The sequence below is a fragment of the Azolla caroliniana genome, unplaced genomic scaffold (assembly GCF_043228905.1).
Source record: "Azolla caroliniana isolate FFs.n. ecotype wild unplaced genomic scaffold, voAzoCaro1.0.p SCAF_6, whole genome shotgun sequence".
Taxonomy (NCBI): Eukaryota; Viridiplantae; Streptophyta; class Polypodiopsida; order Salviniales; family Salviniaceae; genus Azolla; species Azolla caroliniana.
This window is the reverse complement of record NW_028230441.1, coordinates 2666703-2810881: the sequence shown is the minus strand read 5'-3', so window position 1 is coordinate 2810881 and position 144179 is coordinate 2666703. Positions and strand designations below refer to the sequence as shown.

General features: G+C 37.5%; 13 protein-coding genes, 2 long non-coding RNA genes and 2 pseudogenes across 22 annotated transcripts; 6 read left to right on the top strand and 11 right to left on the bottom strand.

Moving 5' to 3' along the window:
- The first annotated feature begins 14355 nt into the window (after window positions 1-14355).
- On the top strand, window positions 14356-19547 carry LOC147862583 (putative alkaline/neutral invertase F). Its single transcript, XM_087320666.1, has 4 exons — window positions 14356-14910; window positions 17311-17745; window positions 17867-18425; window positions 18960-19547. Exons 1-4 carry the CDS (start codon window positions 14371-14373, stop codon window positions 19253-19255), a joined length of 1830 nt encoding a protein of 609 aa, XP_087176792.1. The 5' UTR covers window positions 14356-14370; the 3' UTR covers window positions 19256-19547.
- A 4950-nt stretch (window positions 19548-24497) lies between these two features.
- On the top strand, window positions 24498-32696 carry LOC147862582 (DNA photolyase). 2 transcript variants are annotated; one of them, XM_087321282.1, is made up of 14 exons: window positions 24498-24933; window positions 27620-27753; window positions 27960-28100; window positions 28187-28295; window positions 28372-28744; window positions 28843-29062; window positions 29229-29324; window positions 29598-29850; window positions 31205-31317; window positions 31619-31717; window positions 31853-31900; window positions 32013-32123; window positions 32209-32299; window positions 32427-32696. In XM_087321282.1, the coding sequence occupies exons 1-14, from the start codon at window positions 24513-24515 to the stop codon at window positions 32555-32557; spliced, it is 2340 nt and encodes a 779-aa protein (XP_087177408.1). In that variant the 5' UTR covers window positions 24498-24512; the 3' UTR covers window positions 32558-32696. The 2 variants fall into 2 exon arrangements, with proteins under 2 accessions (XP_087177408.1, XP_087177409.1); XM_087321283.1 differs by having other exon boundaries at window positions 24797-24933; window positions 27606-27753.
- Window positions 32697-42297: 9601 nt separating this feature from the next.
- Window positions 42298-44092, top strand: LOC147862581 (mitochondrial uncoupling protein 5-like). Its single transcript, XM_087321902.1, has 2 exons — window positions 42298-42866; window positions 43330-44092. The coding sequence occupies exons 1-2, from the start codon at window positions 42408-42410 to the stop codon at window positions 43819-43821; spliced, it is 951 nt and encodes a 316-aa protein (XP_087178028.1). The 5' UTR covers window positions 42298-42407; the 3' UTR covers window positions 43822-44092.
- Window positions 44093-45842: 1750 nt separating this feature from the next.
- LOC147862580 (dynein axonemal assembly factor 19 homolog) lies at window positions 45843-47494 on the top strand. Its single transcript, XM_087321606.1, has 2 exons — window positions 45843-46020; window positions 46598-47494. The coding sequence occupies exons 1-2, from the start codon at window positions 45868-45870 to the stop codon at window positions 47405-47407; spliced, it is 963 nt and encodes a 320-aa protein (XP_087177732.1). The 5' UTR covers window positions 45843-45867; the 3' UTR covers window positions 47408-47494.
- A 530-nt stretch (window positions 47495-48024) lies between these two features.
- Window positions 48025-50461, bottom strand: LOC147862579 (presenilin-like protein At2g29900). Of its 2 annotated transcripts, XM_087321479.1 has the most exons (3): window positions 50330-50461; window positions 50136-50220; window positions 48025-49610 (listed from the first exon to the last, which is right to left on the bottom strand). In XM_087321479.1, the coding sequence occupies exon 3, from the start codon at window positions 49528-49530 to the stop codon at window positions 48055-48057; it is 1476 nt and encodes a 491-aa protein (XP_087177605.1). In that variant the 5' UTR covers window positions 49531-49610; window positions 50136-50220; window positions 50330-50461; the 3' UTR covers window positions 48025-48054. The 2 variants fall into 2 exon arrangements, with proteins under 2 accessions (XP_087177605.1, XP_087177606.1); XM_087321480.1 differs by lacking the exon at window positions 50330-50461 and having other exon boundaries at window positions 50136-50320.
- Window positions 50462-51961: 1500 nt separating this feature from the next.
- Window positions 51962-56267, bottom strand: LOC147862578 (E3 ubiquitin-protein ligase AIRP2-like). Of its 2 annotated transcripts, none has more exons than XM_087321607.1 (5): window positions 55670-56267; window positions 53611-53761; window positions 53433-53499; window positions 52905-53139; window positions 51962-52321 (listed from the first exon to the last, which is right to left on the bottom strand). In XM_087321607.1, the coding sequence occupies exons 1-5, from the start codon at window positions 55753-55755 to the stop codon at window positions 52111-52113; spliced, it is 750 nt and encodes a 249-aa protein (XP_087177733.1). In that variant the 5' UTR covers window positions 55756-56267; the 3' UTR covers window positions 51962-52110. The 2 variants fall into 2 exon arrangements, with proteins under 2 accessions (XP_087177733.1, XP_087177734.1); XM_087321608.1 differs by having other exon boundaries at window positions 52905-53109.
- A 5116-nt stretch (window positions 56268-61383) lies between these two features.
- LOC147862577 (multicopper oxidase LPR1 homolog 1-like) lies at window positions 61384-63734 on the bottom strand. The gene is made up of 3 exons (XM_087321604.1): window positions 63472-63734; window positions 63226-63312; window positions 61384-63004 (listed from the first exon to the last, which is right to left on the bottom strand). The coding sequence occupies exons 1-3, from the start codon at window positions 63718-63720 to the stop codon at window positions 61547-61549; spliced, it is 1794 nt and encodes a 597-aa protein (XP_087177730.1). The 5' UTR covers window positions 63721-63734; the 3' UTR covers window positions 61384-61546.
- Window positions 61384-95378, bottom strand: LOC147862572 (multicopper oxidase LPR1-like; annotated as a pseudogene). Its single transcript, XR_015529972.1, has 4 exons — window positions 95122-95378; window positions 93808-93894; window positions 92234-93722; window positions 61384-61518 (listed from the first exon to the last, which is right to left on the bottom strand). The product of XR_015529972.1 is annotated as a multicopper oxidase LPR1-like (transcript).
- Window positions 66888-68441, bottom strand: LOC147862576 (uncharacterized). Its single transcript, XM_087321117.1, has one exon. It carries the CDS (start codon window positions 68439-68441, stop codon window positions 66888-66890), a length of 1554 nt encoding a protein of 517 aa, XP_087177243.1.
- LOC147862575 (uncharacterized) lies at window positions 82828-83381 on the bottom strand. The gene is made up of 2 exons (XR_015529973.1): window positions 83304-83381; window positions 82828-82976 (listed from the first exon to the last, which is right to left on the bottom strand). It is a non-coding gene; the product is annotated as an uncharacterized LOC147862575 (long non-coding RNA).
- On the top strand, window positions 86206-86522 carry LOC147862574 (uncharacterized). Its single transcript, XR_015529981.1, has 2 exons — window positions 86206-86261; window positions 86366-86522. It is a non-coding gene; the product is annotated as an uncharacterized LOC147862574 (long non-coding RNA).
- LOC147862573 (secreted RxLR effector protein 161 pseudogene) lies at window positions 88324-89289 on the top strand (annotated as a pseudogene).
- A 2426-nt stretch (window positions 95379-97804) lies between the features above and the next one.
- Window positions 97805-101387, bottom strand: LOC147862571 (uncharacterized). Of its 2 annotated transcripts, XR_015529916.1 has the most exons (3): window positions 100989-101387; window positions 98573-99963; window positions 97805-98055 (listed from the first exon to the last, which is right to left on the bottom strand). XR_015529916.1 is itself a non-coding variant. In XM_087320832.1 (2 exons), the coding sequence occupies exons 1-2, from the start codon at window positions 101208-101210 to the stop codon at window positions 98758-98760; spliced, it is 1428 nt and encodes a 475-aa protein (XP_087176958.1). In that variant the 5' UTR covers window positions 101211-101387; the 3' UTR covers window positions 97805-98757. The 2 variants fall into 2 exon arrangements, 1 of the variants encoding a protein (XP_087176958.1); XM_087320832.1 differs by having other exon boundaries at window positions 97805-99963.
- Window positions 101388-103625: 2238 nt separating this feature from the next.
- LOC147862570 (protein phosphatase 2C 51-like) lies at window positions 103626-107199 on the bottom strand. 2 transcript variants are annotated; one of them, XM_087320798.1, is made up of 4 exons: window positions 105378-107199; window positions 104637-105011; window positions 104385-104490; window positions 103626-104265 (listed from the first exon to the last, which is right to left on the bottom strand). In XM_087320798.1, exons 1-4 carry the CDS (start codon window positions 106173-106175, stop codon window positions 103991-103993), a joined length of 1554 nt encoding a protein of 517 aa, XP_087176924.1. In that variant the 5' UTR covers window positions 106176-107199; the 3' UTR covers window positions 103626-103990. The 2 variants fall into 2 exon arrangements, with proteins under 2 accessions (XP_087176924.1, XP_087176923.1); XM_087320797.1 differs by having other exon boundaries at window positions 103626-104304; window positions 105378-107198.
- A 6085-nt stretch (window positions 107200-113284) lies between these two features.
- LOC147862569 (Biotin/lipoate A/B protein ligase family) lies at window positions 113285-116558 on the bottom strand. Its single transcript, XM_087320639.1, has 4 exons — window positions 116353-116558; window positions 115606-115844; window positions 114392-114540; window positions 113285-113726 (listed from the first exon to the last, which is right to left on the bottom strand). The coding sequence occupies exons 1-4, from the start codon at window positions 116523-116525 to the stop codon at window positions 113514-113516; spliced, it is 774 nt and encodes a 257-aa protein (XP_087176765.1). The 5' UTR covers window positions 116526-116558; the 3' UTR covers window positions 113285-113513.
- Window positions 116559-122880: 6322 nt separating this feature from the next.
- LOC147862568 (NAD(P)-binding Rossmann-fold superfamily protein) lies at window positions 122881-126061 on the bottom strand. Its single transcript, XM_087321657.1, has 6 exons — window positions 125765-126061; window positions 124675-124837; window positions 124331-124518; window positions 124113-124236; window positions 123570-123697; window positions 122881-123485 (listed from the first exon to the last, which is right to left on the bottom strand). Exons 1-6 carry the CDS (start codon window positions 125990-125992, stop codon window positions 123363-123365), a joined length of 954 nt encoding a protein of 317 aa, XP_087177783.1. The 5' UTR covers window positions 125993-126061; the 3' UTR covers window positions 122881-123362.
- Window positions 126062-127563: 1502 nt separating this feature from the next.
- On the bottom strand, window positions 127564-132172 carry LOC147862567 (bZIP transcription factor 29-like). Of its 2 annotated transcripts, XM_087320748.1 has the most exons (5): window positions 132121-132172; window positions 128994-130600; window positions 128521-128653; window positions 127970-128054; window positions 127564-127839 (listed from the first exon to the last, which is right to left on the bottom strand). In XM_087320748.1, the coding sequence occupies exons 2-5, from the start codon at window positions 130430-130432 to the stop codon at window positions 127673-127675; spliced, it is 1824 nt and encodes a 607-aa protein (XP_087176874.1). In that variant the 5' UTR covers window positions 130433-130600; window positions 132121-132172; the 3' UTR covers window positions 127564-127672. The 2 variants fall into 2 exon arrangements, with proteins under 2 accessions (XP_087176874.1, XP_087176873.1); XM_087320747.1 differs by lacking the exon at window positions 132121-132172 and having other exon boundaries at window positions 128994-131133.
- Window positions 132173-144179: the final 12007 nt, after the last annotated feature.

Below are 144179 nucleotides of genomic sequence, written 5' to 3'. Positions count from 1 at the left end.
CTCTTGGGAACAAGTGTTCAACCTCTAGAATTATTAGTGCTACAAAGAGTATATAGATGCATTACAAAAGTCAATAATATGCCAAAACCATATATTACCATATCTTGCTTGGAATGTTGCCTGTAAAAAGAATCAAAAGAGCAAAATTCTCTCATCCGGTTGGGTAGTTGAGATCAAAAATGGTTTAAAAGATGGGATGTAGAAGATCTCCTAGAGCTTTCTAGTGATTCTCTAAAATATATAGTTATTGAGGAAAGATTAATGAACCAGCTAAGGAAGAAGTGGAAAGATGCTAAAAGAACAAATTTAGAATATTACATTGCAAACATGAATCCTGAATGTTGGGTTCTTATAAGGCAAGAAGGCCTATTGATCGTATCCAACCTTACGTCATTACTAACACGAGTATTAACTCTCATAGAGCCCTTACTTTCACGTATCCCCTTCATTTCAATGACACATTGTTTTGCCTCTAAGCTACGCTTCAAATCAATAGTTGTTTTCACCTTGGATCCTTTACTTGCCTCTCCACCGAAGTTAGCTCCCTATCATCTTTAAGAATCTATGGCATGCATGCAAAGTTGAATTTTTTTTCTAAGTTGTATGCTTTCTTCATGTTTTCCCATCCTTGATCCTCTCATACCTTCCTCCTAATCTTTAATCAATGGGCTTATTCTAGTATTTAGGGATTTATTTGCTCACTTAGAAGATGAGTTGCAATGCATTTGGTCAATGAAGATTCATTAATGGTTGAAGCTTTTGCAATCCCAATGTCTAACAGATGTAGAGAGATCTAGATGCAAGTGATTCATGCATTATCGACAAGAATATTCATTTACACATGTTTTGACAATATGTTCACTGCAATGCTCAACCTCTTATCACATTTGAGCTTCTTTTCCACATTTTCCCCAACACATTTATCTTTTTCATTAATCACAATGTAAACTCCATTACAACATTCACTTGTGAAATTCATGAACATTGAGATTCACGTATCAATAAACATATCACATGGAAATGTTTCATTTGCTCACATACATTATTTTTTAGGTTGATAATATCATGCATGTACCTATTTCATTTCTCCATTTTTGTATCTCCATCATTTCTTCTTAATCAATGGTTTAGAAGGTTGTTACTTCCCTAGGATAACACGGTGTCGAATACCCAGTCCTTTGGCTATCCGACTCAAGGTATTGTGGTCGGGGATAGTGGAATCGTACTTCGCTACGAGTTGTTCGAAGATTTCGAATAATAGAAGATTACATAGGAATTGAACTGAGGTTGTGCGATTGTGGAGATAAACAAGCCAATTAAAACCGGTTGTAGCCACACGATTACACAGAGTGTGGAAACTCAACACAGTTTTGAACTCAGAGTATCGAAGGCAACAGAAATCTATTATAAGCGCAAAAAGTTACAAGGTGTTCGATTAGCTTTGACATTCTTCCCATGGCCCTTTTTATAGGGCTCATGGACGGTTACAACTGTGCGTGAACCGTTACTCCCTATTCCATAACTTTACTATTTTTCGACTCTCTATTTCCTACTTCTTTATTGCTCGGCCCTAACATCTCCCTAGGTTCCTTATAGTGACACCTAACATCTCAAATTAAGTGATTAATTAATGTGGCTCAGGCACATTAATCAACATACCAACATCTAAGGTAAGCATGGTGTTTCTGTAATGTAGGACAATCGAATTGGCAATTCATATACCTCTAAACCAAGTATTGTGTAGTTTCAATGTAAGAGGATGCAATTGGCACAAGGGTATGCGGAAAATAGAACTTACAAAAGTACCTTTAAACTAAACTAATGGTGTTACAATGCAGTGCATGAGTTACTATGACATAAGGATATTTCAAAGATTTTGTTAAACTAAATGGATGGATAAATATGTGGCTAACATTGTTGAGGTATGTAGTTAGGCTACATAGCAAATTATAAAAATATTGTGTGATATAATGTGAGGCAAAAAAAAATGTGAAACTAAAGGATCCAAAACATTATGTAGCTTTGTAGAACTAGTAGATTTTATTGCTCCAGAGTCCATAGCTTAATGGATTATAGCTCCATCTCTTTCTCAAATATTGTTTTGACATTGTGATATTGATGTCTGTAATCTAGGAATAACTTATGACTATTTCTTTAATAGTTAAACAAATTCATCACAAATATCAAGGAAACTTAGATACACTTCCAAATGACACCTCCTAAATCCTCACGATTATCGTCCATCTGGGCAATGTTAAAGAAAACTCAGTTCACATCATGTACTCTAACTTATAACATGTATTTGTTGGAAGATAGTGATATTTGACAAGTTGGCTCTAGTTGGTTAGACCAAAAGTACACCTTAGAATTTGAGTACCTAGATGGTAAGACCCTAATGGGCCAATGGCTCACTTTCGGGTTTGCTTGGTTCTTTTAGGTGATCCCAATGGTTCATTAATACAAGAAGTCGAGCTGCCATTCCTTGACTAATGTGTCTATCCTTCTAACACCCAATTTAAGAGTTATTAGACGTTTGTCACAACCATATTGCAACCTCTATGTAGGATGATCGAGTTGGAAAATCCTATATGCATTTGGTTCAAGTTTAAGTTCTTTGAGTCTTTATGGTAACCATAATGCATCATCTATGTAAGAGAAATAATTGAAACTAAGGAAGATGTTAGGTAGTGTCAAGTTGTGAAGTTGGTTCAAGTTTGGTTAGACTAAGAGGAATCAATTGCAGGAAGATGTAAGGTGGTGCCAAGTTGTGAGTTTGGTTTAAGTTGGTTAGACCAAGGGGAATGAATCTAGGACATATGAGGAATTGTTTCTCAATATTATTATTGTTTTCGCATGTATTGTGAAAAATATGCTAATGCCATTGGTTTAAACCCTCATGGTATTACCATGATTATCATTTTCTATCAAACCTACACTAATAGGCACACGCCACTTTAATACATACATACATAGGGCCAAAAGCATGCTTGTGAAACACACCAATGTTAAATATTTTGTGTTATTACAATAGCATAAATCTTGACGTGGTTTGAGTTTTGGACCTGACCAACTACAAGTGGCATAGGTGCAAGGCAATGGATTGATTCTTAACATCATGCTTAATTGCTTGATGCGAGGAACAAAGTTTATTGAGCTTTTGGGAGCGTGTGCAACAAAGAGAATTAGAATTTAAAATTTCCTCAAACTAAATGGATTTGATTGAAACGAGGGGGGGGGGGGGGGGGGACCGTGGTGGTTATACAATCTTTTTATGTCAAACTTTTCTATCTATCCCCCTTTTTATGTTAGCAACATTTTCTTTTCTTGATGCAAGGATTTAATGTAAACTTTTCAAATTCAAGACTCTTACCATTGTGTACTTATAGATAAAGGAGATAGTGACCATTACTACCTCAATATGGTGATTAGTATTCACATTATCTCGAACACTTCATACTCATCAATTTCAATCTACCTAATATTGGAAGTCTAAATCACAAGAATGTACTTCTTCTCTATGAGGTCACAAGTCTCATTTGCAATTCTACAATAAATTCATATAACTTATGTTTTAGCAAGAATGCAAATAATTTAGAAACACAATGTGCACTCATTAATGACTTCTACAAAATATCTAGCATAGGCATTATGTTAAAGAATTCACCCCTCATCCTTGGACGGTGATATGTGTGTGCCCTTGATGACTTACAAATGGCATACCACCGAGAATTGTGAATGAAATCTTACAATAGAACCATGCAAATACGATATTAATTTTGCTTGAAGCATCTCAATATCCCCACCCACCCCTCTCCAACATTGCATGGATGAGATCAGCTATGAACCAATTAATTTGATCACTCAAAAGCACAAGTGGTCCACTAAGTTGGTGGCCCTCTACATTGTCATGGTTAGAAAGTGTCTTTCATTTCGATGCAATTTCCACTATGGACAATTATTGCCATACCAAACCATTTTTCCCAGAATATATAATGTTTTGAATGTTGCATACGTTACATTCATAGTCTTCTATACAAGCCTTACCTTTAAATCATCTTCACCAAGACAAAGTAATAGATATGACATACAAGAGAATGTTTCACCTTGAATTTCCTCTGGACATTATATAAGTGTGCTCATATCCAAACTTATACAAACATGAAATCAAAATACATATGTTGTTAATGACAATGTTAATAACATCCTACATTGGATAACATAATGATGAACATCTAAGTTAGTCGTGACTCGTACCTATCAACATGCCCAAAATATATTTTGTCCATTAATGTTTCAACCGCTTCACTATCTTTGAAGGATTAAAGTCATATTTTGTATGGAGCCTACAATTTTTTAAGTTTGTAATTGACCCGATTTATGGAGTTTTTCATTTTATGATATGTGTAATCAATTGCTTGTCACATCCACCCCAAACTTGTGAGATCTACTTTAATGTGAAAACTAAGGTAGTTCAAACATGATAGGTGTACGATGTAATAAACCTTAGGGGTTAATATATATCCCCCATGTGTGTAAGGAAAAAGGTTAGGGCATTCATGAAATATTACAATACATTGGATATTCAAGAGGAGGGTAAGATCATATTGTGTGCAGTTTGTTTTGTTAATGTTTTATGCCAAATATATTGTTGACCTTGGGGTTTTGGCACATCTACTATAGGCCATTAAGTTGCCTTAAAAGCATTAAATTTAGGCTTTTCTATTCAAAACAATCTCTTTGGTTCTTTCTTATGGTTTGTTTTGTGGTTTGATCTCTTTCCATTTTACTTGATCTACTAGCAAGACCTAACACTACAAACCATGCACACAAAAAAAGTATAATTTGCACATCTTGCTTAGGTGGTTGATTGATCATATTAATACAACATAACCAGCATAGATGTCTAAAGATGCATCTGACAAATGGCTAAGGATGCGAGAAAATATGATAATGGACTACTTAAAGATGCAAAAATTTACATCAAATTTTTAGTTTGTTTAAAAATGTGATTTGAATAGTTAATATAATGTCATCGAGGAATACAATGATTTTTAGCAAAATAACAAGATGCAACACATAGATTAGTCAAGAAGTAAAAAAACATTATCTTCTAGGCCCGATGTTGAAGTGTATATGTACATATATATATATATATATATATATATATATATATATATATATATAGAGAGAGAGAGAGAGAGAGAGAGAGAGAGAGAGAGAGAGAACTTTTGACACCAATCTGAGAGAACTTCTTTACATTTTTACTTTAGATCATGCTCATTATAAGTTCCAGGTCATGCACAACATTTATTTGCTTCTAGCTCAATATAAATTTCACTTTACATAGCCCAAGGATTAAAAATTTTAATGTATTATTATTTAGGTTATTACACGCACTATAAGTTTCAAAGTATGTAAAATACTTATTTGTTCTTAAAGATTAAATTTGTAAAATTCACTTTCAACAGCCCCAAGGGTTGTAAACTATAGCATTTGAAATACTTCCTACATTATCATGTTCTTTAGGTTTCATTGTTTGAACATCAATTGTGATGGCAATGCTATGGAAGTATGATGTACCCAGATGGTTGTTTCCCCCTCCCATTAGTTGAACGAGGGGCGTGAAAGACATGGCAAGTGGGATAGTGAAGGTAGGTGATGTATCTGAAAGGATGGCTTGAGTCATATGTAAAAGTGTAAGATAAATAAGTGAGATCTCGTATGTAGGCTAGGATAATCTTGGCACGGCCTACCTGAGAAAGGGATCGTGTTCATGTATATTTTAACTAATGGAGTATATTCTCTTTTGGAAAAAAAATAAAAATTGTGATGGCAATGCGAGCATATGTTATGATCTTTTGAAGTATCTCAACATTCTCATTCAATGTTATGATTGCTACACATTATCATTGTCATAAATAATTTGAAATCACATTGGTTATCAATTGAATTCTCTTGAGTGTATGCACACACTACAACACCTCCTTTGACGACCTTCAACTACATTCAGCACAACCATGATCTTTGTGTGGTATCTTTTGATGAAGCATTGAACTGTTGAATTGGCTCACGCTTTGTCACATGATCTTGCTTGATTTTCAAATCTCTCAATTACATTTTGAGCTTGTCACCAAACCCCATTTGTTATGTTGTAATGTTCTTGCAAGTCTTTGATTTCAATAAACAAAAAATTGACATCATCATAATTGAATAATATTGGGTAGGAATCATGCATTATAATTTTTTTCACTTGGAAGTGTCAAGCATTAGGATTTACATCAAATGCTTGTCTTTGGTGCTTAATGAATTCGTAGTTAAATGGTGATTATTGTTGAGTATAGTCTCTGATGAGGGCATTGAACCACAAGCCCTCTCGTATGGTGTCATTCGTTACCAATTTTGTAAGCCTTTCTTTTATCAATATTGGATTAAACCATACCACATTGTCATTGGTCCCAAGCCTTCACGTACAAACACCTTCTTCCAACTTTATGTACTTAAAAAGTGAAGACTTTAAATCTTCACTTTCCAAATTTACATAAGTTTCATTTCATTGTACACAAACTTTCTCGCATAACCCACAATAGTCATGAGATGTAACTATGTATAGGTGACCCAAGATGAATGTTCCTAAAGGACATCAGCATTGGTCACTAGACAGAGCCACATTAAATTATTAAAGTAATATACATTTATGTGATAGAACCCTATCATCTTTTCCTCTACGGATGAATATGATGGCAATTCTTCTTTGAGATAAATATCGAGTATGGCAATCCAAACAATTAAAGATATTGAATGGCGTGTTTATCGTAATATCCTCCTAATCGTTCTGTGAAATCCAATAGCTACAAGAATTAATATAAAATCTTAGTAGGTTTTCATAAATATAAATACTTTGTTATTACAGAAAGTTAATATTCATCATTACATTGACAAAATAAACAGTATCACAAAACTAGTATTCCATACTTTCGGGTTGTCACATCTTTTAAATGTTCACAACTAGTTAGATAACTTAGCTATTTAAGTTCTTGACATCACTATCTTACTTGATGTTGATTGGTTTAGAATGACATCCTCCTTATCTTGTGGTACTACATGTTAGGCTGCTATTCTTGATAAGAAGTATTCATTCTTCAAGGACAATCCACGATAATTGAGTAAGTCTTGCAAGCATACAATCATACTCTTGCTTTAGTTTGTAAGCATAAATGCATGAAGGATTTATGTTCATAGACTTCCCACACATGCACCCCTTCCTTAGACTTCATGTGTCTTGAAAATCCAAGATGTCAAGTTTTCACTTTTCAAATTTACAAAAAGTCTATGTACTCAACCATAAAATATGGCTAGTCGTCTTGCTTCTTCACTCACACATATTCCTGTAAGTCATAATGTAAGTTTGGGTGACCAAAACTGAATGTTCTTGTGTATTGCTCACATGAATAGGTAAATCCATGGTATGGTAAATGTTTATTTATATACATAGGAACTGATTTTTTTTAGGATTTGATATTTTCTTCCCTATGTAGGTGATTCCGATGGTATCCTCCTCTGATGAAAATCATTAAGGATATCACGAGTTATGATTACCATATACGCATATCTATTTGCAAAAGATTGTCCCAGCCATAATGGTTGCGTGAATTCCAAAAAGGCAATCATTAACAAAAATTAATATGAGCAACTACTCTTTTATCATAAATGTAAATGTTTAGGTGTAATGTACATGAGTTAATATTCGTCATTATAATTACAAGATAAAGAGTATCACAATATGTAGATCCTGTACTTATAGACTAGCACCTTGTTTATATAGTGTACATCTTGCTCGATAACTTGGATATTTAAATGCTTTCCATTGGAATCTTTCGTGTTGAAGGTAATCCAAGTACAATGACACCCTCATTACGTTGTCATGTTCCACATGAGCTGGCTTGATAGATAATTACACATTGTTCATTGACCATCTAATATAATTGTGTAACTTGTGTACCATATAAGCATTTTCTTACATTAGTGTGTGAGCATAAATGGTATGATTGAATCTAGTGGCTAGGATTGAAGGACCAATAAGTATCATCATTGATGTCCCTAATTTGATGTTGAGTTTGTGATTGTATCTAGTCATTGAAGTCACCTGTCAATTGCTTCTTCTCACTCATCCAAGAGCCTTCTTTGATGGCTTAAACCATTCTAATAAGGTTTTGAAGAAGGTTGACAACGTGAAAAAGGTTCTATCATAATGCTTTTATGAACTACACAATTTAATTAAAGTTGTATGCACTACATTTGAGCTTCAGGAAGGTAGTATTGTCCACACATGAAAGAAAGTTACAAGCAATCTCAACTTACTTGCCTTCACATATATGTACCCCACCTATAACTGTATAATCACCATCATATCCCTTTTCTCTATGTAAAAATAAAATTCTTTTATTGATTTGGTCACGTGTCATAAGTTTATTAGTGTACCATGCCCATGTATTATAAGTGCATCCATTTACTCTTTCTTTGTCATATTCGTTGTCTTCGCCATTGTTTTAATCAAAGTTCTTATCTATAACACCATGAAAACAATAAAGCAGACACCATTATAGTATTTGAATACAATTTGGGTTGGTATTACAGTTCAATTCACTTTTATGATGTTTAGCCTAATTTTTTGTCTAGCTTTATGTTGTTGGAATTTTTTTTCTGAATATTCATCATGTCTTATCTAACTTGAATATTCATCTAAATTTATATGTGGTAAAAAGCCCGTTCTTTACATAAAACAACTTTGTCCTTTATGATGTCAAAGCCATTGCAAAGTATAAATCAGCTATTGTTTGGTTTGTCATGATGTATTCTCTTATTAGGGGTATACATTACTTGATTTGTGGTATACAAATGGAGATATTGTAGTAGATACAATGTCTTATGAATTGCAATTAACCTTTATATCATACAAGACATGGTTATTTCACATACCACATGCTCCTCTAAGAACAATTGTACAAATGACTCCTCTAGACATGAGTATCATCATAGTCCAAGTGCATGACATCGTAGCATTTGTATTACCTTTAATTTAGTCAAGAGTTATATCGTTTTTCATGGAAAAGGATATCCAATATTATGTCCTAAAAGACCAAAGGTACAAAGTTTACAATTAATGTTGAATGTTGGAAAGTTGGTGGTATACTAATGTCGCTCAAAATTTCAACTACAAAGTGAGAAACCATGTCCATTGTGAAAATTTTACCGTAAATGCATTGTGGAATTATTGTCAAATGCTTGGCTAGGGTTAGTCGATACTCAATCAACTTTTATCCATTATATGGTTGTATCTAATGTAGGTAAGTGGGCACTGGTATGATTCGAAGTTTCTAGCCATTTTTAGTGTGACGTGTTCTATAAACTTGAGTTAAGTACTCTTAGTTTCAACACTAACACAATGGACATTCTTTTCCTTAACATCTCATTATACTTATTATATTATTCATGGCCAAATTTTATCCTTATGTATGTTGTGATTGGGTTACAACATCCTACTATTGTGAGAAAGTTTATATAAGCAGAAATAGCTTTTAATGCGTTAGTGATGCTTATGGCTAGTAATTCTCATTGAGCATCTTATGGTTGGTATCTCACAAGCTAATAAATATTTTTGAATATTGAAAGGAAAAGAGAACCAGACATTCTTATTATTAGTGATGTAGACTTTCTTTTGTTAGTGAAGCATTAAAAATATGCGTGCATGATTGTTTGGATGACACTACTATATTGTATAGGTGCACTCGTTCTGATATAGGGTTAATGACTTGGAAAATGTGGATACACCTAGTATGTCAACAAGATAACTAAACATCTCTTGGAACCTTCTTTGTGAGTAAGATGTTGTGCACAAAAATATAGACTACAAAGCGAATTATCTAAGTGAACGTGGACATCTTTAGCTCATGGCATGTACACCAAAAAGGAAGACAATTACATAATTGTTCACCCTACATAATCTCCCATTTCATGGACTCCTAGCCGATGCATGGATTGTATTGGGACAACTTCGCGAGATTCTTTCTCCACCTTGAGTTCATAGCCCACACATTACCCCTTTTTCGTGTACCACAAAAACTTACATATTTGACGTTATTGAATTATTGCATGGTTACATCCAAAAGACAACTTATTTTTTTCCTTGAAAGATTTTCATCAATAGTATTAAGAAAAAACGACTGCTACAATTTGAAGTTATCTACCCAGATAGTTACAACGTTTTATGTACAATGGCATACAATTATCCTACGACCAAATATAGAAACATGTAAAGGGTATTGAAATTTGATGATGTACACTACCATGGTGTATTGATATTCAAGAAAGGGTTCATGGAAGTCAATAGTTCCATTGAGGCCCTTAATCTGACACTGCAAAGAGGGGCAACTTTCTCTATAAGTGAAGAAGCTTCTTTCTTCTCTTATTAACATTCTTTGGAGAACCATGCATATTATTTGTCATATTGACCAAGGACTACTACCAACAAATTCTCCCATACCTCGAGTAGTACATTTGAGAGGCCAAGATTTGTTGCATTATAAAGTTGGTTACATCTGCATTTCCATAATGCCCATAACGTTGTCGTAGTCATTGTTTTCTAGACATGGACAGATTGCCCCTGCTTTCGAGGTTGGTGAAAGGTACTAACTTATATCAATCTTTCATTACGTACTAGCATGGCCTCTTGAACATCTTCTAGCTCATACACCATCAAGCTGGAATGTAAAACTCCCCACATTGTCGATCCCCATGAAAACAAACAACCAACATTGATCATTAGGAATAAAGAAAGAACATTATTCCATACTTGCCGAGCCAAAGGAAAAGACCAGAGGACATGCTTGGTAGTCTCTTGAGATGCATAGCAAAAGCCACATTGTCTGAGATTGGGTGCTACATTCCCTTTCAATAAATGACCAATTGGTAATGTCACATGCAGTAATAGCCATCTGAAGAGAATAAATTTAGTTGGTCCCTTGAATTACTAGATCCATCTCCGATAGGTTTTCAAATGCAAAGTTGAGACACCTCAGTTAGTCCAATTTTTCTAAGTTGTTGGTATCGTTACATTCCGAGACATCAGTAATGACATTCCAAGTTTCATTGCATACTAAAAGAAGGGAATCTTTATCGTTTATTCCCCCCAAGGAGTGACTAGAACCAACCCCCGGGATCCTGTATTAATGTTGCTACAAGTTCGTTTGCATACAACCACAACATATCACATGTGAACGATGGAAGGATAAGGATCAAGTAGCCATTTCTTTCCAGTTTTCGCAACCAACGATGAAACATCCAAACCAAAGATGTTCCTACATGGGTTGGAAGTATTGTTGTAGAATACTTAGCATACAATACATGTAGAATACATATGCTAAGTAAGTATTCTAACCTTTTTTTAAAAATATTTAGAATACGTATATTTATAGATAAAATGTGGTAAATACTTAGAATACGTGTAGAATACTAAAAATTGGTAGAATATGTGCAAAACTTTAAATATTTCTTAATTTTTAAAGTTTTTTTCCAAAGAAAATCGTTTTAAATTTTTAAATTTTTTAAAAAAAACTTTTTGAAATGTTAAATACTTGTTAAGTACGTAGAATATGTGAAAAGCTGAAAAACGGTAGTTCTAGAACGTAGAATACGTGTAGAATACTTTAGAGTATTCTAAAATGTATTCTAAATGTAGAATACACTGTTGTAGTGTGATTTGTACACTACCGGCGCCGAAAGGCACAACAACGCATTTTTTAACTACTTTGGTCGGAAGGTTATAAAAAACGAAGAATATGCCACTAAAATGTCAACTGTCATTATCTTTGTGCAAGACGATCTGCTTGTGGCATTTGTTGAAATTGAGCTCAAGTTCTTATAGATGCAGCTGACCCATTATCCAATTTACCCCCAAGCAAGTCTAACCTCACATCATATTGAAACCCCTCAACTAACCTTCCTTGATCCTATTGAAGTTTGGATTATACTTAGGAGGTAATGCCATTTTGTAGGCCACATCTCCCATGTTGGAAGAACAGAAAATTATCCAAAATATTGTATTGTTATTATGAGTTAAGGGAGTCCATGGGAGCAAACCCCTTGCTAGTTAGACCCTTGTGACATAAGCTTTCTATAGCTTTAGCTTTAGCTCTGATCTTTTCATTGAGTATTGCCTTAAGTTTTCAACCCTTTGAAATCAAGATCTTGTCCTCATCCTTTCATCAAACACACTATTCTCATTAATTTAATATTCTTGAATTTCTATTGGAGGTTATTTGTTCACGAACATCATGCACCACCTTGCTTATTCATGTAACAACATTCACCTTGAATATGTAAGAAAGAAAGTGAAAAATGTTTAACTATAACTTTGCGATTAGGATTTATTTTTATTCATGTATTCGTTGATACTCATTACCCATGATACCAAGCCATTTCTCATATGATACTAGCATAACTCCAATCGACAAATGGATGAACATCAATTTCTTTCTTTCTACTTCATACAAGCAATTTGATAAACAACGTCAAAATCTATTTCGTTAAGCTTTGATTCCAAAGTGCATACGAAATAACAATGTCATGAAGAAATTTAATTTCATTAATTGTAGATGCTAAATAGTACCTTAAGTCTTATGATAGGTTCAAGGGGTATGTGTAATCAACCCAAGCTTTGACAAAGTTGAGATTCGTGATTTAAACGACATTGTTTTACATTTGCTTTCAATATCTTTAACATTATAAATCAATAAACCTGCACACACTCCTTAAATAAACACACGTTATAATTCGTGAGCGTTGATTTCAAGGTGAATATGGAATGATTCGAAGAAACCGAAGAAACCTCAATAACAAGGAAGCAAAGAAATTAGACTTAGTGAATTCTATGGATTCCCAAAAAAACAATACCTTAAGTCTTTTGATACGCTCAAGAGGTAGGTGTGATTAACCTCAACTTTCTATAATCCCAAGATTCATGGCATTCTGAAAGACTTCTCGTCTATCTAGTATTGTTATGCTCTAAATACAAAATGTTGCTTTCTAAATCATCTTTATTGTAAATAGGTACTAAATTAAACACACGCACATATGCATGCACACACGTAAGAGGGTGGACAACCTCAAGTCGAGGTCCTCAACGACAAAGATGAGGAGTTTATTAAGAGCCACCAATGAGGCCTATTTAGGTCATTGAGACAAAGATCAAGACAAAAACAAAGCACGTTTTATAGCTTGTTAGCTTGTCCAAGGATAACTGACACTCACGATTCAATGTGTGATTTTATTCATTAAATCTACATAAGTATATATATATATATATATATATATATATATACGATACACGTACGCACGCACACACACACACATACATACATACATACATACAATGTACATGGAGGCAGGCAGACTTACATACATATGTACATACATGCAGCCAAACGTACATACATACATTGGTGCACAGGCATGGATACAAACCGTGAGGTTAAAGAAACATTAGGTGCTGACGTAGCTTGTAATTATTTTTCTATTCTTTACTTTGTTATTATTTTGTTTATTTTCTTGAAACGCAAACAGAAGAAGAAGAAGAAGAAGAAGAAGAAGAAGAAGAAGAGAGAAAGGAGAAGAAAAGTGGGGAGCGTTAAATTTTCCTCTCGGGAGAAAAGAAAAAGGAAAAAGAGGATTATTATCACTTTTTTATTTTTTTTGTTATTTATTTATTATCAATACATAATGGATGATATGTTCTTTTTATAATGAGTTTTTTTTTAAAAAAATTCTTTGCGATGGGCGTCCGGGGGGAGCATAGTATGAACTATACTTACATACGCATTCGCGTATGTTTAAATCATTCGAGTATGGTAAATACTAAATACCATACGTTTGCATTCATTATTTATTATAAGGTTAATTTATAAGAATTTGAGCCCGGGGAAAATGTGGCATTTTTTTCCCTATAAAATAGCCACTCGCAATTCTGGATAATCTCTTCTTTTGTCTCCGTCACTCTCTACTCAGCAAGCAGCCTACTCTCTTCTTCTTCTTCTTCTTTCTCCTCCTTCTTCTATTCTTATGCAGCAGCCGCCTTTCATCTTAATTTGATTCTTATCTCTTCCCTATCCCTTTTTCTTTTTGTAAATCTCCAAACCTTAATTCCCCCCATAATTCTTCATCTAAACCATTCCCACAATTCTAAGTTCTTAACCCTCGAAGCACTCACTAAACTCATTGCGAGCGAATTAATAATTATCCTTCGCATCCTATATATAATTAAGTTACCTTTAAATCCATCTCACTTATATATATATATATATATATATTTCACAAAACATGCCTGCTGCTTCCAAGACCTTCAATCTCGGCCCGCTTGCCGTAGATCTGCATTCCGAGTATCCTTCCCCACCTGCTGCTCGTTTCCCGTCTGCCGCTGACAATGACGGAGACCAGACCAGTGCCGGGAGTGGTGGCGCTACTCTATGGCCACGGGCACCACGTCCAATGGCCGATAATCATAACATTAACAGTAATTCTTCGTTGCCCTCCTCGGACATTAACCATCACGGCCATCATCACAATTACAGTAGCAACAGCACTACCAATAATAGTAATGATCAGCGGTCTTCGTCTCCGAGGCTCGTCCCTGTCAGGAGCTCCGAGAGGCTGGACGGCATGGTCTTCTCTTCCTCCGCCAGTTTCAGATCTTCTGGTGCCGACACCCCCCGATCCGAGGCCTCCCATTTGTGCGATCCCAACCCCATCTTCCACGAGGCATGGGAGCTCCTGCAGAGATCCATCGTCCTGTTCAAAGGCGAGCCAGTCGGTACCATAGCCGCGAATGACCATACCGAGGAAGCTCTGAACTACGACCAGGTCCTCTCTCTGCCTCTTCACTCTCTATTTTTTTTTCTCTAATTTTCCTTTCTTCTCTGTGCTTCTGTTTCTCCGTTCTCCCTGCTTCTGTTCTCTGTGATCTGCGATCTCTGTTCACAGACCTCCACGTCACGCCCTCTCCTCAGTACTTTTCTTTCCCACCCTCCGAACTTCTTCCACTTCTCATATATACATATCTCCATGATCTGGCAGCCGCCTTCTCCACGTCAGCTTCGCCTGTCCACGTCGCGTCCATCTTATATCCTTGCCACGTGGCCCTCGTTCCTAAAGCTTCTTCCCGGTTAACCTTAATTTCGCATTCTATTATTAACAATGAGACGAATCCAGTTCGTTCTTAACGAGATTATCAATTTTATGAACTAAAAGGCTTGGATCACACTAGCTGAGGGTTCAAATCTTTCTTTATGTCCTAAAGCTCCATACCCCCCCCCCCCCAGGGCCAATTCTGTTCTTCTCCGCCTTTGAAGTTGTTTCACACGTCGTTACATCTTTTTATACACGTTAGACACTCTATAGCCCATGAAACCTTACAACTTTTTACACGTTGGACACTCTATCGACCATCTTTGTCGGTCCAATTGTAAAGACACCACGTCCTAATGCACATACATACATTGGTGAGCTGATTTATACACTGCCTCACAAGCTTGAATTTCGTTGATATTGTATGTTTTTTTGTTTTGTTTGGAATTATCAACAAACCATTCATTTATCAATTCTATATTTTATCCCCATAAAGTTTGATGGATTTTTTTAACCACTCCATAGCCATAAATGGCCCTGAAAAGACACAAGAGAAGCATGATATAAAAGTAATGATGTATATTATAATGTATTGTGTTCAACCTTTCCTCGGTTATCATAAAAACAAACGTCCCAAACTTATCCTATCGTTAAATATAATTTAGATCATTCCTTTCCGTCATTTCGATGAAAGCACCCTTAGAAGTTTATCAGGTTGGTTACAATGTCATATCTGAGAAGCTTTAGATTGAAACTTACTTTTTCACCTACCAATGGATATGATGACATGGGTTGAATTTAACAAATATACTTTCACATGTGTTTGTTTGTGTGCATGTTCTATTTATAAGATGTTCAATTTTATGAATTTGCGTGAGTCATGTCCATTCACGACTCTCTCCATTCATACATTCTCTGTTCCATCAACAATAGACGCTTACTATTGCAAAGGAATCATGAGTGGTGATATTTGCAATGCTTTATATGAGGTTGTATTTTTATCTATTTATTCTGCAATTCCCTTGCGGTTGATGTTTCTCTTCAACCTCATGATGTTTAAATGTGAATGCCAAGTAAATAATTTGGGTTGTGCAAGTATGAAAGTGTAAGAATCATCATGAGGGATGTAAAGAGGAAGCATTAATTAGTACACCATAATAACCTCATGTGTGATCATGGTAAAACAATGAATTACCTTAACGATAAAAAAGAAAAAGAAACTAGTAGGCTTCCCACACGAATGACGAGATATTAGTTTTTAACTTTTTGTTTGGCATCGATGGAAGTATATGCTTTATGCATGTTTTATGCCTCTTGACTATTCATAGGGCCTGGGGCAGGTTGTCCCTAGTTCCTATGCATTGAAAATGAATCATTTGAAATTCCGAGGAAAAGTGTCGGGAAGAAGATGGCTTACCTAGATAATCTAGCATGTGCACAGAGATACACACCTACAAAAAAGTGTGAAGTGATATGTTGATGTTTGTGATTTGACTATATGTTCATATGTATAGTTTTGTGTCAAATGCATTGTATTTCATAATAAAAAAGATGCCCCCTTTAAGAACGGTGGAAAATCCCTAGTCAAGAGATTTTAATGGTTTTTTCCTCCTTGAAGAGAGAAGAAAGAGACCTTTCTTGGAGAGAGAAGAAACAAGACAATCAAATCTTGTTTCCCATTAGAGTTGTGTATCACTTTTTGACCCTACCATACGTAAATAGAGTGAGAGAGAGATCAATCATACTTCTCTTATATCTAGAAACATGACTAGACTTTGTTTATATATGTACACCAAATAATAACATTGTATTAAATGTAAACCTTGTCCATTGTGTAGTTTTCCGCACATTAACATTGCCTTCTCACATAGTTATCGGTGGTCACTCCTTGTCTGAGGCCAAAATTTTGTTAATGTCTATGTTATAAGGCTAGTTGTTAAGAGCAAGTTGTTCACATGCATTATGTGATATTGAAATTATGAAGAATTTTATAATGAACACACGAAGCTAACCAATTGCCTAGCCAACACCCTTGAAGATTGCTAAGCATAAGCTTTTACCATACCACTATACCTTCATGTTCGCAAATTCGATATTTTTTCCGGACATAAAACCTTGTGAGCTACTAATAAGCAGGTGTTTGTGCGTGACTTTGTACCAAGCGCTCTTGCATTTCTCATGAACAACGAGGCAGGGATTGTGAAGAACTTCTTGCTAAAAGCCGTGCGTCTCCAGTCTAACTCCGAGAAGAGGATCGACAATTTCACGCTTGGGAAAGGGGCAATGCCCGCGAGCTTCAAGGTTCTCCACGATACAGTGCGAAAGCAAGAGCGGCTAATGGCCGACTTTGGTGAGAGTGCCATTGGACGAGTTGCACCCGTAGATTCGGGTTTCTGGTGGATCATCCTTCTTAGGGCCTATACTAAATCGACGGCTGACCACACCCTTGCTGACATGCCGGATTGCCAGCGTGGCATTCGTCTTGTACTCAACTTGTGCCTCTCGGAAGGATTTGACACATTCCCTACATTGCTTTGTGCGGATGGTTGTTGCATGATCGATCGTCGCATGGTATGTATGCTTCCTAATGTATGTATGTATGTATACCATCATCTTCTATATATCCTAGATGCTTCTGCAATTGTGCATCTAAGGGTAATCAACATTAAGAGTCCTATACACACATTTGCAGGGTATCTATGGTTACCCCATTGAAATCCAAGCCCTCTTCTACATGGCCCTCCGATGTGCCAAGATCATGCTTAAACCCGACGGTGAGGGCAAGGAGCTCCTCGAACGTGTTGACAAACGCTTGCACGCTTTGAGTTTCCACATTAGGTCGTACTTTTGGCTCGATTTCCAACAACTTAATGACGTGTATCGATACAAGACTGAGGAATACTCACACACAGCGGTCAATAAGTTCAATGTTATTCCGGATTCGATCCCAGAATGGGTGTTCGATTTCATGCCTTGTAAGGGTGGCTATTTCATTGGTAATGTGAGCCCTGCAAGGATGGATTTTAGATGGTTTTGCCTAGGAAATTGTGTGGCCATTTTGTCATCATTGGCGACACCAGAACAAGAGGAAGGTATTATGGACCTCCTGGAGGAGAGGTGGCAAGATCTCATCGGAGAGATGCCTCTTAAGATTGCATACCCGGCCTTAGAAGGACATGAGTGGACAATTGTAACGGGATGTGATCCCAAGAACACAAGATGGAGCTACCACAATGGGGGCTCTTGGCCAGGTAAAGACATAACCTTCGTTGGCCTTCCCTAGTAATACTTCTAGCAATGTAGCTCCAACCCTCCTATTTTATCAGTATTTATTTAACATGTTGAGTCGTGTGTGTATCCAACTAGGAGTCGACAATGGCTCGGCTCAAGCCTTAACCGAGCTATTAAACCGTTTTAAATTGTTTGTTTTGGTGGTTTAATAGTATGATTCGGCTAGGCTCGGTTAGGTTTGCGCCTCCTTAACTAGGTTGAGCTCGGTTTGGCAATGCTCAAGCCAAACCGAACCGTTTAGGGCCAAATTTGTTCCTAAACTAGTTAAGGCTTAAATGGTTTGTCAAACCGGTTGCTAAACCTATTTAGCGTTAATCGGTTTGAGAACCGGTTCGGTTTAAGTTTGAAAACTCTCAAACTAGTTAAGGCTTAACTAGTTTGATTTTGACAAGGCCAAATCAGTTAAGTCAAAACTATACCGGTGCCGAGTCCTAGCTCCAACCTTCCTTTTTTATTGATATTTATTTAACATGTTGAGTCGTTCTTGATTACAGTCTTGATTTGGCTACTCACTGCCGCATGCATCAAGACGGGACGGCCTCACATTGCTAGACGAGCTATTGAGCTTTTGGAAAGTAGGCTCTCCAAGGATCATTGGCCTGAGTACTATGACTCGAAGCTTGGTCGGTACATCGGGAAGCAAGCTCGCAAGTTTCAAACATGGTCCATAGCTGGCTATCTTGTGGCGAAGATGATGTTGGAGGACCCTTCACACCTAGGTATGATAGCTCTAGAGGATGATAAAAAGACAAAGTCTGCATCCATGCCAAGGTCTGCATCTTGGACATAGTGTATGTGCTCATTGAAGCACATATACATAATGTTAGTGATTTTATAAAAGTTGACATTAATTGGTTCCACATAGGCGTATTTTGGTAGGTTCTTGTTATGTGCCTAACCATGTAACCATTATGAGAAGCATAAAGTAAAAAAATGAAACAATAAAAAAAGTGAAAACGAAAAAGGAGACGGGAAATGATGACAATATTAAACCACATTATACAATGTTAAATTACCAACTAGTTGGTTGCTCTTTATAGCAAATATGCCATCCATCAATGTCGCATGCTTCATTATCACTATATGTATGTGCGTTCACAATATATTTTAAAAAAATATCACTCTCGTTTTAATTGGTTGGGGTACCAAATTCTTATTGCAATCTTCATTCTTGACAAGGGAGGTGAATTGGATGATGCATAAATGTGTTCTCTATGTTACGAGCAAGTCATTTGCTAGCTTTTCTAATCACTTTGTATATCTGTAGATTTAATCCCTACACATGAAATTTTACTTCCCTTGGTCCCATTCAAGTAAATTGATTTTGAAAGCATTCCACTAATTGAATTGGCACCTTTTTAGGCTTTGAAACAATTATGTTCTTATCTTTTTTAGTTTGTTTTACATTCAAGTTATCTTAACGTTGAACTCAACTCAGGTTCTTCATTGCACATCCCTCTCTCTCTCTCTTTGTGAAAACACAATATATTAATAAATGTGTGTGAAAAACACTGCAATGGACTATGGTCACTAGTACAATGGTAGTGGAATGTGTTGAATTGCCAATAGGCAAGACGAACACTCCACCAAGGAAGATTTTCTACTTCCTCCAATAAAGAGAATTGTCACATTATTACTCCCTTCAACTTTCGTAGATTTTCTTCGACTCCATGCCTACCATCAAATATAAAAGCATTATGCATATCCCAATTATAACGCAATCCCCAATATCGCAAAAATAGAAAAACGATCTCCATCTCTGATTTGGGGTCGAGGTAAATGTAGGGTTCAAAAGATTTCATAACCTTCAAGGTTTTTCACTCACCATATATGGTCTCTCTCCACAAACCTTCATTTCTATCGCCATGGTTAGCATGTCTTCACAAAAGATATTAATGAATTTTACATTATGACATCCATTCATTACCTTAACTTTGCAATTGAACTCAACTTTAGGTGTTTTAAAGGGCAAGCTCATCATTCAATAGCATTAGAACACACTTCAAGAATGTCCATTCAACAATATTTACAAGTAATTACTGATTAGCATGAGAGTATGTCTAAACGTATAAAAGGATTACGGAGACTAGACGACTAACACTTGCATACATGGAGGGGAAGCAAGAGATATAAAACACTTCAAATGTTGCAATGTAATGTCGTTTGTTCAAGGGTCTCACAAATATATGTAATGATTCAAATAATGACATATCAATAATTGCAACAAAGTGTTTTTTTTGTACGACATCACAAATTCCAATATCTTTTTTGGACCCCGAAGAGTTTAATGTTTTATAAGAGAAAAAACTAGGAGCTAAGAAAAATATGGATTAAGATGTAGTAGTCATCATTGCATGCTAGCCTATTATCCATCATGTATGTGTCATACATATTCTATTGAACTCCATAGGGGAACAATATTTGAAATTTCAAATTTACCTTTCCTAACCAAAAACCTAAATCCATTCTTGGTACTTCATATGTGAAAAGATGGGTTAATCTATGTGAACATCTTTGTATGGGTTAATAATCCATATGGTACTACGTCAAGTTTACTTCCTCCTACATGCAATCACTATCCATGACTCTTACATGAATGCATACCAAAAGAGACAATAGACATCTAATCAATATAGTCGAGTAAAAATCATTGTTTGAACTTTGTATCACTTATTAGGCTACTATATCATTGACCTATATATACACCACCTTCCATGAATGCATACCAAAAGAGACAATAGACATCTAATCAATATAGTCGAGTAAAAATCATTGTTTGAACTTTGTATCACTTATTAGGCTACTATATCATTGACCTATATATACACCACCTTCCTTCTACATTTCCAAGTAAGATTTTGGATGTCGTTGTATCTAACCTCTCTATATGGTTCACCAGTGTCACCATATCCTACCAAAATATGTAGACCGAAGATAACATAACAATAATTTAATAGATTGAAAAATAATTCACAACACATAAGTGAAATGAAATGATGAAGTGACAAATATACATTAGATATACTTAAAAGTGACTAGAAAAGCATCCTCATTCAAAATTCCCAAATTGTGATGAAATCCACATAGATTTGATCATTGGACATATATTTTTTTTGTCTTGTTCTTATAATAACTTATTTATGTTGCTACTGTTTCCTCTATCATAGACTCTTGTGACAAAATGGTCCTCCGTGGTGTCTAAACTTTGAACTCGTGGGCAAGATTCAACGATCCTTTATACTAATAGTTGGACCACGAAAGTTCCTCTTGTCTCTTGATATTACACCTTCCTAAGATTCTCCATTTATAAGCATTGCATTAGAGACCACTCATAAGAATACTTGTTGTAGCTTCAAGTAGTACATTAAACTTCACATAATCTACCCTAAACCGCATAAACATGCATTAATTGGAAATAGCCAAGTGTCATTGCACTTGCTAGAAGCACTTCTCCATCAAATCATAATAAGATTCTTTTAATTTGAAATGAAATTATAATCAATATTCATTCATAGATATGTTTCTGATGTTTCTATTAACAAATATAAGCAAAGAAAATATCATATATTACATGCATTTATGTTATTATCCATTATCCATAATGTTTCACACTACAAATGTGAATAAGCGAGCAAGATAATACTAAAAATATATTTGATAAATTTTGGGAAAAGATATCAAAAGAAAAATTTATTTCCAAAACTATGATAAAGTAAAAAAAAGCATCCAATGGATAGAAAACGACGAGAACAAGGAAAGCAAAAAAACCAACATTTTGTTGGTACCTCGTGTATCCCTAGAGACCCACACGTGTAAAACATTATTATAGCTCATTGGAAAGAACCCAAAGTGTAGTTCAAGCTATTGGTATTATAATAGCTCTATGGGATAGGATCAAATGTTATATGCAAAATGATCCCCACCAAAAGTAAATATCAAGCACATGTTCATACTACCTTCGCTCCTTGCTTATATCCATTAGTATTACAATTCCAATTCAATGTCATAATGGTGTTTATTTCTATTATCATTTGGACAAAAAAGTTTGTATACCACTTTGTGTATCTTATCATCCTCCATAATATTTAAAGGACAATCCAACATTTACAACTACAACTAGGTAACTAAATTCATGTGAGGGCACTATTGACAATATTTAGAAATAGTCATAGATACCTATCAACATGCATACCATGGGGTTTGCATTAGACAAACAAGAGATCATTGAAAGTAGAGGTTAAAGTAATCCTAAAACATTCAATGCTAACTTTCTTGAGATGTTATTTCTTCTCCTTATTTGACAATGCCTTTACTTAGTGTAGAATTGACTGGAAAATAATGCCACATCCCTCATCAAGGTAAAGCTCCTCATAGACATATTATACATAAAACCCCAATAGACCAAGTGGCAACACCTTAAAAGGTGGGAATACGTTGTTATAATATCAATATACTACTACTAAAAAACAATATTGTTGTTTAAAAGGCAAAAGGATTGAAACAGTCTAAAAATCTTCATTCTAGCAATGAATTGTATATAATCTATTCATCCATATATAATATCTATTAGAAGGCTTTCTTTCATTCCAACCACAAAGGAATCTCACATCATGAAAATCAGCTTTTGGAACTTCATATTATCCAAAAATTGCACAAATTTATACCCTTGCACTAATAACCTGCCCTTTGGCACATGTTATATATCCATAAGATCTTTCTAGATACATCTTGAATCTTCAAAGATCTTTTCAGTTCATTATTGTAATTGTTAAAGAATATTACACGTAGCATTGAAAATTTGGATAATGATATTAGAGCTAGAACCATCTTATTTTGTTGGGAATATTTTAAAACAAAAGACATGTTCATGTTGTTGTATTGTTTTGAGATGCTAGTTGGAAAAACTAAGTATAAAATCCATAGAATTCCCAGTTGGGAACATACACCTATGGTTTAATAACATGTTAAATAAATAAAAACTCGATGTGAGAGTTAATAGGAAAAAGGGGAAAACTCTGAAATGCTCCTAAGTTTGTTAGTTTTTTATCAAAAAATCCCCTTTATTTTATTTACTCAAATACTGGATAGGCTTGGAACCTTTAAGAGAGATAGATGGATGTAACTCACTTGCTAAGGTTGCCCAACGGAGACCAAAAAGTCATGGGTTAGGTTTCGAACCCAAGTCAAAGTGCTAGTAGTGTAACTCACCACTATTAGGGATCAACAACGGCTTCGTTCAAGCCTAAATCGAGCTATCAAATAGTTTATAAACGGTTCGGTTCGGTTAAGGTTTGAGCTCGGTTTGGCGAGAATCTGGGCCAAACCGGTTTATCCTTAACTAGTTTAGGAATCAGTCTGGTTAGAGTTTGAAAACTTCCAAACTGGTTAAGCCAAAACCGAATTGTTGATGATTCCTAACCACTAAAGTAAGCTAGTTACAATAAAAAGGCAAAGAGAAGGAATAAATCCACTATGGGTTTTTCTTTATTCACAAATCCCCCCGTATTACATGCCCCAAAGAAAGGCCTTTGGTTAGCTCTCTTGAAACACTCAAAAAGAGAGAGGGGAAAAGGGGTAAAAACTCCAAAACACCCCCCACCTGGGGTTTTCTTTATTTCCTCATAATGCCCGTTCATTTTATATACCCCAAAGGCTTGTTTGGTTAGGGTCAGCCCTCCTGGAAGACTCTGAAAAAACAAATGGGGTTGGTATGTGAATCCCATGACATGATATGGAGATGGGCTGGAAAACCTAATACATATGATAGGTTAGAAGGGAGTTATCGTGTCCGATAAGTGTCTTCTCTCATTGAGCAACAAACACATGGCCTTGACAACGAATGAGGTGAACGGGGCTGTATAAATTTGCTGGGGACAGCAACACATGAGAATGTGGTGAGAGAGAAAGTGTGTATGTGTGTGCGCCAGGGGCACCTGGGAAAATAACGAGAAACCTAGGGACATCTCCTTGGAAATAAGGAAAACTTACTCAGAGCCAAAGATTGGGGAAATTATAAACATAGGCCTGTCTGTCTCTCCTCGCTCGAGATGGCAGACAATCGATATAACCTTATCGTCATTGTTTATGTACATATATGTATGTATGCCATGTTGATCGTCTGCAACCGATCAGCATGCAGTCCAAGCTTTCCATGGAAACTCGCTGGACCAATCTTCCCCTTACACAACCCGAGAGCCTCTCCTCACTTATCACATATCCACGAAGATCAATGTCATAGGATTGATCTCCATCTCTATCCCCATCATGAAGCTCGGAGAAGAAATCGATATTTTTCAGCTACAGCTTCTCTCGTTGATGATTCAAGCTCACGGAAACATGAAACTTCTTCTGCTATATTGTGGTTCAAGAAGGATCTCCGTGTAGATGATCATCCTGGACTTCGGTCTGCTTCGGCTAATTTTCAAAGTGTTCTTCCAGTCTACATTTTCGATCCTTACATTCTACGTGGTTAGTACTATTAGATATATCGACTTTCTTTTTCTAACTAAAATTTTGTAATCATCGCTATTATTTACTTCATCTTTGTCACAACTCTCAAATATGTTTGCCCTATAATGGTCATGAGAAAAAGTAAAATTTTGTAGTCTTTGCCATTGATTTATTTTGTAACATGTTTGCCATTACCCAAATATTTTGTTCATCTATACAATGTGGTCCCCTACTTGGATCAAATTCTAAAATTGTTGACAAAGGAACAAGATGCCATGCGCTAAAGCACCACTTGAAGTATTTCTTTCGTACATCGTATAATATCAGACACTTCAGATGTCCCCAACAAATGATTTCTTATAGATTCCTGAGGTTATCTTATCAAAAGTCTAAAATTCAAATGTATACGTAAGATGATGTAGTGGTAAGGGTCATGCTTTGGAATGTGTAGGTTGCGGGTGTAGTTCCGGAACAATGGGTTTTACTTTGACAATATTCATGGCCTCTGCATTTCATCATTTAGTTTTGATAGCCTTCCTCTGTCCTATTTTTTTATCCTTACCTTCACCAATTTACATGCATTAAACAAAGCGTGAACTAGTGCAATTTTGGAGAAAAACGAAAATATTGCTGGTTATTGTATGACATCAGGGTAAAACCATGAATAGTTGGTACACTTTGTTCTACCAATACTAGGTAATGCAATTAATGAAATGGTAGCAAATACTATTTTTGCTAAAATATGTTTGGATATTGTTTACCACGAGGGTTAAAAATGAATTGGTGGTAAACTTTATCTACCAATGCAGGTAGTATAATAAAACAGATGGGAACTAATACTCTCTTTATAGATAAATTAAACATATTGTAGGAATATTGTTGTGTTAGATTCGTCTAATTGATATCTACATAGTTATATATACCACCATAGGTAAATTTCTATTTAATCTACGGGAAAAGGTTATATTTATGATACTATTTATATACTACCACTCATTCTTTGACTCTTTAACTGAATATGTTCATCTATGTCTGTGCTTTCCATCATTGGTTTGTATGATCTGTGGCATTTCTTTTCCTATCAATTGACATTTAGTGATCAGTTTGCAAACACCTCTATGGAAAAGGTCAAGTATCAACTTGTAAAAATCATACGAGAGCATAGGTTTGTTATTGAAAGTTTTGCAGTGTGGTCTCTTAAATGAATTGATTCTGAGCACATGTAATAGCACTCTACACAATGCTCAAAATGTAAAGATATGTTATTATGGGACAAATCCAAAACACACATATTCAAGCATAGAATTGTTTACTACAAATAAGCAGGCAGGGTGGAATGAAAGAAAAGAAAATTTAGAAATTGGGTAATCAAGTCACAAAAGCCAGGCCAAATTCTAAATATTGTGAGAAAAATGAGAAGTATGAGTGAAGAAGAAGAAGGCTGCAGTATGTAGGATGGAGGGAAGAATGAGCACCATGAAACTGCCAACAAAAATGATTAAAAAAAACCAGGGAAAGGAAACTTGCTAGGAGAAGGAGGCAAGCGTGAGGGAGTAGAAGCTGGAAAATCTATGAGAAAACAAACTTTAAAAAAATCCTGTGTTTCCCCATGTGAGCTCCTACTGGGCTGTTGATGTGCAATCCATCTAAATATACCTTCTCTCCCATGGGTGATTGCTCTTGAAGATGATGGTTTGAACATGATCAGCGTCATCTCTTGGAGATGAAGAATCTCGTTTTCTATATTTTCTTGAAGCAGATGATTAAGGCATTTTCTCTTGACTTCTCTTTCCTCACTTTCCATAGAGGCAGTGGAAATGAGCATCTTTGATACATCAATAGTTTCAATTTCCCTTTTCACTCATCTGTCCACTCACTTGTGGTGCCCAAACTTTCCTCTTGGCTCTGCTTTTGTTACTTCAACATTATTTACAATTTCATTGGCATTGCTTTATGATTTTTGATCACTTCTATCCAAGGTTCATTTTTTCTTGATTTTTTTGAGCATTCTCTTCTTATGTTTTTGCAACTTTGACCGTCTCAATCCATGTTTACATTTCCTTTTCTACATTCCTATTATTGTCAAGTATATTTTTTGTTTGACCTCTGTTTAGGTTTGTTTGCATAGTCCGACACATGGAGAATATTGTGGCAGGGTTTCATCACACTTCTATTTTCGTTCCACTTTATCTGTACCTTTTTGGCCTTCCTTTTGGCTGCCTTCATAGCTTTGAGACATGGATTTCAATTTCAGTTCAACTCTTTGAACGAAAGCCAATTAGAAGTTATCACATATTCTGCCAATGATCTTCTTTGTTAGGTTCAGTTTTACAGTATATTATAAATGGTTTTCTATAACAATTATTTTTACTATAATAGTGAGGAACACTTTTATGTCACTTTCTTAACAGACTGAATCCATTGGAATTTGTTTTTTCGTATATCTATCAATTTTTGTAACAAATATTTTGTATCAATGCTAGAAATTCGTATAATCTGATTTTCTCATATGTGGATCCTCAGGGACTTTTTTTTTTTCAAAAACCAGGGACAATTTTATGTCTCTTTCTTAATGGACTGAACCCATTGGATTTTGGTTTTACGTAGATCTATTAATTTTTGTAACAAATATTTTATATCAATGCTAGAAATTTTTGTAACTTGTTTTTCTCGTATTTGGATCCTCACAGTCCCTTAATGACAGGATGGGATGCTAGCTTGCTGGAAGCATTAATTGAAGCTGTGACAGACCTAAAGTTTACATTACAGGGGTTGGGATCAGATCTGATAATAAGGAGTGGGAATATAAAACATGAACTAAGTACATTAGCAAAAGAGGTATGTTAAACTTTCCACATGATGTACCAAATTTCTCATAATTCTAATGTCTGTGGAATTTATTTTATACTAGAATCTTTATAGACTAGCGCATTATTCATACAAACAAACTTTTTGTGTGATCAGAAGGTCATGGCAGAGGTAGCAGACCAATGAAACCCCTAATCATGTAGGTATTAATTGGGAAAATTAACTTTTGCTCTTAGGTACATTCAAGCGTTATAATTGCGGAAGAGGAAGTTGAACATGAATGGATGAAGGCAATGAGCTTTTTAGAGGAAGATGGCTCTGAATCTGATCTACATTGCGAATTAAAGAGATGGAGAGCACCTTTGTACCAGGTTGAGGTAATCATAGCAAATGGAGAAGATTTACATAAATATCTCAAGTTTGAAACTTACTTGCAATGGTTTTGTAAACGTCATTCATTTAGAGGGAGATTCCTTCTTGTTATAAAGAATTTCGAAGTATGCGGTGCCCACCAGAAAAGCCATTGGAAGCCCCTAAATTTTTGCCCAAGTTACCCAATGTCCTAGATAAAGGTTTGTAATGATCGACACGGGAAAGTCTCATGGGCATTGTGTATGTTATGCAGCTAAAGTGTGCTTCGTTATGTAGGATGTATTCCATCCATTTCTGAAATAACAGATAACATCAGGTTCTCCCTTGAGACCAACATTTGGCTTAAAGACATTCAGAGTCAGAATATTGAGAGTATGCTGAAAAGCGAAAAAGAGTTAAAACAGGATGCATTGCTACCGAAAGGTACAGAATCAGGAGGTGGCATCCTCAAAGGGTTCAATTCTTGGAGGAAGAGATATATTTTAGCAAGCCCTTATGAGGCACTAGAAAAAAGGAGAGAGGAGCTTGCAATGGATTCCAAAGACAAAGATGATATTAAGAACAGTGGTGCTGGGACAATAACTTCCATGGCCAACCTAGAGGCATATTTGAGGTTCTTAGAACCCACTTGGAGAAATGACTGGAAAAAGTGAGTTTGTGAAGCTCTTTTTCTCTGTGTATTCTATACTACTTGAACCATGTATATACAAGAAAATGACAGTTCTTTCTTTCATCTTCTTGTATCAGAGTGCATGAAACAGTGATGGATGCAGAGAGCAAAGGACCAAGAGGATCCTCCTTTAGATCGCTTTTTGGATATTCCCTCATGCTAGGTACCATTTCGCGGCGCAGAGTGTATCATGAAGCCTTTGAATATGAGAAGATTCGCAATGGAGGCTTGTCTTCTCCTTTTGGGTTTTCAACATTCACAGCTACAGCTGCTGTCCAGGAAGTGAAGTCAGCTGAAGTATGTATAAGAATTACAGAGGAGTAGAAATGAACTGTGTTACTGAATAATATTTTTTAAGTCTTAATGCATTTTCTATCTGAAGTTGCAAGCTTTTCATCGTTTATCGATGGCCTTTGCTCTAGTTTAATTATTTCTAAGTAAGTTTACCTTGTAAAGTTAACAGTGGTATCGAATGCTGGCAACAGCTACTAAGCGGCATAGGGATGGGAGCAAAGGTTGGGATATTCGAATTTGGTCTTGGAGAGGGTTTTTGATTCAGGTATAACTTTGAACCTTATGAGAAAAATAAATTCTATTTTATTTATAAAGAAAGATAAATAAATAAGTAAATAAATAATTAAATAAATAAAGATGTATTATTAAGCAATTTCTCTAAAATGTATAGTTATATACTAGAGCTAAACTGAAAAGAAAGGGATAAGCACAGTAAGTTTTTTATATAGTGTTTTGCAGTGACATAAATGCCTGTGCATGTAAAAATATGGAATTCTATTTATTCTAAATCTCTATCAACTACCTGTAAATCCGGCAGTACAGTAGAATGGGAGAACAAGGCTTACCTGTACTTTTTGTGCATGGGTTTGGGGCTTCTTGGGAGCATTATCGTGACAACATCAAGAGTCTTGCAGAGGGAAACAGAGTTTGGGCTCTATCACTATTGGGTTTTGGAAGATCAGAGAAACCTGATGTTGTCTATACACAGGACTTGTGGGCTGAACTAATCAGAGACTTCATTGTTGAGGTTATTGGCGAGCCAGTTGTGCTTGTCGGCAATTCAATTGGAGGTACTTTTTGCTTATAGCTTCCTTGATATTTTACTTTCTTGAAAGAAATACTTCTAGAGGTTGCTTTTGGATCTTTTATTAGTCTTCTTATTGATAAATGAGAAAATGGGCAGACAGCATGATTCGTTCAATATGATGTTTTGAAAAGTCAATAACAGTTTGTAAAGTTCTAACTCAACCTGTGGAATTATAAACTCAACCTCCTAAAATAGCCATAAGTTTGACAGGAATTCAACTATATTTATCTATAGAAGTGAGTGGAAAGAAATAGAAATGCACCAGAGATAATGCCAATTCATTCAAAGAGAAAGCAAAAAAGAAAGATTGAGACCTAGTTGGCAAAATAGAAGATTGCTTACTTTAGAAGGCTATGGAGTTTTCAAAGGAGGTTCTGGAGAATAGACAGATTGATTTAGAAAGAATTATAGACTATGGCAAGGCATGAGTAATGACATATCAATGTTCGATTTTTTGGCCTCTGGATTCAGAGTATCAGAATACAGTCAAGATTTAAACACTTTCATGTACATACAAGTGCACAGTAGAATGGACAATGAGTGTAAGAAACTGAAGTACACCAATTGAGATAGGGAGATAGAATGGACATAGACAGTGTATAAAGCAGAACCATGAAGAAGCTTATGAAAGCAGATTAGGTGCTCCTGCTAGGTAACTAATGATTAGATGGATGAGGAATTGTAAACTTGTTGAAATTGAAGTGGAAACAAAATTTCAGTAAAAATGAAAGATAGCTTGTTTTAGATGATGAAAACGGTTTTGAGAAAGCATAAGATTGTCTATATAACCAAACCTCAGAAATAGTAACATAAAACTGTTATAGAGAATAAAGAGGATAGGATCATAGAGGGGGAAGAAAAATCAGAAACATGGAAATAAAATTTGTTGTAGAGAATTATTAAAGGAAGGATGGAGTGATAACGAATCAACCATCATAAATTTGATTCAATTGATTAGCTTCTTACAACTTATCTGGCCTCTTCTGCAATTGAGCTGAGAGAGAACTGCTTGAGTGCAAACATTCTAATTGATAATGTTGTCTAAGATATAAGCACTGTGGTTTGATTACCCTAAATCCAGAAGCGTTACATAATATTTGTTTTAAGGCTTTTGGGTTGCTTGACTTGTATTTGGATTGGTTTTACATTATATGCAGCAAATTTGAATAAAGACATTCTAATTGATAACAATGTCTAAGATAAGCACTGTGCTTTGATTACCCTAAATCTAGAAGCATTTTATATTTCTTTTAAGGTTTTTGGGTTTGTTTGACTTGTATTTGGATTGTTTTTACATTATATGCAGCAAATTTTAATAAAGACAATGCTAAATGTAGGTTATATGGTCAGTATGGTCTCGGGTATCTGGCCTCAGATAGTTAAGAGTTTGATCCTGTTAAATACAGCTGGTGTGATTGTCCCTAATTACTCTTCATCTAGTTACGTGGAGGTATGATCATTTATTTCGTTAGGCATTGATAATGCATGGATTTCAGGCATCAAGAACCTGAAAACTGAGGAAAATTTAAAAAGAGTTGCAGGGCATCATAGAATAATTCTCCTTCAATGAAGAAAAGATTTTGTTATTCTCTAAGTTTCATTGATAAGCTGTGGCTTGCATTTTGCTAAAGGGGAATTTATGCTTTCTTTGTCCACAAGATGCAGTAGAACAGTAGGGTTTGAAACAATAAGGTAAAAACAATATATACTTTTTTGACTAAGTTAACTGATTCATGGTTGTGCACGAGAAGCCAAAAAAGAGAAACGGAATTACGCGGGCAGCATCTCAGCTCTCTCTTATTTATTTGAGAAGCATTACTTCCAAACTTTTGAAAAATTATTACCCAGTGGTAGGTATTCTGATTTATGGGGCAGTAATCTAATATAAATGTATGTACATGTGCATGTATATGCTATATATATGCAGCATACATGTGTATATATCTGGTTGTCATGTGGTGCCTGAGATCAATTTTATTTCTCAGAATCCATCAAGAGTTGATGATTACCTTACTGGTGAGATTATACGAGCAGTATCCTTGGAAGTGTTTCTTTGACACATACTTGAGCTCCTCTTTCCTAGAAAGAAACATATTTCTCTTATTCTTCAATTGGATTTTATTGTCATCCTCAACTTCCTACAAGTCATATGATCCAGGTGCAGCAATTGTAATAGAGGGTGTATTTTGTATAAGTAACCCGTTTCCTATCAATTGGTTTACTGATCGTTACAAAGCCAAGATTTATGTCATTCAAGTAAAGTGGTCTTTCACCTTAACAGATTATTCCATTCCCAACTGATTTGGGATGCCATACTAAAATTCGTTATTGTTTACCACAGGGGATGAAAGACCCATTGAGTAATAACACTGAGAAAGTAAAGCTCTTTAAGGCTTATTGTCACAACATGATTATTGAATTGGTAAATGCAGGTACATATATTCATTGGGGCTCCTCATAATTGGTATTAAGAATTTATGTAGAAAGTTTTTCATGAGAAGGCAAGAATGTCACTCATTCATGTTGCATAGTATTATCTCAATATTTTTTTCTTGTCAGGTCATTGTCCACATGATGAAATACCAGAAGAGATTAATAAATTGATCACAGTGTGGCTGAAGCAACCTCAACTTTCACAAGATGCTCAGTTGTCACTCCTAAAAACTGCTGTACAGAATATGAAGTCGTGATAAAGACATCTGCAAAAGGGAACAAAGAGATTTTGTTCTGATGTGCTCAATTTTTTTAAATTTCATCCCGTGTAACATTATAAGAAGTTTGGATTATATAACTTTTTTATTAATTATATTAATTAATTGTTTAATCTAATCATGATATCACTATTAGATTAAATTATATTATTTATTTATTTAATCTAATCATTATATATATATATTTAGTTTCATCCCAAGTGTAACATTATAAGAAGTTTGGATTATATAACTTTTTTTTATTAATTATATTTATTTATTATTTAATCTAATCATTCATAAGAAAACCCACAAAAAATGATATATGGGCTGGTACAATTGAGACCTAAAATGAGAGACGCATGGTAGTGACAAGTTCATTTAAGCCAGTTTAATAATCTAGAGAAATCTTCCCTTGCTGAAAGAAATAATTTGAATTTGGCATGTAAATTGTCTAAAATAACCTAACCTGATCATAATTGACCGTATAAAGATGATTAAAAATCATATACAATTTGTTTGCTGGAAATGGTTCTAGATGCTTGAAGAAGCAATATACTTCCTGAATGGAAGCCAAATACAATAACATAACTCTAATTCCACCTATTAATAAATCATATAGTTTTATTCCTATCATGAACGTGTTGTTTGAAAGGGGCATCATATATGTAGCATGGCAACCACTGAGTGGCTTTGTAGCTTTGAAATAAATATATGCCTATTATGAACATGCCTTATTAAAAGGGAATGAATGTGGCTTTTCCAAATACCGAGAGAGTGAGTTCGAAGAAGTGTTTAAGGCTATCCAAGATCCAAGGCTCATGGGGGTAGCGAGATGTGATCAGATATGTTATGACATTTTTTTTCTTGTATTGGGGTTTAATATTCCAAATTTTACATTTTAGCATCTTGACACTTCATTCTTAGTGTCTCTAGTAATCTATCCTCAATGATCTCACATACTTCATAGCATCACCTGAGAGCTACAATAGATCTTTTACTCATCGTCTCTTAAACCATTTTATAATGTCTATCACCTAGCCACATGAGAGGATTTTACTAATATTAGTTTTTTGTACCTTGCATTCTATTTTCCAAGCTTGTTTTGGGTTGTCTATGATCATGCATATTATTGACTTTTGTGACATACTTGTATAGTCTTTGCATGACTAGTACGTCAATGGGCCGATCAGTTGTTTCTAATAGCATGGCATGATAGGATGTTGAAGATTTTACCCCTAATTGTCTACGTACAAACATTTTTTGGATTCTATGTATATCATTTCCTGCTCTACGTGAGATAGTGCCACCCCCACACTTCCACTCCATAAAACAACACTTGAGCACCATAGCATTAAATAACATCAATCTCGCGTCCCATCCTTGAGTATTCACTATGGTTGCATTGATTCTAGAACATATAATAACTATTCCAATCCGCTTGAAGTGTAGACTCATGGCATTTGTTGATGGGGCATTAATGCCAAGATATTTGAAGCTTTGCACTAGTTGTATTGATTCTCCCTTGTATGTAATGGTGGGGTAGTGTCTTGGTTGTATTGTCTTTATTGTTTTTATTGTCTTTATTGTCATCATTTTTGTTTTTGCCATGTTAATAGTTATCTTGCTGATTTAACAGAATCTGTCCAATAGATCAAATGTTGCATATCCTCCAAATTATAAGAATAAAACATCATCAACATATAGGAGTATAAAAATAAGCTCATGCATGAGTTTTGGGCCATCCAATCCTTCTTCTATTGTAGCCTTGTTCACTATTTGTTCTAGTTTATCAATGCATAGATAAAAAGTGTGGGAAAGGGTGGGCATTGTTGCTTGCCCCCCATCTGCTCAAAAAGTAAACCAATATCTATTTTCTATTGGTACCTAACTTGCTCATTCAATCGTGCTATAATTGCTCTATACTCTAATGGCATTTCAATCTCTATCATTCTTTTCCAAAGCTCACTCCTTGTTATAGTGTCAAAGGCTGAAAGTCCACAAAACAACAATATAACATTTTCCCTTAAAGTAATCAAATGATTGATAGTTGAATGTTTTGGTGTAAAGCCTACTTGACCGTGGGTGCATCTATGATAATGTTTAGCCCATGAGCTAATCTTGTGTTCCATGAAAATGCTATATAACTTGGCCATAACTGAGCAAACCATGATAGTTTGATAGTTGGCTTCCAAAATTTTATCTCCTCCTTTTGGATTGGTTTAATCCAATTCATGAGCCAATCTTCTAGAAAGTCTCCTTTGATAACTCGATCCATGATAGTTGTGATCCATTGACAAGTTAAAGAGCTCATTTCCTCATTAACATTGTATTTATCGCTTTGCCTATCATACAACATTTTTGCCCCTCAATTAACATCTTCAATAGACATACATGCCTTATATTGTGTTTCAATACTCAATGTCATAGGCATTATCCCATAATACATATAAAGCTATGCACGAATTGCTCCATCTCTTCATATTCCTTTTTTCACTTGAGTTGCCTCCATTCTAGCTTTGGTTGGATCTTAAATATTTCTCTTTTCTTCTTCTCTTGCATTTGATAGTATCGCCTCTTCTTCCTCAATCTTCTTTGATATTGATACAATGTTAAGGTTTTCTCATTTTTATCTTTTGAAAGCTTCAACATTTTGAGATGAACCACCCAATCTTCATCAAAGCAAACATTGCATGGAAAACTAAACATCCAATGTCCACCTACGCATTCACTAAAATTTTGATACCTTTGTAATGACAACTTTCATTTGCTCCCAATTTGTTTTTACATCATTACTAAGGGAGAGGTTCATGATATAACTTAACCTCATTTAGATATGTTAGTTTTTCTATGGCAAGGTCGCATTATGTACCTCTTTCATTTTGTACTCTAATGCATCGGTGAATGTGTGAGTTTTTTGTTGCAATGTGCGAGTATAAAGGCTTGTGGTTGGAATCTGTTGACAATGGGCCAATATTGAATGTATTCCTTATGGATGCATCACATTCTTTCACCAATACCTAGTCAAAGGACACTTCCTCCTCTCGAGGTTGGAAGACATGTCAAAACATTTGTCATTGGAAAGTCCTCCTTCAAATTGACACCATCACATTATTATCGACTTACATATTTTGATAAGTTCCAACTCTAACAATAAAATCTCCGATAACCAACACTTTCCGATATTCTCATATGTAAGAATGTCAACACATATGTCAAAAAAGGATAATCATGATCTAGATCATACAAATTATAATAGTTGGATTCTCTATGAGGAATGTAACAACATCTCATATAAAGTTTATCTAAGTTACAAAATGCTACTTCGACCCACATATATATTTTGTATTCTTCATACTTACCTACTCGTATGTACTTTTCCAAGCCCTCATGATAAATACATGCCACTCTTGCTTGCCCAATATTATTTCTAGTGCATGGTCATATAAATTTTATGACACTACCATTAATATTAGGTATACAATTTAAACCTAAATATAATATCTATATCTTGAGATACATCACTTAATCCCAAGCCATTATTCCAACGATGTACTCTATATTTCCAAAATATAATTTTCAAACTTGAAGCAATTCCATATGTCATGACTCATCACTTGTTATGCATTTTGAGTTCCTTTTCTAGTTGTGCATAGGCTTGCCTTCTTCATTCTTGTTCCTTTGTAGTTTGATCTTTAGATATAATGAAACTTGTACATTTTAGATACACGTTGCTACTATCTAAGATGATACATCTTTTCTTATTGTCTAAGATTGTGCAAACGACTTCAAACCAATTCTAAGTGCTACATATACCATTACATAAGACATAGCAAAGCGATCTTCGAAGAATTGTGTGATATTCTTGGCAAGGGAGAGTACATTCTTTGTTCTTGCTCCTTTCACATTCTTGGATATGGGAAAGGGGTGGTTACGTGTAATATATGGGCATAAGATATAGCAGGACAATGTAGGGAATTGGGTGGGAGTGAAGTAGGTAATTGGTGTGGATCATCAACGACGAGTACAAAGTGGATGTAGAGTTGCCCAAGATTGGCTATATTTGTGATAAAGTAAAATGAAACTTGTATCCACCATAGTCTCACAGGTCAATGAGTTGGTCCTTGATTTAGTTTGTCGTTGATTGATGTGTGTACAATGGGCTTGTCAAGTCCATTGCTCAAGTCTACCAACAAAGCTATTATCCATGTGTGACATGAGGAAACGTAATGTGGTGACAACAACAGTTCTAACCATCCTTAGGATTATCACCTCAATGTTTGGTTACCTCTTTGCCTTGATTGGAAGTATAAATTCAAAGACCCTTCTTTGACAATTATTGCAACTACTATTGGGATCGGACGAAATGCTTTGAAGTAATGAGTGTGGCGATCCACGTGCCATCAATTGTGGTGATTAGAGTAACTATTAAGTTTTGATGTGCCACTGTCCACAATCACAACATTTTGCACAACTGTGATGCAGTTGGAGACTTGTTTGTGATTGGGCAGAACCATGACGTATTTGTGGACTGTTAAAAAGCATTGAACAAGCCAACCTATTGTATGCCAATTAAAACATCCTGGTGGATTAAATGATGGATCGATTTCTTCAGAGCTCCAAAAGACATGTCCTTCACTTGTTTGAGATCTCCATTTGTATCTGTGGTCTTTGGGTGTGATTGAACTTCATCATAAAGGCATTCACTTTGCATGTGCAACTCAAAGAGTTTGGAAATGGATCACCTCCACTAAACTGAAAATGATTCAGATCACTGATTTACGCTGAATCATTTGATTGGCCTTTAATATGCAAAACGTACATGGTTGGGAGTTATATTTTTGCTCCAATGAACAAAAACCAATTTATATCACAAATCATTCTATTGGCCTATAATATGCAAAAAGTTGCTGGTTTCATCACGATTAAAGGGTAAGAAACACCTGGTATATTGATTATAAATTATGTCATGAAGTTTGGCGAATATGACCACAGCGTTTTATATTTCCTTCCAGAAAATATAAGAGGTTTTCAGATCTGCAGTTGACGAAGAGATTGTTAACCGATACGAACTATACTATCATCGAATACTGCAGACCTACAACTAAAGCACAGCTTCAATCACCTGTGTGAAACATTCCTCAAATGAGAATTCTATGTCTAGGAAATACGATGGCACCCATCTGTTTTTCACACTAAAATGAGCACTATTGAATAACAACTCAAAAACAAATACAACCACAGTATCAATAATAATTTGGCTACTATATTACTGAAAAATCAAAACCCAATAGTAATAATAATAAAGAGAAAAATAAAACGTAATTGGAATTGTGCTATGTATTAATGAAAAATCATAATGCAATCTCAAGAATGTTGTGGCATTTGTATATGATGGCCTGCTAGTGCATTTGATATAGTTATTAACAAAAATGAAAGAGTACCTAGTACATTTCTGCAGGAATCACTCCAGCATCCACTTCAATCCAAGGATTAAGACCCAGGCCCACATATTATGAAGTATACATTATTAAATTTTCCATCATAGAAAATATAAAGCGCCAAACTAGTGTTTACTATTCATGGCTCTCACAATGTCTACATAAAAGATCTTGTAAAAACAAGAGGAATATTGCTCTCTTGGCACAAATCCGTCATCAATCTGAAATCTCTCTCAATGAAGCTTTGGCCTCCAAATCCAGGATTCATTGACATGATGAGAACAAAACCCCCCACTGCAAGATCCCATACTTGATGAAATCAACCATTTAATAAAGGGAAAAAAATATGTACATTATTATCTACTCTCTTGTTGTGCCCACCATCAAGAATAATGCAGACAATGGTGTGCCAGGATTGAACACAACACCTGCTTTTGCACCTAAGCGCTTGATCTAATAATCTAGCCTACCGATAACAACCTGCCCATCATATCCACTTTATTCTAGAACATTTTATCATTTGGATTATTTCATATCCCTGGTTCAATTTCCTATGTGGATGATTACCCACAATGCACATTAAAAATGTCAGCAGCAACTTCAATCAAGTCTGGGACATTCTCTGGTCTGGCTCAAAAATCGTTTACATGATATTTTAGATATTAGGAGGGGGTTCTCTAAGAATTCTAAACACCCTTTCACCTAGCTGAGAAAGTTAGTAAAAAGCTTACAAGATGCACATCAAGTGGAAAAATAGTTACTGGCCTCAGAAGCAACCTCCCATCCATCACATCAATATGAACCCAATCGCAGCCTGCTTCTTTGACGGCTTTCACCTGAACTTGATTCATACCATGAGCATCAATGCATGTATGATTTAAAAGCATGTCATTGAAAGCTTATACATATGACCAGATTTAAGTTTACGTATATGTCCTTGTATTAAATAGAAGTGCATCCATGAGTCTAGAATTTCATGTATATGAGTCCTGGAATACATGTGCATTCATGAATCTGCCATTTCATGTGAAGGAGCCATTCAATGCCAAAAGATTACAATGTATATTATTTCTCAGAGGTGAATCTGCTATTTCATTTATATACATAGTCCTTGAACGCCACAAGTGTTCCATGTGCATTCATGAATCTACCATATCCTGTACATCAATAATTGGGTGCTAGTGTATCCAAGAACCTATCCTTGAAAGTTAAGGAAAGAGCACTTCATGTATGATGTTGTGAAGCCCATACCTTGCCCGTACGTTTATGAATCTACTACCATGCCATGTACAGGAGTCTTTAATGGAAAATCTGTAACCAATTCATGTATATTGGTTCTCTGGATGCCACTTTGATTACATGTACATTCATATCAATCCATCAGTTCATGTGTAACACATGTGCCAAGATTACATGAGAATTCAAGAATGAACCCGTTTCTTATGAATGCCGATGCATATCGCATGTGCGCTTCTCACATTATAACCATGAGCAAATTCATTATAACATCATAACGAAACATTCACGTAGCTGCTCTTTCAACCTTGAGAAATTCGCTGACAAAATTGAAGGCGAAACAACGGTATCCTATTCGAGTACTTGTCGACGTGATCTTTGGCTCTGACATTCGGGAGTGTAAACTTCCTGCAATAATACCAAGACAAAAATAAACACCATTACAGAAGAGAAAAATACAGAGAAAGGAAAAACAATACCACAAACACAAAGAAAAAAAGAGAGCTTGAAACGAAACACATTAACCATGAAACTAAAACAGAACATCATATTAACAGAACCTGGAAAATACGGAAACAGAAAAGGAAGGAGGAGAAATTATCTGATCCTTTGCGACCCAAGAACCGGCTACTACCAGTAACAGAGAGAGAAAGAGAGGTAGAAGACAAAGAAGCAGTAATCGCCGTGGTAAAATTAAGTGAAAGTCTGACGGCGCAGAGCAAAAACCCTAACCCTAAAATTCTTTTAGAAAAACGCGTGGTGAGGCAGACAGAGACAAAGACAGCGCCACGTGGATGATTGACCATTCTTATCTGTGCCACGTGGATGCTGACATGGCCTTTCCTTAGCCTTACGTTATTTCTTTTCTCTTAACGTTGGATGCTAGCATAGAGACGATGGCCACCCAATGGTCCCGCGTGGACAACGGGTCCATACCTCGCGATCTCGGGCTCGGGCTCGGGCTCTTCTTATCATTCCTAGAATCTCCTTTGTCCGGCCTCTGGCGGGCTGCTCGAAAACTTGTCCATCCCCACATTGCTTGTGACCCAAATGATTATATCTAACCACGACCAGTTTCGTCTAACACCAATACTACGGACGACAATTTTAGGCCCACACACCTCCCATTTGCCCAGTTGAGGGTAAACATTGCTCATGTGATGAGTTGCAACCTCAATGCTAATCTCTTCGTCGTGACAACTTGTCATGAACATCTCCCTCTTGCTTTTCCAAATGCACGGTTGCCACTTGATGAAAAGTGATTGTGACCCGAATTTTAATATAGGTCAAATAATGGACCCACTCAAGTCAAGACATACTTACATAATATGTAGCGCAAGGTCCTCATTTTGTTTGAGTAGGTCAAGATTTAACTAGACAATGACCCTCTCTCTCATTATATAATGCACGACATATTATGGTTACGGGCATCTAATGTAGTGTATGAGTTAATCTTTAAGTTTTAAGCTGTAGAGTTCAAAACTTTATTATTCACTTTACCATTGATTTGTAATCTAGATCTTCCATTGCATAAAACCCTTCACTACAATTGCTCTCGAGCGCTTTGTAGTAATGCAAATCTTTGTCTTCTCAATTGATTCTATCAATCGAATATTTTGTGCATTCTCTACAATAGAATAATATGGACTTTCCCATGAGTTTGAGGGGTAGGAATGAATGTGCATACTTAGCTCCAATGGTTTGTTGACTTGATAAATGAGTATGAAGGATATAGACATATTCAAAGGATTACCGACCCATTTGTGGCATAAGAGTTTGTATCCCACCCGTTATAGTTGCAAAACACAAGCATTAGCATTCCATCTTGTTTCTATACTGGTAAGGTGGTGAATGTATTAGCAATCACTCATGTGTTCACAATTACGAGGGACATCCAACGTATAACGTTATAGTATTGATAAAAGTTATGGGTTAGCAAAGTGCTTCAACACCATAATGTATTGTTTAGTATGCAGTCATGGAAACTTTGGGTTTGTGGAAAGACAAAGTCAAATATTTCAAATGCCTCTTATGCATTTCCACATATTTGGTTGAAGAAGTTGGCCTTAGAATCAGGGGAACCAATGATTATGGACAAGAAGAAGTGGCCTAGAAATTGTTATACTATTCCATGCTCATGTGATGCACATGGCACAACGCCATCAAAAGATATTTCAGATGCCTCAACTTGAGAGCTACATGGTTCCTCACGTATCTTTGAAGAATCGATGAGGGCCACATAATAATATCTTAGGAGCGGAATGTATATGCACCTTTCGGATGGTGCAAACGAAATTCCTACAAACTACGACCCAATGGGAGTACATTGTTGACAAACATCGGTCCAAAAAAAAGGGATGCACTGCTTCTTGGAAAGAGACGCTCCATCAAATACGAGTCGTCATGCGTCTGATGTGGAGTTCTCGAATATTTGGCCCTTGAGATGGGTGGCTATGGGCATTCTTGAGCTTCTTTTGTTTGAAACCCAAGGCATTGAGGCATACATTCAACAAAAGATCTCGTCGTGTATTGGGACGGGATCATATGAGGAATACGTAGGGGCGGGGGGGTCTTTTTACGGGTCTGAGAGGGACAAGGAGGGGTAGGGGTTGGGTTTTCTTGGGGGCGACAGGTAGTCACGGGGTTGGGCGGGGACGGTCATAGGAGCCGTGGCCCAACAACTAAGAAGGACAAACAACACACTCAAGGGAGGCCAAAGAGAAGAAGAGAGTGAAGTGATGAATGATATGGCCGGCCAAAAGAGAGAGAGAGAAATATCTTATGCGTGTGTGTGGGCATATGCTTCTGCTTGGGGAGCATATTATTTCAACATATTCCGCCCAAAAGCAAAAAGAAAAAACAGAGAAAAGAGAAAGGAACTTAAAAATCCTGATTCCTGATGAACCATTTCTTCTGTCTCGCCATAGCCGCCCCCCATACACAAACACACACACAAACAGACAGAGGAAGAAGAAGCTTCCATTTCAACCTCACAGACTGAAAGAAGAAGAAGAAGAAGAAGAAGAAGAAGAAGAAGAAGAAAAAGAACAGAAGAACAGAAGAACAGAAGAACAGAAGAAGAAGACTAACCAATCTTCCCTTACTTACCTCTCCTGCCACTGAAGACGCTCCTCTGCTTCATCCTCCCCCCTTCAATCTTCCCCTGTGCAACAATGAGCATGCAGAGTCTTCGAGGCTTCCTTGAAGGTGGCCTCGCCTCCATCGTCGCCGGATGCTCCACTCATCCTTTCGATGTCATCAAAGTCCGGATGCAGCTGGAAGCATCCGATTCATCGTCCTCCCTTTCCTTCAATGTCTCAGATCTTAGCAGCAGTAGCTCCGCGTCTTCAGCAGCCATGTGTGTAGGAACAGATCCTTTCTCCGTAGGCCTTCGCCTGGTGCAAGCAGAAGGTCTGCATAGCCTCTTCACTGGGATCTCCGCCACAATTCTGAGGCAGAGCCTGTATTCCACGACGAGGATGGGTCTGTACGAGCTTCTCAAGTATCAATGGCGTGATCCTGCGAGGAAGGGCGGACTCTCCGTGTTCAAGAAGGTTGCCGCCGGACTCATTGCGGGTGGCGTCGGTGCCATCGTTGGAAACCCTGCAGACCTCGCCATGGTTAGAATGCAGGTACGAAATCCATATCCATTCCTGCTATTTTAGGGTTCTCACGTGTGTTTCTCTGTATGATTCGCCACAATCCATTCATATCCTTTCTGTTGAAGCTACATTAAGGCTTGTAGTTATCATTCTGATGTTCTGTTGAAGTGTGGTGATTAGTTTTTGCCATAACAAAATTATATGCATTATAAAACCTTACTGAAGATCATCAGAGCATAAAAGCTTTACACGAAGCACCTAACTGGAAACCCTAAGATTCTCTATTCTTGGACCATAACAAAATTATATGCATTATAAAACCTTACTGATGATCATCAGAGCATAAAAGCCTTTCAAGAAGCACACCTAACTGGGAACCCTAAGATTCTCTATTCTTGGTTGCCCTTTCCGAGCAAATCAACAGATGTTTAATGTATATATATATATACACATCCTCATCAGCTCGATTGGATGGGTTTTTCTTTTTGCTCAGGCAGATGGTCTCCTTCCGCCGAGCGAGCGGAGGAACTACAAGGATGTGATGGATGCACTGACAACAATGGTGAAGCAAGAAGGGCTACTCTCGCTGTGGACGGGCTCCTCGCTGACGGTGCAGAGGGCAATGGTGGTGACGGCGTGCCAGCTGGCGGCGTACGACCACATCAAGGAGAGCTTGTTGAGGAGCCAGTTGTTCGGGGAAGGCGCGGTTTTGTACGTGGCCGCGAGCTTCTTGGCGGGCATGGTGGCGGCTGCGGCGTCCAACCCGATCGATGTCGTGCGGACTCGGATCATGACCATGAAGGTGGAGCCGGGATGCGCCCGGCCTTACACTAGCCCCCTTGATTGCGCCGTGAAAACCGTCCAGCAAGAAGGCAGCCTCGCCCTCTACAAAGGCTTCCTCCCCACCCTCACCCGCCAAGGCCCCTTCACCGTCGTCTTGTTCCTCACCTTGGAGCAAATCCGGAAAGTCTTGAAGAATGTTTAGAGAAAAACTCTGAATGCCACCCCCGCCATGGTTCCTCGATCGATCGTATCGCCACACTTGTTATATCCACAAGGGTAAGAAGAAGAAGAAAACACTTTGGTGGTGTTTTATGTCGTATTTCGGAATGCTCGGAAACCATCGAGCGAAAGCCAAATGTAAAAAGAAAAAATTGTATTGTCAGCGTAATTAACCTTGGTAACATTGCGCGCGAAATTTTGCCCCCAATGTTTTGTATATATCAGAAGCGTTAATTCATTATTAATATTTCAAATGAATTTTTGCTCACCCAATGTTTTGTATAAAATACATAAAGCTACTCATCGCTCTCAAAATTTCCATTGAAGTTCGCTCCTGATCTTCTCTATGGCTCTCAATGTTTGCTCTCACATATATAGAAGATTTCATCGAAACTAACATATGTTGAGCATTCGACATATAACATGATTCTCAGAAATCCTTGGTAAGTCTTTTTGTATTTTACAATTCCTCAATGGCGAAGAACTTGGAAATGACAACTTTTGCCCATAGTGTTAATTCCTGAGCTAATCAAGCTTTTATTAAGACATACTCACTTTTTCTAATTATAGATTCACACTTGACCAATCAGTGCATGCACACTTCTTAATGAGAGAGCATTTGGTAATTAAATCTTGTAATTTAGTGTGGCACACATTTCATAATTGTTGTAAATGATTAATCTTCATGAAGTGTATGAAAACATTAGCTTCAATATGAGTGTGATGTACAATTTTATATTTAATGATTTGAGTGGTAATATTTTCTATTCAAGTCTTCCATGCAAGAAATACAGTTCGTCCTTGATTGTTATTATAGTAATTGAGATGGAAGATTTCCGTATATTGACATTCTCTATGGACTTAAACAAGCACTTCAACGATGAAAGAATAGAGTTTATTTATATTCATGGATCTTCGACTATAGCCAAAAGTTTGAACGTATATGTCGAAACAAGGCCAAGCTTCCCTAACAAATCCTTTTCATTTCTTCGACTTTATGTGTACAACCTTTGTGTGTTTTTGAAGACGGTATGTAATATACATAACATTTCAAAAGAAGATAAACCCTCTCTTTGAGTGGAAGGAGACAAAAAGATTGGAGAATGCAAGATAAGATGAGGCGTATTTTCTTGACACTACCCCTATATTTTACACCATGAATATGTAAATACTATGAATTTAGTCCGATTAGGTGTTTAGTGGTTGGAATGGAAGAAATATGGTTTCACAAATACACAACATGCACCAATAGTGTTGAATGCATTTTCGCATGGGGCCCATTCTTTTCCTCTTGATCTACTTTCTTTTCTTTTCTTTTTGGAAAACAAATCTCACCACGAAAATACAAGAATACAAAAGAGGACATTCTTAAGTTTTCATACTTCCCGAAAGCACCCTCGATCATCAAACCGAGTCTCCAGAAACTAGGTCTACTTAGGAACATAAAAGAGGACGCCTTTTAACTTTCCGTTATTTCCCCACAAAATACCCTTGATCATCAAACTGAGTCTCGAGAAACTAGATGTATATACTTGGGGGAACACAAGAGAGGACGCCCCCAAGTTTCCATTGTTTCCCTACAATAAATACCCTCAAGTTAAACCCGATCTCAAAGGAATCAGATGTATGTGCTGCATTGGTTTGATCGCATGAATTACACACAACGTCATTGCATCCCCTCATTCTGGACCAGATTTTGGTTGACTAGTAATGACACATGGATGCACCAATGCAAGGGCATATAGGTCGGAAATATTGACTAATAATGATCAGATTTTGCTTGACTAATAATGACAGATGGATGCACCAAACGCAAGGGCATATACGTCGGAAATATTTGACTAATAATGACCAGATTTTGCTTGACTAATAATGACAGATGGGTGCACCAATGGAAGGGCATATACGTGGGAAATATTGAAAACCGAGGGGCACGGTTACAAAAATAAGTAGACGGATTACTTATTGCAGGGAGTTAAAGAGTTCTTTTCTGGTTTTTGTCATTGTTTTTCCCTGATTTCTGAGAGCCATGGCGAAGCTTGGTCACGCAGAGGGGGCGGTCTCCAAGCACAGCAAGGAATTGCGAAATGCGGTCCAGGATGAAGCCTGCCGCAGAGAGATCGATGCCGCAAAGAAACGCGCTGCTGCCCAGAACGCTGATTATCCCACATTTGCTGCCCTCGTAAGCCTCTCTTGCTTCTTCTTTCGCCTCGCCTCCTTTGCGCTTTTTCTTTGGATTTCTTTCCTGTTTCATGTTTTTCTTTCCTCTCCGCTTCCATGGAGAAATTCCGTGGATCTGGAAAGAAGAAAACCAGAAAAAGGAGGAAAAGGGCACAAGTCTCATTGCTCGACCCAAATTGGTATGGCCCTTGGATATGTATGCCGCATTATCCTATTGGGTTATCGGTGCCATGTCAACATGCCTTGGTAGACGCTAGGTCAGCAAGGAAACGAATTTCACAATGCCAAGTCCGTCTGTGGAATGGTGCCGGACTGAACTTCAGGTTTCACTGTCCCACCATGTCAAACAGTATCATCTCATCGCCCCTTGTATGTCCAGGCCAATGAGACTGACTGTAGATGACAAATCAATACAAACTCTGAAGGGGGTTGCATCAGTTTTCTAAACATGCTCGGGTTCATATAGAATTGTTTGTTTTGGTTATGTAACCTGTTATATTGCTTGTGTTCTGTCATATTGTGAGCTGCTTTTCTCTTTAAATTATTTTGACCTTATAGACTTTGAATTGATTGTGTAGGTCTCAATGGCACATATAAAGCCATTTGAGCAGAAAAGAGGGCAAGAAGTCATGGTACAACGTATCCCGACGTCACCCGCATGGTCGTTTGATGCAGCTGGGAAGCATTCTGCTTCTCGAGGAACTTTTAATGAACTTAACAACTACAATGCAAGTGGTGGGAAAGAAACAATAGGTTACACTTTTCCTCAAGAAGTGGTCGATACACAAAAGACCCATGGAACCCAAATGTTAGAGGCTGCCTCAGATATACTATCACCTGGCGTCATCACAGTTAAGAAGCCTTTGCTTATGAAGACGTGTGATGCATTCAAAAGAGAATGGAGAAGAGCGACTAATTTTGAAGAGAAGCTTGGATTGTTACTTGCTATGCTTCCTCATGAGCTCTCTCGTACTTTCAAAGTTGAGCTTCCACCTTCTGTTCTGATCAACATAATCGATACTTTGTGTTGGTGGAACCAATGCCCCTCCAAAGAAGAGCCGAATTGTGCTTCAATACCAAACACCCGAAATATGAACATATCATTTGATGCCCATCTTGCAAGTGACATTCTTGACTCTTTGTGCAAATGTGGACGATTCTCGCTAACCTTAAAACTCGTTGGGCCTCAGATACAAGCACGTGTCCTTGATCTCATTGATGATATGATTATTTGTTTAGGGGCAAAGACAAATTGCAATGAAGAGACAAACTACCTTTTGGTTCTCGCTTCAGAAGATAATGAGAGAGTAAGATGTCTACAAACTAAAACAGAGTACATGAATAAGATGAAGGCGTTGAAATTGTTGTATACAGTCTGTGAGACATAATTTCCATTCTCGATAAATGGTTAGACAAGTTGTGAAGTTTATAAGCATAAACAATATGCATGAGTAAGATGGAAGGATTCAGATCAAGGATAAGCAACAAGGTGATAGTGGAGAAACTTTTCTCTGAAAATAGCATGCACTTTTTGAGTAGGACTGACAAGGTTCCATTGAAGTATAAAAAATCTAGCATTAATAACTTCCATTTTACAAGAGCAAATAATAGTGATTGAAGGTTTGCTTTTACCAATTTGTCATATAATAGAATGAATGCATCCTGAACATTCTTTGAAAAAAAAATTTCTCAGCATCCGTACTCCAATTTTGTTTTAATAATGTATTCATGGCACTTGAAATATATCCAGTAGTTTCCCTTAGTGTCGGAAGTTCTACCACTCACTTAAACCATCCAGAGGCATCCCATGACCCCACACACAGAATATTAATCATTTCTAGACAAGTACAGGTTTCTTTCAGACACAATTTTCTTCTTACAGTTTTCCTTCTTTCATGAGGTGGCCAATTCGCAACAAAGGTTTTCTTTCGGGGATGTTTTTTTGTTTATTATTGCCCAACCCACTGGGTACTTGGCACAATAACAAACACCAGAGAAATATGAGTATGCAATGATTACATTTTTGGTAGCCTTGTTAGAAAAACAACAAGTTCATACTACTCTGCATTACAAAAGGTTCCATCAGAAGCCTTGACAAGAAATAAAAGATTATACCTAAAGCAATGGAAATTGGAAGGGCCGGTAGAGCCCGGCGCCACACAGCAAGCAGGCCAAGTGTCGCACCAAGCCCAGTGATGATGGCCAAGTAACAAGCATAGACAGTTGTCATGTCATATAATGCAGCTCTTCCAACCAATACGCTATAAAATATAAAATCTCCCAACCCTAGTTTGATAGCCCCTGATGCACCAAGTCCTATACCTTCGTCATCACCACCATCATCTAAATCATTTACATTCGAACCATTCACGTTACTCAATGAGAGCCTCACATCAGTTCCTGACATCATGGTTTCATTATCCATTTCTTCATGTTCATTAAGCATCCCATCAGTCTCAAAGTTTTGCATGGCTACAAATCTGTTGCTGCTGAAATGATGTTGACCATTGCTTTGCATCTCCTCCTCACCAGGAGATATAGTGGCTGTTTGATTCGCCTGACGTTTACTAAAACATGTACCCGATTTGATATCTAGACTTTGTAGACTTTCGGATGATTCCTCCTGAACTTCTACCTTGCTTAGAAGGGGAACTCGCAGGCTGGAAAGAGCCTGGCCGAAAAGAGAGGAGGCTGTACCATTTGAAGAATCGCTTGTTCTCTTCCACCTTCTCGGAGGTTCATTTTCTTCTGTACTGACTAGGCTATCTGATGTTCTAGTGGTGACATTTGTGGAGATCAATACTTGACCAGAACTACGTTCAGCTGATATTATAGGCCGAGCTTCATATATAAGAGCTGGTATCTCTTCATCTCTAGTCATAGCTAACTTCACAAGAAGATTCAAGGGCCCTCCGGGGGTCAATACAGCAACAATATCATACAAAGATATGGCCACAAGAAGAACCCATGTGGTCCATTCAGGAAGCGATGTAAACCAGAATGCAACTAGCATGCCCACCAATACAAGATAACCTTGAGTGACCAAGATTGGCACGCGGCATAAAAACATAGATAGAACACCAACAATAGCAAAGTTATACAATATGATTGATGCTGTTATCACATCTATAGGTATGGCTAGCTTCTGAATGAGCATGGTAGCCACAGTCCCACCCATATATGCAAGCACTGTGAAGGCTGCCACAGCCATATATCCTCGAAGGAATTTCGTACATCGGAAATAGAAGAGAAGAACTAAAAGGAAAGTGACAACAGTGACGAAGGCCACAAATACTCCAGCATTGATCAAGGCACCCAAGAGTTTTGTCCAATTCGAGTCTGTACTAACTTCACTGTACACTAGAGTCGCCACACTACTCAGAACTGTGTCGGTTACCTCCGTTTGCAGCTCCTTCACTAATAGCACTACCAATAGCATGCAAATTGAGACAGGACATATGATACCAATAATTTCTATCCCAATCACATCTAAAAGCCTTCTTTCCACCATATTTTAAAGTGAAGCAGTTCACACAGTTACTCTCTCGGGAAAAGCAATACCGTCAAGGATCATCAAGAATTTTCTCGTTCCTGTTTTCCATGTCAGCATATAACTTAGGTTAGATCATTGAATATTTTATGTGCATGCCATTTATAACATAGCTACAATTTAGTACAAAACTATAACATGTTTCCTTTGCGGTTTAACTCAAGTTAGTACTGGAGTATAAAATGTTTCCTTCGTGATATATAACATTGCTGGAGATGAATATCATGTTTCATTTCCAGTTTAACAAACATAGCCAATATTAAACTCTATTTCATGTTCCCCTCCTAGTATAACACAGTTATCACGTTTCTTTTGTCATTAAATCATAGTTATTACCAAACAATCTCTCGTCTTCCATTTAAATCCACAGAATACACTGTTCAATTTTGATACAACCCCTCCCGCAATCATTCGATAGACATATAGACACTTCCTCTCTCATTTGAAGGGAAATCTGAGGCATAATTCACAGCATTCTTCATTTTCCCTTAAATTTTCCGAGTTATTTAGCAGAGGAGCGACGTAGAGAAAATAGTTGAGAAAAGAGATCAGATGAGCAGACATACCGTTAGAAAAAACCTTCCTTCGATCATGATTCAAAGAGAAATACACATAGCCATTCTCTCGTTTCTCCCTCAGAAGAAGCAAAATCTGCAAAGAATCATCAAGATTTCACCCATCGTTTCTCGCAAAACAGACGAGCGGATTCCTAGCATAGAAAGATCCGAGCAAGGGTTCAAGAAAGATGGGAAGGGCTTACCACACGACATGTGTCGGAATATTTGGGAGGAAAAAGCCCTAATTTCGCATCAGAAGATCGGAGACAGGCCCTCCGTGTGTTGGACGAGCAGGTGTTAAATAGAAGTGGTGTTTATTGTATGAGATAGCGATTGAGAGGGTTGTGAATATGTATGTATGTGTAGTTGTGGGGGCTTGAGCCTCGGCCATTGAATGGCCGCCCACTTCACAATGCTTATTTTTATCCTTACTTGCCTCCATGGCCACGGCAGGGGGAGCGGAACCACCACTATATTTCACCATAGGCATTGCATAACGCTCATATGTTTGTGTTTGTTGTTCTATTCGTGTTGAGATTGGTTGCAGTCGAGTTTTTCTTTTGGTAGTGGGTGTGAATGTGATATCATGACGAAGTGGGTAGAGTTTCTTTTGTTCATAGCTTATGGGTGATATATAATCATTCTATGTGTAGGCAAGTGTTTGTAGAGACACCTAATCTATCTTTAATGCCAATTGGGACCATCTTCTCTTTCCCTACCAAAAGAGCCACACATTTCTTCACCTTTCTCATAAGATTGTCACCCCCAAGGAATTTTTGCGATGTAATAATTTCAATATTGTTTTAGGTCCCAAGTACATACAAGTGTTGCAATCCCTTTGGATAGGTTTACATGATCTTCCCGTGGACAATTGGAATTGAAAGAAGATAGATGTCAAATAAAAATGGTCATCTTCTTTAAAGAGACAATCCAAACATCTTTTATTGATTGTTCAACATTACAAAATCTCTCCCTACATATATTACATTTTCCATGAGATACCATATACATGTTCATAAAAAAATGTCAATGCTCTGAACATCTCCTGCAGAATTGAAATACAAATCAAGCACAAATACATGCTAAAGAATAAATTCAAGGTCTGAAAGCTTACCTCGTGTACTAGCTAGCTACCATGGACATGTACAAATGATAAAAATGTCATTTAAAGAATTTGTAATAGTAAGTCCATAAACCTTTTAAATCTAAGAATAATATTTAAATGATAGACGATTAAAGAAGTACATGTATTTACCAAATGCATGACATAATAAAAGCTCCAAACAACATAATAAAAGATTAACACTTACTTGAAACATTTATTGATAAGTTCAAGATGCATGTGTGTTTTTTTAGGATCACCTTTTGCTTCGCAACTAATGAGGGCTTATCTAACATCAAAACTTAATCTTAAAATATTCACTACAATTAACTATACTCTCATAAATAGTATGGTAGTGGAATTGATTATGGGCAAAAACACCTAATTAAAAGGTTAGCTATATAATTTTTGCTTAGATTTAAGGCTTGCGTAAAAATGAGGGGACAAGAGGAAGAATTGCAAAGAATAATGACGATGCATTGCTTCACATGCATAACACATTTCTAAAATACCTTCGTACATTTGTTTCTATCACAGCTATCCAATTTCCCGTTAGACATCTTGATTTGTTAAAAAATACAAAACCTAGGTAAACTTCATTCTCATAGATGAGCAACTATGTATCCATATGTGATATTCTACACATTTTAGTTCCCACCCATGTACCCTTATTTTCTACTTTAGAAATCAATCTTCAACCCATTTTAGGGCCCCTGAATACTCCTGTCATGCAGCTATGGAACAACCTTTTGCTTGTGGCTCCAGTAAATAAATACAAATGTACAGCAATGTACAGTGTTCATGGGTTTCTTCTTCTTCAGTGATCCAACCACTTTCTGAGGTTACAATAGTTCCTGTGTTTACTGCTAGGGAGGGTTTTATTTACAGATGCCTCTTTTTCTTGTTGTCATACCCACCCTTAGTGGTTACTACTGGTAAATTCTCTATATACATAAAAAACCTTTCGTCATCATCCTTCATCAAGGTGTCCATGTCCAGAGCATCAGAATGATCTACGTATACCCATAAGTCCCTTGAATTTACATGCTTCAAGCTGACACGGCAGAAAGGGCATGACAAGGACTTGGTGCGCCTGTGAATCATGAACTAAAGTGTTAGATATGAAACATTAACAACAGTAAATGCTACTTATGCATAGAGAACCATGGATTCAAATATATAACAAAGTTGCTGAAGAGCATTAGTAATTGTGCCCATGGTCCCATGGACTACAATCCATAATAAAATTCCTGGACAAATTTGTGAATCTACTTTAAAGCATTGATATTATCCCATGGATTCACTTCCAGAAACAAAATCAATGAGGGCCCTAGTAATTATAGATGCTACTGTTGTGTAGGTCAACTGATCCCACATGGATTAAAATTGATAACAATATGGATGATTACATTTACAAGTACTAGTATGCTACTTTAGATAAGCCACTACGATCCCATGAATTCAAATCCATAGCAAAATGGATGAACACATTTAGGGAGCCTAACAATCATAATGCTACTTTTAGGTAATTTAGGAGCACAATAAACGGATTCTAATCCATAACTAAATTGATGATTACATGGCATGTAATCAAAAAATTAATTCTAAACTGTTTTGGAATCTAAATCATTTCATGATCAACTTCCTGACAATAAATGATCAATGTGAGCTTTTACCAGTCCCTGTAGCACCGCAGACACATCGAATGGTGGCATCCTGGCAATACAACTTTTGATACAATCTCCAGACAGATCCCACATTCTTGTTCTCTTTCTATGTCAATTTGGCTCATATGCCCCTCCATACATGCATTGAACCTCTTCTTATCTTTATCGAGACATCTGCTATGTTGCTGTTGGGCAGTATTCTCAGGAATGCTTCCTAAGACACACAATGATGGAAGTATGAAAGCTGCAAAGGAATTAGAAGGTCTTATGAAAAGCTTCATCCAAACGACATTAAAGCCTCAGAATATAATGTGAAGAAAAGCTACATGAACAGCTTAGGTTTTAGGATTTAGAGTTCTTTAAATCTTAATAAAAACTTCATCCAAACAACATTGAAGCATCAGAATATAATGTGAAGAAAAGCTACAGGACCAATTTAGGATTTAGGATTTAGAGTTCTTTAAGTCTTATTAAAGCTTCATACAATCGACAATAGAGCATCACAATAAAACGTGAAGAAAAGCAACAGGACGTTACCATAGAACTCTCGAAGGCTTGCCTTCCGTTCACTCACTGACATTGAGGTATTCCCATCTTTCATCACCTGAGAGGGTTTAGCAAACATTATGGTACTAGAAAGAGAGAAAAATTTATCAGTGGCATTGATATACCATGATGGTAATGCTAGAAATGCTATGAAAATAATGTAAATTACCTTATAAATAAGGATATGTAGAAGTCCAAGTGTGCCAGCCAATCTACAGTCAGTCCACCTAATAAAGAACATGAGGAAATGTGCAGCAGGGCCATAATTGAGCCTCATTTGGAAACATGCATCTTCCTTTCCACTGGGAGAACACAAAGCCCTGAATTGACAGCAAGAATCATTCATAACTTGCATTTTTTCAGAAAACTGAATCATATACAAAACCCTTGGCTGAATGGGACATATATCCTAGTTAAGTGTGGGTTTCAGTGAGAAGGAACTATGAAAAACTATAGCTCGGACATTCGAGAGCTCAACAACTTTAGCTTAAGATCAATTCTGTCAAGACGTGTTGCACTCCAACATTCAACCAAAGACAACCTATTTTCACAAAATAAGAACTAAAACCTAAAATAGCAACATATAAAGTTACTATCGCATACAATCACAATAGTGATAAGGAAATGGTCATTGTTTCAAAACACAGTTCAAGGAGAAAAAGACTAAAATCCTGAAATAGCTGTACACATAAAAGCTCCTAACAGATACAACCAGAATAATTCACATAGTACAAAAAGCTGAATCAGAATTCCTAAGCGGACAAAAAATCCTACTTGGTCCTCAAAACAATGCAATACACAGTTCCTTTCATTAACGGCCACACTACACTTTCTTGTCACACCTCCGAAAATATCCTTCTACATTTTGAAAGAAAACTAACTCAAAAGTTACTAACAGGTACAGACCTTAAGCATGGATCTTGAGAAAATAGCTCCTTCTGAGATCTGAAAGAACTTTTAATATAACCTAAAGATAATTCTCTTTCAGATATAACCATATCAGGCTCTTCTGAGTACACTTTCGCGAAAAATATTCTTCTGTGGCCTGAAAAGAACGTAAACCAATGATTCTTCCTTGATACAACCATAGTTAGCTGGCATTCCTTCTCCGTATAAGCGAGAAAAGTATTTTTTTTGGCATCCTAAAAGAACCAAATATGGGAATATATCTTCATGAGATATACTTTTGCCCTTGGAGGACATAATTACAGAACCTGAACATCAAGTTCTTTCTAGAATCTAGATACAACCAAATATGACTTTCCTGAGCATATATCCTCAGAAAATATCCTTTTGGATGCTTTAAGGACAAGAACACACTGGTGTTTCTAGATACAACCATATTCAACTTTCAAGAGTTGGAAAAGATTCTTCTATCCTAAACGACAGTGTTCCTCCTGAGAAAATATTCTTGCACATTCCGAAAAAAACATGAAGATAAAGCTCTGTCTAGATACAGACATATAATCAAGCTTGCAAGAGTTCTCATTCTTAGGAAATCATTCCCAAACACATCAGGGAAGTTCAAGTTTTTCAAGGATCAGTATATAAAGCACTTGATGAAAAAGTACACAAGCTATTCCAGAAACAACGACACAAAGCTCTCCATCATAAACAGAATAAAAATGGCATAAAGCTGTCAACCAGAAATACACAGACAAAAAGCAAGATGTTGTTCACGGTGCTCTCCATTACAAACACACGTTTATAAAAATCACCAAGCTTTGGAAGAAAAATGGTATAACAGCTCTGGACTACAAAAATGCAGGCACAAATGTCAGAAACGTTTTCATAAAGAAGAATGCCAGAAATCTCTCTACAAATACACAGGTTTAAAACAATCACCAAAAACATTTCATGAAGATCACCATCACAAATATGTAGGCTTAAAACAATCATCACGCTTTTACAGGAACGATGACATAAACTTATTCATCACAGATATACTGGCTTAAATTGACAATCATCAAGCATTCTTCATAAAAAACCAATGGAAAAGAGGCTCTGGAACATAATTACACAGTTTGAAATCAGACACATGAGGTTTTTGACAATACGAAACAATGGCAGAAAATTAAATATACACGCTTAACTTGACAATCACTGTCAAGCTTTCATCATGAAGAAACAGTATCATAAGATCTCTCTGTCACTATACACAGGGTTAAATAAACAATCATCACGCTTTCTTCACAAAGAAACAATTAACAAGTATATGATGAACTCACAGTGTATTAGCAAGCTGAATATCTGCTTCCAACGTCTTCAGAGACTCTTTGAAAGACCTTCCCTTCCAACTACGCAGCACTATCATGGCTTCTCCTTCTTCTTCCTCCTCCTTTCTCAGCCTTTCTTCTTCCTCCTTTATTATTTCTCCTCCTTCCTTCTTAATTCGATGTCCAATCTCTCTGTCTGCAAAGCTCAGTCATTTCACGGAAAGACGCCACCAGTATACAAGAATGAATCTTTGATCATCTATCATGTGACGTTTTTCCACCATAACTTCTCCTTTTCTGTTATTTATTTATTTATTTTTCTTCAAGGTTGCAAAAGGTCGAGCTTCTTGGTTCTTCTTTCTGTTCTTCGAAGTTGCAAAAGGAGGAGGTTTTTGTTTCTCTGTTGTGCGTGGGGGATGATAGGGCAGGGAAGAGAGCGGCGATTCTTCAAGGATCCATGGGGGGGATGTCTCTCGCCTGCGCCTGAACCTGTGCCCGAGAGAGAGGGAACCCTAATTTCTTGAATACATGTTCATAGCTGACAGATGATCGCAGAAGAAGGGAGGAGAAATCCAAATCAAATCAAAAACCAAAAGGACAAAACACACGAACAAACATACAATTCTGTTAAGTGTCAGTCGACAGAAGGTTAGAGACAATAATAATAATAATAATAATAATAATAACAGCATTTATTTATTTATTTATCTGCACCAACATATATATGTATGTACATACATACATACATGTCTACATACATATGTATTTATATGTTTCCTTACTTTGTGTCTCTCTCTCTCTCGTTTGCGTCCTGGTTTTCTTTTCCTTCCTGCCTTTGTTTTGTCTCTCAACTCATCTTTGGTTTTTGTTTTTTTTAATCTTTTTTTTTTCCTTTATCTTATTGTTTGGACGGGTGTCTCGATTTTTTGGGATGAGAATTTGTGGGGAGTTCCCTTGCCCCATGTAAAGCCTCTCCAATCCCCCTTTTTCCTATTGAGAAAGAAAGAGGTGTCTTTGTCTCCATTCTATGTTCGCTCGTCTGTTCACACAATAGATCCATTTTATTTGCAGCTTGTTTAGTTTTTCCATGGAACTAGAGCTGAGTTTTTTTTCCCCTCTCTTTTATTTATATTTTGGTCTCATTACTATTGCCATTGGTAACATGCCATATGTGTCTCAGAGTGCAATCGATTACAGTGCTATTATTACCTCATAAGAAGGTTGTTAATGCTATGACCAACAACCAAATTACCTCGAATAACAATTCATGTCGTCAACAAAGAAGAGGAAACTAATGTAGCTTTCCACTGCTACACTCAACATCTCAAATCAATCTACGTAACGTCGAGGGCATAGACGACCTATTTTTCTTGATAGTCTTTGATTAAGTGGTCATGTTAACATCTCTTTCAATGGAACTCTTTCATGAGAAAGTCTCCAAACGTATCCCTTGTATTAGGGCCAATATTATGTTTAGTTTGAGAAATGCTACGTGTACATAGCACCAACATAAAACAAGTCATGGAGTTGCCGGCCTCTGTCTTATTTTTTAAGCAAATCATCTCATTGATTTTCACATTCAAAATAGTGTGTATGGCATGCTCTGTCACAACTGCCAAGAGAACATGTGTGATACAACATTATCAAGAAGACTGGATGGACCAATAATATTGTTCATTTGCGATAAATTACACATGATGAGTGGAGAAATAGATGATGCAAATAATCAGCCTTGAGTACGAAAGATTAATGCATCCTCCTCTAGCATTGATAATCTCTATGATGTCTTTTCTAAATTGTATTTAGAAGATATACTCAATTTATTGTTTTTACAATGGAATGTAAAAGCATTGCCTTTATACACCAAACTAAAAACTTTGGATGCTCCATAATTTAGTACATTAGTATTAGAAAAAGATAATGCATTAGTATTTTTTTTCCCAAAATAAAGCTACTTTCCCATTAGTTAGGAAGGATTATTACAAGGAGACTATACAAGGAAGCTTATACACAAAACGGGGAATCTCCCTCAGATCAAGATCAAGAAAATGAGACTACTTACATAGTTTTTCAAACCGACTACCTAAAGTAAGTAGATACCTATATCTAAAAGCAGTGGCCTTTAGTGTCGGCCAGAATGAGCCGACTCCCGGGGCCTACATCGAAGGGAGGGAGGCGTGAAAGAAGGAAATAACCATCGTGGGGGCTGGTAGTTCCACCTCGGTCCACTTTCTCCTAGCGTCACCATAGGCGTGTTCCACCATTTCTGCCAAAAGCGCAGCCGGGTAGTGGCCACGTCATTGGAGTGGTTGCAAACCTCATCTAATTGCCCTCGTAGGCAGCTGATAAGCGCGAACCAGATATCCATGATCACTTCCTCTGGGGGTTGTACCCGATCTTGGAAAACCTTTAAGCATCGTGCTTTCCAGACATACCATAAGGTGAAGCCCGCGATCAACCTCCAAATTTCCAGGAGCCTAGGGGATGCGGACAACAAGTCTCTCTTGAAGCGGATCTTGCCGATTTGGCCTCCCGTGCATACATAGCACCAAGTATCCTCATTAAAGGCGTCCGTCCACCTATCAGTCGAGAGGTCAATCCATGCCGCAGCACTCCACGAGGCTATTCCAACCACTTCACATGCCGCTAGGAGGCGAGTGACTCTGTCCCATACCTTTTGAGCTTGAGGGCAATCCCAAAGACAATGTCTCAAAGACTCAACGGGTGAAGAGCAAAGTGGGCATCCTATCGGGCCGCCCCTTTTACCAAGCCATTCCCCAACAGGAATCACATTGTGACCAATCTGCCACCAAAAGAGCTTGATTTTTTCAGGCATGTGGAGACGCCAAAGACCCTTCCAAAAGGTAATGAGCACCTCGTCAGGGATGCCCAATGTTTGCCATCCATTACGAATGGGACCAGCGAGTTGCAATTGTAAAGTCCGCCTGAATTTAGTGCTATATTCAAAGAAATGGCAGAGTTTGTCACCATGTTTCCACTTGAAATCCCCTGGGTCCCATTCTAGTTCAACGAGGGGATGAGAACCATATACCCATAACTTCCAATGGGGTTCCACCTTAGTAACATCTGGGCCTGTCTTCCAAATGTTATCAACCTCCGCCACCATTCGAACCAGAAGCCAAGTGCCCCTACTTTGCCTCTCCCCAAAAAATGTATCTCTTCCCAATCGACTCACACCCTTCACCAACTTAACCATTCCAGCCTCATCAAAGAGACCGAACCATGCATCTTCTCGCATAGTCCCCAACGGTTAGAAAACGTCATAAGGCTATACATACAAGATATATAACAAATCCCCTTTATTTTTCTAAATTCTAACTATCGGCTTAAATAAATACTTTGGTGCTTAGTAAAACCACTCCACCTTATCAGAAAGCCGTTTAGTTAAAATATACCTATGTCCCAGATGGCATGAAACTCCAAACACTTAAGCTCCGCTTGGATGTTCCATAATCAGTGTGTAAGGTCATACTTAAAGATATAAAGAAAATAAAAAACATAAACAATATGGGAAGATGGTAATGATTGGGCTTTATGACTTCAACTTGTAGGTTTAATTCTTGGATGGCATTGCTTTCATTATAAACACGTCCCTCTACAAATATAGTTTGAGACCATGTGCGTTGACACCACTTCTTAGTAAATGGTGTTACAACATTAACATCATTGTTTTCCCACAATATAAAAAAGTGAAAACAAGACCTAACAAAGTATGCCAAACATACCATGGCATGTGTGATGAGATAGATCTATTGCAATAGTATATACCTCCAAGCAACAAGTAGTGGCCAAATGCCCTAAAGAATGAATTTTCTTTTTCTTTTTTTTTTTTCTTTTTTTTTTTTTAAAACAAAAACTCCTTCCATTATTTATAAAATTTATATATTTGTAAACATTAATTACAAACCATAGAAGGGGCTCAATAGTTCCATCTTACATGGAGACCTATTACTTCAAGAAAGGGAGAGGGCGACCATTGTTGGATGAAGGCTAACAGAATGATTTCTTTTCTTTTTAACTTTAGGAAAATGTTTTGGCAAATATGACGTGTTATAGACTAGTGTCTATTCTTATACTATACAACATCATACATTGTTTGTTCTTCAACATTACGAAATATTAAGAAACAAATCACATCCATTCATTAAACAATTTCTCTCGCACACATACGAGGAAGTTTAGAGAATGTTGTATTTCATAACTCCTTTTTATGGAGAGGTATATAGCTACGAATAGTTGGTTTGAGCTGAAAAGAGTCACAAAACTGTAGCTTGATGTCTTAACTAGTTTGTTTTAGGTTTACAATATTGTAAACAGCCTAGTTGGGGGTTCAAGGTTTCAATTTCAGCCTTTTTTGGCTTAATGTTATAACAACTTAGCAATTTAATGGCTTAATGCATTACGGGGATATTTATGAGATATTTATTAAATATATAAATTAGCTTTATAAATTATGTAAAATGAAATATGATTATCAAGTTTTAAATTTAAGCTATAACCACATAGATTAGTTCACATGTCACATTATACAAAACCCAAGTGAAGGATGATGCATGACTCCCCCTTCAAACTTTAAGTTCCAAGACAAATGGTAATGTGTGGACACTCCATAATCTCTACAAAATCATGATTACAAGAAAAATCGACGGAATCTTCTATGAATAAGCCCACGTGTATGGCGAAAAACACACATACCAACATAAACATTTGTTTCATATCTTCACCGGTAACCCTCCTGAGATTGAAAATAGGTTTGTTCATTTTAAATTCTTCTCTAATAACATTTTCTATGCATAGTTCGAAGATCCACATTCATCATATATTGAATTAGCATACAAATCCTTCCATAACATCTTTACCCACCAATGAATACAATGTTTTTATATAAATCCTTAGTATAGTTTCCACATTACATTAATCTCATCATGGAAGTAACATAAAAGCAATACCCATGTTGTCGAACTCAACAAAAAGTAGTTCAAAGAATAAAAAAAGTGGTTTGGAAACATGTATTGTTATTAAAGAATATCCTATATTACCCCATTGGCGAGTTAATAGGCTTGAAATTAACAATTGGCAACAATTCGGTCCTGAACTGAACAAAACCACAAAACCGTAGCTTAACGGTTAAAACTGTTCGGTTCAACTTCAAGTTTTTTTTAACGGTTTGGTTTCAGGGGCTGAAAGGCTTGGTTTTAATGGTTTGATGTTTTTTTATTTTTAAATTTTTTTTAAAATAAAAATAAAAAATAAAAATTTAATTGTTGCCATCAAGTGCACCATTGCTTCAACCTTGCATCTGTTTACAAATATCTTTCATTTTTATTTAATTGCAAACAATCATTATGAGGTAGTGAGTGTGGTTCATGTGCTTGTGCTTGGGCATGCACATTCTACATAAAGATGTAGCCACGTAGCAAAGGTAAACACCAAAAAGATTGTTGAGTTGTACACAAGTGTGCAAGTGGTACAACTTTACAAGGGAAGGGCATGGGTATTTGTGCATGCATGCACGTCTGATGATTAGTATATAAATGTATCAAAGATATAGAACTTACAATTACTAGATTATCAAAAACCCAATTATATCACGGTTTTATTGTATAGCTCCGTGACTTATTGGTCATTTGGGAAGACATTTTCCAAAAGCCCATGTGATACAAAGTAAAGTTTAGGGTAAGGTTAAGGTTAAGATTATGACCATGTTACTGAAATTTGAAACTAGTTCATTGCATGATGGTTATACATACAAGCAATGGAAATAGTGTCATTACTAATTACCTTATTTATCTAGCCAATAGCCTCTTACAAACACTTAACCCAACACTTCATCACACTATCTATTCAAGTCAACCCACATGAACACTTCTAGGAATAAGAATATGTACTAATATTCCTAACGACCCTAAATGGCCTCATCATCACATTATCCTCATGGTCCACAATGTGGCAATGCCATAGATAGCCAGGACCATCCGTGGGATCAAACTTGAAAGAAGATCCATTCCGTGCGCTAAATCGAATAAGCACTCGTGTTATAAAACTTGGCCATAATATAACTGTATCTTTCCATCCTTTCTGATAGTCATAGGGGTCTACTGGAGCTTCAGTGAAGCAAGATCCTTCCTCAAGGTAAGGCTTGTCGAGGGAGCAAATGCCAGACTCATAATCCGCGTTTGCAAATTCTTGTTGATTCAAGACTTGGAAACTAGTGAGATGAATGTGAAGAGGGTGAGAATTAATCTTAAGGTTCATGAACTCCCACAATTCAGTCACCCCTTCTACAGGTGTCACAACAACCGGGTCCTCCCATGTCTTGTTCTCAAGTGTGAACTGAAGTGGCATGTGATTGGAGTCATCATACTCGACGACACTAAGACTCCGAGTCATGGCTACATTATCTTTGGATAATGGGGCCTCATCTCTTTCAACAAGCAAATCAAGGTTTATGGGAAGATCTACTATCCCATCCGAAATACCATCTTCATCGACAACTATGAACTCCATCACAGCCCGTGTTCCTGGAGGAGCCTGGAACGTGTCTCCGGATGGAAACGGTGTCGCGCCGGAGTTATTGAGCACAACCTTACTACCACTCCCAACCAAGGAGAAGTCTATGATCACGTCAATTCTCTCGGCCGGAGCAATGGTTAGGGTGGTTCGGTTCCATGGTCCATCACGCACAAACCCACCATCGGTGCCAATCTGATAGAAAGACAAGGCCGGCTCGCTCAATGACAACACGAAGAATCGGGCGCTACAACCATTAAGCAAGCGGAAGCGATACGGGCGGGGAAACACCCTGAGGTAAGGCCAAACCACACCATTGACAAGAATTGTGTCGCCGTAATATTCGGGGCACCATTGCGGGTGCGTGTCGGGGAGGACACCGAGGGTAGGGAAATTGATGGACCCATTGGCATAGAATTGGCGGTCTTGTAGGACAAGGGGGAGTCCTAGAGGGAGACCGAGCTGCTTCTCTTGTTGGGAAGTGATGATATACATGCCGGCTAACCCACTAACGACATTGAGGCGGGTCATACCAATGGTGTGGTCGTGGTACCATAGCAGAGCCGGGGGTTGATTGTTAGGATAAGTGTAGTTTTGGCCCAAGTAGGTCGGCCCAGTCTCGCCGGACGGAGTGAACCAAGCCTCAGGATGTCCGTCCGAGGAGCTCTGGACCTCGGCACCATGCAAGTGTGTCACAATGGGCACACCCCCCCACTCCGGGTCTGCCCATTGTAGGGTCTCGTCTACCGTTAAGAAGTGTCGCTTGTCCGGGATATGGTTCTCCCATCGAATATGGGTGGCCATATCCTTTGTGGCCTGTGTCACAAAACCAAAAGCAAACAGAAGATAGCACCCACCTTTAAATTACTGAACATAAATAAGCACATGGATATGTTTAACGCATCCACGTTTAAATTACTGAACATAAAAAAGCACATGCCATGGATGTTTAAAGCATCCACGTTTAAATTACTGGGACATAAAAAAAAGAAGCAAAGGCGTTTATGTTTTATAGCATTATGTGAGAATTGATTCACCACAAGCGTTGGTCCAGGATAAATAGCATCCTCCTCACTGATGCCATAAGCATATAACCCAGTCTCTGGAAGATCGGGGTGCAGCTTCTGTGAATTAAGAAAGCAGAACTCCATGAGTAATTTCAAACAGTCAGCTAATAACAGATTTATAACTGAGAGAATATACATATACATATATATATATATATATATATATGTATGGATCAACAGAACGTTGTGGTGGTTGCTTCAAGATGAAAGTCATACCTGAGTGATTCTGTAAGCTCCAAGAGTGAGTTGATGAAGGTCAGAGAGATGGAGGAGGGGGGGGAAAGTGAGAGGGGCAATGAACTGTTGGAGAGAAGGGCTGGGGTCGAGCATCTGGCAAACAGAAGGCAAGCTGTCGGAGAGAGATGGGGAACCGAAGAAGAAGAAGAAGAAGAAGAAGAAGAAAAAGGGAAGAAGAATCAGCCGCAGCTTCTGATTCATGCGGATATGGAGTGCAGAGAGTAGCATGTTCGGGCCCTCAACCGGCACCCAGATCTCACCACAACTGTTACTACTTCAATCTACTATACTACTCTACATGCATATATATATATATATATATATATATATATATGTATGTATGTATACAGACATATATGTCCATATAGTCCATATACTTACATATATGATATAGACATCTACACGGGCATTGAATGCAGGCATATATCATGCTCATCACATTCACGTTTTTTAGCTCTCCCCAATCTTGGCCTTAGAAGACTGTTGGGCCAATTTTGGTTTTAGAATACGTTAATATATCTTTCTTTCTCGATGAATGGGTAAAATACCCCATTTTTGTTGTAAACTAATTGTTTCATGGGCCAATTTTGGTCTTAGAAGACGTTAATATTTCTTTCTTTCTTTCTCTCTCTATCTCTTCTTTTCCTCCTCCCCTAGCCCAACACTCACTGCATTCATTGCCCATTAATTTGTCAAACAAATGTGCGTGTCTTTTATTTATTTATTACCTCCTATCCCTCTGTCCATACAAAAGTCTGGATCATCACCTTCCCCTTATCCCTTTTCTACCTTTGTCTCTCGTATCAAAGCTTCTAATTGCTCTCCATTTATTATAGCATTTATTATAGCATAATTAATTAAGTACACAAAAAGGTCCATGTAGTATAGTGGTTTGGTAATTTTTAGGATTACTAAATGTATCTCAGATAAAGATCGACTTAAATGTATACCATAAATAGTAATATGTTTTTTCCCATAATAAATTATATGCATCTTTAAGATTTTCCCATTCCTTAGCATAACTAATTAGCCATAGGAAAACTGAATATAATTTAGGTTTGACAATTTTAGGTATCTTAAATAAAGACTGACTTAAGTGTGTACCATAAATTGTAATATTTCCTTCCCCATAATAAATTATATGTATCTTTAAGATTTTCTCACTAAATATTAGCTAAAAAAATAGTTGCTTAACTATGTATGGTCCGTAGTGGACGACGACGACCTCCTGCTTGTAGCCTACACGCCTTTTGACTTCATGTAATCACTACACTGTTTTAATCACTAATTCATTGATCCGTGCTAATCCTCTTTGGCACTCCCAACCTTCAAGTTCTTTGATGATGGTCGTTGATCTCTTCTTCGATAATAACCATTCATATTTTCCCCCAATTTATACGACCAAAAATTAGGTATATTCCGTTGATGATCTTCTTCGATAGTAGCCAATGATATTTTCCCCCAATTTATTTGGCCAAAAATTAGGTCTATGTGGCATGCCCATGACATGCCAAGCTTGGGTTCCAACAATTTATCCCACCAAAATTGCTTGTCAAAGGAAACACTTCTTGAGAGCCAAGAATGTGAAAGATGTATACTTTCCTCTTCTCTAACTATATAATGTAATTGTTGCTTCTTGGGTTAAATCATTGGAGTTTTTTGTATACAATTATTATCCAATAGGAGAACCCCATAGTCATCGTATGATCATAGCATACTCTCTCTTTTATTTCTTTCTTCTTCTTCTTTAATGCAATAATTTTCTTTACCTTTTATGGCTTTCGTTTTTTTGTTTGCTACAATGGATTCATTTTCCTTACCTAACATATTGGATTGATTTGTGGGAGGAAGAGAGGAGGGAGGAAGAGAGATAGGTTCATAGAGACGAGGTCAAGTGAAGAAAGCTCAGATTAAGGTGGCTATGGTGGCAAGGCCGAGGGCAAGTCATGTCCATGTGCTAGCAAGCAAGGTGTATAATTGAAGAAGCATGGGAATTGGCATGCATGTCTCCATAGCCATCATATATTTGTATATGAGATTGTGATGGTGGTTGTGGTTGTGGTGTTGTTGATGATGTTGTTGAGGTTGAGGGGAACAAGAATAATGGTGAGGTGCACAAACCACTTCCCAAACCGATTCACAAACCAGTTTAGGCCAAACCAGTTTAGGCCAAACCAGTTCAGGGATTGGTTTGGTTAGGTTTGAGAACCCTAAAATGGTTTGGTTCAAGCCTAAACCAAACTGTTGTCAATCCCTAGTGGTAAATTTAGCTACATGTTAACTATAATAGTGTTTCCATTCATATGCTTTCACCCCTTTCACTCGCTCTCTCTATGTGTCAATATTGGTTTTTTCTCCCCTTTAACGCCACGTTTTCAAGGTTTACTATTCATCCAATTTTTCATGTTAGTCGTTTGAAAGAACTCTTACGTTCTGACGCTAACACTACATCGGTGTTAAGGATTTGGTTACCCTTGAGGATTTATCTTGTAAACCTTGTGTACTAGAGCACCTTCTTGTGTTCAAAACTAAAAGTCTACATTCTAAATCAATTCAAGAATTCAAGATTAAATGGCTCAAGTGGAACCATGAATCATGATGTGTTTTTTAATAGTAATACTCGGATGATTTTAAAGGTATATTGGGAATTGAGGCGACTCATATAATTTCATGATACATGGCAAGTACATGTGGGGACTTGAGGAACTAAGGTGCAAGTACAAAAGGAGGAGTACCTAACCTCATTGTGGGAGACAAATATCTTCATCGAAACAAGATGAGACATCAATAGTGTGGCAAGTCTCTTTCTAACAATATATCAGTTGGATGTGACACCAATATTGTTTCTTGTTCATCTAAATTCCTTTGTTGGTTGGGATAGAAAGTGCCCTTAATCAATTTTTGTCATTTACTTATATGTTTATTTGGTTAATCATTAGTTGTAGTGTTCTATTTATCCCTTTTATGCTCATTCAGATTGATTTGAGCACAATGTGGTAAATGGCCTATAAAAAGTCAACTTGTGTAAAAGGGTCAAGGCCAGTGTTGGGCAAAGTTTGTAGCCCCTACCGGAAATTTTCCTGCTTCTCATGAACCTAACCGGAATTTTAAAATTTTGGCCGGCCACGTTCCTACCAACAACAATGTCAACCGGAACATGTTGAAATTTTTTTGGCCGCATAACCAAAAAAAAATCTAATGCAATACCAAATCAAATCAATTACAAAATTTTGGAACCCAAAAACTAAAGATATATATTTTCCAAAAAAAATTCTAACTTTATAAACATATTTCACTTTTCAAACCTTTGTAAAGTAGCATTAACAACATATTAGATCAAATTAGATGTAATATATAGAAAGTTCCAAAACAAAATCGATCACATTTATAAAGTTTTAATCTATATCTTCTATGAAGTCCTCGATCTTATCATCATGCTCATGAGAAGTTCCTGTAAAAATATGACGATATGCCTTGCTTTCTCGCCACAACAAAATGCTAGCATTGAAGTCATGTTCTTCTAGTTCAAGTCCTTCAATAGAGATTCGTATCAATGCATCAATCACATTGTTTTTCAACCTATTTCTAAACTTATTTTTTATTAGATTTAGGCGACTAAAGCCTCTCTCACACGCTGCTGTAGAAGAACATTGGATTAAACCTATCAATGCAATCTTTAGAAGTTCGGGTAGCTTTTCTTTCCACACATCATTACAATTTATCATACCCCAAACATCTAAGAAATCTCTTCCAAGCCATTCCGTGGTAGCTTGCCTTTTGAAAATTGCATATTCATCATACAATTTATCATTATCAATTATGGGAGAAAACGCTCTCCCATCTACCATTTTTTGAATGCCATAAAAATTTCCAAGTGTTTTCAACTCATTAAGACCCATAGTTTTTCGTGCTAAAATGCTTGTAGATCCGGCAGACATGTTCATTGGTGATAACATTTTCAATGCGCAAAGAGTTATCGGATCTTGAAGCCTCTTTTTTATTGTCTCTATTAATGCCTTAGAAAACAAAGTTTGGAATTGTATGGCTTCAATCAAGTCCTCACCATCAATACATCTATCCATGAGGATGCTTTTATACATATTACCTTTAATAGCATCTCTTAAAACTGAAAGCATTCCTTTTTCTCTACCATATTCTGGAATAATTGGATAACTATAGCTATCCTTCTCAAAACCATTTAGATCCATCATAACATGATCGAGAAATTGTTCTTCGATCTCCCCAATGGCTATCATAGCCAAACCTTCAATGCATGTCACATCCACATATTCCTTTTGGAATTCCATACTTAACGTTGACATGATCTTAAGTACATCTGCAAGAAAGTGAAGCATATACACTACTTTGAAGTTTCTTAAACTTACGAATACATTGTATGCATCACTTTGTGATTGTAAAGTCTTCATCAAGGGTTCATACACATCACATACCCTCATGATAGCACCATGCCGACTAAGCCATCGTGTTTTCACAATCTCAAGAATATGCAAATGTGTGTATTCTAGTGCATCTTGCATCTTAGTTATTTCACCTTGGCGCAGTGAGCTCCTCGAGAAATGTGCAGCCACCCGATTCACAAGGGCATCTAACTGCTTACATGTTTCTTTGACTTCGATGTTCTTTGAAGCCTCTTGCACACACAAGTTTGTTCGATGTGCACAACAATATAAGGAAGTCATAAATGGGTTATATGACTTCAATCTTGTAGCAACACTTGTAGACATACCTACCATAACAGATGCTCCATCACTTCCGAATCCCATCATTTTTCTAACATCTAAGTTCCACTTTTTTAATAATGCTAAAATGCTTTCTGTTATTGTGTTTGATGTACCATCCTCTACTTCAAGTAACCCCAAATAAGAGGTTCTTACTTGCCTTCCTTCCACAAATGTAGCATAAAGAATCAAGTTCTTGGTTACCCTCATGGTAGATCAAGCCTTATTATCGTTATACATTCGTGGAAGGCCTTCCACACCACATTCTCTTAACAATCGTAAGAGGCTTTCCAATTTTCTAAATGCTAAATCCTCTTTAGCTATAAAATATGCACATTTTAACAATTTTTCAATTGCTACATCCACACTTGCTTTTTTTTTTATGCACATTTTTCAAGACCATTCTTGTCACGTTCTTGTAACAAAATGGCATCTCGATGGGCCACACTTCTTGCATGTTCTTCTAATGCGGAAGTCTTAAAGTTTTTGGCACCTGTTTTGCCAAATGAAGACTTACTATGAGGATCACTCCTACAATAACTACACCATAAAAGACCAGTTTCTAAATCCTCTTGAAGCCACTTAAATTTAGTAAGCCAATCTTCTTGAAATTTTAGTTTGGCCTTACTAATTCTATTCATCTCATGAAGTAATTCTTCGGAGTGTTGATGGTCCTTTATAGGCTCTTCTAGAGACACATCTTCTTTAGATGGCAAGTTTTTCCTAAAGCCGGGCATTGTAAAGAGGCTAATTTGCTTTCCTTTGCCTTTCATATTCTTGTTTTGGGACATACTGTAAGTCTGTAACAATAATGCAGAGAATGTTTGACTAACATAATATATGGATTCTATTTACAAGAAGGCGAAACCTACATACACAATCCATGTTTCCAAAAAGAAAAAACAAATTAAGATACCTAGGATATTTGAAGTTTCCGAGGCAATAAAGGATCAATTTTCCACTATGGACCTTCCAATCTATCAGAAAATAAAGAAGAAAGAGGATGGCTCACATTAACTTACCCACATTAAATAAGCTCTAGTTTAGAACACTGAGATTTTGAGATACACTTTAGAGATCACAAAAACTTAAGATATAAATTAGAATTGATTTACAAATGGGAGTAATGGACAGAAATTGATTTGCAACGGCCAAGAAAGACATCATATTCAACACATAGAATCACATGTTGCTAATGTAAATTTCCAAACAAGAAATATGTCAAAAAGAAGGAAATCATAGCTAAAATCATTTCAAATATGTCAAGAAATTCGTTTTCCCACAAAATGCATCTAGTAGGAAAGATTTTGAGATACACTTTAGAGATCACAAACAAGATGACAATACGAATGCGAGGTAGTAATAGAATGTACGTGCCTCCTTGTGATTTATTCTTGTCTATTCCCATCATCTTTCTATGCTTTTCTTGTGCTAAGATAATTTGTTGTACATAATTCCCTCCCAATTTTCAACCTATTGTCCACTACATGTGTTTGAATTACATGATGATTCTCATCTCAAATTTGTTGGTTCATCTAGTTATATTGTAATAAGTAAATAGTATTTCAGATTCGTTAATTTGTTTATCATAGTAGCCCCTTGATGATGATGATGAAGAAGAGCAAATCTCTTTCCACACCTAGTTCCATTACATCTTCACAAGTTCATGTTCACCCACTAAAAAGAAGCATGAAGATGTAATCCTCTTCTCCAATGCACATACTTTGCAATGATCCCACATCTTTGCCTTACAATGTTCAAGAGACATTTAAAAACTCTTTCCACACCTAGTTCCCTTACATCTTGAACACAACTTCATGTTCACCCACTAAAAAGAAGCATGAAGATGTGACCCTCTTCCCCAAATGCACATACTTTGCAATGATATCACATCCTTTCCTTACAATGTTCAAGAGACGTTTAAAAAGTGATCAAATCACTTGATAATAGAAAATGTCATACATGAGTGTTTGATTGAAAACCAACATTGCAATGTATTGCAAAATGAATCTCTTCATTATTATTACATTTTATGATTGATCTTAAGGTCTTATAGTCATCAAACTACGTACATGAAGACTACGCTTATTAATATGTATATTCTAGAGTAAAAACATACAATCTAGAAGGAAACTAAACAAGGCAATGACATTCACATAATTATATGAGAAAATGGATTGAGGGTACAAGACCCTAATACTTAAAAATGTGCACTCACCCAACAATAGAGAGCAGCGAGTGACGAGCAATGCACAACTCCTAGTGAGTGGCAAGTAACGAGCAACGATCAACGAGCGGCAAGTAACGCGTGTGAATCGTCGAGTGGTGAGCGGTGAGTAACGAATGATGGGCGACGAGTGACGAGCGGCAATCAGTGAGTGACGAGTGGCAATTTCTGAGTGATGAGCGGCCGCCGACAATCAACGAGGAAGAAGCAACGAGCTGTGGGCGATTTGCAATGTATTGCAAAATGAATCTCTTCATTATTATTACATTTTATGATTGATCTTAAGGTCTTATTGTCATCAAATTACGTACATGAAGACTACGCTTATTAATATGTATATTCTAGTGTAAAAACATACAATCTAGAAGGAAAATAAACAAGGCAATGACATTCACATAATTATATGAGAAAATGGATTGAGGGTACAAGACCCTAATACTTAAAAATGTGCACTCACCCAACAATAGAGAGCAGCGAGTGATGAGCAATGCACAACTCCTAGTGAGCAGCAAGTAACAAGCGACGATCAACGAGCGACAAGAAACGCGCGCGAATCGTCGAGTGGTGAGAGCTGAGTGACGAATGATGGGCGACGAGTGATGAGCGGCAATCAGCGAGTGACGAGCGGCAATTTCTGAGTGATGAGAGGCCGCCGACAATCAACGAGGGAGAAGCAACAAGCTATGGGCAGTGAGCAGTGAGCAATGAATGAACAATGAATAACAAGCAGTTGTTAACGAACAACTAGGAAGTAGGAAGGAGGAATGGCAACGAGCAATGAGGAGGGAGCAGTGAGCAACGAGGAGGGAGCAACGAGCAAGGAGGGAGTAGGAGGAAATCAGACGACGACAGAGAGGGAGAAAAACAAAAAGAGGGTGGAAAGTAAAACAAAAAAAGGGGAAAAACATGAAATATATATATATAAACTTTTTTTTACCTTTATTTTTTTCATAAACTATATAAATAGCCGGTTCAAAAAATATGAACCGGCTAGATTCTGGTTGGTAGGAAAACTTGGCCGAAATCAATTCCGGCTGTCCCCCACCTTGGCCGGCAAAAGTCCCAACCCAACCGGAACGCTAACACTGTTCCTGGGACTTTGCCCAACACCGGTCAAGGCCCAAGGGGATTCATCCTTCATTGATAAAATAATTATGTTGTTACTCTTCCCCTCTTATTTGCATCTTTTCCTTTACCCATTTAATTGGGTTCAAGGCCCGAGGGCTCCCATAGCTCCACAACTTTAACACATGAAGACCATGATTGAAGACAAATGGACTTATGTGAGCACGAAAATGTGTTCAACCCATTCCAATGGTTCACATTTTATTGGCCCTAATAAATTCACAATAGTTTAGGATGTATGATTATGTGCATTGGGGACTCACAATATTTTATCAAATGGCCCATTTTTGTCTAAAACACATTGACTTCCTCTTCAATGAAAAACATAGTTCGTTATTCCTTTCCCATCTGATTATTTTGTCGCACCACATTGGATTTCTCTTTGTTTCATGCACAATAGCTCCACAACATTAGAGTTTATCACTTGTTATTGTTATTGGCAGTAGTTAAGAAGATATTTTAGATTTCTTGAATTAAACTCATGCTTTTCAAGTTTATATAAAGGCATGCAATTTTTGCAGATCATCAATATTAATCCTCATGAAAAACTACATGTCATCCATGCTTTTCATATGTTCACTCGAAATGTTATGATATTGATTTGCCTAACTAAAAACGGATAAACCAATCAATGAACTTTAACAAAAGCATAGACCTCTAATTTTCAGCAAAAACATTTGTTTGCATATGAGCTACTATTATTTGTCAATGATAAAAGGAAATCAATGAAATAATAAACTCATGTATCATAACACTGATGTAGAGAAGTGTCAAATTAAGTAGATGAAACCATTTCATCAATTTATTGAATGTGTTGCTTGATCTCATATCTTTTTTATACCTATAGACAAAAACAAGCATACTCCACATAAGATACCTAACGTCTCCCATCAACGAGGGCTTGGATGTGTTTGCATGCATGCATGTGCGCACATCACAATCATCAACAATGATATAAAGAGATAGCCAATTTATAGAGCTTACGAGCTTACAACAACTAGATTATTGAAACCCCAATTATATGAAATATTTATCATATATATTGGTGACCTATTGGTCGCTTGGGATGACATCTTTCAAAGGTCCACGTGAGACAAAATAAAGTTTAGGGTTAAGGTTATGACAAAGGCTAACTGTTGTAAAAGAAAGTCATGTTTGAATAATCAAATTTGTTATGTTGTGGGTACCTTTTCTCTTGCTCTACCACATTATAGGTGGAGTACATTCACCCTTCCACACATGACAACAATGAGAGAGAGAGAGAGAGAGAGAGAGAGAGAGAGGGAGAGAGAGGGAGGGAGAGAGAGAGAGAGATCATGCTTTTACCACAACACAATTGGAATATGCGTAATGCTTTCATGTTTGATAATAGACATGGGGTGAAAGCCTATATAAAGAAGCTTAAAGGTATTCTCATGTGGAATTTTTGGATGTTAGAGCATGTGGGGATCATTTCCTCAAATGCATGTTCAAGTTTTTTAGTAGCATTACAGAACGCCCCTCTCCCTACATAGGCATATGATAGGTAGAGGAGACTAAGAAGTGTTGTAACTAAGTGGATTTTCATACAATTAATATAATTGTGTGCTTTTACCAAGAGAGAGAGAGAGAGAGAATCAACAACATGACTATTTATTCATCTTTCAACAACATGACTATTTATTCAATGAAAGATGAACCCCTTTTACCCTTTTAAAGTGCTTATCGTTTTATGTGTGTATATCTTGTTGTCATACCCTTGAGGTATATATGTTATAAAGTTATATGCTAACAGGGTCGACAAACTAATATGGGACATGTTCATATGGCATGTAATCCAACATTCAAGTACCTTGATTATCAACATCTTTTGAATATGCTAATCCTATCCTAAATGCTTTCTTAATCTAAATTATGTCTCACATCGTTTGTAATGTTTAGACTATGCCAATTGCATTGTCTATTCCAATGTTCTTTGCAAGGAATACAATTTGCCCTTGATTGTTTATAGTAATTGAGATGGAAGATTTCAGTATCTCGACATTCTCTATAGCTTATCAGCAACTCAAACAAGTGTCATGAACACATGACCATTATGGCGTCACCCGGACTTGAACCTCGAACCTTGTAATTCATACTTGAAAACCTCAACCATTAAGATAGCTTATTGTTATATGAAACAATAAAAGCTACTTCTTGTATTACATTGATTATTGTAAAAACTCTAGATTATTCTAGAATGTTCTAGAATGTCCTAGAGCATTCTAGGTCTAGAACATTCTAGAACATTCTAGAAATCTCTAAGCTATTCTATAGGAACCTATAAATAAGCGCATACATGTATTCTCAAATCAATTCGAATCAACACCAGTCTTTAGCTCTCATTACATATCTTGTATCCATTCTCTTTCTTTCTCTATCTTATACATCCATTCTTCTCTATCCTTCTTCCATCACTCTATCTTTTATCCTTGGTTCTGACAACAAGCATCTCAATGAAGAAACAAGCATACCCCTATATTTTGCACCACGGATATGTAAATACCATGATTTTAGTCTGATTAGGTGTTTTGTGGTTGGAATGGAAGAAATATTGTTTCACAAATACTCAAGATGTGTCATGAAGACATGACCATTATCTCTCCTTTATCCTCCTCTATAAACATCACAAAACCATGGCCGCCATCAACCTAGAAGAATGTCTCACCCTTGTTGCAAAAATGAAGAATCTTAAATCCAAGTTCACATCTCTTGAATTAGAGAATCAACGTCTACTTGGAGATCTACAAAAGGTTATTGTGGAGAAGCAACAACAAGAGGAGTTTACGCGACGAGTTCAACAATTAGAGTCGACAGTCGTAGTTTTACAACAACAAAGGGTTGAAGGTCAAGGTATTATCAAGGAGCCCAAAATCAGCCTCTTAGCTAAATTTGATGGTTCGAGGGCGCATTTCCAAGTACGGTTGGTAATTCAAATGCATCCCACACATTATCTAACAAATGCACCACGAGTTGGGTTAGTGGGCACCTTATTGATTGGCATAACGTTGTTGTGGTTTTCTCCATTACTAGAGACAAATTCTCCTCTACTGAATAATTTCGAGGAATTTATCAAGGAATTTAAGGCTTGCTTTAGAGATACAAATTGGGCAAGAACAACAATCAACAAGATTCGTACACTCACTACGTCAATGTGATCAGCCAACATCGACATATGCAACCAATTTCCATCTCATCGCAAGCGATATTCCTTGCGATGAACAAGCCCTAATGGAGCAATTTCATTTCGGCCTTCATAGTGATGTGAAATACTAATTCTTACCTTCCCCGAGGATCCAAAATCACTTACAGAAGCTATTCGTTGAGCAATACGGTGTGATAATCGCCTTTTTTACTGTCGACGTGAGCGACAACAACAAATAACAAGATGAAGATTCATGCCAACTGATGCATCAATAACGGTGCAATCATCTCCAAAGCAAACATATAGCCCTGCTCCAACTCCAAGGCAAACACGTAGTCAAGTCCCAATGCATAGTCCTACACCCATGGAGATCGATATGACCCAACGACGAGGACCATTGTCGGACGAAGAGAAGCAACAACGCCAAGCAAACCGTTTGTGCTTATATTACGGAGGTCCAAGACATATAGCCTTTTATTGCTCACGCATGTAGAGACGTCAGAGTCCAACATTTTAGAAGCAGTCGGTGATTCTAATATTATGAGTAATCCACCCTTGTCCAATAAGTTTGAAGTCCTAAGCCAATTAGAAGAGGAGTCAAACAAATAACTCCGGCCAAAATAGGAGCCATTTGGTTGGACAACCCTAGATCTATACAACATAGTGTGGGTTCCATTTCTTCCAAGCATGTTAATAGAGTCTTCTCAGCCTAAGTACAAGTTAGGACACTGAGTTGTCAACTTCAGGTTCAAGCCCTCTTAGATACCAAAGCCAATTCTTGTTTCATGGATAGAGATTTTGCCCAAAAACACCAAATATCCTTGCATAAACTTCCTTGTCCAGTTTCCGTAGTAGAGATTGATGGATGTCCCATAACTTCCAGGAAGATATTCAAAGAGCTTGAGCCAATACACATTCTCTTAGGTGATTTAGGATGTGTAGTTTCCTTTCACATAATCCGTAGCCCCGAGCATCCAATTGTCCTCAGTTTGCCATGGTTCAAGCTACATAACCGAAGAATTGATTGGAGGAGGCGAGAAATTTGGTGCCCTTCAATAGAAAACATCATTGTCAAGGATCAAACCTAGGATTATTCTCTTAAGACCTTTTCTTATTTGCAGTATCAGTGACATCTTATAGTGCCACTCAATTCAAGCATCCAAATTCCCAAAAAATATCAAGAATATGTTGATGTTTTCGACAAAGTCAAAGCTAGTGTACTTCCAAAGCATCGGTCATACGACTGTCCCATTGACCTACAATTTGATACCAACTGAGCTTGAGGTTCTTTGAGAATACATTGAGGAGATTCTTGCACATGGGTTTATTAGACATTCAAAGCCTCTAGTTAGTGCTCCTATCTTTTTTGTGAAGAAAAATGACGACTCGCTTCATTTTGTCGTGGACTATCGAGGCTTAAATAAAGTTAGCATAAGAAATCAGTATGCTCTACTTAATCTCTAGTCTTTTAGAGCATTGGTAGTGCAAAACATTTTACCAAAATTGATCTAAGGGGTGCATATAATCTTGTTTGAATTGGATTGAGAGATGAGTGGAAAACTACACTTCGCACTCACTATGGTCATTTCGAGTATACAGTCATGCCTTTTGGGCTCACAAATGCACCCGTAGTTTTGCAACATATTACAAATGACATTTTCCGAGATTTCCTGGATATCTTTCTCATCATCTACTTAGATGATTTGTTGATTTACTCTAAAACACAAGAGGAGCATGATATACATGTGAAGAAAGTACTTGAATGCCTAAGAAAGTATGGTCTTTATGCCAAACTTAAGAAGTGTTGTTTTGATTGCAAACAAGTCAAATGTTTGGGATACACTATTTCACCCGAGGGTATTGTCATGGATCCAACAAAAGTCCAAACAATATTGGAATGGAAACCCCCATGTTCATGTCGGGACGTCCAATATTTCCTTGGATTTGCCAACTTTTATCGCAAATTCATACGTAATTATTCAAGCATTGTGTTGCCCCTCACCCAACTCACCAAGAAAATTCAAGCATTTGTTTGGACTATCGAAGCAGACAAGGACGACACCTATCCTAGCTCATATTGATCTCGAAAAGCCATTTACCATTGAGGCAAATGTGTTAGACTTTGCATTGGAGAGTATCCTATTGCAACCAAGCGAGGATGGGCAGTCCCATCCAGCCGCGTTTCACTCGAGAAAATTTAGTGTTGTGGAGATAAACTATGAGGTGCATGACAAGAAGTTACTAGTTGTGGTCGACTCATTCAAGCAATGACGACATTTCTTATAAGGATCCCCTCATCAGATCATCATTTATAGTGATCACAAAAATCTTACATATTTTCAAACAACTCTAGTGTTAAATAGGCGACCAACTCGGTGGGCCCAATTTCTAACTCGTTTCGATTTCACGATCATTTTTCACCCAAGAAAACAATAAGGGAAAGTAGATGCTTTGCCTTGACGTTCATATCTGGCACTTCGACCTGGACATCTGACCTTTGACAATCAAAAGCAGATTCTCCTTGAACCATCAAAGCTACAGGCAACAACAGTTTATGCAACACCACTAGATTCAAGCCTTCTTGATCCTATTTGGCAGTAACTTCACTCTCATGATTTAGCTAAGGATGTCTCAACCCACATTGGTTCAAGCCATGCATCTTGGTCCACATTGCAAGGGTCATCTCAACACTATCAAGACTTCAAGTGGCAAGATGACCTACTCTTCTACAAGAATCTCCTTTATATCCCTGATGGATCACCCCAACGTCAAGTGTTAAAACACCGTTAGGATGCTCCTATGGCTGGACATTTTGGTATTGCCAAGACAGTGGAGTTGGTAATTCATTCATTTTGGTGGCCTCACTTGCAAAAATTTGTCGAAGATTACGTTTGCACATGTGACATCAGTTATTGTGCCAAAATACGTAGGCATCATCATTAGGGCTTGCTACAACCATTACTGCCTCCCAGCAAGCCATGGCAGTCTATTTCTATGGATTTCATTACGGATCTGCTACCTTCTAGAGGCTTTGATACTATTTTAACAGTAGTGGATCGATTTACCAAGATGACAAATTATTTTCCATGTGTAAAGAGTATTAGTATTCAAGAAACTGCAGATCTCATTATGCATGAAGTGTTTCACCATCATGGTCTTCCAAATGATATAATTAGTGATCGTGGTCCTCAATTTATCTCTCACTTTTGGAAGCACCTATGGGCAGGCCTTAAAATCTCCTGCAAACTCTCATCGGCTTATCATCCACAAATTGACGGACAAACAGAGCGCACAAATCAAAGGCTTGAGTAGTATCTCGATGCTTCATCAGTTATCAACAAGATGATTGGAGTAATATTTTACATCTTGCCGAGTTTGCATACAATAACATGATACATTCTTCTACTAAATTTACACCTTTCTTTGCTTACACCGGCAACCACCCTCGATGGTGTATCCTAGATCTTCTCGTGGTGTCACGAAACCCTACTACAACGCATCACATCTTCAAAAAGCTCAACCACACCGTAAGATCCAGATCGACATCGTCTTAAGTCTCCTTTTAAGGTTTAGGGTTGCTTCGTCGTCATATCAAGACTACCCGATCATGTGCTAAGCTTGATTATCAACGCTTAGGTCCTTTTGTCATCACAACACAGATTAATGATGCAACATTTCGTCTTAACCGTCCAGCACAGATGCGGCTTCATGACCCCACAATGTTAATGCCGACTTCCACTCATCATTCTCGAAGGAGGGATAGTGTCATAAACACATGACCATTATGGCGTCACCCAACTTGAACCGAGGACCTTGTAATCCATAATTGAAAACCCAACGATTAAGATAGATTATTGTCATATGAGAGAATAAAAGCTACTTTTCATAATATATTGATTATTGTAAAACTCTAGATCATTCTAGAATGTCCTAGAACATCTTAGAATATTTTAGGTCTAGAACATTCTAGAAATCTTTAAGCTATTCTATAGGAACCTATAAATAGAGACATACATGTCTTCTCAAATCAATTTGGTCTTTAGATCTCATTGCTTATGTTGTATCCACCCATTCTTCTCTTTCTTCTTGATCTACTTTCTTTTCTTTTCTTTTCTTTTTTGAAAATGAACCTCACCACAAAAACAAAGAATAAAAAAGAGGATGTCCTCAAGTTTTCATATTTCTCCAAAGCACCCTCGATCATCAAATCGAGTCTCGAGAAACTAGATGTACTCAGGAACACAAAAGAGAGATGCCCTTCAACTTTCCATTATTTTCCCACAAAATACCCTTGATCATCAAACTAAGTCTCGAGAAACTAGATGTACTTGGGGAACACAAGAGAGGATGCCCCGAAGTTTCCATTGTTTCCCTACAATAAACACCCTCGAGCTAACCTGATCTCAAGAAATTAGACGTTGTCGCGGAAATCCGCGAGTATGTGTCGAAAAGGGGTAGGACCATGGGGGTCTTGGACTAGGGAGTAAGAGAAGGGAGAGAAGCTTGGGAGTTCAACCGAGAAGGAAGAGAAAGATTAAGATTAGAGACAAGACAAGACAAGATTCATTGAATGATTATATTACGAAAACACCACATGAATTACAACTGTGGCTGTGTAGGCCGAATGTAAACCCTCTAGATGAAACCCTAACCGGATAGGGGAAAAGAAGAAGAAGAAGAAGACGAATGAAACCCCTAAACCGAGATCCTAAAACCCAAAATTCCGAAACCCTAATGGCAACCCAAAGAAACCCAAAACGTGGAAGCCCCCCTCCCTCAAAATAGGCAACCCCTTCATAAGAGACCCCTCACTCCCTTTTATAGTAGTAAGGGGTGAGGCACATTACAAAAGGAGAGGTCAAATCCCCTTCTTTCAATGGGGAATATTTTTCCTTGATCTTAAATCGGTGGGCCTTTAACTCACTCTCCTCTCACATTCACACTCAATGCCCATTACTCCCTACACCCATTCTTCATGTACTTTCCTCTAGTTTACAAAGTGCACATCACCTTTATGCCTCTACGAACCTCGTGGTGCACCTTTAGCACCTTAGATTATTACCCATCCTCTTACATTTTGTTATCTTATTCTCATTATACAAATTTACAAGTGCATATGCAATGTTGCACATCCCCATTTTATTTCTCCCACCCGAGTTTCTCATCGTAGCCGGAAATCTTCATGACAATGTATGTACTACATTCGTTTGATCGTATCAACTACACACGAGGTCATCATCCCCATCATTCTCGACCAGCTTTTGCTTGACTAATTGAGACATGGATGCGCCAATGCGAGGGCATATACGCGGGAAATATTGAAAACTGAGGGATAAGGTGACAATTAAGTAGAGAAATTACTTACCACCGGGAGTTAGTTTTTTTTCTGTTTTTTGCCATTGTTTTCTTGATTTTTGAGAGCCATGGCGAAAATTGGTTATGTAGAGGGGGTGGTCTCCAAGCACAACAAGGAATTGCAAAATGCGGTCCATGATGAAGCCCGCCGTAGAGAGATCAATTGCTACCTAGAACGCTGATTATCCCACATTTGTTGGCCTTGTAAGCCTCTCTTGCTTCTTCTTTCGCCTCGCCTCGCCTCCCTCCTTTGCGCTTTGGCTTTGGCTTTTTTCCTATTTGATGTTTTTCTTTCCTCTCTGCTTCCATGGGGAAATGTCGTGGATCTAGAAAGAAGAAAACCAGAAAATGAGGAAAAGGGCAAAGTCTCATTGCTCGACCCAAATTGGTATGGCCCTGGATATGTATGCCACATCATCCTATGGGGTGAACACATATGTAGCATGATTTTCATATTTAGAATTTTGTTACAGTTATAACATGTCTTAGTAGATGCTAGGTCAGCAAGAACAAACATACAGTGGGTGGCCGAATTCACAATGCCAAGTCCGTCCATGGAATGGTAGAATTTGTAACTCCAAGTTAGCCTAGGAAATGTGGTACAACACATCTTGTAAACCTGCATATGTGCCGCATCCGCACCAGACTTAACTTCAGGTTTCATTGTCCCACCATGTCAAACAACATCATTTCATTGACCATTGACATTGACTGTAGATGACACATCAATACAAACTCTAAAGGCGGTTTCATCATTTTTCTAAACATGCCCGGGCTTATATAGAATTGTTTATGTAACATGCTATATTGCTTGTGTTCTATTATATTGCGAACTGCTCACCTCTTTAAATTGTTTTGACCTTATTGACTTTGAATTGATTGTGTAGGTATCGATGGCACATATAAAGCCATTTGATCGGAAAAGAGGGCAAGAAGTCATAGTACAAGGTATCCTGACATCACCCGCATGGTTGTTCGATGCGACTAGGAAGCATTCTGCTTCACATGGAACTTGTAATGTACTTAACAACTACAATGCAAGTGGTGGGAAAGAAACAATAGGTTATACTTTCCTCAAGACGTTGTCGATTCACAAAAGACCCATGGAAACCAAATGTTAAGGGCTACCTCATATTTACTATCACCTGGATGGAGTCATCATAGTTGAGAAATCTTTGTGATGCATTCAAAAGAGAATGGAGAAGAGCAACTAATTTTGAAGAGAAATTTGGATTGTTACTTGCTATGCTTCCTCATGAGCTCTCTCGTGCTTTAAAAGTTGATCTTCCACCTTTTGTGCTAACCAACATAATTGATACTATGTTGCTGGAAGCAATGCTCCTCCAAAGAAGAGTTGAGTTGTGCTTCAACACAAAATGCCAGAAATATGAACATATCATTTGATAACCATCTTGCAAGTGACATTCTTGGCTCTTTATCCAAATGTACACTATTCTTGCTATCCTTAAAACTTGCACCCACTACCAAAAGAGCCACACATTTCTACACCTTTCTCATAAGATTGTCATCCCTAAGGAGTGTTGCAATGTAATAATGTCAATATTGTTTTAGCTCCCAAATATAGAGAAGTGCCACAATCCAAGGACAATTGCAATTGAAGAAAGATAGATGTCAAATGAAAATTGTCATTTTCTTTAAAGACAATCCAAGTATTTTTTATAGATTGTTCAACATTACAAGATCTCTTCCTACATATATTACATTTTCCATGAGATACCATATATGTACATGAATTTTCTAAATGCCTCATGCAGAATTGAAATACAAATTAAGCGTGAATACATACTAAAAAATAAACTGAAGGTCTGAAAGCGTACGTCTAGTAGTAGCTACCATGGACAGGTACATAGTCCCTAAACCTTCTTAATTAAAGAATAGTATTTACATGATAAAAGATTAAAGAACTACATGTATTTACCAAATGCGTGACATAATAAAACCTTCCTATAACATTAACACTTGAAACATTTAATGTCACGTTGGAGATGCATATGTTTTTTTTCTTTATATAAACATCAAAACCTATTCTTAACGTATTTGCTACAATTAATTATACTCTTGTAGATTGTATGCTAGATCCATCGATTAAAGGCAAGAATACCTAATTAAAAAGGTTAGCTATATACTTTTTGCTTAGATTTAAACCTTGCTTCACATGCATAACACATGCGTACAAATGAGGGGAGAGCAGGAAGAATTGTAAAGAAGAATGACGATGCATTGCTTCACATGCATAACACATTTCTAAAATACCTTCATACATTTGTTACGATAACATCTATCTGACTTTGCACCGATGTAGCCTTATTTTCTACTCTAGAAATCAATCTTCAACAATATACAAGAGCCCCTGAATACTACTGGCGTGCGGCTATCGAACAAACTTTTGCTTGTGGCTCCAGTAAATAAATACAAATGTACAGCAATCTACAGTGTTCATGAGTTTTTTCTCCTTCAGTGATCCAATGATCCCAGGGCATTTAGAAGTACTAGTATGCATAAATGCTACTTTAGATAAGCCACTATGATCCCATGGCATAGCAAAATGGATGAACACATTTAGGGGGCGTAGCAATCATAATGCTACTTTTAGGTAATTTCAGAGCACAATAAACGGATTCTAATCCATAACAAAATTGATGATTCCATAGCATATAATCAAAAAATTAATCCTAAAATATTTTGAAATCTAAATCATTTCATGATCAACTTCTTGACAATAAATGATCAATATGAGCTTTTACTAGTCCCTGTAGCACCGCAGACACATCGAATGGTGGCACCCTGGCAATCTTCTTATCTTTATCGAGACATCTGCTATGTTGCTGTTGGGCAGTATTCTCAGGAATGCTTCCTAGGACACAATGATGGAGGTATGAAAGCTGCAAAGGAATTAGAAAAAGGTCTTATGAAAAGCTTCATCCAAACAACATTAAAGCATCAGAATATAATGTGAAGAAAAGCTACAGGAACAGTTTAGGTTTTAGGATTTAGAGTTCTTTAAATCTTATTAAAAGTTTTATCCAAATAACATTAAAGCATCAGAATATAATGTGAAGAAAAGCTACAGCACCGGTTTACGTTTTAGGATTTAGAGTTCTTTGAGTCTTATTAAAAGCAATAAAATGATATCACAATAGAGCATCACAATAAAATGTGAACAAAAGCAACAGGACTTTACCATAGAACTCTCGACGGCTTGCCTTCCGTTCACTCACTGACATTGAGGTATTCCCATCTTTCATCACCTGAGAGGCATTGATATACCATGATGGTATCCTTTTATGCTAGAAATGCTATGAAAATAATGAAATTTAGCTTATAAATAAGGATATGTAGAAGTTCTAGTGTGCCAGCCAATCTACAGTCAGTCCAACTAATAAAGAACATCAGGAAATGTGCAGTAGGGCCATAATTGAGCCTCATTTGGAAACATACATCTTCCTTTCCACTGGGAGAACACAAAGCCCTGAATTGACAGCAAGAATCACTCATAACTTGCATTTTTCAGAAAACTGAATCATATACAAAAAACTTGGCTGAATGGGACATATATCCTAGTTAAGTGTGGGTTTCAGTGGGAAGAAACTGTGAAAAACTATAGCTCGGACATTCGAGAGCTTGACAGCTTTAGCTTAAGATCAATTCTGTCAAGACGTGTTGCACTCCAACATTCTACCAAAGACAACCTATTTTCACAAAATAAGAACCAAAACCTAAAATAGCAACATGTAAAGTTACTATCACATACAATCACAATAGCGATAAGGAAATGGCCATTGTTTCAAAACACAGTTCAAGGAGAAAAGGACTAAAATCCTGAAATAGCTGTACACATAAAAGCTCCTAACAGATACAACCAGAATAATTCACATAGTACAAAAAGCTGAATCAGAGTTCCTAAGCGGACAAAAAAATCCTACTTGGTCCTCAAAACAGTGCAATACACAGTTCCTTTCATTAACGGCCACACTACATTTTCTTATCACACCTCCGAAAATATCCTTCTACATTTTGAAAGAAAACTGACTCAAAAGTTACTAACAGGTACAGACCTTAAGCATGGATCTTGAGAGAATAGTTCCTTCTGAGATCTGAAAGAACTTTTAATATAACCTAAAGATAATTCTCTTTCAGATATAACCATATCAGGCTCTTCTGAGTACACTTTCGCGAAAAATATTCTTCTGTGGCCTGAAAAGAACGTAAACCAATGGTTCTTCCTTGATACAACCATAGTTAGCTGGCATTTCTTGTCCGAATAAGCAAGAAAAGAATATAAAAGAACCAAATATGAGAATATATCTTCATCAAGTTCTTTCTAGAATCTGAACATCAAGTTCTTTCGAGAACCTGAACATCAAGTTCTTTCTAGAATCTAGATACAACCAATTATGACTTTCCTGGGCATATATATCCTCAGAAAATATCGTTTTGCATCCTTTAAGGACAGGAACACACTGGTGTTTCTAGAGATACAACCATATTCAGATTTCAAGAGTCCGAAAAGATTCTTCCACATTCCGAAAGAAACATGAAGATAAAACTCTGTCTAGATACAGACATATAATCAAGCTTGCAAGAGTTCTCTCATTCTTATGAAATCATTCTCAAATATATCAGGGAAGTTCATGTTTTTCAAGGATCAGTATATAAAGCACTTGATGAAAAAGTACACAAGCTATTCCAGAAACAACGACCCAAAGCTCTCCATCATAAATAGAATAAAAATGGCATAAAGCTGTCAACCAGAAATGCACAGACAAAAAGCAAGATGTTGTTCACAGTGCTCTCCATTACAAACACACGTTTGTAAAAATCAGCAAGCTTTGGAAGAAAAATGGTATAACAGCTCTGGACTACAAAAATGCAAGCACAAATGTCAGCAACATTTTCATAAAGAAGAACACCAGAAATCTCTCTACAAATACACAGGTTTAAAACAATCGCCAGAAACATTTCAGGAAGATCACCATGACAAATATGTAGGCTTAAAACAATCATCAAGCTTTTAAAAGAACCATGACATAAAGTTCTTCATCACAGATACACGGGATTAAATTGACAATCATCAAGCATTCTTCGTAAAAAACCGATGGACAAAAGGCTCTCGAACATAATTACACAGTTTGAAATCAGACACGTGAGGTTTTCGACAATAGGATATCCATTCATTACTAAGATATTGATTTATTTTAATGGTTATCGATCTATTTGTTAGAGGTTCCATAGTATGTAAAATTCGTGTTCGTCTAGTATAACATTCGTTTTCCTACGTTGGAAAGTGAATGCGAATTTTATTCAAACATTCTTGTGTTTTTTTTTTGTTTTTTCCTATTTTTTTAATGTTTTTTTTGTTATGAACTCATGCATAACATGAGTGATGTTATACTTATCTTAGTCTTAAACTCTAGTTAACAAGACTCCATGATGTAAATAGTATGCATGCATCTCATCATCTAATGAGTCATAAAACTTATGTATCTCAATCATTTTGAATATATAGAGATGAGCATAGCCTATGAGCTCTATCTAGATATTGTATTGTGATCGTGATTAATATCTAATCACTCTTTGATCTTACTTAATCACTCTATTCTATAACACGTTATGAGCACGATTAGCCTCTACCATAGTAATTAATTATTCTCTTATATAAATCTAACTTATTGTTACCATTAGCATGACTTCTCAAGCTCTACAAATAGAGAAATGCTTATTCCCGCCACTTGCGTTGGATGGGTCCAATTATATGACTTGGATGGTTCATGCCGAAGGCCATCTCATGACGAAAGATATCCTTCATACGATAAGTGGTAATTTTAATGGTGCGGAGAACTCAAATACTAGGAAGAAGGGAGTGGAAGCATTCATCTTCATCCTTCATCACCTTGATCTAAGCCTTCAAAATCAATACTTCTCCATCAAGAATCCATCAACTCTCTGGAAGCAATTCAAAGCCCGCTTTGATCATCAACGAACTGTTCTTGGCCCCAAGTCTTTTCATGAATGGAATCAACTTCGTTTTCAAGATTTCAAGAAAGTTGCTGAATATCACTATTTGGTATCGTTTCTAAACATAAAATTTGCGGTGATGAAAACCTTGTTCAAGAGGTGAATCTAATCAACAAAACGTGAAGTACTTTTCATTCCGCAAATTTTAATTTTGTCATTGAACTTTTATGCAAATTTTAATCTTTTAAAACATATGCTGAACTTTTATCTACACTTCTTACTGTTGAGCAACACCACCAAGTTCTCCTCAAGAACGACAAAATTCATCCAGTTAGTCAACTTGTGGCTCCTCTACAATTCAAGGATTTGTCGCATGTCGAGAGTAATTATTCTAGACGACAACATCGTCATTAACACCCATATGCACAGAATCGAGGAGGAGGAAGAAATCAACAAAGGAAACAATATCCTACAAGTAATCAAGTCAAGCAAATGCATCATCAATCAAAGTCAAGTCAAGATAAGTCTTCATCAAATTCATGTCTTCGATGTGGTTTACGAGGGCATTGGGCAAATACTTGCTGAACTTCTAAGTTTCATGTTGATCTTTACCAAAAGTATGGCAAGCAAGGTCAAGATAGGAAATTGGAGGCTAATAAGGTAGCAAAAACATCAACGATCTCACCATCAATTCCAATATTGGAATATAGTTTTATGGATCAACCTTTGGAATTTGAGCCCGAAGGTAACATGATTGAAGCCCATATGATTTATTTGCATACAAGTAATTTTATTTGTCTTATTGATTGTGCATACCTTGCTGAGAAATCTTCTTGCATTTGTAGATATGCGACACGATGGATACCACCTCATGACATCGAAGCAAGATGGGAAAAAGACAATGCGAGTTGTCAAGCACCTGTCAAATACTACCCAAGTTATTGATGAGTTAGACTAGGTCATCCTTGCCATACAATGATTAGGAGAATGATCAATAATGTTCAAGATATACCTTTAAAGTTGGAATACTTGAATCGAGTTAAAACTCGTTTTTGTGTTCCATGTGCACAACGAAAATTGGTGATTTGTCCTTCCTTGCACAAGGAACCGTATGAATCACCAAATTTTTTGGAGCGTATACATGGTGATATCCATGGACTAGTGCACCCTCCTTCTGGACTATTTTATTACTTCATGGGAGTCAAAGATGCTTCATCGTGTTTTTCTCACGTCACACTTCTTTCTAATCACAACATGGCGTTGCCTCGACTCCTCATCCTTATCATCAAGTTGCGTGCTCAATTCCCATATTTTTCAATAAAGTTGATTTAGATGGACAACGCTGCTGAGTTTACGTCAACAACCTTTATTCGCTATTGCGAATCTATAGTTCAACATGGGGACATGCAATACTTGATGTCGCGCAACTTCTCCGATTACGACAATCATCATATCATTTTTACTCTCCCCATCAACCCATGACAACTTTCGTGAACGAATTAGATCCTCAAACTATTCAAGAAGCAAAAGCATCTCCTTTTTGGGATAAGTGGAAAGAAGCTATTAAAGTTGAGCTAACATTGGGTTTTTGTGCGGAAGCATAATGATAAAGGAGAAGTTATCCGTTATAAGGCAAGGTTTCACGCAACGATTTGGTATTGATTATACCGATACATATTCTTCGGTTATGGATGCAACGAGTTTTCGTTGGTTGATTCATTTCACTATTCAACGAAGTCTTCATATGCGTCTCATGGATGTGGTTACAACCTATCTTTATGGTGATTTGGATAAAGATATATACATGAAGATACCTGAAGAACTTTGCAAATCTATGCAGCTTGGAAAATTTCTCAATCCATTGATCAAGTTATGTAAGTCACTTTATGGACTTAAACAAGCCGGTCATATGTGGTATCAACATCTCTCTCATGATCTTCTTTCTCATGGATTTAAAGATGATGATATTTGACCTTGTATATTTATCAAGCATTATCTCAAAGAATTTGTCATCATTGCTATTTATGTTGATGATCTCAATATTATATGGAACATCCAATGCTATTGAAAATGTTGTTGCTATGCTTAGCTGCCAATTTGAAATAAAAGACCTCGGTTAGCTACATTCTACTTGGGTCTTCAGATCGAGCACCTATCTAATGGAATTCATCTTCATCAGAGCTCTGTTATTCCATAAAATATTAAAATGGTTTTCTATGTATCAAGCTCATTTTATTAGAACTCTTATGGTAGTGCGCTCTCTAGATCCTTCTTGTGACCCATTTTGGCCAAGATTTTCTAACGAGTCAGCATTGGAACCACAGTATCCTTACATGGTTGTTGTTGGTGCACTTATGTATTTGGCCAATTGTACGCGTTCGGACATTTCGTTCATTGTCAATTTGTTGGCTCGATATAGTCACGATCCTACTAGAAGACACTGGATTGGAATTAAGCAAATTTTCCGATATTTACGAGGCACTCAAGATATGGGTCTTTTCTTTCCCAGCAATTCTATGCACGGTCAATTGACCGGTTATTCTGACACTGGGTTTTTATCTGACCCTCACGTTGGCAGATCACAAACAGGATATGTTTTCCTTGTTGGTGGCACAACGATCTCTTGGCGATCAACAAAGTAAACATTGGCTGCAACATCTTCAAATCATGCTGAGATATTGGCATTACATGAAGCAAGCCGAGAATGCCTATGGTTACAACGCTTAATTGGGCATATTGAAAGTTCTTGTGGTTTTATCGGCCCATCATTACCAACAGTTAATCAATTCAAGAAAGGCTTTATTAAAGGTGATCGAATCAAACATATTTCTCCTAAGTTTTCCTTTACTCGTGAGGTTAATGATAATTATATCAACGTACAACCTATTCAATCAAGCAAGAACTTGGTGGATATTTTTACCAAAAGTTTACCTGCATCAAAACATTGGCTAAACATTCCTTCTCTTGGACTCAAAAGATTATCAGAGCTGATGAGCTAAACCAATGATGATGAGATGAGGGGTAGTGTTATGAACTCATGCATAACATGAGTCATGTTATACTTATCTTAGTCTTAAACTCTAGTTAACAAGACTTCATGATGTAAATAGTATGCATGCATCTCATCATCTTGTGAGTCATAAAACTTATGTATCTCAATCATTTTGAATATATAGAGATGAGCATAGCCTATGAGCTCTATCTAGATATTGTATTGTGATCTTGATTAATATCTAATCACTCTTTGATCTTACTTAATCACTCTATTCTATAACTTTATTTTTGTTTTTTTTTCATTTTTAGGCTTATCTACCTCATAATAAATAGTTAATCCAAAAGTATGGTATTTATCATTCTTTGAGGGTGTTTTTCTTTCGCAAATGATTGAACCATTCGCGAATGCGAATGCACATATGGTACGTATGGTTCATACTATGGTTAGAACTATTATCTAACATCCTGGTTTTTTCCCTTCTTCCTTTGTTTTGTCTCTAACATCTTTTGTACAATACAACTCTTTTATCAACGATTATTTATGTTTATTTTCGATGATTGCGTATACATCCCATTTTTGTTATAACCGATTGTCTCGTGGGCCAAAATTGGTCTTATAGGGTGTTAATATATTGTTCTTTCTTTTCTTTCTCGCCTTGTCTTCGTATTTATTTATTTATTCGAGGGACGGGGGTGTCTTCATTTGTTGGGATGAGAATTTGTGTGGAGATTCCTTGCCCCATGTGAAGCCTCTCCAATTCCCTTTTGTCCGTTCAGACGATAGATACAATTTATTTGTAGCTTGTTTAGTTTTTCAATGGAATTAGACCCGAGTTTTATTTCCTTTCTTTTATTTATCTTTTGGTCTCATTACTATATCTAACCTCCACTGTCAATGGCCATATGTGTCTTAGAGTGCGATCGATCATAGTCTTATTATTACCTCATAAGAAAGTTGTTAATGCTATGACTGACAACCAAATTACCTTGAATAATGATTCATGTCCTCAACGAAGAAGAGCGAACTAATGTGGCTTTCCTCTACTACACCACCATCTCAAATCAATCTACATAACATCGAAAGCATTGCCAGCCTATTTTGTTTGATAGTGTTTGTTTAAGTGATCATGTTAACATCTCTTTTGATGGAACTCTTTCATGGATAAGTCTCCAAACGTATCCCTTGTATTAGGGCCAATATTGCAATTAGTTTGAGAAATACTACATGTACATAACACCAACATAAAACAAGTCAAGGAGTTACCAATTGTGGGTTTTCTCTACTACACCAACATTTCAAATCCTACATAGCATCGAGGGCATTGCCTGCCTATTTTGCTTGAGAGTCTTTGTTTAAGTGGTCATGCCACTAGTGAATACAATATTTTTATATAAATCCTTAGTATAGTTTCCACAATACATTGATCTCATTATGGAAGTAACATAAATGCAATACCTACGTTGTCAACACAACAAAAGAAGTTAAAAGAACAAAATATATCAATGACTTCACTCTTTGGAAGAAGTTAAAAGAACAAAATATATCAATGACTTCACACTCTCCAAAGAGTTCACGCAACCATCTCAACAATGGCATGATTAGCACATTCTCTCGTCTCCTACCCAAGCAATAGCTAATTCTATTTAGGTGGTATGGATTAATAGTGAAAAGTCTATGATAGTGCTTGTTCCATTATGTTTTGCTTACAAAATGTTACTATAGCGTGTTTTAATTCCAAATGTGGACGATATTTCTCTTGTAAGAGCTAGTTCATATGATATGTTTTTACATGCAAATTTGAGCATTGTGGAAATATTGTTGTTTGCTAAAGCCTATAGTTGCATTACGATTTCTCTTTGCTTATGATAATGGATATCAAGAGAAAAATTAAGTTGGCATGATCGTCAAGTGTTCTTTGATCCATGCATTGAAGATAAATGGATCTATGTGACCATGTAAGCATGTGCAACCCACTGAAGTGGTTGAACCTGATCAATTCATAATAATCTAGGTTGTATTGTTATGTGCATGGACTCATGAGATTTTATGAAACAATCCATCTGTGTCTAAAACATATAGACTTCCTCTTTGAACTAAAACATTCTTTGTTATTTCTTTCCCATATGATTATGTTGGTCATTGGCACACCACACTAGTTAACTTCTCTTTGGTGCATGCACCATAACCCCACCCCGTTAGAGTGATTCTCTTGCTATGTTATTGTTATTGTTGCTACCTAGAAGATATGTTGGTTTGTCGATTTAGAGTTACGTTGTTCAATTGTTTCTAAATACATTTGATTTTTTCACTACAATGAATTATGGACAACAAACAAATATCAATGAAATTATAAAGTCATGCATCAAAATACTCATAAAAAAACTATGAAACAAGATCATGGAACCATTTTCCATTCATCGATTGCTTGTATTTGTTTTTTATGCTTATAAACAAAAATAATCCTAACAAACCTAAGATAATGCATATAAGCTTCAAACTTCTCTTGTATCTCGACTCACTACAATCTCTCTCATTCATTTCTTCATCAATTGTCTTCTTGCATCCTTTGAAAACAATGTTAGTAACCAAAACTCAACTGATGTTGCCAATTCTACTTTCTTTTAAGTTATGAATCAATTACCTAGCAATGTTGCATCATGTGCACCATTGTTTCATCCTTGCATCTGTTATGAACGTCTTTCATTTTTCTTTAATTGCAAAGAATCATTATGAGGTAGTGAGTGTGGTCTATGTGTTTGTGCTTGGGCATGCACACATTCTACATAAAGATGTAGCCTCATTACAAAGATAACACCATAAAGATTGTTGAGTCTGTGCGTGCATGCATGTCTAATGAATAGTATATAAATGTATCCAAGATATAGAAATTATAACTACTAGATTATCAAAACCCAATTATATCAAGGCTTTACTGTATTGCTTGGTGACTTACTGGTCATTTGGGAAGACATTTTCCAAAAGTCCATGTGATACAAAGTAAAGTTTCGAGTAAGGGTTAAGATTATGACCATGTTAGTGAAATTTGAAAGTAGTTCATTAGATAATGGTTATACATACAACCATGGAAATAGTGAGATTACTAAATACCTTTTATCTAGCCAATAGCCTCTTACAAACAGTTAACCCAACACTCATCACACAAACCATCCAAGTCAACCCACATGAACACTTCTAGGAATAAGAAACTGTACTACTATTCCTAATGACCCTAAATGGCCTCATCATCACATTATCCTCATGATCCACAATGTGGCAATGCCATAGATAGCCAGGTCCATCCGTGGGATCAAACTTGAAAGAAGATCCATTTCGTGTGCTAAAACGAATAAGCACTCGTGTTATAACACTTGGCCATAATATAACTGTATCTTTCCATCCTTTTTGATAGTCATAGGGGTCTCCTGGAGCTTCAGTAAAGCAAGATCCTTCCTCAAGGTAAGGTTTGTCAAGGGAACAAATGCCAGACTCATAATCCACATTGGCAAATTCTTGTTGATTCAAGACTTGGAAACTAGTGAGATGAATGTGAAGTGGGTGAGAATTAATCCTAAGGTTCATGAATTCCCACAATTCAGTCACTCCTTCTACAGGTTTCACAACCACGGGGTCCTCCCATGTCTTGTTTTCAAGTGTGAAATGAACTGGCAAGTGATTTGAGTCATCATACTCAACAACACTAAGGCTCCTAGTCACAGATACATTATCTTTGGATAATGGGGCCTCATCTCGTTCAATAAGCAAATCAAGGTTTATGGGAAGATTTACTATCCCATCTGAAATACCATCTTCATCGACAACTATGAACTCCATGACAGCCCATGTTCCTGGAGGAGCATTGACCGTGTCTCCAGTTGGGAACGGCGTTGCGCCCGAGTTATTGAGCACAACCTTACTACCACTCCCAACCAAGGAGAAGTCTATGATAACGTCAATTCTCTCTGCCGGAGCAATGGTTAGGGTGGTTAGGTTCCATGGTCCATCACTCACAAACCCACCATCGGTGCCAATCTGATAGAAAGACAAGGCCGACTCGCTCAATGACAACACGAAAAATCGGGCGCTACAACCATTCAGCAAACGGAAGCGATATGGGCGGGGAAACACCCTGAGTTAAGGCCAAACCACACCATTGACAAGAATTGTGTCGCCGTAATATTCGGGGCACCATTGCGGGTGCTCGTCAGGGATGATGCCGAGGGTAGGGAAATTGATGGACCCATTGGCATAAAATTGGCGGTCTTGTAGGACAAGGGGGATTCCGAGAGGGAGGCCCAGCTGCTTTTCTTGTTCGGAAGTGATGATATACATGCCAGCTAACCCACTAACGACATTGAGGCGGGTAATACCAATGGTGTGGTCGTGGTACCATAGCAGAGCGGGGGGTTGATTGTTAGGGTAAGTGAAGTTTTGGCCCAAGTAGGTAGGCCCAGTCTCGCCGGACGGAGTGAACCAAGCCTCGGGATGGCCGTCGGAGGAGCTCTGGACCTCGGCGCCATGTAAGTGTGTGACGATGGGCACACCCCCTTGCACCGGGTCTGCCCACTGTATGGTCTCGTCTACTGTTAAGAAGTGGCGCTTGTCCGGGATATGGTTCTCCCATCTAATATGGGCGGCCATATCCTGTGTGGCCTGTGTCATCATAAAACCAAAGAAACCAGAAGATAATAAATAAGCACGTGCGTTATGTCTGTAGCATATGGCAGATTTGACTCACCACAAGCGTTGGTCCAGGATAAGTTGCATCCTCCTCACTGATGCCATAAGCATATAACACAGTCTGTGGAAGATCGGGGTGCAGCTTCTGTGAAGTAGAAACCATAACTCCATGAGTAATTTTAAACAGTGTGTTGATAACAGATTCATAACAGAGAAACATGCATCCATTAACATCAAATAGTCCGTGAGCCTAGCAGGTGGCCTAGAGACACGAGTTGATCGTCTCACTGGTTGGCTAGTGATCATGCTAAGTGGGAGCATGCCGTGCAAGGTGAATTGGATAGTATTGATAAGAATAGGACTTGGTATGTAGTACCTTTGTCAAAGGATAGGAAAGCATTATCATGCACGTGGGTCTACAAGTATGGAACAACAACCAGAGGGTTATGATGTCTCAAGCAAAGAACACTTCGTACGTAAGTCAAGAAGAGCTTGTACGGGCTTAAGCAATCCCCAAGATTGTGGTACCAAAAGTTTGATGCTTTTACGAAGACTTAAGGGTGCACTATAAGCAATGAGGATCCTTGTCTTTATATGAAAAATGTTCAGATGAGAGTTCTATTATAGTGATACTCTATGTTGATGACATGCTTATCATTGGTAAAAACAAGAATGAGTTATCATTGTTGAAGAAAAACTTGAGTCAGACTTTTGACATGAAGGATTTGGGAGACGGAAAACATATTCTTGGTATGCGTATTACTCGTGATAGGAGTAAACGATGCATTTACTTGTCTTAGGCTCAGTACATATCCAAAGTACTCAAGAAGTTTAATATGGAGAATGCAAATCCATTGGGCACTCCATTGCCTACATATGTAAAGCTGAGCACGTGTGATTGTCCCACATCTGATGAGGACAAGGAATTCATGACCAAGGTTCCTTATCAATTTGCTATTGGTAGTTTTATGTATGCCATTGTGGCTACTAGACCAGACATTGCATTTGCAGTGGGGGCAGTAAGTCGATTCATGTCAAATCCTAGTAAGAAACATTGGGATGCACTCTGAGTGGCACTAAAGATAAGTGTCTATGTTTGGGTAGAGGTGATGTCTCTATCGTCGGATACACAGATTCAGATTATGCTTGAAGTGCTAATAGTAGGGAATCTATGTCAGGCATAGATGTATGGATAAGTTCAGGAATGGATTTATGCCAGGAATAGATGCACATTCATGCATTCCAATAGATTCATGAGGCAGAAAAGCTCTTACGCATAGAAAATAAAAATAAAAAGGAACCATGGAAATCTCCATGTATTCAATCACTTGAATGTAGCGTTTGTGGGGGATGAGAAGATGAAAAATCATACCTGAGTGATTCTGTAAGCTCCAAGAGTGAGCTGATGAAGGTCAGAGAGATGGAGGAGGGGGGGGAAAGTGAGAGGGGCAATGAACTGTTGGAGGGAAGGGCTGGGGTCGAGCAGCTGGCAAACAGAAGACAAGCTGTCGGAGAGAGATGGGGAACCGAAGAAGAGGAAGGGAAGAAGAAGAATCATGCGGATATGGTGTGCAGAGAGTAGCATGTTCGTACCCTTCATCTGACACCCAGAACTCAGCTCAGCCATTACTGCATACATATACATACATATATACATTCATACATGATACATATATATGTATGTCCATATACATATATACATACATCGGCATACATATAGACATCTACAACACACATACACGCGCATGCATCTTTTTTTCCCATGTTTCTTGGGCAGTATTGAATGCAGGGCACATCATGCCCATGAGACTCACGTTTTTAGCTCCCCCACAACCCATCTCTTTTCATAAAGAAGCTGCGGATTGGCCTCCCACAACCCATCTTTTCTCGTATGGAAGCTTCCGATTGGCCGTCTATTGTGTCATAGACACATGTCCTTGGGGGACCATTTCTGCTCTTCTTTTTCATCTTGGGTGAAAACATTCAATTATTTAATAAATGTGTGTGAAAAACACTGCTTACAATGGATGTCACGATGGAGTATTCTCTCTCTCTCTCTCTCTCTCTCTCTCTCTCTCTCTCTCTCTCTCTCTCTCTCTCTCAATCATAACGCGCACTCTCGATTGCAACATTCATTGGTAAAGTTCTTGAATATCGAGAATCACTACTCCCTTGAAATATAGTATTTATTGTCGCATAGATTATATTTGACCTCCGAAGACGATAATATAATCTATCTATCTCTAGGTCAATATTAGCCTCACTATGGACGCAATAATATCTCTCTATCTATCTCTTCCCTTTAATGCCACGTTTTCTTATGGTTTTTAGGGTTTACCGTTCATCCGAAATTTCACATTAGTCGTTTGAAAGAACTCCTAGGTTCTATCAATAACCCTACATCCGTGTTAAGGATCAGGTTACCCTAAATAATCATTAAGGAGTACTAGAAATAGAGCACATTGTCTTGTAGTTTTTTGTTTTTTTAGCCTAGTCCCTCGAAAGGTGATACATTGTGCAAACTATGCAATTCACACCATGATATATAAGTCAAAATACAATTAAATTTATAGAAAAACAAATCTTGGTTCAACACATGCATGTGTATTGTGGGGCACAAAATGTCAATAATAGACATTGAAGCCTTGTCCACTAATATGGATGTTGTGTAGACATAATGCCTTGTGAGTAGGTATGGTTTGTGGATTGTGAGTTTGAACATGTCCTATGTACACCAATGTTATATGTTGCATGCACATCAATGTAGGCAATGTTGGGTGAGGTAACCCAACATCATATCATGATCTACTCAATTATCATGCTTCGTGAATATGTCACCCATGCACTAGACCCAAGAATTTAAGCATTTTCATCAATTGAGGTAGAAAATTGTCATTTTTACATAAATTTTCAATAAACAATTGACAAGTCCAAATTGTATGGTAGATTTCATCATCTTTCAAAAGGTTCCAATGCTATAATGACCACATTAAGTATGAAGTAGAAAATTGTCATTTTTACATGAAATTTCAACATTTTGATAAAATAATTCCAAAGTTTTATGGTCGATTCCATGCCTCATAAAAGTAAAGAACAAGAAAATGGCTCCTTTTATATTTGCTTGAAATATTCTTAAACTCATTCAAAAAACAGCTCAAGAGGATAACTAAACCTGAAATAGTAAGCATTCAATACACCTTGCCCAGCCGACATGTGCACATAAGGTCAAAGAAATGATATACACCGACATTGTCAACCTCATCCACTCAAGAGAAGGTATGGGAAAAATACACATTCACTTCACAGTGGAAACATTGTGAATTTGTGCCCATGTGTCTGTGTTACACTATGTGGGTATGTGGACAAAGTATTGTAAGTTTGAATTCAGTTTGATATTAGATCAATTGAAACATAATGTTCTCAATTCAATGGGGGGTCCTACCTATGCAATGCATTTTTCACAAGAAGGCCCAAGAGGAAATACCAATGTTGATATACTATATACCACTTCTGACACTAAATATTTACTATGAATAGATTGATAGAATCTTCATCCGCCGGCAAACACAATCAATCAACAAATGGAGCATTGTAATTTGTCACATTAATTCCTAAACCCTAAAGGTGGGGTTAGTTTTGAATATTTCCAAGCTATATAAGAAAATCAATAATAAGAAATCAAATTGGGGTTTTTTTTTTTGCGGTGGAGTGGTTGGGGAATTTCAAAAATGCCCAGAGCCACACTTAATTTTCATTGGTTCAATCAGCAATTGAATTTTACGCTCAGGAAAAAATGAAAAAAAAAAAATCCAGCTTGTGCATATGCACATAACATATCACTCCGTTTCATCAATTCAAGGTCTAGAGATGAAAACCCCAGCAAGATCCACACTCGGGTTTGTTCTCGTCAACAGCAATTAAACCACTCAACAAAAGGAAAGAATAGACAAAAAGGGAGATGTTAAAGGTACATATATTTTGAACATTCACATCCCTCGTTTTTAGTCTACTCAAAGAGTCAACAGTTCAAAACCTCACAGACTGGCATGCATAAATTGCATAAATAATAATCAAACTTTTCATTTAAAGGAAAGAAAAAAAGAAGTTTTGAGGTATACAAGTCTCGAACATGTGCATAACACAACACTCTTTTTAGGTGAGTAACCAGAAACAAACTTCAATTTACCACTTTTTTAAAGATCATGCTCGCAGTTTGAGAAATAAGAGAAATCTGTTCTCTCGGACGTCTTCTTCCATGTAGTGCTCCCAAACACATGTTTGTTTGATTGTTTTTCCCTGTGTATATCTGGCACATCCACGACACATCATGTAAATAAGCACGTAGATTCTTTGCTTAATCCTCAATCTACAATTTTTTTGTAATGGTCTATATCTGTCTCCTGTCTATATATATAGATGTTCTCGCTTTCCACATTTTCTTACGACAAGAATGATGCTACCCACATTGTAAAGACTGCACTAGACTTTTGATGAAGAAATAAACACTGAAACTTGTGTCTGCTTACTTTAGCCATAAAAAAACTTAATAAATCTCATACAGACTCTTTTTCTTTTATCCTTGCTTGAGAGGGTTGAGGCATTGAGCATTAGGAACAAAAAATAAATCCTCTGAAGCAATTTTTTTAGTTGTAGGTTTAACTAGAGCTACATAACTATAGAAAAAACGAAATAAGATTGAGCTGTAAGAACCTAACCTTCAATGAACCCAAAAGCCAGATTTTTCGATACTCTAATACTAACTAATAACTATTACTACTACTACTACTACTACTACTAAACAGCATGAGTCCAGATTTACTGACCATATATTTCCAATTCCAGGGTGGCAACACAAATCAGCCCAAAGGGGTACGACCGACATCCCAAGAGGTGAAAAAATGGATGAATAAAATAAACCCATTTCCAAAAAGGTTTTGTCCTCACCACGCCAGAACAGGAACAAAGTTGCCTTTTTGGACTCAAAATTCCAAGCACAAAACAAAACACATCAACCGTGTGCGGGATAAGGTCTAAAGCGAGCATCAGGGCCTCTTTGTGTTTGCTTCCCAGCCACACCATAGCCCCCTTCAGATGTCGGAGCTCCATATCCAGAAGCAGTATTGTTCACACCTGTATCTGGCCCAGATCTTTGATAGCCACCTGAGTAAGGATCAGCCACTGGTGCTGCAGGGCCGGGTCCATGATGGCCACCCCCTTGAGCTCCATAACCATTAGGACCTGACCCATATCCACCTTCCCCACCACCACTACTATTATATCCTCCATAACCACCCTCACTAACACCACCACCATTGTAACCTCCATAACCACCACCTCCTCCATAGCCTCCAGCAATTCCAGTCGGTCCACCAGACATAGGAACTGAGCCTGCCCATCCTCCACCACTTACATAACCACCACCCATTCCTCCATTGCCGCCCACAGGATACATACCACCTGAGCTTCCCCATGGACTCCTCTGACCGCCGCCTGCAGGGGGAGGAGCCGCCACCCCATTATAGGCTCCAGTTGCTGATGATGCTCCATATCCACCACCACCTGTGCTATTATTATATCCAGATGATGGTGGAATATTACCATAGCCACCAGAGTAGCTATTAGTGCCATAGCCTCCATTCATTGGCGGTCCATAACCTGGTCCAGGTCCATAACCACCACCTGAGCCATATGGAGGACCACCATAACCACCACCACCACCACCTCCACCTGATCCATAAGGAGGGTAACCACCACCTCTTCCAACTGAGAATTGACCACCTCCATATGAGTTATTACCTTGATTGGAATTGTAACCTTGGCCATAACCACCTCGGCCACTGCCACTGCCACCACCATGTCCACCTCCCCCTTGAGCTCTTCCTCCTCCTCCCATATCTTTCGGTACAGCTGGCTTCACCTCTACCATCTTTTGGTTTAACTCATGGAAATTCTTCTGTAAAACCTTATCCACTGCATCTTCTGAGTCAAAACTGATGAATCCAAAGCCTCGTGGCCTTTGTGAACCCTGATCATACATCACCACAGCGTCTGTGATGTTACCAAACTGGCCAAAGTATTGCTTAAAGTCCTCTTCGGTCACATTAGCAGCTAGACCTCCTACAAATATTTTCTTGGTTCGGGGGCCATTGCCATTTGAACTCTTCGCAGAGCCTTGATGTTGTTCATCTCGAGGTACAGCCTTCTTCACATCCACCTTTATAAAACATGGCTCAAGATTAGGAATTACAGAATAGAAATCCCTTATACTCTTACTCCGTTACATAGAGGAATGCATTTATGAGAAAACACAAACTAAAAACTAAAAAACTGAGGTGTTCTATTGCAATTTAATGCTTATAAATCGCTAATCTATATTCCTGGCAACAAGCAATATTTATTCATGAGAAGAAAGAAACCGTAACAGATCTTCCGATGAAAGTTTACCTTTGTCTCACTCACAGAAGGTTCACAAAGAAAGGAATCAAAGCAAACACAGAGGATTGTAAGACAAACACAATTATGAGCAAAAACATGAGAATTTGCAATTAGAAAAGCCTAATCATAGATCAAATTTTTCATCAAAAGAGCACTTAAAATAGCTACGGAATGATGACTGCTTAGAATACCATTTCCCTGTCTTGCTGAGGAGTACAACAATGGGCTAGAAAAATTCTCGCAAAAAATCAAGTATCAAAACCCTAAATTTCCTCTGCATTTACATAGCTGTAGATTCAGGGCTACAAAAACGCCTCAGGCAATCTAAAAATAGGAAAACAGTAGTTTCCACATTGAGACCTTTGCATCTATGTAGATTTATGAGTAAACTATTGATATTAAAAATCCCTACAGGTAAAACAATCAAAACATTAATTTTTCCTCTGTAAATGAGAGCTCGAAGAAGCTTTGTGATACTATTCTTTAGGATTCCCAAAATTTACCATTGAAGAAAACAAAAATTCTGCAGAAAGATTTTTGACACAATTTATGAGGAGATCCTTAACAATTTCAACAAGTGAAACAGCCAAAACAGAAAAATAGAAGACACCAAAGCCAAGACTCCGCAGGAAGATTTTGGACACAATTCATGAAAAACTCTTAACAAATTCAACGTGTAAAACAGTCCATAACACGGCACCGAATTCTAAAACTCTGAAAAAAGAAGACACTCTCAAATCTAGCAAACAACGACATCATAGCCGATCATCTGCAGACAGACACATACAGAGTAGCGGAATCTACCGTTCTTCCTTCGATGACGTGTTTCTCTGCAACAGCTCTGTCAGCAACAGAGGGATCTGCGAAGACGACAAAGCCAAATCCTCGAGCTCGCCCGGTGGCCCTGTCCTTCATGATGACTGTGTCGGTGATCTCACCATAGGAGCTGAAGTGCTCCTTGAGCGTCTCCTCGCTTGTCTCCCAAGAGATGCCGCCGATGAAGAGCTTCCCCACGTCGGAATCCATGGCGAGCTCAGAGCACTGTGTGTGCAGATTTGAGGTAAGGAAGAGGGTAAGGGGTCAGAAGTTAGGCTGTTAAGACTAGGGTAAAGTTTAAGGGGGGTCAGATCTAGGGTCAGATCTAGGGTTAGGGTTAGGGTTACGGCAGAAGGAGCACAGAACAGAACAGAACAGAACAGAACAGAGGAGCGTCGTCCACCCCTCCCAAAAGAACAAACAAAAAAAACAGGGCAATGTTGTGATGATGAGAAGAGAAGCCAAAAAAAATTTGCGGGAAGTGTGTGTGTTTGTTGTGTGTTTAGAAGACTTACTTTCTTTTGTTGTGTGGGTGTGGGAATCGAACTTGTGACCTCCTCCAGAATGAGTTCTATGTTTCATGTACATTACATATGTACCCCCAACCAATGCTCTCTCTCTCTCTCTCTCTCTCTCTCGCCAGTCACACCTCGCTCTTGACCCCCGACCATGCCACACTGACCACTTGGTTGCAACTTGGGCCCCTCCCCCCCCCCCCTTCCTTTGCTCGCATCTCAAACCCAAACCTCTCGAGTCTCCGTCGAGGGCCCACACATGTTTGCGGGGCATGCATCAGCATCAGTCTGCTTATGAGACCAATACTCGTCCCGTTGGACTGGGGTCTGCTAAGAAACTTGCTTGCATTTTATCACGAACCTATCCGAGGCTCGTTAATGGGTGTTGGACAATTTGGCTTGGATCTAGATCTAAATCTAGGAGAGATTGAATGAGAGCAAAATGGCACTCGAGAATACCATTTAGGGGATTACTGAGTGCCAAATGGTCGAGCGGCAACAATTGTTGTCCTCTCCCCAAAGTATCGTTATACTTTGGCAATCCTACCAACATGTTTGATTAGATGTATGTGAAACCAACTCCTTGTCAACTTATCAAGAAACTTTCATATTCGCCTAGATAATACAAGGGTTAGGAGATCATACTTACTAGGTGACTATGTTAGCGAAGAGCCTAAAGAAGAACTACATGTAGTGATAGGATTTGACATTAATGACCAGTGTTGATCCTGAGTTGGAGGATTATTACGGTGCACTATTTGATTGATAACGTGAAACCATGTGGTACCTAATATCAACCACGTATATTGTTGACTTTTGTTTCTCAATGTTTTCTTTAAGACAATCTCTCTATGATTGCATCTGAATCGTAGAAATCTCTCTTCCAAGTTCCCTCTACAAATATTTTAGCTTTATTTTGAGCATTGAAGTTTTTTACATTCTTTAATTTTTGTGAGTTTCACATCAAATCAAGACTTCCAACCAATAATATTGCATTACCCAAAAATAATTGTATGTCTAGGGATGTGTACAATACAAGGTAACAGTTACATTGAAGAAGGATTAACCATGTGACAACTCAAAACGTTTATAGAATATTGTTTGTGACAATCACAATTGAAGGTCAAGGGATTGATCGATTATGCATACTACTAGATACTAAAATCAAGGATACAATACCAACCCACATCAATGTCAAAATTGCAATCAATGAGAAAACCATCAAGTGTGTCTAAATGGGCTTTTCACAATACAAAAACTGAGTCAGATTTTGACTAATATACTAACCCTTGGCTCTTAGATGCAATGATATTCATTGACTACTTTTGAGTTTAAGTACATCTTCTACGTAAGGCAATTGATCTAATGATGATGTGGTATGGAACATGCATATTCTGAAGGTACTAGTGGGAGCCAATACCTATGAGTCACATTACACACAAATATAATTTTTGACAGTGTTGACACGAGAAGAGAAGTTGTTCACTACATATTTTTTGTTGTAAGAGGGCAAACCATTGCACATTAATCAGGTAAAATGTATGAGAGGGCCTCAAAACATAAGGCTGCCTTCAAGATATATATCCTTGAATTTGAGGCCGTTTTACAGTTATAATCACAGGGTTACATAGTAGATCTTCAGTAAAGTATGCCTATAATTTCCTTCAATAATGCAACTCAGACCAACACTAAAGCTAAGGTTGGATTCTCCGTCCATCAATAGAGGGGGTTTGGCTGCACAAATGGCAGCAACCAGTTCAAGAATAAAAACTATTTTCCTTTTTGAGTACATTGAAATGGCAAAAACCTTGCATGCCTTCCCTGAAGGTAACAATAAGAAGACTTGGATAAATCACTAAAACCTCAGCTTCCTTTTATAGGCAAATTGGCACAACATGAAAAACTGTTTCCTTTAATACACGACAAAAGATAATCCAATTGAGTAAGTTCCAGCTATTAAATTTTAATAAAGCTTTTCTTCAGTCACAATTAGCCGACAAAAAATCTTGTTTCTTGTAATAATCCTCCCACTACCCTCCTAGATAAAGAGTAGAAGATACCACATCATGTCATTTTCCATGACAGAAATAGGACTGATACTAAAATACAATTGGTAAAAAATCTTGGATTATATATTCCGACTGTTTATAATTGTCAAATCATATGATTTTAGAATTTAAGACCAAATGAATCACCTTAAATTTCATTCTAACTTGATCAACATAATCCTAAGCTTCATCTTTTTGACATTAATGACAAGACGCCATCAAGGTGGTTGTGCCATAATATCATATCCTTTCCTTCTAACCTCTTATGTATATATAGAGATATATAACTATGTAACTTCTCAAGATTGAGTTGCATAACCAATGCAAACACTCAAAACTGAAAGAAATAGAAACAAACTACAAGACCTGAACACATGGTGCTGAGAATCAAGCATAGCTTACACATCAGGCTTTGCTAGACCTAGTCCTAACCACAGGATCTAGCTTTTAAATCAACTACAACCACACTAATATTATCTTTGCTTCCCCTACCATAAGCCAGCTTAACTAGCAATGCAGCAGCAGCTGCAGCCGCAGGGTCTTCCCCAGGGGGTGATGGCCGGGATTTATATTTCTTCCGTAGAGAAAACAAACATTTTCGGGCTACTTCGCAAGCGAATTCATTGTCAACAACATCCCACAAACCATCAGTAGCCAGAATCAAGCATTCATCATCCGACATTCTCTCAATGCATCTCACCTCTGGTTCAGAGATAACATAGCGTTTGAGATAGCGATCTCCTGTGAAAAAATAAGAATCAAACACTAAATCATAAAACAAAGTCTGAACTCATGGAGAAGCAGCAGCTAATGGCACGAACCTATTGCTCTTGAGAGAGCAAGAAGACCACCTACTCTGTAGCCATCCCAGCGTATAACCCGTCCTCCTGCATCTTCAATGCGACGAGTCTCTTCTTCTATCTCAGGCTTTGAAACATGACGAACCGGAGATTGAAGTAAAAATAGAGAAGATGAAAAGTGAACAAACAAAACAGATAAACGAAACCAGAAAATATAAAGCTTCAAAAGAAGGAACCACGAAGCATATATATCCAAACTAAAAGTATATATACCTTATGATCTCTTGACATGGGTATGGCCGTGTTCCCTCGTGCAAGGACTGCTCGGGAGTCCCCACAGTTTGCAACAATAATCTGACCGGAACCGATAACTGCCACAACAGCAGTTGTACCGACATTTTCAGGTGCAATCGCATCCACACAGCACAAGCACCCACTATCCATTGTATCATCCTCATCCCTAATCCCATTTGGGCATATTCCTCCAACCTCCTTGTCCGCCATCATAAAAGTAGCTTTCATCACCTCATCCCATTTCATGTTCCACTCATCCGTAGATTGAACAAGGTGCGCATCTCCTACATTAAAGGCTTTCTCAACCTCACCTGCAAGGAGATCATGAAACCTTTCCCTGCAATAAAGTGACGCCTGCGATGCATACCATGATTCCATCAACTCAACACCATTTGCTCATGAGTATATGCCAGTTAGAAAAAGTAGTGAAAGGTCTCACACAAATACATAAACGTTTTACAGTATTCATATAGTTTGTTTGGTTTTCTTACAAGTTCCTGTTACTTCATGGATATGGACAATCTTAGCGGATAAGCAAAGAAAAGTTCCGGACACTATAATTATATAAGAAATTATGATGGTAAAATAATACGGAGACTATTAGAAAACTCCCACACATAATGAGCAAATGGAAGATGGGAAGAAAAAACTGGCATGAGCAAATGAAAGACAAGGAAAGAACTTAGAGAAAAAAATGAAAGACCTGAAGAAAGAACTTACTTGTGAACCACCATGGCCGTCATATACACCAAAGAAGTGAAAGTCTGAAGGCAGTTGCCATTGCGGATCAGTTTCAGACTTGCATTCTCCACTGACCCTACATCGGAGGTTAATAAAAGGTGTTATAATAGATGCAGTATCCTCCATTTCTCTCCTTCGGCCACAAAACAGTAGCTTCCCACTTGGAGGCATTTTCGGAAAAGCTGTTGGATTTCGTCCACAAGAAGAAGAATCTAGGGCTGGCAGTGGGTTAGTCACTGAATTTACTGGTGCTTTATCCACTATATTGAGTGCCAAAGGTACTGCATCCAATGAGGGATCCATAACATCATGTGAAATCACTTTCACTGAATTCTCCTCCAGCACTACAAGCGGAAGCTTTACAATGGGCGTCTTCTCAATCTCAACGCCAATCATTTCCTCTACAACAATGGGAGGATCAATTTGTGTAGTAATATCCATTATATTATAAGCAGCAAGAGAGTTCAAATCAGACTTCAGATTTGAGCTACAATTTTGTTCATTCACATGTTTCTGATCCACAACATCCTGGACATTGAGAACATATCGAATACAGCACCGTCGTTGTGGAGGGAAGGATTGAGATCTGATCAACTCAGGCACCTTCACTGTGTGGCTACCTGAAGGATTACTTGCATCATTTATGCTATCACAATTGGTAAGTAGATGAGGTGTTTTAGCCGTCCCATGACATGACTTTTCGTCTTCATGAGTGGGAAAGAGATTCCCATGAGGACGCTTATGTATGCCTGGGTGTGAATTCCGGGGCCTGAGCATATCCCCTCTTTACTTCTTCTTCTTCTTCTTCTAATACCACAATTTCCCACAAGTTCTCCTTCTGACACTGAATTTGATCACAACTTCCCTCTGATTCTTCTTCTTCTGACACTAAATTAGCTCATAATTCTTCTCTAATTCTTCTTCTGATCACAATTTCACATTACTTCTTCATCCAGTACCAAAGTTGAGCTGCTTCTTCTTTTGATAACAAAATTTATCAATGTTTCACCTTAATCCTTTTTTATATCAAATTTTGGTCACAGTTTCCTGATCAGAATTCTCCTCCTCCTGGGACTTCTTCTGATATTAAACGTGATCTAGTTCATCTTTTGATATTGATCAAATTCCTTTGTTATGATACTAAATTTATTGACATTAGAGTATACAGTAAACAGATCTGTAAGGACGAAAACGCAGGACACACTTCTCTCATTACATGATGATATTATGAAATAGGGAAGCTCCTGTCTTTCCAGGATTGGAAACCCCCAGTAGTAGAAACCAGTTCCTATTGCTTAGCCTTGATCTCTTCACAAGAACTAGACGTCATCTTTAAAGTTCCATTTGTTTCCAAAGACAAGGCTTCCTTTTAGGGTTTCATCTCTCCAAAAGCAATGGATGTTCTTTGTAGTGTTTATTTGCTCAAAAGCAAAAGCATCCTTTAGGGTTGCATCCTTCAAAGGAAACAGTTTTCTTTTAGGGTTGCATCTTCTCTAAAGAATCGGCTGTCTTTTAAGATTTCATGTGATCGAAGAGAACAGATTCCTTGGAGGGTTTCCACATGATCAGAATGTTTAAACAGATGTGCTTTAGAGTTCCAGACATGCTAAAGAAACAGTTCCCCTATGGGTTTACATCCGATCGAAAGAAACAACTTCCAAAAGGAACAGTTTCCAATCAAGGTTTGACGAAGCAGCTCTCAATTAGCGTTTCATCTGCGCGGAACAGAGTCGCCATTAGATCTGTGTATTTCTAAATAAGAGAGATGGGAAGATTTGGCTATGGCGGAAGAGAGACAGAGACAGAGACTAGAGAGATTTTATAGACGGTTTCACACCTATGGAGAAACAATGGGCGGACAAAGGAAATGAAAAGCTAAAGAGGCCCCTGATGTTGGAACAATCGCCTGCACTGAGACACGTGAAGCTTACTATCTCTGTGGATTGAAACACGGGCGATTTAACCTCACAATTTTGGTGTTGGGTCGTCCGCCAAAGGCCTTGGATTGTCCCTTCGTGGAGCAAGGAAATGTCTTATGGCTTGGTTAAAATGGCGTTGATTCGATAGACACTCTACAACAAGAATCATAACGCGATTTTGATGTCAGGTCATATGCCAAAGGCCTTGGATTCTCCGTTTTGTGCAACATGGAAATGTCTTATGGCCTAGAAAAAATGTCTTTGGTTCAATAGACACTCTACAACTGAATCAAAACGCAGTTTTGGTGTCCAGTTGTCTACCAAAGGCCTTGGATTGTATGTTTGTGTAGCATGGAAATGTCTTATGACCTGGAAAAAATGTCTTCAATTCAATAGACACTTTACAACTGAATCATAACGCGATTTTGGTGTCCAGTTCTCCATCAAAGGCTATGGATTGTATGTTTATGCAACACAGAAATGTCTTATGGCCTGGAAAAAATGTCTTCGATTCGATAGACACTCTGAAATTGAATCAGAATAATGATGTGTTATTTCACTAGAACTCTTCCTGTCATCTTGGTTCCTCTCCCATCACTCATGCTATTGTATGTCGGTCCGTGTTAATCGGAAGAAAGATGTTCGTACCAAAGTAAGAGTTGTATAACTTTTCATGGAACCTTTGTTGTGAGTGATCCTCGTTGATGCCCTCTCTCAACATAATGTGTCCTTGGGCACATACTTATTGAGATGTATGATTGTGATGGATTTATTCAACACGAGTAGTCCATCATGATAATCATATTTGAAATATTCGTGAAGATATGTCACTCATTAATCCAACATTGTTCGAACATTGGTTGAGTGATCGCATTGGTAATTCGTGCTCAACAAATCAAGAATTATGGACAAATAAATTATGTCTTCTTATCGATGAAGTCTAGATCTTCACTAATGAATTAATGAAATCATGAGCAAATGAGTGTTATTGTTACTCGCAAAGCATCATGCGTCCCAAATGTAGTAGGGCTCTTAATCATGATATAAGCCATGGAAAATGTTGCTTTGACATCTTTGCATTGTGATCACTTTACCCCATTTTCCACGAGCAACTTGCTTCAAACACCTTTCTAATACATAGATGGTAGAGTAATACCTAGGATACAAATTATGTTCAAGATTGTGATTATTCAACCTCATATTGTGTCCATGTCAACATAAAGCCATTAAATCTATATGTCCCAATTAATATGAAAGCAATTTCTCTTAAGAACATGTACTATACACTATAATTGTGCCTCTAATACAATGGGTATGACTCACGAGAGAGATGATAAAGTGAAAACAATTTGTATATGGCTCGAGGATTATATTTACTAGAGCCATTACGTTGGCCTTTATTCCTCAAACATTACTTATGGGTCAAACTTATGGGAGTTGCATGTGCATTTTTAGTCAACTTTGTACATCATTTTTGCAACAAGAATGTTAAGTTCTATAGCACTAACATATTTACAACAAGGATGTGATAAAGACGCCAACTTAGTTAATTGGCTGTCTATTATCTACTCATAAGATATTATATAACCACATTTAACATGCATGCAAGACACCTTAATATCCACTTCATGTGTAATAATATGAAGACTAGGATCTATAAAATAATGTTAAATGATACCTCTTGAAAATGATCAAGGAGTTTAGAAAAAATGTGTAATAATTTCATGAAATATGATCCATGGAATCATTTTAAGAACTTCAATTCTTAACTTAAATAAAACACCCTCTCAAAACTTCACGTACTTCTCATTCAACACAAGCATAAAGATTGAATGATGATTCAAACTAGTGATATAATGTAGAGAAACTTAGTTGTATTCGTTCCAAGCATTACACTTTTTTCAAATCAAAATAAAACATATGAAATCACCACCCTTTTCTCATCAGAGCTAACTTATTAATGCAAGATTAATGTGTCATAACTTATTGCAAAGTAAAAGAAAAATAATCTAATTAACATACTTTATTGTTCATTCACGTTACTTGGAAGTTGTAAGTTCCATAGTATGAATCATACGTACCATATGTGCATTCACATTCGAATATATTTCGATCATTCTGAGTATGGTAAACACCCTTGAAGGTAAATACCATATTTTTGTATTCATTATTTACTAAGGTAAAAAAGTGAGAAAATATAAAATAAAAACGTAAAAAAAACATAGGTATATTTTCATAACATACGCATTTGTTTGCAAACATATGAAAATTAATGTATGAGCAAATGAATATTACGTTCTAAGTTGTAACTTTCTGCGAGCATGATTGAGAGAAAATTTTAGTTATTGATTAAATAAGTCCCATTTATCATTAATTATGTACTAGTAAATTTCATGTAATTTGTCTCATTTGATCCCACACGCTCATATGTACAAGCACACATATTCTTTTTGACATAGTGATTAGTATAAGCATTAAAGCTAATGGATAGTATTGACATAAACACCAAGTCCAAATGGAGCGTGAATACTTTTTGTCCCCCAAGAGAATATCATAAGAGATAAGAGAGATATTACATCAATGCTACACGTTGCATTCCTTCCTACTAAAGCATCAAAGTTTGATTCTTGAGCATGTTTCATGTGGTCCCCATAAAATGAAAATAATTGATAGCACCTCTTTGTTTTCTTCTCAATATCTTAGTCTTGAGGAGTTGATGTTGTAAAACACATGTTCACTTATCCGCCTATCAAGTCACATCTTCATGAGTTCTTTAGTTATATCTTCTGGTCGAAAAAAATGTAGTTATTGCAAATTAAATTAAAAGATATGCATCCATGTTTTCTTCGGAAACTACCCCAAACTTACGAAGTCCTACAAAATATAGACCCATGTTGGTACAAGAATCATAAATTGTGGAGTTTGTAGTTGAGGATTTCCTATGTTTCTAGATGTGCCGTAAAATTTATGGTTGTTCTTTATAACACACGTACAGAGCAAGTGTGATTTGTTCTTAACCTAGTTTATGCATGTCAAACATTACTATTAGCTATTTATTTATCCATGAAATTGGGAAAGGCAATAAGTATGCAAACATAATTGCGATAATGTGAAGACAAGGCTTGAACCATGCTTTTAACGAAGCACATTTGAAATCAATGTAATTGAGGACTAAAAAAATATCAATGAAATAAAATTATAAAATGTGAAGATTTATATAGGGAAGATTAGCTTTATGCTAGCCTTTGAGTTGGATATGTTTCCTCACATAAACATTTCTGTGAATTCTATAAATTTAGAGCTATATATTCACATAGTGTTTTGATTTCGTGCATTATTTTTAATCTAGTTGTCACGATATAGAAAAAAAGGGAGAGACATTTCTGATTGCACTACATAATTAGCATCACTTTGTAGCCTTTTAAATGTTCTATCATTGCATTGTGATGTTGACATCTTTTTTACCATCCACTCAAAACAAAACTTGTAAGGCATACAACAAAATGCATTACAAATAACACAAATTTACTTTCGTATCTAGGTTTGCATTCCTCACATTTGAAAAGTGAAACTTTTATGCCTCACATGTGTTTCTTGTTGTCTTTGGAAAAACAACTATGTGTAAGATGGTGGTTAACAAGACATTACATGTGGTAGTAGAAAAAACAAAAGCATTGCCTTCGTACATAATGAAAGATAATTTAGACTTGCCATCAATTCTATCCATTATCTTATTGCTTGTAAATTCATGTGCTTACCATATTATCGTAATCTCAAATATGTATTTTGATGGAGCGGTAAAGTTTATGCTTTCTTCATATATTTAGTTCGAAACACTAATATGCTACATCATTGCATATCGCTTTTCGAAACATGAGTTGAAAACAATATTGAGAATGACTTATATGACTTCAAGAAATCATTCTTTGATCCCAAGAGGTAGGGAAACATCGGACAAGATCGAAAGCCATGAATTGTGAGACAATGAGCCAACATTGAATATGGCAATTCGAGTACTTGCATATACTAGTCATAAATGGACTATAGATCTTGATCCGATCAAAGTATGACCAAAATGACACATATATAGTCATGAAAACACATGGCTACATAAGGTTAGTTGGGACCCTTTGCGATGGATGTGGTGCGATCCTTATGTGGGTCAAGGAAGCAAAGCCATCCCTATCTTCCAATTCACGACTAGATTGGATCGCTACATTCTAACTGCTCAAACCACCCAAGAGATGACTGTTGCAAAGGTATGACACACATATCATGTTCCTCATACAATTATCACTAAGTTTTGGCAGAAACTCTGGAAACAACATGCTAGGTGAATTACCATGTTTCAATGGCTATTAACACATGAATCACTACCGGTTGGAGTGTGGCAACGTGGGAACTTAGCTCTCTTAATTGTGTGGCGTGCCCAAATGCAATAGAATCAATTTGACACTATCTATGAGAATGCCCAGAGACCCATCGAATATGGTGGGGGGTTGGCTGCCTATTGCAATTATTCCAGGTGCAAGGCACAATCAAGTGGGGAAATGTATGTTGGTTATCATGGCATCCCCCAGTTGATAGGTACGAACATCAAGAGGAGGGGATGACTTTGGTGAAAAAAGCACAATAGGTTTTTTTCCCACGATCGACAATATCCACTCAACTCCTATTAATGTCAAATCTCAAGGTGTGTTGGAATTGGTCAGCCTAATAAATCTTTGGATTCAATGGAAAAAGCAGTGTAGATCGGTCTTCTCCAACCAAACAGTGCATCCCGTAATGTTAATGCAATAAATATGGAGTGAAGTTGTAGCCACTCTAAAGAGCCAATACGATGGCCTCACAGGCGGATCCGATGGAGTTGAAAGACAATGACTAGCTTTCATCCAACAATGGTCGTCCTTTTTGTTTCTTGAGTCAGTGGGCATCCACATAAGATGGAACTATCACGTCCCTACAAGGATTTGTATATAACACTCTCATTTGTTATTTATAACTAATGGAAGGATTTTTTTTTGGAAAAAAAACACTCACATTCAAAATAAAGACATAACCAAATAATACAATGATACCTCTAGTTGGGATTAGATAGGGCACACTTAAATAGATCTACGTAGCCACCAAATGCATAAGTAGTCTCAAGTGATGCCAAACTAGATAACTAATCAAGCAATAAAAATAAAGTTTTCACTACCCTAAACACTCACATTCAAAATAATGACATAACTAAATAATACAATGATACCTCTAGTTGGGATTAGATAGGGCACACTTAAATAGATCTACGTAGCCACCAAATGCATAAGTAGTCTCAAGTGACGCCAAACTAGATAACTAATCAAGCAATAAAAATAAAGTTTCCATTCCCAATTTTGACTTATTCTATTAGGCATGCCGCATTCCTATACCTCAACACTTGTCCTAGCCATCAATGGGTTGGTATATTGAATCGTTGAGTTTGTGCTTAGAAGTGGTTGGGCTTGATAAGCCACATGGGAGTAGTGTAGTTTTTTATAAGGAAGAAAATAATAATGACAATGTGTGCATCTCACTTCAGATATCATCAAGATTCCATTGGTTCTCATTAATCAATCTTCGAAACCATGGGCTCAAAGACTATTTGGTACTTCCAATTGACACCTACTTGCAACTTCCATACCATCCTTCAAATTGAGCTCACCCATTGGCTCTAATGGTTGTTGCCATGAATTTTTAACATTGTACCATAGTAGAGAACTTTATCACACAAAATATTTAGAAAGCTAAGCCTAACTGATGTTTCTATACTTACACCAATCCTATCAGAACTGCCCAACAATAAATATATGTTCCACTTTACATTTGTTGAATAAATCCATTTTCTTCCCATCAGAAATACATACATTCTGGATCCACAAAATACACTCTGCTTTCGTTTTTGTACAAAACAATGATGATATCAGAGTCTTTGGTAAATGGGTATATCCAAAACAATGAAGTCTTCATATTTGTATAATTGGCAAATAGTACATTTGACAAATGATAGTCATGAGGCTTAAAAAAATGTGATGCAGTTATTATTATTATTATTTATTTTTCTTGGGGGGAGGGGGGGGGGGGGGGGAGTAATTTGGAGAATGATTGCATCATGTTCAATTGGAACGTCTGAAAGTTGATTTTAATGTATTTTACTTGTATACAAGCAACGACTTTAATCACACAACACCTTCTCCATGATAGCACATAGCTCATCATGAGTGAACAATTTTGTTCGTGGTTGATGGTCAGTAGAAGAGATCTCATCTAATGAAACATTTCGTACTTCAAAATATTGGAGAAGTGCTATTTTGATGTTGTCAAGAAACAGGCTCCTCGAGGGGTAATGATCTTTAAGCTTACAAATGAAATCCTCATGCGTGCGACCCTGAAACACAATGAAAAATAATTTACGAACTCCTCAAAAATACGATGAAGATTTTAATCACCCAAAATATGAGAATATATGCTTGAAAACTAAGCACAAGGTGTTGTGTCTAAAACATACTTTACGTTATTTTTGGTCATTTGAAAAATACTTGAGGAATATCAAATTTCGTTATAATCAGTCTGTATAATTTAAGATTTATTAAACACTCTTGAAAGAATAAAGCATGTGCACCATCAAGATGAACCCTTGTCCCAGAGAGTAACCCTGCCAGCATCTACTGGCATTGAAAGTCTACATGCATTATATGATCAATTAGTTTGGACAAATGGGAAAATATGATGTGAGCATTTGTAAATTATGCTTTATGGGGGCAATTTCCAATTTTCAGAGGAAAGATCTTGAAAAATAAGTAGATAACATACTGCGATGGAACTTGAAAGTTGTGAAATACAATCAGAAAAGCATATATGTCCATCCTCTCTATGTTCACAGGATAACTATAAGACTGACAATGTCTATGCTCAGGTATTGTTCAAGTTGTTATTATTGTCTTAAACAAATGCAGCGGCGGAAAACGATTCCTTGTAACTAAAACAGATCACTTCCTTATACACAAAAGAGGATAGGGACAATTAACTATCTAAACAACATGTCTGACTCACAGCTCTGTATTCTGGTGCTCTCTTTGGAATCTTCAAATATGCCATTCTTGGCATATGATAATCCCAGAGGAATGATGTGTGATGAAGCCACCTGTCTTTAGTAATAGACTGTGCACTACCACCAAATTTACGCTCTCCAAGAACATAATCTGCCAACAGAATAAAAAAGTGCATGTTCAGACCATCACATGCAAATGAATAAAAAACTTTAAAATGATCAGAAATGCAAACCACAGGAGTTAAGTTAAAAAATGAACCAAGTTACACCTGGACACTAAACCTATAATGTCAGAAAAACCCCCGGTAAATGATTTTCCAAGCCAGAAATGATGCTTGTACAAGATTCTCCAAGTGCCAAAAACAGCCCCTGCTCTATCTACCAAATATGTATATGTATATTGCACATGATGAAAAACATTAGTATATGATAGATAGATAGGTAGATATTTTTTATCGTCCATAGAGAAGCCAATATTGACCCATAGGATATCACCTGAGATATAGTTTGTATGAGTTTGCAAGCCAGGTCTCCTCTACATCATCCACACAGTTATGCATAATTAGCTCTATTATGTTTTTGCAAGTGGCGAAAAAATAGCATTCATAGCTTCAAGGTGGAACTTGGAAAGCTCAGAATAATGAAAAACTGGGAGAAATCATGATTTTCTTCCAAAAGTCCAGTGTACAATTCTATGCTATAACAATAAGAACCTGAAGCAATATTAAGCTCAAATATGATTGTCAATCCCTCTTTCTAAATGTTGTCAAATGGGTTTATCACTTATATATACAGATCCAAAGCGTCATATTTGTAAACTTCTAACTGATATTGAAACTAAAGAATCATTATATTTTTCCATCAATTTGGTGTCTGCATCGGCAAGTTCACACTCTTCTTCTCGTAGTCTATGGTGGCTTCTTAGAGCCACTGATATACTTTATATCTACTTTTTTCATCGTACATGATATTTTTGTTATCAGCCAAGTATATTGAAGCTTATATTCTCTACATATATATACATGATCTTGAGAAACGAGGAAGAATTTGAATAACGGGGACATAACATACACAAAGTATAATTCTATACCCATGCCTTATGCTGCTGATTCCTTGTGCAAAAAGCTTCTCCAAGCCTTGTTTAGTTTGGTAATTGAGGCTTTGAAAACAATACCATTCTATATAAACACACTTAAAATCCAAATGTTATAGATACCTGATTCTCGTAGCTGAAACTCTGTGTTATCCTTGAAAACGGGTTTGTAAAATCTTTCCGTCCAACTTGCGATAGGTCTTGGAAATAGGGGAAGGTCTTGGATAGCACCTTGAGTGCAGATGAAAGTCACAAAGAGTGTGTCATGATCTACGATGACAGTACCCCCACCACTGAAGCGTTTGATAACTGGCACAGGATCTTTGACAACCTTCTTCATCTGTAACAAAGCTGCTGGCTCCCTGATGCATAATCATTAATAGAAGTATCGCGCGTTTTAGACTTTAACCTTCGAATCCTCATCATTGCAACATCAAGATACAGACACACACACACACACACACACACACACACACACACATATATATATATATATATGTATGTAACCATGCTACCAAAAAGTGAATTATATCAGAAAGTGGCTAGATTTTAAAGTATGGACAATGATGATATTTAAAAGTTATTTGAATGAGAGAATAAAAGATACAATCTAAACAACGGTGGACACGGTGTATAACCCTGCTATCAAAAGGTGTACTGATTACAGAAAAACATCAGGACTCACAAATACATATGCACCACCATGTTGCCACGTCAGGATTCACAGTATATACACATATATACAAGTGCTACCAAATGTTGTGTTTCTACATACAATGGCAAAGCTTGGAAAAGGTAAAGCGAATGCACACATCACATGGAAAATGAAGATGAGATTTTGAAATGAGTAAAGAGTAACGGAAGTCTTACCCAGAGATCCCCATGACGATGGCGGGGGGTTGTGTACCATCATTAACAATGCACCAGTTCTCCCGAGAAGCTCTCAGAAGGCATTCCTCCAATCGAAGCTGATCAAGGATCGGAAAAGAGCGCAATCTCAGAAGGTTTATAACCCTCTTGCCAACACTATGGACACTAGACATCAGAAGAGACAGAGACCTCTGTCTCTCTGGATGCAGAGATTCGAGTACGTGGCCTCCTTTATATATTTCCTCGATGCCCCTGCGTTTGCATTATTTACACCCAAAATACCCCTCTGGGTCTGCCATGTTTTTTTATTTTCTTCACATTATGTCCCCACCAAATTGTCCCTGGCTGGTTATTAACACCAGTGTTGGGCAAAGTCTCCACCCCCTACCATAAATTTTCCTGCTTCTTATGACCTTATCCAGAATTTAAAAATTTTAATTGGCCACTTTCCTACAAGTGATAATGTCCACCGGAACATGTTGAATTTTTTTTTCGCGCATACCAAATCAAATAAATTACAAAATTTTGGATCCAAATAAATAAATATATTCAAAAAAACGTTTACTAACTTTGTAAACAAAATTCACTTTATTAAAACTTTGTAAACTCGCATAAGCAACATATTAGATCAAAGCCATGCATCAAATCTATCAAAAAATAAAGAAGAACGAGGAAGGCTCAGATTAGTTTACACGCACATGCAAATCCATGTATGCAAATGCAAAAAAAATTGCGGCAACAAATATATTGCAAACAATATTGAAGGAAAAGATCAAGAGAAAAAAAGTATTGTATATATTAAAACAAGATGACAATACAAATGCAAGGTAATAATGCAATATACATGCCTCCTTGTGATTTATTCTTGTCTATTCTCATAATCTTTTTGTGCTTTTTTTGTGCTAAGATAATTTGTTGTACATAATTCCCTCCCATTTTTCAACCTATCCTCCACTACACGTGTTTGAAATACATGCTGATTCTCATCTCAAATTTGTTGATTCATCTAGTTATGTTGCAGTAAGTAAATAGTATGTCAGATTCCTCTAATTTGAAAGGGCATCATTTCACTTTGGAATTCAAAGATGTTGTGTTCCAATGTTTATGGATGGTTCTCCATACTCATACATTTATGGAGTCACATTGGATGCAGTATTATATCAACAATAGAATGCAACTGCAGTCGCTCCTCTGGTATACTTCCGTATACATGTACCATGGTACCATGGAGGTCTTCAATAATCAACATTCTATGAAGGTTTACAGATAAACCTTTGTGTGCAAAAAAAGAACTTTAAAGCATTTTGATTTCCTGGATATTCCTCAAAAGGGATGGAAATCAACACAATGTTGTCAAACATATATAGTGCATCATCAACAAGCACCCAATATCCTATATAATGATTGAAGAGAGTATGTGATAATGGGGTCTCAAGATTCAAGCAATTCGACGTCACGTTGTGTTGGTGTTTCTCCAACAATCCTAGAAACACCATCATGTAATAATCTTACAACTAGCCCGACCCATGGAAATAACGAAACCCACATGAAAATTCCTCTTTCAAGAGTATATCAACATGACATTCACACCTCAACAACATTAAAGTTGATGAAATATCATAGTTGCCCCTTGATGATGATGAAGAAGAGCAAATCTCTTTCCACACCTAGTTCCCTTACATCTTCACAACTTCATGTTCACCCACTAAAAAGAAGCGCGAAGATTCAACCCTCTTCTCCGATGCACAGACTTTGCGATGATCCCACATCCATGAATACCTTTGACCAACTGTTCCCATTGGCCAATCCAAATAATGTCTCATCAAGTGGGATTAAGTTATTAGATTACATGGGGTGTTCACCTGGTTTGTCTAGGTTAGAACAACAAAATATCAAGATAAGGTCCTGAAGGAACATTTATCTTGTAAATCCCCTTTGGGCTAAATTAGCACGCTACAAACTTTTCATGGTCGGGAAAATGTCAAGGAGGTTAATGAACTTTATTTAGAAGCACTTAACATAAGCTTTGGCAATCATCTGTCAGAAAAAGATAGTAGTGTTGGTACTCAAAAATCAATGTGTACACATGAGAACCCAAGAGAAAATGAGGACATAACTAATGTGGGGTCAATCGTGATGGAGGCTCTAATGTTAGTCAATGATTGGCTTAAGAATGAGATCCATCCATCCATTAAAGGGAACAATTCACACTAAAAAAGATGATGAAGATTTGGTGCTGCATGAAAATATGGCTCATGTGAATGAGCCCCAGAAGATTTCAACAGTATTACTTGACATTGAGTGTAAGAGGGAGAAACAACATCCAACTTCTTGTGTGCAGGTACTAGAGTATATTTATGTCTTTCTTTCTAATAATGTATCCTTTCTTTTTATTAATTTCATAAATTTTAATATATAGGGGTGCTAGCGTGTGTAACTAGTAAATGAACTATCCACTTTTTGAATTAGATCACTATTTCACATGCTACTTTCTTCAAGGATGTCCGATCCTACCTAGTAGGAAATCCCCTCAATCAATAACTACGCACAACCTACGGACAAATTTGACCTTTATCTTGGTGGACAATACCCCTGCTGAACATTTTTTCATTGTATACTAGATTTCATGCACATAACTTTTTCAATGCTTTTAATGGGTTTGAGAAGTGAAAAACTTGGGTTTTAGGCCTCATGCAAAGATTAACACTTAGAAATATACTCCAAGAATGAGTTATATTAAACTCAAGGCAAGCTATATAACCGTACTCTCGTTGAGCAATGCATTAGTAGAGAATTTTGGATATTTCAATACAAAAAACAAAGATTAAGGGCTCATGCCCTCAATTTGACATAATATCATTTGTCAAAAAAAAATACATTTGTCCACCGACTAACGCAGCTTCTTGTTTCATCAACTTGTGACTATACATATAATCCAAAACCCCAACTTTGATTTCAAAGGTGGGATCTTAGCTTCTGAAATATCTTATGTAATCCTAGTCGATATTTAGATATTTGACCTAGCATACTTGTAGATTGACTTTGTCAATGCTCCCATAAATACTTCCCACTAAGCAATCACCTTCTTGACAATCTTTTATGCATTGTGCCAATGCCCATTTTCTGCATGGTGTGATTACCCACAAGCCAAGAGTCTTATTTTGTGCCTTTATAAGGTTCAATCTCAACTTTAATGATGGCCCTTTGTTGTTGCATACCCTTTGCCTTGAAAGAATATCCGTGAGTACCTTAAGCAATACTATTGAATTTCAATGTGTTTCTTTTGTTTTTTTTTAAAACCACATTCTCATTTATTTTTTGCCCTACGTATACAACAGATAGAAAAACAGAGAAAAAAAGAAGAACAGAGAACAGATTCAAAAAACAGAGAGAAAACAGAGAGAATTCATAAACAGGGAGAGAAAAACAGACAAGATACGTACTTGAGAGTGGTGGAGTGGCGAACAGCAGATGTCGTGCAATCAGACAGACAGACAGACAGGGGAGCAACGAATAGCGAGCGAGCAGGGAGGAGCAATGTGCAACGAGGAAGGATTTCACACGGAGCAGCAAAGAAGAAGAAGGAAAGCAGTGAGTTGTGAGTAGTGATTCGTGAATAACAAACAAACAAACAAACAAACAGGGGAGAAAGAGGGAGAGAAGAAAAACTTTCTATGCTTTTCTGATCTATACATATATGTATATTATGTGTATGTAAATAGGCGGTTCATTGTGAACCGGCTAGCCAAGAAACTGTCCCTCGTGGTGGCCCAAATGCAGAAGGTCCCAATTCAACCGCAACGTTGACACTCTTCCACGGACTTTCTGTTGTCTGGGTTTGCCATGTTTTCTTTTTTATTTTCTTCACATTATTTCCCCGCCAAAATTTCATTGCCTCATTGCTTCTTAACGCATGAATTGTCCACATACTTAACTGCCCAGAAGCTCTAATAGAAGCTCTCGTTATTCTATAACTCTTACACTCTCAGAGACTCAAAATACAAGAAGGTTATCGATACAATGTTAGGGTTGAGCTTATATACTCAAGCCCTAGCTCAAGGATGTGTTCACACTTAGGATACAAAGTGGAAGGAGTCGGCTTTTTATGCCAATACCCACATACCACATCTAATTGCATGAGAGGGATGAGGGGGGGGGGGGGGGGGGCAAAGAGAGAGAGAGAGAGAGAGAGAGAGAGAGAGAGAGAGAGAGAGAGAGAATTAGAATTATAATTAGAATTTTTATCGTCCATAAAGAGGCCAATTTTGACCTATGGGACCAGAGTATACATGTGTTCTTGATATATGTCTCCTTCCTAAGAAGGGGTATTCATATGTTGAAGCACAAAGTCTCTATGTGTTAATAAAGCATACACATATGAGCTCAACCTTCTAGGTGGTGTCTTAAGTGTGGATCTTAAGTTATCACTCCCTCTTAGTATGTCAACATATCTTGAACGAATTGCACTATATGTCGAGCATGTGAAGAGCAAGTGACATTCATCCTCTACCATGCCTTCATTGCATACTTTAAATGTCTTCAATTTCGTTACATTTTGATACCATGATGCAACTTCAATACCTAACTTGTGAGATCGAGTGCGAAGTAGTGTAAGGGCTCTACGAGCATTGCTACTCATATTGGTAATGAGTATTCTTGCTTTATATTGAGACCAACATTCAAGGTTGACATTTGCAATGTAGTAGTCTAGCTTTATCCTCTTAGCATCCTCCCACTTCATCCTTAATGATTCCACCAACCTTTCCTCAATCATTACATATTGCATAGCATTGCCTAAAAGCTCTAAAAGCTCTAAGAGAGAGAGAGAGAGAGAGACCTAAGAGCATTTCAGAAAATAAAGAAGGAAAACTTAAAGGGTAATTTTTTCCCCGCTTAATCGAATAGAAAACAAGGCTATAGTTCAACGGCCTTTTGGTCTCATTCATGAAGAAGGTTTATTAAAAAAGATTATATAACCAACATACAATCTAGCAAAAATAAGAAATAAGGTGAATATCTAGAGAGATTTATTCAAAGTGTATTGGAACCCAAATAATAATGATAATATTAGGTTCATTTGATGAGGAATTTGTAAGGAATTGGTAAAGGATGTGGCACCATTACATGGAAGAGCAAGGGAAACAACAAGAAAACCAAAGAGCAATAACTACATCTGTCTTTCGATTATTTGTTTCCATCATGCCACTAACTTCCTGAATCAATCATCGCAATCACACACAATACATGATCATCGCCATTCTTTTTCCTTAATAAAAAATAGGTACTACATCACCTTTCAATTATTTCTTTCCAACATGCCTCAGACTTCTCGAGCCAATCATTCGAATCACATATTATACAAGATTATCACCATACAACATATATAAATCATTCTCATACAAAATTTAGATGAAGACTCTCTATCACCATGTAAACACTACAATCACTTCTTTATGTTATATGATTGTCTAATCAAACCTACAAAACCCACTTTGAATTTTCTTGACAAATTGGTGACATCTATTTTAATCCATTACATTTAATCTCATTTATTACTCACGAAAAATTATTTGTTTTATTGCTGTATTGATTCTATGAACAAGAAGATGAGGGAATATTACATGCTTTTGAGAATGTGATGGAAACTACATAATAATGAGGGAAGCTAGGGATACTCATAAATGGACGACCATTTGTTTTGAGTTCTTATAGTTGGAACTTACAAAGGTTAAAACCATTGAGGTTAATTAAAAGCCTTAAATGATTTATTCGAATTAACGTTTGCAACCTTTGCTTTATGTTGTATTAGACATGATACTTTCAATAAGTTAACAAAGAGGTGCATAAAAAATAGAATAGTGTAAGAGCAAATGAAATCTTTATAATGCTCATAAACAAACATGTATCGATCATGAGATAGATCACGAAGAATTGAGGTTAAAAATACAATCATCCATTCATAGCCATGTTCGATAGCAATGGATAAATCCAAAGCCAAAAGTCCATAGAGCTAAAAATGAGATAAAGAAATGAATGTGTTTGTTAAAGCAATGGGAGGCATAAACAAAGCTTTGTTTGCCTGCCATTATTCAAAAGAAAACATATTCATCACTCCATGGTGTTAAAGAAGTAAAAGATCTGTAACAATGTCTCGACACATGAAAAGGCTTGAACCCCTACATTCCACAGTGGCATCTAATATATATATTTTTAAATGTATGGTGTAATGGAGGTGTGATAATCAAGCCTTGAACCAAAGCCCTAAGATAAGTGGTCTAACTTACCAATAGGGTAAGAAAATAACAAGAAAAAACAATAAGACTAATACAGCTCAAAACATAAACTTTTCTAGCAAAGATGAAATGTTCATATGTTCAACCCCCCACATTCCATAATATCTAGTAAACTTGTAAGAATTGAACCCGCAGGATTAATAAAAAATGTCTTAGCCCCAATTAAAACGGATAGAATTAGATCTGGGACAAATTCTGCAACCATCATTCAATACATGATAGAAGTGTTGTGATATGCTGAAGAAACACGATTGAAATTCTGGGAGTATAAAATGATTAAAAGGCTACAGATATGGTAAGATTTAGAATTTATTTTTGCTCACAACAGGCCAATCAAACCATGGACCAGAATATAAAATTGAAGGAATTCTCTCATCTCAAAAAAATAGGGGATCTGAGAGTCACCAGGTCAATTTGCCTACGATGATCAGTGACTCATGTAATGAGAACAATTGGTTTTGATGGTCGATCCTTTGAAAGCATTATCGAAATCTCATTCTGCTACAATGAATTCATAGGTTGGACAATCTAGTTGTTAAGGTAAAAAGGTTATGGCTCAGGTGTTTATGGTTATCCAGCAGAGACCAAAAGTGATACATTCAATCCCAACAATCCAGTAGAATCTAGTAAACTAGTGCACATAGTAAGATTTGATACAAGGTACGAGGGTAGGTAAGAGTTTGGCCTACCACCTGGGTGAGAGAGAGAGAGAGAGATTTAAGATGATCCCAGGGTGAGCTCCACACCTCGGTGAAATGAAGTGAGTTTAACATTCAATTCTGAAATGCATTTGCTCACATCCATTGATATATCAGCAGGGCTGGCCACACCTCTATTGACCTATAAAATCAATAGTCATATAAGTTTAAATATCTGACTTCTGCAAACTCTAAAGAAAATAGTAGTTAGAATATTTACACTTACAGATGCAGCTGAGACACGTTTGATTAGAGACTTGTCAATTCCTTTAACTTCAGCTACAATCTCTGCCATGTCAGCACGGGAGAGCCGTGTTGGCCCCCCTACATTAAGCAGCAGTTGTAAGTTAACCCCTACACTCAAGCAAAGAAAAAAACATGTTATTTTCACTTCAAAATGCAAGTAGTAAAAGAGACAATTGTACACATTTAACTATAGAGCATTTGAAACTACATCGTAAAGCTAGATCTTTGTACTCTATATTTCGTGCAGTTTTTACTATATCTTATCAACTTATCTGCACCATGCAAAAATAAGAGGTTTACATAAGAAGGATATATACTAATCATGCAACTAGCATATCATACAACTGTAATGGACAAAACGGAAATCCTCCCCATTTTTCTAGCTGAGCCTATCTTTGGCTTTAATTGGGCTTTTAATGCATACAATCTCTCAAGCCATCGAGGGTGTCTTCATAACACTACAAGGGAATAATGTTCCTTGCCGTTGTAAGTCAACAAGCATCAAAACATAAAAAGAGTCAACCTCGATGTTCCTTTGCTATAATCATCAACACCACATCAACAACATCCTTCACAAAAACAGGGCATCTGTATTCATCATGAAAAAACTCTGCTCCAGAGCCATTCGTAAGCACATTGTGTATCCACTGCAAAAGATGTGTATCAATTGTTATATTCTATTTCAAAGACATTTATTTCAGCAATTATGATTTTTAACTCTCTCTAAAGAATTCAACTAACCTGAATAGGAAGTGTCTTACGCACAGGTATGAAGGGTTGAGGCCCATATATGATGCTGCTTCTCAAAATTGCATAATTTGACCAATTTTCCTTGATGAATTCTTCTGCTTCAACCTTTGACCTTCCATAAACATTCACTGGTTTTGTCTCATCCTCCTCTTTGTAGAATGACTTGGTGCCTTCATAAACTGTATATAGAAGGTTTATAGTCTATTGTTCAAAAATGTTATATAGAACTAAAATATAGAACACTCTTTTCTATGAATGCTATAAGTATATAGAAGGTTTAAATAGAAGGTTTAAATAGAACTATAACAGGGAAGAGATACATGTGATTCTTTTACCCTGATCAGTTGAAAGATGGATTAGCAAAGGCGGATCTGTTGTATCCAATGAAGAAAGCCATTGTACAAGCGCAGAAGGAACATTAGTAGACATGGCATTCGCTGGATCCAATTCACATTCTCGAGGAGCAGAAATTGCCGCGCAGTTTATGACAACTCTTGGCTGTAAAGACCAGAAGCTTTTTAGAAACTCTAAAATATTCCTCTATATGAAGATATTTAACTTATTTTTTGCCTAAACCCTTTCTCGTGTTCAATGAATTATTATAGTTACAAACAAGATCACCTTAAATCCAATTCTTTGTCATCAATAAATAGTGATCCTATGGGGCTGATCTTCTTCATGTTAAGGTTTACTTCACTCTTCAGTTCCGTAAGCAATTTCCAGGTTAACTACAAATATAGTTAGAAATATATAACAAAGAAAATACTTCTGTAAATTTCATTCAACGTACACCATAGCTATCCAGAATGAATATCTTGACGTATTAGGTCTCAAATTATTACAAGCTACCTGAGAAATAAGGCAGCTCAGAGAACTTATAACCTTCGAGACAAGCATATATTACTACTGGCATCTCAGGATCATGGTATAGCTCGACACTCTTGTATGCTCCATAGTTACCCCTATCATGACACTGGCTAAAAATATGGGCAATATCTATGAGCTAATGATGGTTCTTTCTCTTGGTTAATAGACTCTATCACACATGCACCATTTATCCACATTGTAGTTATCCAGACTGTGGCAATTCAAATGACCATCCAGGAGTATTGGTCCCTACAGACCATGGAAAACAAAAACTATAGCTATCTAGACTAACGCGCCAACCAAATGGTCATCCATCAGGAGCACCCTAAAACCCCAAAAGCTGATCTCTAGCTATCCAGATTTCCTTTCCACAAGTTAATTGGCTCTTTTTGGCATAATTGACTCCATTAATGTATGATTACTTGCTAGCATGCTTGTAATCAGATCCATCGTGAAGGAAAATACATATTTTTCAGAAAACATTAACTGAGATACGATCCCTAGGAAACATATATATACATATTGATGCATATATCTTAGTTATATAGAAATACTCACCAACCCCAGCTGTTCAGAGATGGAAGAAAATCCTTGTCCACATCGAAGATCCACCTTGAAAGCCTGAGCTGTGCACATATCTGGCGATGGAAGAGGAGGAGGATCTGAGAAATATGTGAAAACTGTGCAAAATCTCGAACCTTCCAGGGCGAGGGATTGAAGGATATGCAAGCCCAGATAGCCACTTCCGCCCACCACCAGCAGCAGCTTAGGCTCTGTCATAACCATCACGATCTGCTCTGCCACAGAAGAAGAGATGCAATATTACAATCTACCTATGTACATATTTTGGTATAGTAGCAGAGTAGCTACACAAAAGGAAACACATCATTGGCATATGTGTATATAGCATTTTCGTTATTTGCGTCGATACCCCTGAGTTCTTAAACCATTTTAGCATAACAACAGAGATATAAATACCCTCTACCAACTTTGCTTATTTACGAGCATGCCCCTGAGCTCTCAAATAATAACTGCGTAACAGAGATGCACATACTCCCCCACAATTGGCTTTTGACTTTTATTCTGTTTGGCCTTGGCGAGGGGGGATATTCCTTTGGGTACTATGGTAGAGCTAATTAGATGTTTCCAAGACCAGCTATAGTTGGGAGAGAATCCTTGACTCCAAGAGTTGGATGGTAGGGCTTGAACTTTAGGTGGTTCAGAAACAGAGAGTATCATGTATTTGACAGCCATAACAGCATAACAGTGGATCAAGAACAATGCATACAATGCATTTGACAACCATGGTGGCATAAAATTATCGAGTGCTCAAGAAATCTCTCTTTGATGTCGATCATGCCCCTTGGGAACACCCTATCTAGCCATAGAGGAGATGCCAATCAATGTCCTTTGACATCCGACCATGGTCCAAATTTGGACCCAGCAACTCTAATCAATCTATCTATTCACACAAGCACACACATTTGGCTCATTTATCATCTCTCCATTTACACAATATCAATAAGAATAATGCAAGTTTTGTCAAAATAACCAATGCTTGCTTTGATCATTCAATTTTGAGGATATGTATAGATCTTCTCAACCATGGATGTGGCACATCCTCAACAATTGCTAGTCTTCTAGATATTGTCCAATTAACTCATCCATAATACAGGACAATTAGCACACATGCAATGTTTAAAAGGTTGATTAATAGCACTTTTTCAGAGTGAACTTCAAGAAATGAAACTTCATATGATGACACATCATTCAGATATTGTGTGAATCAAGATCAAAAACCTTTCGATTGCATTGTGATCACTATGAACTATAAACAATGAACTTGTATATGCATCATGATCTATGCTAAACTCTAATGCCAAATGTTGATTTTCGATCATAATAACAATGTAGAAATCTATGACAAGACAGTATTGCAGACAATCACATTAGTAGAAATGAATGCATCATTATGCATTGATTATACATTTCCAGGATCAGATATTTCTTTCTAGTGTCTCTTTTCGAGATAAAGAACTAATATTTTAGTTCTAACACGAAATTTAATACTACATTCTTCCATTCTTTCTTTCTATGTTTCACACAAGGCTCTCACGGGTAAAACTTGCTTACAAAGTTGGGATGACATTGACCAGGGAAAAGAGAGCATTCTATGGAAATGAGAGATGTGGTTACAATTTCAGACCAGAAGAAGCAAAATCTCAAAAGGAACTTAAAACAGGTGCACCTCACAAAACGAAGGGTGGCAAAATTAGGGATATCTACAAAGGAAACTGAAGTGCAAGCGGAAGAGTAAAGGAGCAGGGGAAAACAGTGAATCAACAGGTGGGAACATGAAACAAGACAAGAATACAACTATATTAAATGGCTTGACTAAAATATTTATATTGCAGTCAAATACAAGAGGACCCATAGAAGGATTCATCTCTAGGACTTGAGTTAGAATTAGTTAGGGGTGTTTGTTGTTTTTTCTTCCAACATTGGTGTGGGTGATTTCTGTTGATGATGAATTTGTTGCGATGTGAGATGTGGAGACATGTGTAAATGCCCTGATACTTCTCTAGAAGCTAGCTTCAGCCTCTGAACCTCATCACTTAGTGTTTCATTCAAAGCTGCATAGACAAAAAAATGGCATAGAACCACAGTCAAGCACTAGAACTAGCTGAAACAATATCTTATTCAACATCTGTAAACATGGGTTATATTTAGCTATATATAAAGTCCATTGCATCATTCACTTGCCTTCACGAAGTTGTGCCTGTTGCTCCATAGCTTGCAATCTTAGCTTCAACTCGTTATTCTCATTCACCATACCCATTGAGTCCCTCTGTCACATAAAACCAACAGCAATAATCACATATGTGATTCTGTGGATAATCTTGATCTTTCGTATGACCGCTCAGCTCAAGACATTGTCTAGCATATGTATCAGTGTTCAGAAAAGAGCTCCTCAATTCACTAAAATGTTGGTTGAGCTTTTAAACTGATGATTCAGAAATAATTGTGAAGGTAATAAATCCTACAACATTATATACATTTAATACTAAATTCCAATAAGATTCATATAAAATAATATTGTTAAGGATCGCAAAAAGCTTTCTCCCAAACAGTAAGCAAAAAAACCACCTTCCGTCTTCACTCCTGTCTTCTGCCCTAAAAATGCTTGTGACCTAAGTATGGCATTTCCACACGTACAGCAAAATTAATATTAGGGGCCACAACTTAAAAAGCTGTAACCATGAAAAACAAGCATTTTCTTTTTCATTCTTGTTCTACAAAAAAACGTTGCTCACCTGCATCAAGGTCAGTTGTGCAGACAGTGTAGTAGCCTCCGTTTGAAGTGTTTGAACTTTTTTTTCTAGCTCTGATATATAACGCATTTTCCTCTCCTTTGAACGAGCTGCAGATTGACGATTCGCCAAGATCCTACCACATCATCTACACTTAGCATACTAAATATTGTATAATGCAAAAGCTCAATCATGTTTGGAAAAATAATCCAAAAAACACCTGAGCTTCCCTTTAATTCTCAAAAATGCCTCTAGTATTTCACTATTTCCCCGAATGCCCCTCAACACATTCATTGACCATAAAATTTCTCAAATTGCATATATCTTTGAGAGAAAGTGAGTGGATTGACCAAATAATTGCCCAAAAGGCATATGTATAGTTGGTCAAGAGAGGGAATAGCCAAGAGCATTTGGGGAAATAACAAACATTTAGGGGCACTTCGGTTCTTACCATAACGACTGTGTGTTAGCCTCACCTTTTAGCTCTCTTTGGATCAACCGAAGCAATCTCCGCCAATTTATCATTTGCCATGATCTTCTCTAATTCAGCCCCGTCAAACACACCACTATTGAGGTTTCGCTTGAAATCAAGGCTACCATCCATAGAACGCCTATGCTGATGGTGAACATGCCTTCCATGAAAGGCTACATTATCATGTTCATCACCACCATTCATAGAGTATGTTATACCATCCATAGATGCACTGCGTGAATGATAAGATGAACCCAGTCTCTTGACTTTCCCAACTCTTTGTTTACAACCATCATCGGTAATCTCTGAATCCCTTTCAACACTATCCCCCATCGCACTATCTTCGTTTTCACTATCTTCTTTATTACTGTCTGTGACATCGTGAATACTTTCCTGTTTTTCCAAACATGGAACCTCAATTTTCTTCCCATCGTCCAAACTCGTTGCTGTAGGGTTACCAGATTTTCCTTCTTTTCCTGTTCTTTTCACAGCATTGGAGTTATCTAATGTTTCTGAAGCACCACCATTGGGGAGGTTTTCGATCTTATCAACATCTATATACATTGAGAAGAGGTCATCACCACCTTCTACCTCCACCTCCCGCTCACTTACAGCCTCCATAAGATGTCCATCTCTGGCATTTCCCCATGGTGTCTCCTCCTTTACATTGACATGGATACTAGTTGGCTTACTCTTGTGCCACAATGACTCTTGAAACGCCGGTTCTCTCTCCATCAGAGTGTATTGTGCTTCAGAGACAAATGGAGCATCCTTAATTGTGGCAAATTGATAAGGTATTTCACTATGTGATCGTCTATGTGTCCTTCGCGGGGGAGGAGGAGAGGTAATGCACCTCTGGTTGACATCAGTTGCATGTCTTCTGGACAAATTATGGCAATGACTCGGAGACGGTGGCAGAGGTGGCAGAGAAGGGATAGAATGTGGGGATATGCTTGTCGATGTCTCTTGCTCACTCATGGAAACTTCAGCATGCGCAGAGAGATCTGAAACACAAGATGTCGCTCCACAGACAGGTTCATCTTTCCCTTGACATGAAGGCTTGACAGTGGGAGACTCTTCAAGGAAAATTGGGGAGGGATTCTGAGCAAATGGAGGGCCCTGTAGGATGCTCTGGAAGAAAGTAGATGGTTGTGAAATGGAACGAGAATGCTGAAAAGCCGATGAAGAAGAAGAAGAAGCTGGAGAAGGAGAAGGAGAAGGAGAAGGAGAAGAAGAATAAAGTGGTGGTAGGTGATGTGTGTGGTGGTCACTGAAGAAGCCATGGGCATGTTGCTGAGGTTGAGACCTGAAAGAAGAGTGCTGGCGGTGCTTTAATAAAGGAGGAGCATTATCACCTCCAGAAGCAGAAACAGGGCTTGATTGCGAAAATGATCCATGTGGACGATTCATTATATCCCCATAGCTTTCTCCCATCCCTTCCATGAGGAGTGACGAAACCCAAGCTTCAATGATGGAGTAGTCGTTGGAATTCCTCAACTATCAATAATTTGGCAGATTGAGAGAGTTCATTTCCAGTGCTCTTCTTCTTGATAGCCTGGAGAAAGCACCGAGACAACAGAATGTGCAATGGGGCTATGTCATGATACCAATCTGTGCAGGAAAGGAGATATTAGATCTCCATAACTTCTCCATGCTGTTGAAAACCCTGATTTATGAATCAATATAATTTTTTCCAGTGACTACACTGTTAACATGTTGCATGAACTTCATGAAAATTAAGGTGATGATGAATCGGTACAGAAACAAAAAGCAACAAGATGGACCCCTCTTTTGTTCTCTTCTAAGAAGACAAAGCTGGAAACTGCATTAGATCTTCATATACTTACAAGACCCTAGCTTATGAAGGGGCACAGAACATGCCAATGCGCTCTCTTCTATGAAAATGTATACAAAGATGCCAACAGCATAAGGTCTCCATAGCCTTCCAAAACCCTTACCTTATTCTCGGGTACTGAAAATGCCAATGTGTCTTCTTCTGTCAAGAATACAAAGATGGAAAACCCACTAGATCTCCATGTCTTTCTAAAAAAACCTACCTTACGCTCAGTACAGAAAATGCCAATGATTCTTCTTCTGTTAAGAAAACAACGATGGAAACCGCACTATATTTCAATAGTTTTTGAAAACACCTAGGTTATTTATGCTCTTCTCTTAAACTTAGAACGATACCCTAAACCCTAAACGCATGAGACCTCAAATAGCTTTTTAACATGCACAAAATTATACGAACTAATGGCTAGAGTAGAGTTATGGAGTTCTATATTTTAAATTACTTGCGATGTGCAGGAAGCGGAGCCTTCACGTTGCTCTCTCAAACATATTCATCAATCAGAACAGACAGAAAATGTCCACTGAAGATTGTCCATTGAAATTGAAGGGGAAAAGAAATCCAAATCTTCATGGGGATGTTAATGTTCAGCAACAGAAAAGCAAAGTCTACATGAAGAAACGTTCCCGAAGATGTTGAACATGAGCAAATTCGGACATGAAGTTGTGTATGGATTCGAGCAGAAATAGAACATTCGTGGGAGACACACATGAAAAAATTTCATGGATCGGGGGAGAAAAAGGGGAAATTGATGATGAAGATATTCGTTGAAACAAAAACGATTATTGATCGGAACCAGAGGAACAGAGATATGTTCACGAAAAAACGTTTCATGAGTCGGAACAGAAGCAAAAATAGGCATGTCAATGTTCATGCAAGATCAGAACAGAAAAAAAAAACAAAATGCTCAGAAATGCGTTCATGGAAAATCGAAAGAGAAAGGCAGACTTTCACGAAAATGGTCACGGATCGGACCAGAACGTGATCAAGAAGAAAAAAGGTGAAAAGACCAAAACGTGATCAAGAAGATAATCACAGATTCGGAACAGAAAAGGGAAAAGAGAAATATCCAAGTGCAACCGGATCGGAGCAGGAACAAAATGTACAGAGAAAAAGAGATAAATAAATAAGTTCATGGATCACAACAGAGTATGTGTGTGTGTGTGTGTGTATTACGTTGATGGATCGGAGAGAACAGGGGAGGAAGAAAAAGAACAAAATTAGGGCAGTAGGATGGTTAAGATTAGAGCGATGGAAAGGAGCAAAAGGAAATGGAGCTTACCAGGGCGAAGGCAAGACGATAGCTTCAACCAGCTCCAGAGAAGCGGGAGAGAGAGAGAGAGAGAGAGAGAGATGGGAGGGAGTTGAACTGCAGGTGATCAGAAACCCTAGGGTTCTGCTTTCTGCTAGCTAGCTGCTGCTTCACAGACACAGAGACAAACAGAGAGACAGAGACAGAGACAGAGACAGAGAAGAGTACTTCTACTGCTTCTTTACTTTACTTAATTACTCTTCTACTGTTGGTAGTTGGGTGTTTTGATTCTAATGACATCCCCAAGTGTACATAGAGATCTATGTACATATGTAGTGGAAGGTCCATACGTCCACACGGTCCCAACTTGTCGGCCCCGAATGCCCGTTCCGTCTCTGCTTCCAACCCTATTTACCTGTGAATCGCCCGGACATTGTTGGCTTGTACATGTTACGCCAGCTATCGAACGATGTGGACATTATTATGATCACCTGGCTTGGAGATGCATGGCCATAGCCTTGCCCTGCACACTCCCCCTGCGGTCTCATGGACCAGGATTATGTCATGTGCATTCTTGATGTGGGAGAAATCACATGGGTTCACATTGAACCCATCCCGTTGGCCCTGTAGTTGTCAAGTGTGCCTAATGTGTGCTCATTATGGTTGCTCCGAGCATATGTTCATAATACCGTAAGACCGTGCCATAAATTTGTGGAGGTTGGATTCAAGAATATGTTGACAAGTATGTATTTCATTGCCCTCCCCCTACGGATTGACTATGATTTATTAAGAAAGGCCAAAATAGTTTATAAGATTGCAAGTGGACTAGTATGGAATTGTATGAAGATACTTGGCTAATATTTTACTTTGAATGGCTATCTAAAGCTAATCACATGGCAAATGTATGGTTATTAGGATCCACTATAATCATATTTGTTAGTTGGATCCGGTATAATCATATTTGCTATCAATTATTTAGCATCTCCTCAACATGCTTCCTTTTTCATAACTTAAGAGTGTGATTCCGTTGTCTCTCTGTATTTATATGTTTCAAATGCGTTGTCTTGGCTAAGAGCTTTGGATCGATGCGTAGCCTAGGGGAACTATTGAGGTTTTTGAATCGAGAAGTAGACCTTAGTATCGATTGATTCACAACTATATTCATCTTGATCATTTCACGAGTAATAAACATTCTTTAAATGTATGTCGAGATCTTCTCAATAGCATGCCTTTAAGATTTGAATGCCTTCCATTTTGAATTAAAGTGGGCAATAGATCTGGGTAAAATATCTTTGCTCTTTGTTCGTTACAATCAATCACATTCCCCTTGATGTATGTTTCTCGATTCGTCAATTACCACAACCTTTATGTTCACACATACATCGATCATGTGAAGTCATTCCATCGAGGTTGCTTTCTTCACGTAACATCAATCACCATGAGTAGACAGAGAGAGGATTTATTTTCCTCAAAGTACCTTTACAACTAAAGTTGGCCAAACAAACCATACTAAACTCCAAGAAGACAAGAGATCATGTGCTAAAAGCACAATAGAATAGCATTACCTTTTTCATTGTCACCAATAAAGTTTTAATATGAGAAGAGAGATATAGCCACATTGATGTCTCTTTAGATTCTTGATATTAAGCATTCTAGATTAAGAAGTTCTCTAGATTGTAAAATAAATATGTAGTTTGTATCCAATAAGAGAAGTTGGGATCATCATTGTCTCACGGAGGCTTTAAGGTAAGCTTTCATTTAACCGATCAAATTGGTTTATGGTTAAATAAAACGTCTTTTCAATTTGGATTATTTGTTCAAAACTTCGCTTGTATCTTGCTTTGATTGAAACATATAAAGTTCAAACAAAATACTAAAAACCATGGGCTACATGGTCTTAGTACAACTAACTAAAGAAGACAAAAAAATTTATCATGGCATTTCTATATGGTACTACTAGTGTCTTCAAGAGTTTGGGGGAATGGAGAGAGGTGATTTTTTATTCATTCCTTCAATTCTTCGTTTTCGAGCAAGACTAACTCGGAAATGTTGGGGAAAAAGTAGATGCGATTGGATTTAGAAGCATTAAATGATAACTCTTTTAGGCTATTAAAGAAGGAAAGAAAGAAAGCTCCACATTCTCGAGTGAGGGAGGTGGATATAAGTTTATATCGACGATTCCAACGACTTGATGAGTGAGAAACTTTTTAGCTATGCCCAATGGGGAGTCATTGCCCATTTGCATGCCTCTTAGGTTTTGCCTTCCCTAGCTAGCTCACGAAGTGAAGTTTATGATTAGCGGTTGCGATCGCCATTTTGCATTATGCTATGAATGTTACGAAATAAATGTAACCAACTACCTATAGTGGTGGCACTAACTATGTAGCCTAGATTGAAAGTACATGCACAACTAGATGAAAACGAACGTTGGTCCTAGAGGAAGGGGGGCCATTTGACGAAACATTAGATGTTGTCCGACGGTTAAAATATGGGCCAAACCAAACGGTCCATCGGGATCGAGTCGCAAGGCCGGGTACTCGTACGACAGAAGAAAAAATGCTTGATGTCGTCGTTAGTTAGTTAGTTAGTTAGTGTGTATACATTGTCGGGCAAGGGAGCTACTACGAGACCATGGACCCGAGCTCGCAAAGGTCCCATAGGAGGCCATCGAGAGGGGAGACGATTTGTTGTTGGCCGCCGGCTTCTTGTTGGTCAATGGACGGGATGTGGCTGGTGTCGTCGATATGGCCATGGTCATGGTCGCCGAGTATGAGATCGTGGGTCACGTCATTGTTGTTGCATAGGCTGAGGTTGCTGGAGCTGCTCCCACTGTTGGTGTAGCTAGAAGGGCTCCATTCGCACCTGGCGGCCGGGTTGGGCGGGGCGGTTGGGACGGGCACGGCGAATGCCATGGGGCCCTCGTTGTGGACACGAGGTGAGTGTGCCGGCCGATTCTCGGCATGGAATTGGGCAGTGGTGGGATCGTGGCCGGCCATCATCATCATCATCATAATGTCTTCATGATGATGATGATGATGATGGGCTAGGTTAGTATAATGGGCAGCACCTGTATTACTATTGCCTCCCATGTTCTGCTGGAGGGCTTGATGCATTGTAGCATTACCATCACCATTGTTCATGTTGATCTCCTCCTCCTCCTCCTCCTCCTCCTCCTCCTTCTTCTTCTGCATCATCATCTCTGCTTCCAAGTGTTGATTCATCAGAAGTGTATACAGGTTGGGATGCTTCTGCTGCTCCATGTGAACACTGATTCTTCCTTCATTCATGAGATTTAGGTCTGGCACCTCCTCCTCACCATCACCATTACCATCACCATCACCATCACCATTATCATCCATGGAATGATCTCCACCATTAAAAGCTCCACTGTTAATGGCATGCTCAGCAGGAGGATCGGCATTCAATGCGCCATTAACGACCTCATCATCATCATCATCATGATGGTCCTGTGCATTGCTTGCTCCGTTCATGGCGGTGTAGCCATTCGTCACTTCATCATTACAATTGTTAGTGGTCGTGCCCATTAATGGGGATGGATTGAGCGCCTTCAAACTCTGCATCATCTGATCGTTACTCGGATTGTAGCTACCATAATCCAGGTGATTGAAGTCATCATCCATGATCATCATCATGTCGTGAACAGGCCGCTCCATCAGCAGAGTTAGGGCATTGGATCCATAGTTGCTGGAAGCATGATTAGGGGCATAATTATGATTGTGGCGAGGGCCATAACAAGAACTATGGTTGGCAGTGCCCTGATGAGCCACATTGCTTCTTGCGTTAGATCTGGCTTGGGCGGATCTAACCCCACTGACGGGGCCGCAGGGATTAACGACGTCGGAGCTCAAGGCGCCGCAGCCGCTAATCAGCCTCCGTCTGGTGTAATTGCTGGTAGAAGCAGAGGCGGGGGGAGTGATTAGGGCGTGATTAGGGGCGAAGGACATGGTAGGGAGGGCGGCGGCGCTGGTCACGCGGTGGTGGTTGCTGCTAGCGGAGTTGTGGTTATAGATGTTGTTCATTAGATGGGTATGGGGGTTGTCGGGCGGCGGCGGAGATGTGGCGGCGCCGCCACTACAGGCGGCGGCGGTTGATTGATGGTGGTGGGCTTGCTGATACTGGTGGCTATGGTGGCTTATGTCTGATCTCTTCCTCATCAGGACGTTGAGCATGTCGTCCTTGAAGCAGCCCAGCGTGGCCTCCGCGATCTCGCTTCCTTTGGGCAGCGCCATGGAACCTGCAAGATCCGCCAGGAGCTGCGAGATGGGCTTGTGCGTGATGGGATCGATGCCCATCTCGCACAGTTTCTTCTTCAGCCGCGTGTTCCAGTAGTTCTTCACGTCGTTGTCCGTCCGCCCAGGCAGCTGCGCCGCGATGAGCGACCACCTGTAAATTGGGTCCCAAAACCCCAACCCCCCGCCCAAAAAAAAAACAGAAAACAGAGATTCAAAACCCTAAACCCTAAACCCTAAACTCTAAACCCTAAACCCTAAACCCATGCCATGCTTCCTTCCTTCCTTCCTTCCTATTTCTCCAATGATTTCCTTCCTTCCTTCCTTCCTATTTCTCCAATGATTTCCTTCCTTCCTAAATTTTTTTACCTGCTTCCCAGTGCAGCATGGAGCTTCACGATGAGCTGCTCTTCCTGCTCACTGAATCGCCCATGCTTCAGGTCTGGCCTCAGGTAATTGGTCCACCGCAACCTGCAACTCTTCCCACACCTCTGCAACCCTGATTCTCACAAACAAAAAGAAAAACCCAAACATCATGGTATCATGTTTCCATGATCGCTCACTCATCTCCACTGATGATTCGGTGTAAATTCATTCATTAATGCAGTATAAGTAGTTTGTTGTTTCATTACTGTTTCCGTCTCTGCTTTTTAATGGCTATTTGTTCATCTTCTCTTATGAGTGAGAAAATTTGAGGATCATGAATGATATATAGATAGACGCTAATAATTTATGATACATCACGACCAACTCGATTCACCGATGATTGATTATAATATAATTGCATGATCAATGCGAAGGCGTTGATCATGCATGATGATTGATTATAATTTAAATGCATGATCAATGAGAAGGCGTTCATCATGCATTATATTATAATCATTGGTGGGTGATGTTCATTCTGATCTATCGCTGGAAAATTATTGATAGTCATTTAATTATGATCGATCAGGATGTCAGTGACGGCAGACTCAATACTGAAGTTGTTGGTTTTAGTGGGTGATTGATCATAGTTGCTGTTGATTTGTAGTTAAATTAGGATTAGATTAATCATGCATGTTGTGATTTGCGGGTGATGAGGGGGGAGGTCAATCATGGCAGTGTTGTATTTAGTGGGTGATAAGTTTGTAATCAGTGGGAGATCAATCATGTACGTTCTGTTTAGTGGGTGACGTGGTGGAGATCAATCTTAAGTATTGGGATTATTGGTGGGTAATTCGGGGAAGATCGATCATAGTTTTTTTTTGTGATTAGTGGGTGACGTTGGTGGCATCAATCATAGTTATTATGATTAGAGGGATATTAGGGAAAGAATGAATCAATGGTCTTATGATTAGTGGGTAATTAGGGAAAGAATGAATCAATGGTCTTATGATTAGTGGGTGATTAGGCGAAGATGATTGTCAATGATATTATTATTAGTCGGCAATTACTTATGATTAGTGGGTGATTAGGCGAAGATGATTGTCAATGATATTATTATTAGTCGGCAATTAGGGGAAGATGAATCAATGATATCTTATGATTAGTGGGGTGCTTAGGGGGAAATGAATCAATGATATTTAGGGATTAGTGGGGTGATTAGGGGGAAATGAATCAATGATATTTAGGGATTAGTGGGGTGATTAGGGGGAAATGAATCAATGATATTTAGTGATTAGTGGGGTGATTAGGGGGAAATGAATCAATGATATTTAGTGATTAGTGGGGTGATTAGGGGGAAATGAATCAATGACATTTAGTGATTAGTGGGGTGATTAGGGGGAAATGAATCAATGATATTTAGTGATTAGTGGGGTGATTAGGGGGAAATGAATCAATGACATTTAGTGATTAGTGGGGTGATTAGGGGGAAATGAATCAATGATATTTAGTGATTAGTGGGGTGATTAGGGGGGAATGAATCAATGATATTTTGTGATTAGTGGGGTGATTAGGGGAAGATGAAACAATGATATGCCGTGATTAGTGGGGTGATGAGTGGTAATTAGAATTGATACCAGCTTTTTTGGGGAGGGTTCTCCAACTACCGGTTCCAAACTGGGAGACACAAGCAAGCAGCTTCGCATCCTCCTCAGGTGTCCATGGCCCCCTCTTCACTGTCTCCTTCTCACAACATGGTGCCCTACCCATTGATTCACTCACGATTATAGAATTTAAATGTATGTATGTATTCCAATGTAATTACTGTAACCTCCCCTGCCCCCAATCACAATAACCACAGATCAAACCTAATCACAGCTAATAACCATAGGATATGGTTCTTTTTATATTACTTACTGATTTAGACACTACTCAAATTATAAATAAATAAAAACACTTAAAATTTTAGCCAGGTTAGTCATTGCAATTAAGAAAGATATGCATTGTGTTGATTTATTAATGTAGTGCTTATAAACCTTGAGCAATGCCTTTGGTAAGACAATTTAAAAGGATTAGGGATAGAATAGAATAGATTAGGGTTTTAGAGACCATGCATGATCATGGCTTGATATACACCAAATATATATATATATGTGTACATTTATATATATTTACATATGTAACATACATATATATATTATAGGAGGTGAAGAAGGAAAAGAGCATTTTAATTGGAGGAAGGAGGGGGTGGGTTGATAGAGGGTTGTTAACCCCCCCTTTTTTGTTTTTACAAAACAAAAACAGAAAACAAAAGACTACTTGTTTTGGTTAATATTTTCTTTGGTCTTTGCAAGAGAGGCTGCTCAAAGGTCCCCTCACCTCTTTCATTCACTCACACAAAAATGCCACCCTTTGCCATGCCATGCCATGCACTTGGCACACAAGTGTATATGGAAACCAGATGAATGACTCGTACCCTCTCGCTTGTCTCTACGCTCGAGCGCCTCCCTTGTCTTTTCTCTCTTTCATATCACGGTCTCACCGTATTTGTAAGGTAAGCTTTTTACTTACTGGCTTGACCCATGCACTTGGGACCAGGACCCGATTACATGCTCTACTTGGTATTTGTAAGCTAAGTTTTTTACTTAGTGACCTGACCCATGCACTTGGAACTGCACTTGGAACCAAGATCCGATTGCATGCTCTACTTCACATTAATAACTCATTGTGGAACATAGACTTGGAACCAAGATCTAATTGCATGCTCTACTTCACATTAATAACTCATTGTGGAACATAGACGTCGAACATGAGCCCTTTAATCATCAAATCTCACCACATGCACATTGACCCTACATTTGAATGTATACATGTCCACTATCTCATGAGATGCTCGAATGCGGATTGTATAAGGGGTTTACGAGGGCATTAACTTCTAGTCTCTTTGCTAGACTCCATTGCATAATGTAGTAGGGGTTGAACTCTTTACCTCTTGATCGCCTCTTGACAACCTTACCCAATGAACTACAACCATTGACACCCTTGGGTTCTTAAATTTGTCTCTCTTTCTTTCTATGGGCTAGCTTACCATGATGATAAGTTATCACTTATGCCTCTTCTTCTTTTGTTGTGATGGGTTTACCTTACTAGTAACGTATTTAACGCTACTTACTCAAGGTTGTAGATAGGCTAATCAAATGCCTCCATTCACACATACTTACTATACCAAATATCATTTCTCTTAAACTATATCCCTGTGTTGATGAATTAAAACCTCAGACTAATCTCAAATCAATTGACATACTTATCTTAACCATGGTGGTATAGTGTGCTCTTTCTCATATCCTAATTCGCAACACTATGCTAAAGCCAAATACAAGGTACAAATAGACCTATTGTGGTTAATGATGGGGAACATTGCTCATTTTATTCCAACACCAATGAAGATACACCCACATTAGATATCATAGAAAAGTGCCCTAACGACATGCTCTCACCACATTTAAAAACCCCTTATTAATCGAACAAAGTCGAAACTCTTGGGAAGTATGACGTTGATTGTAGTTGCAATAAGCCAAGAACATGTTGGACAAGGAGTTAATTGATCATCAAATCTAGGTTGTATGTCCTAACTAGCAAGCATATTCACTTCAACAAGTTCAAAGACAAAGTTTTGCAATCAAAGTAGAGCTCATTGAAGCCAATGGAAAACGGGAGCAACATCCCATCATAGAAACCATATCAAAATGAATGATGGAGAACATTGACGAGAGAGAGTTATTGCGTGTGTAATTCAAATAGTGGATTGGCGCCAAGGGTTGGAATGAGTGAGAAATTATCATCACCGAAAAAAGATGAACAGTTTACAAATCCAAATATCATGACAAAGAGGCTTCTTATCGATCTAAAGAGCCTGGCATGATCCTTTTGCTAGACATGTAAACGTCTCATCTCAATCTATAAGGAAATGTTTGGAGACCGACCATCAACAAGTGATTGAGAAGTCACACATGGTGTTCTTTCATACGAGTAGGGAGTTCCCATATCATATTACCAATGTATGTTAACTAGAGTATGGGAACTAGTTCTCATTAATTTCCAAAAATGAATATACTCCATTAGTTAAATTGTCCTTCTATACACAACTTTAGTCCCTTTATCGGGTAGCCCTTGCTTAAATTATCCTTTCATTCTAAGCTACTATATACCCTATGTTGGTTGTACAAAAGTTCACCACCATACATCTACATACATATGGGCGATATCACTTATTTATCTTACACTTTCGCATATGTCTCTAGCCAAACTTTCCACACGCATCACTTGCATTCAATAACCCACATGTTTGTTCTCTATGTATCTCATCTCATTCACGCCCCTCTTTCAACTAATGGGAACTAGTTTTCATTCATGTCTGTGAGGATGGGAACTAGTTTCACAATGTAACGTGGAGTGTTTGGAGGTGAACCATGAATAACACTATATGTACATAAACACCTTCAAGATAGAAAAAATGGTTGTTACAATATATCGCGACAATTGCTAGTAGTATCACATACCCATTTAAGCATCATAAGTTTTAATATCACACTTGGTACTTTAGAAGAGGAATGCACGAGCTTTCTAGTTTAACAACAAAATAAATAACATATCAATAGGATTATTAAACACATTCTAGACCTCGTAGATTGCTATAATCATTTTCCATCAAACTATTCAAGTATATGGGATGTAATTAAATATTTCCTTTTTGGAGAAATTTGTACTTATATCTATATAGCTTAGAATTTGAACAACTCAAAGACCTTTTGGGCAAAGAGTGAATAAATTGCCAAACACTTAAGGAGATATTTTCCACATACTTTCGAGCCTTGAGTTTGGCTGCTTGGTGGCGGTTCCAATCAAACTAATAGTATATGAAGGGACAAATTCATAGCAAATCAACTTGAATTTCAATGTTTCATTGAGTCTCGTGTCTTAATATATAGCTTGACATTGAATACCAATGAAATATAAAAGACTAATGTTACTAACTTATTTTGTCATGCTCTTGTAGTTGCAACTTACGTAATCGAGATTTTTTTCATGTATGATAAAAAATACAACGTTTGAGATTTCATCAATTAGGATTGCTAGGTTATCTCTCTCAAAAACCTTGTACATCCTTATTTATGTCAAGAGTTTCTCATAGTCTAAAACTTTCTAGTTTTAAAACTCAACTTGAGAATATACTAATAACTAGCTCACCACACATTAAGAAGGTTAAAGAGTTGCTTATCCTGACCTCCACAAATTTTCCTCAATTCTAAAGTTATTAAGATAATTTCTTTTATAGAAACAATATGCATTAGTTTAATGCAATAAATGGTTAGGGCTTAGTCTAGAAAACAAAGGCATCCCACAATATGTTTATGGAAAGTAGACTTCTTTTTTTTCTTCAAAGATTTTCTTCAATAGTATGAAGCAAAAACACCTGAAGGCTACAACTTGAGCTTGTCTGCCCAGAATCTTACAACTTTTTATGTACAATGATGTACATTAATCCTAAGACCAAAGATAGGATTTTGTAGGTGTTGGAATTTACTGATATTCAAGAAAGGGTCCATGGAAGTCAATAGTGCCATTGAGGCCCTTGAGTTGACTCTATCAACAGGGGCAACTTTTTCCATAAGTGAAGAAGCTTCTTCCTTCTCTTGTTCACAGTCCCTGGGGAACCATGCATATTGTCATACTGGGCACAAAGTACTGCCAACAAGTTCTCCCATATCTCAAGCAAGACATATGAGAGACGTTAATTTGCCACATCATAAAATTGGTTACATCAACATTTCCATAATGCCCATAGCGTAACCGTAGTCATTGTTTTCCAAACCTAAACAGATCACACCTACTTTTGAGGTTGCTGAAAGGGCTAACTAATATCAACCTGTTATTATGTACCATCATTGCCTCCTGAACATCGTCTGCCTCATACAACATCAAGCTGGAATGTAACACTCCCCGCATTGTTGATCCCCATGAAAATTGGCAACCGACATTGATTGTTAAGAATAACGAAAGGACTTTATTCTATACTTGTTGAGTCATGGGACGGGACTAGAGGACATGCTTGGTGGTCTCCTAAGCTTCATGGCAAAAGCCACATTGCCGAAGATTAGGTGTTACATTCCCTTTCAATGAATGGCCAACTAGTAATGCCGTATGCACTAATAGCCATCTAAAGAGAATCAATTTAGTTGACCCCTTAAATGATCAAATCCATCTCTAGTAGGTTTTCAAATGCAAAGTTGAGACCCCCCAGGTGGTCCAATGTTTCTGATGTGTTGGTATCGTTACATTATGAGAGAGCGGTAATGATCTTCCAAGTTTTACTGAGTACTGAAAGGAGGGAACCGTTATTATGGAAAGTAGGTTTTCAAATCCATCTCTAGTAGGTTTTCAAATGCAAAGTTGAGACCCCCCAGGTGGTCCAATGTTTCTGAGGTGTTGGTATCGTTACATTATGAGAGAGCGGTAATGATCTTCCAAGTTTTACTGAGTATTGAAAGGAGGGAACTGTTATTATGGAAAGTAGACTTGCAATGCCCCCCATACAATAGGAACATTTTCCTTTGGAGTTTGCATTGTATACATAACATTGACGAATGATTCCTTGATTGAATACTATGTGCAAATGATGAATGTGTACCACATGCAGATCCGTGTGTCACGTCAACCATATATTGCTTGTAAAATGTTTGTATGAGCATGCGGTAGCAAGAGATTTAAAAACACACCGATATTGTAGAAACATTGCATTTAAATATGTAAGGATACTTTTGAAACTACCACTTGTCACATATGACCTAATATCGTATATACCTTTGTTATTTTAAAAAATAACAGCATTATCATTGGCATTCAAAATGTGTCGTGAAAAGATAATGAAACCATCTCTTGTATATGTGCCTCTATCATCTATATCCTTGACCTTTTTGGAAATATCATTGCCACCCTCAATGAAAAAGTCTAGATCTAATGTTTAGATTTTATAAGATTTTAATTGCATCCTTGAAAGTAGGGATTGATTGGATCACTTTGTCAAGCTTTATACAATTATATGAGAGGCATATATGTAAGGATAACAAAAAAAGGGGGTAGAGGACTATGAACATTTTCAATAAATACTATGGTTGGGATGGTATTCAGCCATTCATTACATATAGAGAGTATTGCTTTTTTTTAACATCCTTACCAATTATGATGACATGAATCAATGCTCAACAATACGTTTAAGCATGCATGTGTGTGAAAACTATAAAGTATGTTTGTGTTTATGTACACGTATGGCTTTCATACACCTTGAATATATACATATAGGCAAGTAAACAATTATACCATGTTTCAATTTGCGATAGTAGTACATTCTACTTGTACGAATTAGTTCATTAATCCACCAATGGCCTACATTATATCCTTGATGCTATCAGCAATAAC

Excerpts from the sequence above, each read along its gene's own strand:
- LOC147862583 (XM_087320666.1), top strand. The coding sequence starts at position 14,371 with ATGCCTGCTGCTTCCAAGACCTTCAATCTCGGCCCGCTTGCCGTAGAT. Across the intron at positions 14,911-17,310 it reads AAGCTCTGAACTACGACCAG|GTGTTTGTGCGTGACTTTGT; the intron begins GTCCTCTCTCTG and ends ACTAATAAGCAG. Across the intron at positions 17,746-17,866 it reads GCATGATCGATCGTCGCATG|GGTATCTATGGTTACCCCAT; the intron begins GTATGTATGCTT and ends ACACATTTGCAG.
- LOC147862582 (XM_087321282.1), top strand. The coding sequence starts at position 24,513 with ATGGCAGACAATCGATATAACCTTATCGTCATTGTTTATGTACATATA. Across the intron at positions 29,325-29,597 it reads GGAGAGGGTTTTTGATTCAG|TACAGTAGAATGGGAGAACA; the intron begins GTATAACTTTGA and ends TAAATCCGGCAG. Across the intron at positions 31,901-32,012 it reads CTGGTGAGATTATACGAGCA|TCATATGATCCAGGTGCAGC; the intron begins GTATCCTTGGAA and ends ACTTCCTACAAG.
- LOC147862581 (XM_087321902.1), top strand. The coding sequence starts at position 42,408 with ATGAGCATGCAGAGTCTTCGAGGCTTCCTTGAAGGTGGCCTCGCCTCC. Across the intron at positions 42,867-43,329 it reads TCGCCATGGTTAGAATGCAG|GCAGATGGTCTCCTTCCGCC; the intron begins GTACGAAATCCA and ends CTTTTTGCTCAG.
- LOC147862580 (XM_087321606.1), top strand. The coding sequence starts at position 45,868 with ATGGCGAAGCTTGGTCACGCAGAGGGGGCGGTCTCCAAGCACAGCAAG. Across the intron at positions 46,021-46,597 it reads ATCCCACATTTGCTGCCCTC|GTCTCAATGGCACATATAAA; the intron begins GTAAGCCTCTCT and ends TTGATTGTGTAG.
- LOC147862579 (XM_087321479.1), bottom strand. The coding sequence starts at position 49,530 with ATGGTGGAAAGAAGGCTTTTAGATGTGATTGGGATAGAAATTATTGGT.
- LOC147862578 (XM_087321607.1), bottom strand. The coding sequence starts at position 55,755 with ATGATAGTGCTGCGTAGTTGGAAGGGAAGGTCTTTCAAAGAGTCTCTG. Across the intron at positions 53,762-55,669 it reads ATTCAGCTTGCTAATACACT|GGCTTTGTGTTCTCCCAGTG; the intron begins GTGAGTTCATCA and ends CTGTCAATTCAG. Across the intron at positions 53,140-53,432 it reads AAGCCTTCGAGAGTTCTATG|CTTTCATACTTCCATCATTG; the intron begins GTAACGTCCTGT and ends ATTCCTTTGCAG.
- LOC147862577 (XM_087321604.1), bottom strand. The coding sequence starts at position 63,720 with ATGCTACTCTCTGCACTCCATATCCGCATGAATCAGAAGCTGCGGCTG. Across the intron at positions 63,313-63,471 it reads GAGCTTACAGAATCACTCAG|AAGCTGCACCCCGATCTTCC; the intron begins GTATGACTTTCA and ends CTTAATTCACAG. Across the intron at positions 63,005-63,225 it reads ATCCTGGACCAACGCTTGTG|GCCACAAAGGATATGGCCAC; the intron begins GTGAATCAATTC and ends TTTGTGACACAG.
- LOC147862576 (XM_087321117.1), bottom strand. The coding sequence starts at position 68,441 with ATGAGGGTAACCAAGAACTTGATTCTTTATGCTACATTTGTGGAAGGA.
- LOC147862571 (XM_087320832.1), bottom strand. The coding sequence starts at position 101,210 with ATGGATTCCGACGTGGGGAAGCTCTTCATCGGCGGCATCTCTTGGGAG. Across the intron at positions 99,964-100,988 it reads ACGTCATCGAAGGAAGAACG|GTGGATGTGAAGAAGGCTGT; the intron begins GTAGATTCCGCT and ends TGTTTTATAAAG.
- LOC147862570 (XM_087320797.1), bottom strand. The coding sequence starts at position 106,175 with ATGCTCAGGCCCCGGAATTCACACCCAGGCATACATAAGCGTCCTCAT. Across the intron at positions 105,012-105,377 it reads ACGGCCATGGTGGTTCACAA|GCGTCACTTTATTGCAGGGA; the intron begins GTAAGTTCTTTC and ends TATGCATCGCAG. Across the intron at positions 104,305-104,384 it reads TGCTCTCTCAAGAGCAATAG|GAGATCGCTATCTCAAACGC; the intron begins GTTCGTGCCATT and ends ATTTTTTCACAG.
- LOC147862569 (XM_087320639.1), bottom strand. The coding sequence starts at position 116,525 with ATGTCTAGTGTCCATAGTGTTGGCAAGAGGGTTATAAACCTTCTGAGA. Across the intron at positions 115,845-116,352 it reads ATCGTCATGGGGATCTCTGG|GGAGCCAGCAGCTTTGTTAC; the intron begins GTAAGACTTCCG and ends ATTATGCATCAG. Across the intron at positions 113,727-114,391 it reads GAGCACCAGAATACAGAGCT|GGTCGCACGCATGAGGATTT; the intron begins GTGAGTCAGACA and ends ATTGTGTTTCAG.
- LOC147862568 (XM_087321657.1), bottom strand. The coding sequence starts at position 125,992 with ATGGTTATGACAGAGCCTAAGCTGCTGCTGGTGGTGGGCGGAAGTGGC. Across the intron at positions 123,698-124,112 it reads TATAGCAAAGGAACATCGAG|GGGTTAACTTACAACTGCTG; the intron begins GTTGACTCTTTT and ends GCTTGAGTGTAG. Across the intron at positions 123,486-123,569 it reads AACGTGTCTCAGCTGCATCT|GTCAATAGAGGTGTGGCCAG; the intron begins GTAAGTGTAAAT and ends TTGATTTTATAG.
- LOC147862567 (XM_087320748.1), bottom strand. The coding sequence starts at position 130,432 with ATGGAAGGGATGGGAGAAAGCTATGGGGATATAATGAATCGTCCACAT. Across the intron at positions 128,654-128,993 it reads GATCCAAAGAGAGCTAAAAG|GATCTTGGCGAATCGTCAAT; the intron begins GTGAGGCTAACA and ends ATGATGTGGTAG. Across the intron at positions 127,840-127,969 it reads ACAGGCACAACTTCGTGAAG|CTTTGAATGAAACACTAAGT; the intron begins GCAAGTGAATGA and ends TTGTCTATGCAG.